The following is a 144,179-nucleotide window of genomic DNA, read 5'->3' as shown; positions in this document are numbered from 1 at the left end:
TATTTGGTCTCTTTCAGCATGCACTTTTTAGCTTCATTAATCTTATCTAGTTATGGTGGCTATATATATATATGGGTCACATGTGTGGCAGGCTCTGAATAGATGGTCTTTGAGTCACTGCTCTAAATTTTGCTTCCATAGCCCCTCCTACAGATATTTTTCCTTTTAAGAAGGAGTGAGAGCATCCCCATTTTGGCTATCCTTCTTCTTGAGCTTCCTGTAGTCTGTGGATTGCATCTTCGGTAATTCGAGCTTTTGGCTAATATCCACATATCAATGAGTGCATACCAAGTGTGTTTTTCTGTAATTGAATTAACTCACTCAGGATGATATTTTCTAGTTCATTCTATTTGCCTATGAATTTCATGAAGTCATTGTTTTTGATAACTGAGTGGTATTCCATTGTATAGGTATACCACATTTTTTGAAACCATTCCTCCGTTAAAGGGCATCTGGGTTCTTTCAAGTTTCTGGCTATTATAAATAAGGCTGCTATGAACATATTACAGCATGTGTCTTAGTTGTATGTTGGAGAATCTTTTGGATACATCTCCAGGAGAGGTATAGCTGAGTCCTCAGGTAGTGTAATGTCAAATTTTCTGAGGAACCTCCAGACTGATTTTCAGAGTGATTGTATCAGTTTGCAATCCCACCAACAATCAAAGAGTGTTCCTTTTCTTCCACATCCTCGCCAGCATCTGCTGTCACCTGAGGGTTTTTGTTTTTTGTTTTTTGTTTTTTTTTTTAATCTTAGCAATTCTGACTGGTGTGAGGTGGAATCTCAGGGTTGTTTTGATTTGCATTTCCCTGATGACTAAGGATGTTGAACATTTCTTTAGGTGCTTTTTTGCCATTCTGTAATCCTCAGCTGAGAATGTTTTGTTTAACTCTCTATCCCATTTTTTTAATTGGGTTATTTGGCTCTCTGGAGTCTAACTTCTTGGGTTCTTTATATACTTTGGATATTAGCCCTCTATCAGATGTAGGATTGGTAAAGATCTTTTCCTAATCTGTTGGTTGCTGTTTTGTCCTAATGACACTGTATTTTGCCTTACAGAAGCTTTGCAGTTTTATGAGGTCCCATTTGTGGATTCTTGACCTTAGAGCATAAGCCATTGGTGTTTTGTTCAGGAAATTTTCCCCAGTGCCCATGTCTTCCCTACTCTTCCCTACTTTTTCTTCTATTACTTTGAGTGTATCTGGTTTGTTATGGAGGTCTTTGATCCTCTTGGACTTAAGCTTTGTACAGTGTGATAAGAATGGACTGATTTGCAGTCTTCTACATGCTGACCTCCATTTGTTCAAAATGCTTTCTTTCTTCCATTGGATGGTTTTAGCTCCTTTGTCAAAGATCAAGTGACCATAGGTGTGTAGGTTCATTTCTGGGTCTTCAATTCTGTTCCACTGATCTATCTGCCTGTCTCTGTACCAATACCTCTTTCAACTTACATCTGAGACTGTTAATAAGTGCAGGAACAGAAGCAATTACAAAAATAGTGAGTTTCTAAGGAGATAAGTAGAAAGGAAGCAATAAAAAACTTATGTAGGACACTCATCTATTGATAAAAGGGACATGATTAATAAAGACACAAATACATGTCTAAGCATGAAAATATGACTTTACTGGAAGAACACCTAGGTATTAAAGTGAACTGTGATGGTTTGGTCTTTTGCCATGTATTGTGGTGCTAAATATTAACCCACAGGATCTGGTCCCCTGAGGGAAGAGGAAATCCTCCTGCACACCAAGTGATGCTAAGTAAACTTGCTCCTTAATTAAAAGTTATTGGTAAAATCAAAATGTCTACAGAATATAGCTTAGGAGAAGAGTGGTAGCTGGGACTTTGACTCACAGAGCTTGGGGTCTGAGGAGTGAGAGGAGACAGGAGAGAAGGAGATGCCATGGGGTAAGATATCTTGAGAACTGGCCTTGAGGATCGGCCAGCTGGAATAAGTGTGGCCTAAGTAAAACATGACAAGTTATACCTCGGGGTTATTTACAGGGAAATAGACAAAATAGTCCTAAACCCTTGATATTTGCCCACCTCTAGTGCTAAACAATGCTTACTATAAAAGTAAAAGTTTTGTGTCTTTTATCTGGGAACTAAATGATAAAAAGTGGGAGAGAAACCCCAATTGATTATTACTACAACTGTGACCCAAATTATTAGGAAGGGGAACCTGACCTAGTTGTTTTGCACTCAAAGAATGATGATAAATGTAGAACTAAGGTTCCTTTGTACAAGGAGATAATAGACATGCCTTATGCCTCACACAGTCTCATTGATGTGCAAACAAAATGATGAGGAGGAATGTTTTAAAAAATGAAACACATCATCACAACCATCATCATTAGAGGCCAAGAATATATTGCATCAGGGCTTGAGAGATATATATTACAGCTGTCAAAGGATCAAGTTCATTACCCAAGACCAACACATTTCTAGCTCCAGGGAACCCTAAGTTGACTTCTATCCTCCACAGGTATCTACACCTACATATATAAATGCTCATGTGTGCCTGCATTGGCATCTATGAACACACACATACCCACCCATGTGCAAGTACTTAATGAATTATAAATTATACATCCTATATAAATAATATATCTCATTCATATTTAATATATATTTTATGTGTTGTATTATATAACTCTTGGCCTACCACACTTGAAACATGCTTGTTCACAAAATATGTTTTAGAAACCACTTTAATATTGGAAACCTAAGTCTGATAGATGCAAACATAGTAAGTCTTCAATCTTCTATAGCTTCTTTAGGGAGTTGGGTAATAAAAGCCAAAAAAATCCCTGGTAGTTTATGGAGCAGTAAGCCTGCCAAAGAAAAATCAACACAGATATTGTCTTATGAAAAGTGTAAGAAGAGGGCTGATTTTTGAGTTTGTCCATTGACATGTACATGTGTGCCACATCTACCCACAAACATGCAGAAAGGTACACAAATGCATACATACACACGTGCATTATACAGATATTTGCACAGAGATAAAGAAAACCAAAGATTAGAAACATATTTCTTGTTTAATGAAGCTAATGAATGGGAGAAGTGCATTTGATACATGTCTATATATGCAAATTTACAAGATGTATACTGTCCTTTATTCACCATTTTAATTTATTTTTTATTCGATATTTTTATTTATATTTCAACTGGTATCCCCTTTTCTGGTTTCCCATCTATAAACACCCTATCTTATACCCTGAACGCCTTCTTCTATGAGGGTTTTTCCCACCCAACCACCTACGACTTCCTGCCTCCCTGACTGAACATTCCTCTACACTGGGGGTGGGGGGGTGTCTAGCCTTGCCACGACCAAGGGCTGCTCCTCCCATTGGTACCCAACCAGGCCATCCTCTGCTACATATGATGCTGGAGCCATGGGTCTGTCCATGTGTACTCTTTGGATCATAGTTTAGTCCCTGCGAGCTCTTGTTGGTTTTTATGGTTGTTTTTATGGAGTTGCAAATGCCTTCAGCTCCTTCAGTCCTTTCCATAACTCCTCCAATGGGGATCCCATTCTCAATTCAATGGTTGGCTGCAAGCCTTTGCCTCTGTTTTTGTCCTGCCCTAGCAGAGCTTCTTAGGAGACAGCTATATCAGGGTCCTCTCAGCATACAATTTGTGTATTGTCAGTGTTTGGTGGCTGTATGTATATATGTACTGTATCCCCAGGTGGGGCAGTCTCTGCACCAAACTTTATCTCCATATTATATCCTATCAATATTTTTGTTCCATCTTTTAAGAAGGACTGCAGCATTTGCAGTTTGGTCATTCTTTTTGAGCTTCATGTCATCTATGGATTGTATCTTGGGTATTTCAAGCTTTTGAGCTAATATCCACTTATGAGGATGAGTGCATGTCATGTGTGATTTTTTAAATTTTTTATTTATTTTTTTGTGATTGGGATACCTCACTCATGATGATATATTCTAGTTCCATCTACTTCCCTATGAATTTCATGAAGTCATTGTTTTTGATACCTCAGTAGTACTCCATTGTGTAGATATACGACATTTTCTGTATTCATTCCTCTGTTGAAGGGTATCTGGGTTCTTTCCAGCTTCTGGCTATTAAAAATAAGGCTACTATTGACATAGAGCATGTGTCCTTGGAGCATCATTTGGGTACATGCCCAGGAGTGGTATAGCTGGGTCCTCAGAAACTACTATATCCAATTTTCTGAGTTCATTCCTGACCAATTTCCAGAGTAGTTGTCCCAGCTTACAATCCCAGCAATAGTGGAGGAGTGTACCACTTTCTCCACATTCTCTCCAGGATCTGTTGTCACCTGAGTTTTTAATTTTAGCCATTCTGACTGGTGTGAGGTGGAATCTCATGGCTGTTTTGATTTGCAATTCCCTGATGACTAAGGATGTTGAACATTTATTTAGGTACTTCTCAGAATTTCAATTCCTCAGCTGAGAATACCACATTTTTTAATAGGGTTATTTGACTCTCTGGAGTCTAACTTCTTGAGTTCCTTGTATATATTGGATATTGGTCCTCTATTAGATATCGGTTTTTGAAAAGCTCTTTTCCCAATCTGTTGGTTGCTGTTTTGTCCTAATGGCAGTGCCCTTTGTCTTACAGAAGCTTTGCAGTTTTATGAGGTCCTATTTGTTGATTCTTGATCTTAGAGCAGAAGCCATTGATGTTTTGTAGAGGAGATTTTCCCCAGGGAACATGTGTTTGAGAATCATCCCCACTTTTTTTTCTATTACTTTGAGTGTATCTGTTTTGATGTGGAGGTCCTTGAACCATTAGGACATAAGCTTTGTACAGGGTGATAAGGATGGGTTGATTTGCATTTTTCTGCATGCTGACCTCCAGTTGAACAAGCACCATTTGTTGAAAATGCTATCTTTTTTGCACTAGATGGTTTTAGCTCCTTTGCCAAAGATCAAGTGACCGTAGGTATTTGGGTTCATTTCTGGGTCTTCAATTGTATTCCACTGATGTACCTACCTGTCCCTGTGCCAATACCATACAGTTTTATCACTATTGCTCTGAAATACACCTTGTGGTCAAGGATGGCGATTCCCCTAGAAGTTCTTTTACTGTTGAAGATAGTTTTCCCTGTCTGGGTTTTTTTGTTATTCCAAATGAATATGCAAATTGATCTTTCTAACTTTATGAAGAATAGAGTTGGAATTTTGATGGGGATTACATTGAATCTGTAGATTGCTTTTGGCAAAATGGCCATTTTTACTATATTAATCCTCCCAATCCATGAGCATGGGAGATTTTTTCATCTTCTGAGATCTTCTTCAATTTCTTTCTTCAGAGACTTACAGTTCTTGCCATACAGATATTTCACTTGCTTTCTTAGAGTCACATCAAGTTTGGGTTTTTTTTTTAAGGATTTGAGACTATTGTAAAGGGTGTCAGTTCCCTAATTTCTTTCTCAGCATGTTTATCCTTTGAGTAGAGGAAGGCTACTGATTTAGTTCAACTTACATTTATACCAAGCCACTTTACTGAATTTGGTTATCAGGCTTAATAGTTCTCTACTGAATTTTTTGGGGTCACTTAAGTATACTATCATATCATCTGAAAATAGTGATATTTTGACTTCTTCCTTTCCAATTTGTATCCATTTCACCTCCTTTTGTTGTCTGATTGTTCTGGCTAGGACTTTGAGTACTATATTGAATAAGTAGCAAGAGAGTGGGCAGCCTTGTCTAGTCCCTGATTTTAGTGGGGTTTCTTGAAGTTTCCCTCTATTTAGTTTAATGTTAGCTACTGGTTTGCTGTATATTGCTTTTTACTATGTTTAGATATAGGCCTTCAATTCCTGATCTTTCCAGGACTTTTATCATGAAGGGGTGTTGAATTTTGTCAAAAGCTTTCTCAGTATCTAATGAAATGATCATGTTTTTTTTCCTTTGAGTTTGTTTATCTAATGGATTAAGTTGATAGATTTCCATATACTGAACCATCCCAGCATCCCTTGGATGAAGCATGATTGATGATCATTTTGGTTTGCAAGAATTTTATTGAGTATATTTCTGTCAATATTCATAAGGGAAATTGGCCTAAAGTTCTCTTCCATTTTTGGGTCTTTGTGTGGTTTAGATATAAGCATAATTGCGGCTTCATAGAAGGAATTGGGTAGTGCTCTGTCTGTTTCTATTTTGTGGGATAGTTTGGACAGTATTGGTATGAGGTCTTCTATGAAGGTCTGATAGAATTCTGCACTAAATCCATGTGGTGCTGGGCTCTTTTTGGTTGGGAGACTTTTATTAAGTGCTTCAATTTCTTTAAGAGTTATGGGCTTTTTTTTAGATGGTTTATCTTTCTCTGATTTAACTTCATTACCTGGTAATTGTCTAAAAAATTGTCCATTTCCTCCAGATTTTCCAGTTTTATTCAGTATAGGCTTTTGTAATAGCATCTGTTGATTTTTTTAAATTTCCTCAGATTCTCTTGTTATGTCACCCTTTTCACTTGTGATTTTGTTCATTTGGATACCATCTCTGTGCCTTCTGGTTAGTCTGGTTAATGATTGATCTATCTTGTTGATTTTCTCAAAGAATGAGCTCCTGATTTTGTTGATTCTTTCTACTTGGTTGATTTCAGCCATGAGTTTCATTATTTCCTGACTTCTAACTCTCTTGGGTGTATTTACTTCTATTTGTTCTATAGTTTTAGGTGTGCTGTTAAGCTACTAATGTATGTTCTCTCCTTTTACTTTTGGAGGCACTCAGAGCTATGATATTTTTCCTATTAGCACTGTTCTCATTGTGGTCCATCAGTTTTGGTATGCTGTGCCTTCATTTGCATTAAAATCTACAAAGGGTATAATTTCTTTATTTCCTCCTTACCAAGTTATCATTGAATAGAGCATTGTTCAACTTCCATGTATATGTGGGCTTTCTGTCATTTTTGTTGTTATTGAAGACCAGCCTTATTCTGTGCTTATCTCATAGGATGCATGGGACCATATCTGATAGGATATGGTCAGTTTTGGAGAAGGTCCCATGAGATGCTTAGAAGAAAGTATATTCTCTTGTTTTAGAATGAAATATTCTATAAATATCTGTATTCTGTTGGTGATGCATGCATCTGTGTCTCCTGACCTCTTCCCCATGTTTTTTTTTATCTCCAGTGTTGTCTCCCTTTGTGCTTTCTTTATTGTTTCTATTTCCATTTTTAAATCCTGTATGGTTTTGTTCATTTCCTTCTCCTGTTTGGTTGTATTTGCCCATAATTCTTTCAGGGATTCCTTAAGGAATTTTGTGTTTCCTCTTTAAGGCTGCTACTTTTTTAATTGCGTTGTCCTGTAATTAGTGAAAAGAGTTATTTATGTCTTTCTTAAAGTCCTCCATCATCATCATAAAATGTGGTTTTCAGTCAAAATCTTGCTTTTCCAGTGTGTTTGGATATCCAGTATTTGCTTTGGTGGGAGGAATGGGGTATGATCATGCCAAGTTGACTTGGTTTCTGAAGCTTAGTTTTCTGTGCTTCCCTCTTGCCATCAGGTTTTCTCTGATTTTAGCTTGTCTTGCTGTCTCTTAAAGAGGCTTGGCACTCCTCTAGGACTGTATGTCAGCACTCCTGTAGACCTGTTTTCTTTCAGCTGCTTCTGGGAACAGAGAGTTTTGCTCTCATGTGTGTAGGTGCTCCTGGTGACTGGCTTTCAATTCTTGGTGTAGGCAGAAACCCAAAGGGTCCTGCCCTTGACTGGTCCTAGGTACTTGTACTAGGTACAGATAGCACTAAGCAATTTCCTCTTGGGTCAGGAATGTGGGCAGAAAGTAGTAGTCTCCTTTGAATTCTCTAGAGTGTCCACACTTTTGAGGCTCCAGCTCTCTTCCCCAGGGGATTTGGGTGCAGGGAGCTGTTATTGGTTTAGTTCAGTTCAGGGCAAAGGCAGAAACCAGCAGGTTCTTGCCTCTGACTGTTCCTATATTTCCATATCCAGAGGCCCTATGCAGTTTCCTCTTGGGCCATGAATGTGGGCAGAAGTGGGCAGAAATGGCAGTCTGTCCTGTGGCCTCAGGAAAGTCCAAACTCCTGGGAGTTCACTTCTCTCCCCCACGAAATTTGGGTACAGGGAGCTGTGAGAGGTAATAAATCTAAAAAAAGGAACTATCAAATATAGCTCATGTTTGACCTGAGGATGTCTCAGTCAGGACTGTACTTATCTAGGAATCTGGAAGCTCTGTATCCAACATCCCACTTTCCATAAATCCAGTGCCATATTTATTGCTACGGTCTTAGCATTCAATGGATAGAGACAAAAGGATGAGAAGTTTAAGATCATCCCTGTCTATGTAAGGAAATTAAGGACAGATGGAGATTCCAAACCAAATCTCAATATATGCTAAACTTTTAAGAGAAAGATAGCAAAACTCTCACAAGAAAGCTGACTTGTACAACCACTTGAAGACTTTGAGATCACAGCTTAGTATGCCTATTTTCTTTTTTGTCATATTTTAATTTTAATATACAATACAAAATATACATATTAATAAATGTTAAGATGGGGACCAGCAAATGGCTCAGCATAATAAAGTTACTGTCAAATGATTCTGCTCATCGGACTGTGATACCCAGTACCCAGTATATATGTGTTTGTATATATCACATATATAAATATATGTTTTTATTTAGTTTTTTTGTTCTTTTTTTTACAAAGTCACTTTACATAATATTTGCCCTTACCCCCCTTTCCTCTGAATTAATGGTATCCTCCCTGGGTATCTCCATACCATGGCACTTCAGTTCTTTTCAAGGCTAGGCATGGCCTTTTCCACTGAGGCCAGACAAGGCAGCCCAGCTAAAAGAATGTATCCATCAATAACCACTCAAACTTGAGACCCATCAACAAGAAACAACACCTGACACTACTATGGATATTGTTATGCTTGCAGACATGAGTTTATCATGGCAGTCCTCTGGGAGGCTCCACCCACCAATTTACTCATACATATGTAAAAAGCCACAGTCAAACAGTACATGGAGCTTGGGGACTTTCATGAAAGAATAAAAGAAAGAATTGGAGCCCTAAGGGGATGGGAACTCATCAGGAAGACCAACAGAATCAACTAACCTGAAGCTTTGACAACATCTTACTCATTAGATTTCTAGATAAAAATATTCATTCACACAGTCCACAGAGCTACAAATTCAACCACAGATAAATATGTTCACCTTTTCCCTTTGCTATTATATTTTAACATAGGACACTTGTATGATGTCATTTGTTTATGTAGAGTGATTTATTTGTTGACTTATGTATGTAATGCTAGGGCTCAAGCAAATGCCTTACATATACTCAGTAAGTAACCTGTATTTATGACTTATTTGACAACTTATACATGTCCAGAATTCAGAGTGGTTTCTCAGTTATACATAGTAAAAATTTTGATTAATGATATATTTTATTCAATAACACAGCATATATCTCTCTCTCTCTTTCTTTCTCCCACCCCCCACATATCCATATCAACAACAATTATTTTTTTAGAGAGACAATTACACTAAGAAATAATCATGCTAAGAATGGAATAGGAGAGCACCCAGAGCTAAGGCTGTCCTACAACCCTTCTGACCCAAAGCCTACCCACAGAGAGGTGGACTACCAGAAGCACACTCACTCCTAAGTCAACATGTGGAACTCCACATTCACTCAACTGATTGTCCAAGGAGAAGCCCAACTGAAGCACACAGGATGTGGGAGCCACTGGGAAACCTGCAACATGACCATCAGGTCTCCTTAGCCCAGAGCTAAGGCTGTGCTGTAGTACTTTAGACCCAAACCCTGCCAGGAGAGAACAGGTTTCCCTGGACTGCTGTCAATCCTAAGATTACAGGCTCACAGGCCCACCAGCAGACAAGCTCCAGTCAGAGACACCAAGATCAATTAAGAACAGAGATAGCCAGATGTCAAGAGGCAAGAACAAGAACCTAAGCAACAGAAACCAAGATACCTTGGCATCATCAGACCCAGTTCTCCACCACGGCAAATATTAGATATCTGCACACAACACAAAACCAAGATTTGGATTTAAAATCACACTTCATCATGATGATAGAGGACTTTAAGGAGGATGTAAATAACTCACTTAAAGAAATACAGACAACACAGGTAAATAAGTAAAAGTCTTTAAATAGGAAACATAAAAATTCCTTAAAAAGCTACAGGAAAACACTAACAAACATGTAAAATAATTGAACAAAACAATCCAGAATCTAAAAATGAAAAAAGAAACAATAAGGAAATCACAAAGGGAGACAACCCTGGATGTAGAAAACCTAGGAAAGAGATCAGGAGTCATATATGCAAGAATCGTCAACAGAATAAAAGAAATAGAAGAGAAAAACTCAAGTGCAGAAAATACCATAGAAAACATTGACACAATAGTCAAAGAAAATGCAAAAAGCTCTTAACCCAAAGCATGCAGAAAATCCAGGACACAGAGAGAAGACAAAAATTTAAGGATGATAAGTATAGAAAAGAGCAAAGAGTCTCTACTTAAAAGAACAGATATCTTCAACAAAATTATAAAGGAAAGTTCCCTAACCTAAAGAATGAGATGCCCAAAACGTAACATACAAGAAGATTAAGAACTCCAAACAGAATGGAAAAAAAACAAAACAAAAGAAAAAACAAACAAACAAACAAACAAAAACATTTCCTCCAGTCGAATAGTATTCAGAACACTAAATACACAAAACAAGGAAAGAATATTAAAAAGAGTAAGAAAAAAAAGTCAGGCAGACATACCAGAATTAAACCAGAATTCTCAGCAGAGACTATGGAAGCTGTAAGATCCTGGAGAGATTTCATACAGACCCTAAGAGAACACAAATGCCAACAAAAGCTACTACATCTAGCAGAGCTCTCAATTACCATAAATGGAGAAATCAAGATATTCCATGACAAAATCAAATTTACACAGTATCTTTCCACAAATCAAGCACTACAAAGGATCATAAATGCAAAATTCTGATACAAGTTAGGAAACTGCACCCTAGAGAAACAAAGAAAGTAATCTTCTTTCAACAAACCCAAAAGAACATAGCCACACAAACATAATTCCACATCTAACAGCAAAAGTAACAGGAAACAACAACTGCTATTCCTTACTATCTCTTACCATCAATGGGCTCTATTCCCCAATAAAAAGACACAGACTAGGAGAATGGATATATAAAGAGGACCCAACACTATTCTGTACACACTTCTGTCGCGCGCCCAATGTCCCGCCAGCAAGAACGACTCGTGGCAACAGGATTCTTCTGCGAGCAAGCCTTTACTGTGTTACAGCTCTTCTTAGTGTTACAGCTCTTCTTAGTGTTACAGCTCTTCTCAGTGTTACAGCTCTTCTTAGTGTTATAGCTCTCTTGAACAGGGACCCCAAGCAGCAAAATCGCTCGGCTTATATAGACAACAGTATGCTAATTATCTCTCAGGGATTGGTGGGGCATGGATCACCCCACTACTTGTCCTCCAGGGATTGGCGGAGAATGAATCACCTCATTAGCATATTAACGGTCAACTGACACCTGGTGCATAAACTGCACATGTGCAGTACTGCTGTTCACCACTAGAGGGAGCCCTAGCAAGGGGACAAGCCTGCACATGCGCAGTAAGTTGTCGAATCCAGACAAGGCTGGATGTCGGCGCCATCTTTGTTTCACCGTGCCGCTCTCTACACACTTCAGTAACAAAGACAGAGACCACCTCAGAGTAAAAGCTGGAAATTTTTTTCCAAGCAAATAATCTCAAGAAACATGCTAGAGTAGCCATTCTAATATTGAATAAAATAGAATTTCAATCAAAAGTTATAAAAATCAATAAAGCAGGACACTTCATAGTCACTAAAGGAAAATTCTACCAAGATGAATTGTCAATTCAGAACATCTATGCTCCAAATGCAAGCACAACCACATTCATAAAAGAAACTTTACTAAAGCTCAAAATGTATATTGCAACAGACACAATAACAAGACTACAACACTCTATTCTCATCAAATGGACAGATTGTGGAAACAAAACCTAAACTGATACAGAGAGAAATTAACAGAAGTTATGAACCAAATGAATTTAACATTTATCTATTGAACATTTCATTCTAAAACAAAAGAACATACCTTCTTCTCATTACCTCATGGTACTTTCTTCAACATTGACCATATAATTGGTCACAAAAAAAGCCTCAACAGACATAAGAAGATTGAAAAAAATCCCATGCATTTTATCAGATCATCACAGACTAAGACTTGTCTTCAATAACAACAAAAAATAACAGAAAAGCCACATACATACACATTTAAGGTGAACAATGCTGTACTCAGTGATAACTTGGTCAAGGAAGAAATAAAGAAACAAAAGACTTTTTAGAATTTAATTAAAATGAAGGCACACCATTTGAAACTTATGGGAATCAGTGAAAGCAGTGATAAGAGGAAAACTCATACCTCTGAGCACTACAAAAAGAAGCTGGAAAGAGCATGCACTAGCAGCTTGACAGTACACCCGAACACTCTCGAATAAAAAGAAGCAAATACACACAAGAGGTGCAGACTGCAGGAGATAATCAAACTAAGAACTGAAAGCAAGCAAGTAGAAACAAAAAGAAGTTTAGAAAGAATCAACAAAACCAGAAGCTGGTTCTTTTAAAACATCAATATGATAGAGAAACCCTTATCCAGAATAACCACAGGGCACATAGACAGTATCCAAATTAACAAATTTAGAAATGACAAGTGAGACATAGCAAAAGATACTGAGGAAATTCTAAAAATTATCATATCCTATTACAAAAGTCTACAATCAAAAAACTGTAATATCTGGATGAAATGAATAATTTTCTAGAGAGATATCTGATACTACAGTTAAATTGGGATCAGCTAAACCATGTAAACAGTTCCATAACAACAAAAGAAATAGATGCAGTCATTAAAAGTCTCTCAACCAAAATAAATAAATAAATAAATAAATAAATAAATAAATAAATAAATAAATGAAAAAAACAGTTCAGGACCAGATAGATTTAGTGCAGACTTCTACCAGACCCTCAATGAACTGCTAATACCAATAGTCTACAAAATTCCATTCTCAAAATAGGAACAGAAAGAACACTAACAAATTCTTCTTTGAAGCTACAATTATGCTTATACCCAAACCACATAAGGACCTTACCAAAAAAGAGAATTTCACACCAATTTCCCTTATGGATATTAATGCAAAAATAATCAATAAAATTATAGCAAACTGAATCCAAGAACACATCACAACAATAACTCACCATGGAAAAGTAGGCTTCATCCCAGGGATACAAGGATAGTTCAGTATACGGAAATCCATCAGCCTAATCTGCTATATAAAGAAACTCAAACAAACAAACAAACAAACAAACAAACAAACAAACAAACAAAACATGATCATTTCATTACATGCAGAGAAAGCATCTGACAAAATTCAACACACCTTCATGACAGAACTTGTGCAAAAATCAGGAATTCATACCTAAACATAGCAAAAGCTATATACAGCAAATTAGTAACCAACATCAAATGAAATAGATAGAAACTTAAAGCAATCCCACTAAAATCAAGAACTGGACAAGGCTGCCCACTCCCTACCTATTCCGTATAGCACTTGAAGTCTTAGCCAGAGCAATTGTACAGCGAAAGGAGGTCAAAAGGATACAAAATGGAAATGAACAAGTCAAAGTATCCCTATTTGCAAATAATATGATATTATAATTAAGTGACCCCAAAAATTCCATCAGAAATGTCCTAAACCAGATAAACAACTTCAGCAAATTGACTGGATATAAAATTAACTCAAACAAATCAGTAAACTTCCTCTACTCGAAGGATAAAGAGGCTAGGAAAGAAATTAGGTAAATAACACCCTTCAAAATAATCGCAAATCATGTAAAATACCACGGTGTGACTCTAACCTAGCAAGTATATTATCTCTATGTTAAGAACTTCAAGTCTCTGAAGAAAGAAATCAAAAAGATCTCAGAAGAAGGAAGGATCTCCATGATTATGAATTGACAGGTTTAATATAATAAAAATTCCCATCTTGCTGAAAGCAATCTACACATTCAAAGCAATCTTAGTAAAAATTCCAACTGAATTTTTTATAGAGTTAGAAAGAGCAATTTGCAAATTCAATTGGAATAACAAACAAAACAAAACAAAACAAAACAACAAAAACAAAATACCCAGGATTGTGAAAACTATTCTCAACAATAATAGAACTTTGGGTGAAACACAATCCCTATCCTCAAGCTATATTACAAAGTAATCATGAGAAAAATGCATGGTATTGGTACAGAGACAGGCAGGTAGATAAGTGGAATAGAATTGAAGAACCAGAAATGAACCAACACACCTATGGGCACTTGATCTTTGTCAAAGGATGTAAAACTCTACACAGGGAAAAAAAAAGACAGCATTTTCAACAAATGGTGCTGGTTCTCCTGAACGTAAACATGGAGAATGCCCATTCTTATCTCTTTGTACAAAGCTCATGCCCAAGTAGGTCACGACCTCCACATAATACCATATACATTAAAACATTAGAAGAGAAAAGCCGGAAGAACCTAGAATGCATAGTCACAGGGCACATTTTCCTGAACAGAACAATGGCTTATACTCTAAGATCAAGAATGAACAAATGGTACCTCAAAAAATTATAAAGCTTCTCTAAGGCAAAAAGACAAAATGGCAACCAACTATTGGCAAAAGATCTGTACAAATCATGTTTCTGATTGAGGTCTAATAGCTAATATATACATAGAACTCAAGAAGTTAGATTTCAGAGAACTGAATAATCTCATTAAAATGGGGTACAAAGCTAAACGAACTTTTCTCAAGTGAGGAATACTGAATGGATAAGAAGCACCTACAGAAATGTTCATTATCAATAGTCATCAGGGAATGCAAATCAAAACAACCCTGAGATACCACCTCACACTAATCAGAATGGCTAAGATGAAAAACTCAGGTTATAGTAGATGCCAGAGAGGATGTGGGGAAATAGGAACACTACTTTATTTTTGGTAGGATTGCAAGGTAGTACAACCATTCTGGAAAGCAGCCTGGTGACTCCTCAGAAAATTGGACCCAGCTATACTGCTCCTGAGCATACAACCAAAGATACTCCAACAATGTAACATGGATAGGTGCCCCATTGTGTTCATAGCAGCCTTATTTGTAATAGCTAGAAGATGGAAAGAATCCAGATGCCCTTCAACAGAGTAATGGATACAGAAAATGTGATACAATTGCACAATGGAGTATTATTACTCAGCTATTAAAAAATGACATCATGAAATTTTTGTGAGGTAACCCAATCACAAAAAACATACATGGCATACCCTTGCTAATAAGTGGATATTAGTCCAAAAGCTAGGAATGCCAAAGAAAAAATTCACAGATTATATAAAACTCAAGAAAAAGAAACACAAAAATATGAATGCTTTAGTTCTTCTTAGAAGGGAGAACAAAATACTCATGGGAGGAAATGCAGGGACAAAGAATGGAGCAGGGAGTGAAGAAAACGTCATGAAGAAACTCCCCTAATGGGGATCCATCCAATATGCAACAACCAACCCAGTCACTATTGCTGATTTTAAGTGTTTGCTGACAGAAGCCAGATATGGATGTCTCCTGAGAGGCTTTGCTAGAGCCTTAGAGATAGAGACGAGTAAGGATGCTTGGTGCTAACCATTGAACTGAGCATGGGGATCTCAAAGGAGTTAGAGAAAGGACTGGAAGAACTGAAGTGGTTGCAACCTCCTAGGAAGAACAACATCAACCAACCAGATCCTACCAGAGCTCCCAGTGACTAAATCACCAACCAATGTGTACACATGGAGGTACCCTTGGCTTAAACTGCATATATAGCAGAGGATGACTCTGTTCAGCATCAACATAAAGAAAAGCCCTTGGTCCTGTAAAGACTTGTTTTCCTAATGTAGGGGAATTCCAGTACATTGAGGTTGAGGTGGCAGTGGGTTTGTGGGAGTGGGAGCATCCTTATAGAAACAGGGGGAGGGGGAGGAAGTATGATAGAGGGAAGAAAGGGGATAACATTTTAAATGTAAATGCATAAAATATCCAAAAATAAAAAAGTAAAAAGAATGGCATTGGAAGAATAGGTTTGAAGACATATTTTAGCAGAAAATAATATAAAAAATTGAGTTTTGCTTAAAACCTGAAATGATGTTTTAATATATATCTATATGTACATATAGATATATGTGGGTTTTAAGGTGGCTTTTAATGAGAGATATATTGAAATCTAAACTTTGTTCCCACCTCTCTCTGATGGAAGTGAAGACATTTTATTTTTGGTGTAGCCACTGTTAAGGGGCCCTTAACAGTGAACAAATGCTTCATTATGTCCCTGTAATCAAGCCTAACACTCAAAGCATTGGAAGTAAAGACGTGAAAGTAAATGTGGGGCTCTCTGGGAAGAGAAAAGAAAAAGCAGTTGTGGGAAGGGCAGAGGGTGTGATACAATGAATATGATCAATATGTACTACATACATATATGAAAACATCATTATGGAATCCAGTTGTAATGTGCTAATAAAAACATTGAAGCATCACATAAATTTGTGAATTTCAATGGTTCTTTAACTGCATAAGTGTAATAGTGTGAGGGCAAGTACTTCCTTTGTTTATTCCCAGGTAGATCTTAAATGAATCTTAAAGGTGTTGGAAAAAATTTTTGGCATTCCTAATATACTCTATACTACAATTATCCATTGAACTGTCTTTCTCTCAAATGTGATTATGAGAAGTAGAGTCCAGACAGGAACGAAATTATTCTCTATAGCATCAGTAATACCTAATGATATCTGTGCTTTAGGAGCAGATTGCTCTACCAAGCGTGGGTGAAGTTGGTAAAGAAATATTTCTCCCATTATTTTAGTGTGTGAATTGTTTAATGGGACTTGCTTAAGTGAAAACTTTCTACTCTTAAATCCCTTTAAGTGTACACACACTCCCAGGAGGTAGCTTGGAAACTGCTCCCAAGCAGCACTCACACATTTCAGAGTACAATATTCAGTAAGTTTTGTGGTATCTGCTTAATAATGAACACTTGTGTAGGGGCAGAAGCTAATACAGGTGATATATTGATAATAACCCCGCTTAAATATGAACTTTCTTGTGTAACCAACTCTCCCCAATTACAAAATGTGCAATCTGCCTTCACCAATTAGCAGGTGCATGAATTGAACTGATTTTATTATGTTACAGAGTTAATATTCATAAAACAATGGGACATTCTTCATCATTTCTCCTTTTTGCTTTGCTCTTATGCAAGAAATAAGCGGCCATGGTCCAGTCCCCATTCCTATGATAAATTGGTGATGAATATTCAGAGTATGGATAGCCGTTTGAATCATGCTAGAAAAAAATAAAGAAGTAAGATCAATGGGACAGAAAAGAGAAAGATCAGACAGCTATGTTGGCATATATATATATATATATATATATATATATATATGTATATATATAGTTTGTGGAGGCAGAACACAACCTCAAGTACTGTAGTACTGTTCTCCAGGAAGCATCTACCTTATGTTTTTGAATCAGTCTTTTACTGAGGCATGTTTCCCCAAGCAGGCAAGGATATTTTGGCCAGCATGCCCCAGAGATGCACTTACTTCCCTATTAAATAGTGAAATTGCATTCTTATCCACCATACCTTGATCTTTTATGTGGGTTATGGTTGAACTCAGGAACTTGTGCTTACATAGCAAATGCTTTCGAAATGACCCATCTCTTGATGGAAGAATTTTTAATTTTAAAAGATTTTCATTCTAAATCTAGTCATTTATATGCTCTCTCCCATAATGATCAGCTTGTATGTACAAGAAGAACCAACTTGACACTAATAATTGATGTATTCATGCCCATCGTCTTGTTGGTGGTACCATTTCCTGAATTTGATCCTGAAGTCAATGAAAGTGCATAGATTATGTTAAGTAGCTAAGCACACCGGCGTTTGCTTTGTGTTCCTGGTGGTGGATATGATGTGACTAACTGTTTTATGTTCCTACTTCCTGGACATCTCTCCTCTAAAGGAGTATAACATTCACTTGTAAGATAAAATTGACATTTTCTTTCCTAAGTTGCTATTTGTCAGATTATTTTATAGCATTAACTGAATAGAACTGGAACAAATAATGAAAACTTTCTTTTTGTAAATATGCTTATAAAGAAATAGCATTACCTGAACCAACATTTTTAAAGATTCTATTTAAAATCTTTTTGAAGAATGCTTATAAACTCAATATTACACAGTGGTTTGGGGGAAAGTCTAACATCTATTGGAGAAGGAAAAACCAGGCAAATTATCTGGATTTGTTTTTGTTAATGATGACACTTTTTATTTTGATTACATGAGTCTTGTTCAATTTCTCTCTTCAGAGACTTGGAGTTCTTGACAAACAGATCTTTCACTTGCTTGGTAAGAGTAACACCTTATTTCTTGAGCAAAATATTACTAATCAAACTGGATGCAGAAATATGTACTCAGTCTTAAGCTTCCTTTGACAGAGACTTCTCATTCAAGTTTCAGATTTTCCTTGGAATTTTGCTTTGTTTTAGTCAACTGATTGTAAAATAAATAAGCAAACATTTCTTCTCTGAATATGTGTAAATTCATTACTGTTAGTAGTTCTGAGTTTGTTCTAAGTGGGTTAGTTTGGAAGCTTACTAATTCCCCAATGTTTCTCCACCTCCAACAATCATACATGTAAAAATCTCTGAATTTTAAAAATGCCTGAAGTTGAAATATTAAATAATATTTGTCAATTATGCATTAGTGCAGGAACATTTTAAGATTGTCACATTAATTGTAAAATTATATTAAATGTGTTTCTATGAATATATGCTAGAAGTTATTTATCATATTCTAAACAAACTATTATTATTAACTATTCTTTACCAACATATTATTTAACTATGCATAAAACAAAGAAAGAATATTAAAAGTAGTAAGGGGGAAAGGTCCAGTAACATATGAAGTCAGACATATCAGAATCATACCAGACTTCTCAACAGAGACTATGAAAGCCAGAAGATACTGGACAAATGTCATACAGAAAGAAAGAAAACATTAATGCCAGCCCAGGTTACTATACCCAGCAAAACTCTCAATTAACATAGATGGAGAAATAAAAAAAAAACATAGATGGAGAAATCAACATATTTCACAACAAACACAAATTTACATAATACCTTTCCACAAATCCAGTCCTATAAAGGATGATAAATGGAAAACTCTAACACAAGGAGAGAAACTACATCCTCGAAAAAGCAAGAAATAATCTTCCTGCAATAAACCCAAAAGAAGAGAGACACACAAACATAATTCCACCTCTAACAACAAAAATAACAGGAAACTCGAGCGGCAGGTCCCCTGTGGTCCAGACACCACCCAGGCCTGAAGGGACCCGATCAACAGTTCTTTGCACCAAAATCCTGTGGGAGGGAGAGGTAAACCTTCAGAGGGGCAGACACACCTGGGAAGCCAGAAGAAACTACACTCTGTCCACATTTCTGACTCCAGAGGAAACAACCTAATGTCATCGGGACCCTGGTGGATGAGGGGAGGTGTCCCGGGAAAAGGCAGTGCAGGGCCTCATGGTTGCCGCCCTCACAGAGAGCTCAAAAGCAGCCCCCCAACAAGCAACTTGAGCCGCAGGACCACAAGTAAGACCAACTTTTCTGCTCCAAGTGACCTGCCTGGAGGACTCAGGACACACAGAGGCAAAATTCCTCTGGGACTGGACACTTCCGGTTTTTAGCTGGAGCCCCAACCTCCCTGATCCCGGCTGACAGCTCCCTGCTCCCAAAGCCTTGGGAGAGAGAGCTCACCACCTGGACAGGTGGGCACTCCTGAGACTGCACAGCGGGAGAGACCACCAATATTGCCCACCCCTGCTCACATCCCTGGCCCAAGAGGAAACTGAATAGGGCCTCTGGGAACCAGAAGATAGGGGCACTCTAGCAGCAGGTCCCCTGCAGTCCAGACACCACCCAGACATGAAGGGACCCAACCAACAGTTCTCTGCACCCAAATCCAGTGGGAGGGAGAGCTAAACCTTCAGAGAGGCAGACAAGCCTGGGAACCCAGAAGAGACTACACTCTGCCCACATTTCTGACTCCAGAGGAAAATACCTAACTTCATCTGGGACCCCGGTGAATGTGAGTTGCAGGGAAAAGGCAGCACAGGCCCTCCTGATTGCAGCCCTCCTGGAGAGATCAAAAGCAGCCCCCCATGAGAAACTTGAGCTGAGGGATCACAGGTAAGATCAACTTTTCTACTACAAGCAACCTGCCTGGTGGACTCAGGACACATGCCCACAGGAACAGCTGAAGACCAGTAGACAGGAAAGACTACATGCCCAAAAGCAGAACACACTGTTCCCATAACTGGCTGAAAGAAAACAGGAAAACAGGACTACACCACTCCTGACACACAGGCCTATAAAACGTTCTAGCCACTGTCAGAAATAGCAGAGCAAGGTAATACCACAGACAACCTGATGGCAAGAGGCAAGCTCAGGAACCCAAGCAACAGAAACCAAGACTACATGGCATCATTGGAGCCCAAATCTCCCACCAAAGCAAACACTGAATATCCAAACACACCAGAAAAGCAAAATCTTGATTTAAAATCATACTTGACCATGATGCTGGAGGACTTCAAGAAAGACATAAAGAACTCTCTTAGAGAAATGCAGGAAAACATAAATAAACAAATAGAAACCTATAGAGAGGAATCATAAAAATGCCTGAAAAAATTCCAGGAAAACACAACCAAACATGTGAAGGAATTAAAAATGGAAATAGAAGCAATAAAGAAAGAACACAGGGAAACAACTCTGGATATAGAAAACCAAAGGAAGAGACAAGGAGCCATAGATACAAGAATCACCAACAGAATACAAGAGATAGAAGAGAGAATCTCAGGAGCAGAAGATTCCATAGAAATCAATGACACAACTGTCATTGATAATGTAAATAGGAAAAAACTACTGGTCCAAGACATACAAGAAATCCAGGACTCAATGAGAAGATCAAAGCTAAAGATAATAGGTATAGAAGAGAGTGAAGACTCCCAGCTCAAAGGACCAGTAAATATGTTCAAGAAAATCATAGGAGAAAACTTCCCTAACCTAAAGAAAGAGATGCTGAAAGTGAAAGAGATAAAGAAAGTGAAAGGCTGGAAAACATCTTTCCAAGCAAATGGTCTGAAAAAGCTAGCTGGAGTAGCCATTCTAATATTGAATAAAATTGATTTTCAACTAAAAGTCATCAAAAAAGATAAGGAAGGACACTCCATATTCATCAAAGGAACAATTCACCAAGATGAACTCTCAATCCTAAATATCTATGGTCCAAATACAAAAGCACCTACATACATAACAGAAACCTTACTAAAGCTCAAAGCACACATGGCACCTCACACAATATTGGTAGGAGATTTCAACTTCCCACTCTCATCAATGGACAGATCATGGAAACAGAAATTAAACAGAGTCATAGACAGACTAAGAGAAGTCATGAAGCAGATAGACTTAATAATTGTTTATAGAACATTCTATCCTAAAACAAAAGGATACCCTTCTTCTCACCACCTCATGGTACTTTCTCCAAAATGGACCATACAATTGGTCATAAAACAGTCCTCAACAGATATAGAAAGACAGAAATAATCCCATGCGTCCTATCAGACCACCACAGGCTAAACCTGGTCTTCAATAACAATAAGGGAAGAACGCCCACATATACATAGAAGTTGAACAATGCTCTACTCAATGATAACCTGGTCAAGGAAGAAATAAAGGAAGAAATTAAAGACTTCTTAGAATTTAATGAAAAAGAAGATACAACATACCCAAACTTGTGAGACACAATGAAAGCTGTGCTATGAGGAAAACTCATAGAGCTGAGAGCCTGCAGAAAGAAACAGGAGAGAGCACATATCAGTGGCTTGACAGTACACCTAAAAGCTCTAAAGCAAAAAGAAGCAAATACATCCAGGAGGAGTAGAAGGCAGGGAATAATCAAACTCAGAACTGAAAACAACGAAGTAGAAACAAAAAGGACCATAGAAAGAATCAACAGAACCAAAAGTTGGTTCTTTGAGAAAATCAACAAGATAGATAAACCCTTAGCCACACTAATGAGAGGACACAAAGAGTGTGTCCAAATTAACAAAATCAGAAATTGAAAGAAAGACATAACTACAGAATCAGAGGAAATTACAAAAATTATCAAATCCTACTACAAAAGCCTATATTCAGCAAAACTTGAAAATATGCAGGAAATGGACAATTTCCTAGACAGATAGCAGATACCAAAGTTAAATCAGGAACAGATAAACCATTTAAACAACCCCATAACTCCTGAGGAAATAGAAGCAGTCATTAAAGGTCTCCCAACCAAAAAGAGCCCAGATCCTGATGGGCTCAGTGCAGAATTTTAGCAGACTTTCATAGAAGACCTCATACCAATACTATCCAAACTATTCCACAAAATTGAAACAGATGGAGCCCTACTGAATTCCTTCTATAAAGCTACAATTACTCTTATACCTAAACTACACGAAGACCCAACAAAGAAATAGAAATTAAGACCAATTTCCCTTATAAATATTGATGCAAAAATACTCAATAAAATTCTGGCAAACCGAATTCAAGAGCACATCAAAACCATCATCCATCATGATCAAGTAGACTTCATCCCAAGCATGCAGGGATGGTTTAATATACAGAAAACCATCTATGTAATCCACTATATAAACAAACTGAAAGATAAAAACCACATGTTCACTTCATTAGATGCTGAGGAAGCATTTGACAAAATTCAACACACCTTCACGATAAAAGTCCTAGAAAGAATAGGAATTCAAGGCCCATACCTAAGCATAGTAAAAGCTATATACAGCAAACCAGTAGCTAACATCAAACTGAATGGAGATAAACTTGAAGCATCCCACAAAAATCAGGGACTAGACAAGGCTGCCCACTCTCTCCCTACTTATTAAATTAGTCCTAGCCAGAGCAATCAGAAAACAAAAGAAGATCAAAGGGATACAGTTTGGAAAAGAAGAAGTCAAAATATCACTATTTGCAGATGATATGATAGTATATTTAAGTGATCCCAAAAGTTCCACCAGAGAACTACTAAACCTGATAAACACCTTCAGCAAAGTGGCTGGGTATAAAAGTAACTCAAATACATCAGTAGCTTTCTTCTACACAAATGAGAAACAAGCCAGGAAAGAAATTAGGGAAACGGTACCCTTCATAATAGTCCCAAATAGTATAAAGTACCTCGGTGTGACATTAACCAAGCAAGTAAAAGATCTCTATGATAAGAACTTCAGGCCTCTGAAGAAACAAGTAAAAGAAGGCCCCAGAAGATGGAAAGATGTTTCATGCTCATGAATTGGCAGGATTAATGTAGTAAAAATGGCCAATTTACCAAAAACAATCTACAGATTCAGTGCAATCGCCATCAAAATACCAATTCAATTCTTCAGATCGTTAGACAGAAGAATTTGCAAATTCATCTGGAATAACAAAAACCCAAGGATAGCTAAACCTATCCTCAACAATAAAATATTTCCGGGGGAATCACTATCCCTGAACTCAAGCAGTATTACAGAGCAATAGTGATAAAAAACTGCATGGTATTGGTACAGAGACAGGCAGATAAACCAGGGGAATAGAATTGAAGACCTAGAAATGAACCCACACACCTATGGTCACTTGATTTTTGAGAAAGGAGCCAAAACCATCCAATGGAAAAAAGATAGCATTTTCAGCAAATGGTGCTGGTTCCACTGGAGGACAGCATGTAGAAGAATGCAGATCGATCCATGCTTATCACCCTGTACAAAGCTTAAGTCCAAGTGGATCAAGGACCTCCACATCAAACTACATACACTCAAACTAAGAAGAAAACATGGGGAAGCATCTCGAACACATGGGCACTGGTGAAAATTTCTTGAACAAAACACGAACGGCTTATGCTCTAAGATCAAGAATGGACAAATGGGATCTCATAAAACTGCAAAGCTTCTGTCAGGCAAAGACACTGTTGTTAGGATGAAATGGCAAGCAATAGATTTGGAAAAGATCTTTACCAATCCTACAACTGATAGAGGGCTTATATCCAAAATAAATAAAGAAGTCAAGAAGTTAGATCTCAGGGAGACAAATAACCCTATTAAAAAATTGGCTTCAGAACTAAACAAAGAATTCATAGCTGAGGAGTGCTGAATGGCTGAGAAACACCTAAAGAAATGTTCAACATCTTTAGTCATAAGGGACATGCAAATCAGAACAACCCTGAAATTTCATCTCACACCAGTGAGAATGGCTAAGATCAAAAACTCAGGTGACAGTAAATGCTGCCAAGGGTGTGGAGAAAGAAGAAAACTCTTCCAATGTTTGTGGGCTTGCAGACTGGTACAGCCCTTCTTGAAATCAGTCTGGAGGTTCCTCAGAAAATTCGACATTGAACTACCTGAGGACCCAGCTATACCTCTCTTGGCCATAAACCCAAAAGATGCCCCAACATATAAAAAAGACACGTGCTCCACTATGTTCATCGCAGACTTATTTATAATAGCCAGAAGCTGGAAAGAACCCAGATGCCCTTCAACAGAGGAATGGATACAGAAAATGTGGTTACATCTACACAATGGAATATTACTCAGCTATCAAAAACAATGACTTTATGAAATTCGTAGGCAAATGGTTGGAACTGGAAAATATCATCCTGAGTGAGCTAACCCAATCACAGAAAGACATACATGGTATGCACTCATTGATAAGTGGCTGTTAGCCCAAATGCTTGAATTACCCTAGATGCACAGAACACATGAAACTCAAGACGGATGACCAAAATGTGAATGCTTCACTCCTTCTTTAAAAGGGGAACAAGAATACCCTTGGGAGGGAATAGGGAGGCCAAGTTTAGAACAGAGGCAGAAGGAACACCCATTCAGAACCTGCCCCACATGTGGCCCATACATATAAAGCCACCCAATTAGATAAGATGGATGCAGCAAAGAAGTACAGCCCGAGAGGAACCGGATGTAGATCTCTCCTGAGAGACAGCCAGAATACAGCAAATACATAGGGAAATGCCAGCAGCAAACCACTGAACTGAGTATGGGACCCCTGTTGAAGGAATCAGAGAAAGGACTTGAAAAGCTTGAAGGGGCTTGAGACACCATATGAACAACAATGACAACCAACCATAGCTTCCAGGGACTAAGCCACTACCCAAAGACTATACATGGACTGCCCCTGGGCTCCAACCTCATAGGCAGCAATGAATAGTATAGTAAGAGCACCAGTGGAAGAGGAAGCCTTTGGTCCTGCCAAGACTGAACCCCCAGTGATCATGATTGTTGGGAGGAGGGCGACAATGGTGGGAGGATGGCGAGGGGAACACCCATAGAGGAGGGGAGAGGGAGGGGTTAGGGAGATGTTTGCCCAGAGACCTGGAAGGGAAATAACAGTTGAAATGTAAATAGGAAATACTCAATTTAATAAAGATGGAAAAATAATAACAGGAGAAACAGTCACTATTTCTTAATTTCTCTCAACATCAATAGACTCAATTTCCCAATAAAAAGACATAGTCTAACAGACTGGATGCATAAAGAGAACCCAACATTTTGCTGCATAGACAAAATGCACCTCAGTACAAAGACAGACACTACCTCAGAGTAAAGAGCTGGAAAAAAAAGATTACCAAGCAAATGGTCCAAAGAAACAAGCAGGAACAGGCATATTAGTATCTAATAAAAAGACTTTCAACCAAAAGTTATCCAAAAAAATGATAAGGAAGGATACTGTATACTCAGGAAAAAAATCTACCAAGATGAACTCTCAATTCTGATCATCTATGCTCAAAATGCAAGTACATCCATACTGATAAAATATACTTTACTAAAACTCAAAACATACATTGCACCACACACAATAACAGGAGGAGACTTCATCATTCTACTCCCATCAACAGACAGATCATGGAAAGAGAAACTAAACATACATAGTGAAACTAAGAGTAGTTATGAACCAAATGGTTTTAAGAGATATCTATACAAAATTTCATTACAAAGGAATTTCATCCTCAGCCCATCATGGTACCTTCTCCAAAATTGACCATATAATCAGTCACAAAACAAGCCTCAACGGATACAAGAAGATGGGGAAAAAAATCCCATGCATTCCTTCAGATCACCATGGACTAAGTGACTACAAAATCAACAGAATGTTCACATACATGGAAGCTGAAAAATGCTGTACTCCATGATGACTTAATCAAGAACCCAATAAAGAAATAAGAGACTATTTAGAAATTAATGAAAATGAGGTGCAACATACCCACTTTATGCAACACAATTTAAACAGTGCTAAGAGGAAAACTCATATCTCTGAGTGTTTCCAAACAGAAACTAAAGAGAGCATTCACTAGCAGATTGACAGCACACCTGAAAGGTCTAGAATTAAAAAGAAGCAAATACACACATGAGGAGTAGATCCTTCGATGAGTAGATGGCAGGAAATAATCAATGTCAGGACTGATATTAGCTGAGTAGGAAAAAAAATCTATTCAAAGAATCAACAAACCAGAAGCTGGTTCTTAGAGAAAATCAAGAAGATAGATAAACCCTTTGCCAGACTAACCAAATATCACATGGACAGGATCCAGATTAACAAAATTAGAAATGAAAAGGGAGATATAATTAACAGTAGCCCACATCAAACTAAATGGATAGAAACTTTAAGCAATTCCACTAAAATCTGGGACTAGACAAGGATGCTCACTATCTCCATATTTATTCAATACAGTACTTGAATTCCTAGCCAGAGCAATTAGACAGCAAAGGATGTCAAAGGTTTACAAACTGGAAAGGAAGAAATCAAAATATAACTATTTGCAGATGATATGGTAGTATACTTAAATGACCCCAAGAATTCTACCAAAGAACTCCTAAACCTGATAAACAACTTCAGGAATGTGGGTAGATACAAAATTATCTCAAACCAATCACTAGCCTTCCTCTACTCAAAGATATACAGGCTGAGAAAGAATTTAGGGAAATGATACCCTTCACAATAGTCACAAATAATATAAAATATTTTTGTTTGACTCTAACCAAGCAGGTTTAAGATTTCTATGTCAAGAACTTCAAATTTCTGAAGAAATAAATCAAAGAATAGCCTAGAAGTTGGAAAGATCACCCATGATCATGGATTGACAAGATTAATATAGTAAAAATGATCATCTTGCTGAAAGCATTCTAGAGATTCATTGTAATTCCTTCAAAATTGCTACTCAATTCTTCATAGTTGGAAAAGGCAATTTGTGCTTCTGGTTTCTGACTGCACCTGCAGCTGGTCTTGTGCGACAGTTCTCTTTACCCAGAACCTGTTGGGAGATAACTGGATTTTCAGAAGTTCTGACATACCTGAGAACACAGGTAAGACCAACATTTCTGCTCACATTCCTGGACAAAGAAGACACAGGAACCTAGGAGCAGTCAGGGACAGGAGCATTCCAGTTTCTGCCTGTGCCCTGAGCTAATCCTGGTCCACAGCTCTCTGTATCCAGACCCTTCTGGATGAGAGGGGGTCTTCCAGTAGTGTTGATACACATGATTACAGGAAGGTCAAGCCACTGTCAGAGACAGCAAGATCAGCTAACACCAAAATTAAGCAGATGGCCAAAGAAAAAAGGCAAGAATCTAAGAAACAGATAACAAGGTCACTTGGCATCATCAGAACACAGTTCCCACACCAGAGCAAGCCCTGGATACCCCAACACACCAGAAAGGCAAGATTTTGATTTAAAATCACAACTCATGATGATGTTAGAAGACATTAAGTAGGACATAAATAACTCCCTTAAAAATTACAGGACAACACAGTTAAACAGGTAGAAGCCAGTAAAAAGGAAACACAAAAATCCCTTAAAGAATTACAGGAAACCACCACCAAACAGGTGAAGGAATTGAACAAAACCATACAGAATATAAAAATAGATATAGAAACAATAAATAAAACACAAAGGGAGACAACTCTGGACATAGACAACCTAGGAAAGAGATAGGGAATCATAGGTGTAATCAACAGAATACAAGAGATAAAAGAGAGAATCTCAGGGGCAGAAGATATAATAGAAAGCATTGGCATACCCATCAAAGAAAAGTTGCTAACCCAAGACCTCCAGGAAATCCAAAGCACAGTGAGATTATCAAACCTAAGGATAATAGGTATAGTAGAGAGTGAGGATTCCTGAATTCAAGGACAAGTAAATATCTTCAACAAAATTATAGAAGAAAGCTTCCCTAATCTAAAGAGATGCCCATAAACATAGAAGAAGCCTACAAAACTCAAAACAGATTTTACCAGAAGAGAAATTTCTCCTGTCACATAATTGTCAAAATAAAAAATAAACAAAAGAAAGAAAGAATATTGAAGGCAATAAGGGAAAAATTTCAAGTAACATATAAAGGCAGACCTATGAGAAATACACCAGAATTCTCAACAGAGACTATGAAAGCGAGAAGATCCTGGAAAAATGTCATACAGACCCTAAACGAAAACAAACATCAACACAATCTCCTATATCCAGCAAAGCTCTCAATTACCATAGATGGAGAAATCAAAATATTCCATTAGAAAACCAAATTTACACAATATCTTTCCTGGAATCCAGCCCTACAAAGGATAATAGATTGAAAATTGCAACACAACGAGGAAAATATACCCTTATAAAAAGCAAAAAGACATCTTCTTTCAACTAACCCAAAAGGAGATAGCCACACAAACATAATTTCACCTTTATCTACAAAAATAAAAGGAAGCAACAATCACTGGTCCCTAATATCATTCAACATGAATGGACTCAATTCCCCAGTAAAAAGACATAAAGACTGGATATGTAAAGAGGACTAGCATTTTGCTGCATAAAGGATACACACCTCAGTCACAAAGACAGACACTACCTCTGAGTAATAGGCTGGAAAACTGATTTTCAAGAAAATGGACCACAGAAACAAGCTGGAGTAGCCATTCTTATATTGAATAAAATGAACTTTCAACCAAAAGTTATCAAAAAAGTTAAGGAAGGACTCTTCATAGTCATCAAAGGAAAAATCCAGAAAGAGGAATTCTTAATCCTGATATCTATGTTCCATGTTCAATGGCACCTACATTCCTTAGATACCTTACTAAAGCTCAAAACACACATTACACCTCAAACAATAATAGTGGGAAACTTCAACTCCCAATTCTCATGGAAACAGATCAATGACTTATGTTCTAAGATCAAGAATTGACAAACAGCATCTCCTAAATTGCTAAGCTTTTTTTTAAGGCACAGTGCACTGTCAATAGGGCAAAAAGACAACCAATAGTTTGGAAAAAGACCTTTACCAATACTACCTGTGATATATGTCTTTTATCTAATAATATATACAAAGAACTTAAGAACTCAGACTCCAGAGAATAAAATAATCCTATTAAAACATGTAGTACAGAGCTAAATAAAGACTTCTCAACAGACAAATATTCAATGTTTGAGAAGCACCTAAACAATTGTTCAACATCCTTAGTCATCAGGGAAATGCAAACAAAACAACCCTGAGATTCCACTTCACGCCAGTCAGAAGAGCTAATTCCAAAACTCAGATGACAGCAGATGTTGGTGAGGATGTGGAGAAAGTAGAACACTTCTCGATTGTTGGGTGGATTGCAAGTTGGCACAACCACTCTGGAAATCAGTCTGGAAGTTCCTCAGAAAATTGGACATAGAACTATCTGGGGACCCCATATACCACTCCTCCATGTGTCCCGCGCTTCGTCTCGCCAGCAGGAACGACGCGGCACACACAGGATCCTACTACAGAAAAGCTTTAATGCGTCTTGAGAGGGAGAGCATAAGTTTACAATGCGGAGACAGAGAGTGAGGAATAACCGTCCCTTATATAGGAAACTATCCTCGCCTAGGACGTGTCACTCTCTGACTGGTCGCTGCCAATTATGCCAGATGACGTACCAAAACGTACGTGTCCCTTTGAGTAGGGAAGTTACCAGGCGCCTGCGTATTGCCCTTTTTACTAGGTGCGTTCTGCCGGATGCCGGTGCCATCTTGTAATGGAGTTTGTGAGGACAGCTCCTCGGACAGCTCCTCACATCTGTGAGGACAGCTCCTCGGACAGCTCCTCACATCCATGTACATCAAAAACATGCTCCCACATATAACAGGGATACATGCTCCATGATGTTAATAGCATCCTTATTTATTATAGCCAGAAGATGGAAAAAACCCAGAGTCCCCTCAACAGAGGAATGGATACAGAAAATGTGGTACATTACGTAATGGATTAAAAACAATGTATTAAATGTATTAAAAACAATGACATCATAAAATTCTTTGGCAAATGGCTAGAACTAGAAAATACCATCCTGAGTGTGGTAACCCAGTCACAAAAGAACACATATGGCATGCATTCATTGATAAGTGGAAATTATCCCAAATGCTTGGAATACCCAACATACAATCTACAGACCACACAAAGCTCAAGAAGAAAGAATACCTAAGTTTAGATGCTTCAATACTTCTTAGATGGGAGAACAAAATACTCAAAGGAGGGAATATAGGGATAAAGAATGGAGCAGAGACTGAAGGAAAGGATACACAGAGACTGCCCCACATGTAGATCTGTCCCATATGCAGCTATTAAACCCATACAATATGGCTGATGCCAAGAATTGCTTGCTGACAGGCTCCTCATATAGACGTACCCTGAGAGGCTCTGCCAAATCCTTGCTTTTATAGATGAGGGTGATTGTAGCTAACAGTCAGACTGAGCATGGAGACCTCAATGGAGAAGTTTGAAGAAGGACTGAATGAGCTGAAGGGGTTTGCAACCTCATAGGAAGATCAGCAATATGAGCCATCTAGATACCCCAGAGCTCCCATAAACTAAACCACCAACCAAAAATTACACATGGAGGGATCCATGGCTTCAGTCACATATGTAGCAGAGAATGACATTGTCTGTCATGGGCAGAAGGAGAATCTCTTGGTCTAATGAAGGCTCATTTCCCCAGTGTTTAGGAATGTTGATTTGTATGTGCAGGTGAGGGAAGGCACAAGATAAGGCAAAGCCTGTTGGGAAATGAAAAGTCATGCAGGTACAGAGTTCTTGTAAGGAGAGACAGAAGACAAAAGAAAGGAGAAGAACCAAGATGGAGGCAGAGATGGAAGACCCAGATCCATTTGGCCTTAAATGGCCACAAGTACTTATGAGTATTTTTTAAGGGATGGACTTTTACAGAACTACTTGTCTTATCTAGGTAGGAAGTTTATATCATTATCAATTCGTGGTGAATTTATTATGTGAACCTTTTGTGGATTGAGAATTTAAGATATACATCTGATTGCTAAATTGCAAGGCTATGTTGTTTTGATTTTAATGGGAAACTGGGAGTTACAACTATAAGCACAGATGCTGGATGCTGGATGCTGGATGCTGGAAATATGAGCAACATCTGCAGCAAAGATAGTTGCAAGCGGGTGCTGCTCCTAGGCACAGACAGAATCTGGAGATAGCATGGGATGGAGATGGGAGCTTAGTGGGTGAGATGCTTTGTTGACTGAGATCAAAATACCCCACAGATGTCATGTGCCATGAAACTAATAGAACGGGATGGTAGACATTCTTTTTAAAATATCTACTGCAACAGGGGAATGCCAAGGTGGTGAGATGGGAGTGAGTGGTTGGGAGAGAAAGCATTCTCATAGAAGTAGGGAGAGGGTTTATGTAAGAAGGGGGAACCAGGAAAGAGGATAACATTTGAAACGTAAATACATAAGACTTCCAACAAAAAAAGCAACACTAAATTGTAAAGGGTTTCCTTTGATTCCCTGTTCCAGATTCGATTTAGGAATGTCAAGGTTGTAAAGATTTATCCTATCACTTTGATAGTCAAGAGTAATGCAATGAATTAATGTGTCCATGCAAGGGCTCTGGTCACTTTCTCTATACAGTCCTTGTCCTGCTAGTAATTAAGATGAGTTTTCCCATATACATAAACAAGATCAAAGTAACTACTAAGAGCTACCCCTCAACACACATCATTCTTGGGTTATTCTAGATTGTGTCAGGTTGACAATTGTTATCACCAATGATTTCATGACATGTTGTGAGGTGAAGAGAGAGAGAGAGAGAGAGAGAGAGAGAGAGAGAGAGAGAGCACAACAGAGACACAGAGACACAGAGACACAGAGACAGGCAGAGACTGAGAAAGAGAAGAACAAGAAGAAAAGAAAAGGAACAAGAATGACAAGAAAAATAATAACAAGAAGAAAAGGAACAAAATAACCTGAAGAAGAACAAGAAGCAGAACCAGGAACAGGAAGAGGAAGAGAAGTTCAGAAAGTGGCTCAGAGTTAGACGATTCTCAAGTTTCATTGTCAAAGGGTTGGGCATAGGTTAATGCAGAAATCTACAGTAAAAATTTGAGGGTTAAAAAATAACTGTGGAGTGCTAATCTATAGAAAGAGCAAACTTTAGCACATTCCTTCCATCACAAAGCTCTTGGAATAATGCAAATAAGGGGGCAGAATGATCACAAGAGCCAGAGTTTAAAGAGGACTTCTAACAAACTTGGTATCACAAGGCCATTTTATAGATGAATTCAGACACTATGGTTGATTTCACAAGGCCTGCTCTCTGGTTCTATCTAGCTAAAACTCCACAATGGTTGGAGAAGTTTCTAAAATCCCTTCCCTAGCATTAGATCTATCAATACTTTATGAAACTAAGGGGAAGGAGAGTCACCTTTCTTTAGAAATGTGGCCCTACTGTAGGTTGCAGCACATCACCCTACACTCATGCAAAAACTGGTAGTACTTCCTGAATTTAGTGGTTTAAATAAAGAAGACATGAAAGTGAAAAGAATGTGTGCAACATCCCTGGGAAAATGCAGAAAGAGATTAGATATATATATGTTCAAAATATGTGGTATACATGAATGATACTCTCAAACCACATATACAAGATATGTATTTTATAAAACTGGGCATAAAATTCATCATATAAACTTGCAATAATATTTTTGTCCACAAAGACAAATTAGAGGTGGTCATGGAAATAGAAACTCCTCTTGATAACCCTTAAAAGCTCATAAATCCATTTCTATCAATTTCTTCAGAAAATGTCTCCTATTATAGCTCTCTACTCTTCTGGTTCCCTCTTAACACACAGTCTGAATATTATCTAGTCTCCCATGGCTGTATATTTAGAATGAGGAGAGGTCTTTATCAAAATCATATTCTGCTAATTTTATATCCTCATACTTTGCTGTTGTTTATCAAGTGTAAGAATTCTCTAGTATAATTTTTGTTTGTTATATGTACTATCATATCATCTGCAAATAGTGATACCTTGACATCTTCCTTTCCAATTTTTATATTGTTGATGAATTATTGTTGCCTAATAGCTCTGGCTAGAACTGTGGATACTACATTGAGTACATATGAAAAAAATGGGCAGCTCTGTCAAATCCCTGATTTTTGTGATATTGCATCAACTTTCTCTCCATGAATTTGATGTTGGCTGTTGATTTTCTGTATATTGATTTTTTTAATGTTTACATATGTGCTGTGGAATCCTGTTCTCTCCAAGACTTTCAACATTAAGACCTTTTGGGAAATATTTTTTTCAGATCATGTGATTTCTGTCCTTGAGCTTGTGTATGTAGTGGATTGCATTGCTGGATTTCCATACATTGAATCATCCATGCATCCCTGGGATGAAGCCTACTTGATCTTGGTGGATGATAGTTTTGATGTGTTCTTGGATTCAGTTTACCAGAATTTTGTTGAGTATTTTTTCATTGATATTCAAAAGCAAAATTGCTATATTCTCTTTCTTTTTGAGTCTTTGTTTGATGTAGGTATTGATTAACTACAGTTTTATAGAATGAATTATGTAGTTTCTTACTGTTTCTTTATTGGGATATAGCTTGATGAGTGAAGAGTATTAATTTTAGCTTTTATTTGAAGGTTTGGTAATGTTCTCCACTAAAATCAAAATCATCTAGCCCTGGGATTTTTGGGGGGTATGGGAGGTTTTCAATGACTGCTTCTATTTCCTTAGGGGAGATGGCACTGTTTAGATAGTTTATCTGATCTTGATTTAACATTGGTATGTACAGTCTCTTGATAGGCTCTACCAGAGTCTTACTGATACAGATGAGGATGCTTGCCTATAACCATCTGACTGAACTTGGGGATACCAATGGAGGAGTGAAAGAAAGGACAGAAGGACCCTAAGTGCTTTGCAAGCCATTAAGAAGAACAACAATATCAACCGGAAAGCACCCCCAAAGCACCCAAGGATTGAACCACCACAAATGAGAACACATGGAGAGACCCATGACCCCAGCTGCATATGTAGCAGAGGATGGCACGGTCTGGCATCAATAGAAGAAGAAGCCCTTGGTCCTATGAAGGGTCATTTCTCCAGTATAAAGGAATGCCAGGTTATTGTGGCGGGAGTGAGTAGGTGGAAATGGGAGCATCTTCATAAAAGCATGAGGAGGGGTGAAGGTGTATGAAAGAGGGAGGAAAGGGGATAACATTTGAAATGTAAATACATAAAATATGCAATAAAAATTAAAAAAAATAAAATTTTGCAATATTCTGTCAAAACAACAACAACAACAACAACAACAACAACAACACCAAATCAAAAAAAATAAATAAAGGAATTCATTTAATCTATATTTTCCAGTGTTGTTGAGTATATGTTTTCTAATAAAATTTGATGATTCTTTGAATTTCCCCAATTTATTTTTATGTCTTTTTTTTCATTTCTTATTTTGTTAATTTGAATACTAGGTCTGTTACTTTTACTTAGTTTGGCTAAGAGTGTATCTATCCTATTGATTTCTCCAAGTACCAGCTCTTAGTTTTATTGATTCTTTGTATCATTTTTTTTCAGATTGGTTAATTGCATGTCTGAGTTAGATTATGTCCTCCTGTCTACTACAGTTGGGTGCGTTTGTTTCTTTTCTTTCTGCGGTTTTCAGGTAGGCTGTTAAATTGGGAGTATAGGATCTCCAAGGTACTTAGTGCTATAAATTTTCCCCTTAACACAGCTTTCATGGTGTCCCATTATTTTGGGAATGGTTTGCCTTTATTTTGATTTCTGGACAATCTTTGATTTCTTTTTTTTTCTCCATCTTTATTAAATTGGGTATTTCTTATTTACATTTCAAATGTTATTCCCTTTTCCGGTTTCCAGGCCAACATCCCCCTAACCCCTCCACCTCCCCCTCTATGTGGGTATTCCCCTCCCCATCCTGCCCCCCATTACCGCCCTTCCTCCAAACAATCTTGGTCACTGGGGGTCCAGCCTTGGCAGGGCCAAGGGTTTCCCCTTCTACTGGTGCCCTTACTAAGCTAGTTATTGCTACCTATGAATTTGGAGCCCAGGGTCAGTCCATGGGTAGTGGCTTAGTCCCTGGAAGCTCTGGTTGGTTGGCATTGTTGTTTCTATGGGGTCTCAAGCCCCTTTAGTTCTTTCAGTCATTTCTCTGATTACTTCAATGGGGGTCCCGTTCTTAGTTCAGTGGTTTGTTGCTGGCATTCGACTATGTATTTGCCATATTCTGGCTGTGTCTCTCAGGAGAGATGAACATCTGGTTCCTGTCAGTCTACTCCTCTTTGCTTCATCCATCTTGCCTAGTTTGGTGGCTGTATATGTATGGGCCATATGTGGGGCAGGCTCTGAATGGGTGTTCCTTCAGTCGCTGTTCTAAACAATGCCTCTCTAACCCTTCCTAAGGGTATTCTTGTTACCCTTTTAAAGAAGGAGTAAAGCATCTGCATTTTAATCATCCTTCTTGAGTTTCATATGATCTGTGCATCAAGGGTAATTCAAGCATTTGGGCTAATAGCCACTTATCAATGAGTGCATATCATGTGTGTTTTTCACTGATTGGGTTACCTCACTCTGGATGATATTTTCCAATTCCATCCATTTGCCTATGAATTTCATAAAGTCATTGTTTTTGATAGCTGAGTAATATTCCATTGTGTAGATGTACCACATTTTCTGTATCCATTCCTCTGTTGAAGGGCATCTGGCTTCTTTCCAGCTTCTGGCTATTATAAATAAGGCTGCTATGAACATAGTGGAGCATGTGTCTTTTTTATAAGTTGGGGCATCTTTTGGGTATATGCCCAAGAGAGGTATAGCTGGGTCCTCAGGTAGTTCAATGTCAAATTTTCTGAGGAACATCCAGACTGATTTCCAGAATGGTTGTACCAATCTGCAATCCCACCAACAATGGAGGAGTGTTCCTCTTTCTCCATATCCTTGCCAGAATCTGCTCTCTCCAGAGTTTTTGATCTTAGCCATTCTCACTGGTGTGAGGTGAAATCTCAAGGTTGTTTTGATTTGCATTTCCCTTATGACTAAAAATGTTGAACAGGAAGAGGCAGCGCATATCTTCCTGGTTGTTGCCGGTGCAGAGAGCCCGTGGGCAGCACCCCACGAGCGAACTTGAGCCTCGGGCCACAGGTAAGACCAACTTTTCTGCTGCAAGAAAGCTGCCTGGTGAGCTCGGGACACACGGAGGCAGAATTCCTCAAGGACCGGGCACGTCCTGTGTTTACGGGAAGTCCCACACCCGCGGATCCCGGCCTGCAGCAGCTCTCTGCTCCCAGACCCCGTGAGAGAGAGACCCAACCGCCTGGTCAGGTGGGCACTCCTGAGACTGCAGAGCGGAAGAGACCACCAACACTGCCCACCCCTGCCCACATCCCTGGCCCAAGAGGAATCTGTATAAGGTCTCTGGGCTCCCGTGGGGGAGGGCCCAGGAGCGGCAGGACCCCTGCCTGAGACACCGCTGGAACCTGAAGGAAACAGAACGGATAAACAGTTCTCTGCACCCAAATCCGTGGGAGGGAGAGCTAAAACTTCAGAGAGGAAGAGAAGCCTGGGAAACCAGAAGGGACTGCTCTCTGCACACACATCTCGGACGCCAGAGGAAAACACCAAAGGCCATCTGGAACCCTGGTGCACTGAAGCTCCCAGAAGGGGCGGCGCATATCTTCCTGGTTGCTGCCGCTGCAGAGAGCCCGTGGGCTGCAACCAACGAGCAAACTTGAGCCTCGGGACCACAGGTAAGACCAACTTTTCTGCTGCAAGAAAGCTGCCTGGTGAACTCAAGACACAGGCCCACAGGAACAGCTGAAGACCTGTAGATAGGAAAAACTACACGCCCGAAAGCAGAACACTCTGTCCCCATAACTGGCTGAAAGAAAACAGGAAAACAAGTCTACAGCACTCCTGAAATGCAGGCTTATAGGACAGTCTAGCCACTGTCAGAAATAGCAGAACAAAGTAACACTAGAGATAATCTGAAGGCGAGAGGCAAGCGCAGGAACCCAAGCAACAGAAACCAAGACTACATGGCATCATCGGAGCCCAATTCTCCCACCAAAACAAACATGGAATATCCAAACACACCAGAAAAGCAAGATCTACTTTCAAAATCATGTTTGATCATGATGCTGGAGGACTTCAAGAAAGACGTGAAGAACTCCCTTAGGGAAACACAGGAAAACATTAATAAACAAGTAGAAGCCTACAGAGAGGAATCGCAAAAATCCCTGAAAGAATCGCAAAAATCCCTGAAAGAATTCCAGGAAAACACAATCAAACAGTTGAAGGAATTAAAAATGGAAATAGAAGCAATCAAGAAAGAACACATGGAAACAACCCTGGATATAGAAAACCAAAAGAAGAGACAAGGAGCTGTAGATACAAGCTTCACCAACAGAATACAAGAGATGGAAGAGAGAATCTCAGGAGCAGAAGATTCCATAGAAATCATTGATTCAACTGTCAAAGATAATGTAAAGCGGAAAAAGCTACTGGTCCAAAACAAACAGGAAATCCAGGACTCAATGAGAAGATCAAACATAAGGATAATAGGTATAGAAGAGAGTGAAGACTCCCAGCTCAAAGGACCAGTAAATATCTTCAACAAAATCATAGAAGAAAACTTCCCTAACCTAAAAAAAGAGATACCCATAGACATACAAGAAGCCTACAGAACTCCAAATAGATTGGACCAGAAAAGAAACACCTCCCGTCACATAATTGTCAAAAAACCAAACGCACAAAATAAAGAAAGAATATTAAAAGCAGTAAGGGAAAAAGGTCAAGTAACATATAAAGGCAGACCTATCAGAATCACACCAGACTTTTCGCCAGAAACTATGAAGGCCAGAAGATCCTGGACTGATGTCATACAGACCCTAAGAGAACACAAATGCCAGCCCAGGTTACTGTATCCTGCAAAACTCTCAATTAACATAGATGGAGAAACCAAGATATTCCATGACAAAACCAAATTTACACAATATCTTTCTAAAAATCCAGCACTACAAAGGATAATAAATGGTAAAGCCCAACATAAGGAGGCAAGCTATACCCTAGAAGAAGCAAGAAACTAATCGTCTTGGCAACAAAACAAAGAGAATGAAAGCACACAAACATAACCTCACATCCAAATATGAATATAACGGGAAGCAATAATCACTATTCCTTAATATCTCTCAACATCAATGGCCTCAACTCCACAATAAAAATGAATTGATTAACAAACTGGATACGCAACGAGGACCCTGCATTCTGCTGCTTACAGGAAACACACCTCAGAGACAAAGACAGACACTACCTCAGAGTGAAAGGCTGGAAAACAACTTTCCAAGCAAATGGTCAGAAGAAGCAAGCTGGAGTAGCCATTCTAATTTCAAATAAAATCAATTTTCAATTAAAAGTCATCAAAAAAGATAAGGAAGGACACTTCATATTCATCAAAGGAAAAATCCACCAAGATGAACTCTCAATCCTAAATATCTATGGTCCAAATACAAGAGCACCTACATACATAACAGAAACCTTACTAAAGCTCAAAGCACACATGGCACCTCACACAATATTGGTAGGAGATTTCAACTTCCCACTCTCATCAATGGACAGATCATGGAAACTGAAATTAAACAGAGTCATAGACAGACTAAGAGAAGTCATCAGCCAAATGGACTTAACGGATATTTATAGAACATTCTATCCTAAAGCAAAAGGTTATACCTTCTTCTCAGCTCCTCATGGTACTTTCTCCAAAATTGACCATAAAATTGGTCAAAAAACGGGCCTCAACAGGTACAGAAAGATAGAAATAATCCCATGCGTGCTATCGGACCACCACGGCCTAAAACTGGTCTTCAATAACAATAAGGGAAGAATGCCCACATATACGTGGAAATTGAACAATGCTCTACTCAATGATAACCTGGTCAAGGAAGAAATAAAGGAAGAAATAAAAAACTTTTTAGAATTTAATGAAAATGAAGATACAACATACCCAAACTTATGGGACACAATGAAAGCTGTGCTAAGAGGAAATCTCATAGCGCTGAGTGCCTGCAGAAAGAAACAGGAAAGAGCATATGTCAGCAGCTTGACAGCACACCTAAAAGCTCTAGAACAAAAAGAAGCAAATACACCCAGGAGGAGTAGAGGGCAGGAAATAATCAAACTCAGAGCTGAAATCAACCAAGTAGAACCAAAAAGGACCATAGAAAGAATCAACAGAACCAAAAGTTGGTTCTTTGAAAAAATCAACAAGATAGATAAACCCTTAGCCAGACTAACGAGAGGACACAGAGAGTGCGTCCAAATTAACAAAATCAGAAAAGAAAAGGGAGACATAACTACAGATTCAGAGGAAATTCAAAAAATCATCAGATCTTACTATAAAAACCTATATTCAACAAAACTTGAAAATCTTCAGGAAATTGACAATTTCCTAGACAGATACCAGGTATCGAAGTTAAATCAGGAACAGATAAACCAGTTAAACAACCCCATAACTCCTAAGGAAATAGAAGCAGTCATTAAAGGTTTCCCAACCAAAAAGAGCCCAGGTCCAGACGGGTTTAGTGCAGAATTCTATCAAACCTTCATAGAAGACCTCATACCAATATTATCCAAACTATTCCACAAAATTGAAACAGATGGAGCACTACCGAATACCTTCTACGAAGCCACAATTATTCTTATACCTAAACCACACAAAGACACAACAAAGAATGAGAACTTCAGACCAATTTTCCTTATGAATATCGACGCAAAAATACTCAATAAAATTCTGGCAAACTGAATTCAAGAGCACATCAAAACAATCATCCACCATGATCAAGTAGGCTTCATCCCAGGCATGCAGGGATGGTTTAATATACGGAAAACCAACAACGTGATCCATTATATAAACAAACTGAAAGAACAGAACCACATGATCATTTCATTAGATGCTGAGAAAGCATTTGACAAAATTCAACACCCCTTCATGATAAAAGTCCTGGAAAGAATAGGAATTCAAGGCCCATACCTAAACATAGTAAAAGCCATATACAGCAATCCAGTGGCTAACATTAAACTAAATGGAGAGAAACTTGAAGCAATCCCACTAAAATCAGGGACTAGACAAGGCTGCCCACTCTCTCCCTACTTATTCAATATAGTTCTTGAAGTTCTAACCAGAGCAATCAGACAACAAAAGGAGATCAAGGGGATACAGATCGGAAAAGAAGAGGTCAAAATATCACTGTTTGCAGATGATATGATAGTATATTTAAGTGATCCCAAAAGTTCCACCAGAGAACTACTAAAGCTGATAAACAACTTCAGCAAAGTGGCTGGGTATAATATTAACTCAAATAAATCAGTTGCATTCCTCTACACAAAAGAGAAACAAGCCGAGAAAGAAATTAGGGAAACGACACCCTTCATAATAGACCCAAATAATATAAAGTACCTCGGTGTGACTTTAATCAAGCAAGTAAAGGATCTGTACAATAAGAACTTCAAGACCCTGAGGAAAGAAATTGAAGAAGACCTTAGAAGATGGAAAGATCTCCCATGCTTATGGATTGGAAGGATTAATATAGTAAAAATGGCCATTTTACCAAAAGCAATCTACAGATTCAATGCAATCCCCATCAAAATACCAATCCAATTCTTCAAAGAGTTAGACAGAACAATTTGCAAATTCATCTGGAATAACAAAAAACCCAGGATAGCTAAAGCTATCCTCAACAATAAAAGAACTTCAGGGGGAATAACTATCCCTGAACTCAAGCAGTATTACAGAGCAATAGTGATAAAAACTGCATGGTATTGGTACAGAGACAGACAGATAGACCAATGGAATAGAATTGAAGACCCAGAAATGAACCCACACATCTATGGGCAGTTGATTTTTGACAAAGGAGCCAAAACCATCCAATGGATAAAAGATAGCATTTTCAGCAAATGGTGCTGGTTCAAATGGAGGGCAACATGTAGAAGAATGCAGATCGATCCATGCTTATCACCCTTTACAAAGCTTAAGTCCAAGTGGATCAAGGACCTCCACATCAAACCAGATACACTCAAACTAATAGAAGAAAAACTAGGGAAGCATCTGGAAGACCTGGGCACTGGAAAAAATTTCCTGAACAAAACACCAATGGCTTATGCTCTAAGATCAAGAATCGACAAATGGGATCTCATAAAACTGCAAAGCTTCTGTAAGGCAAAGGACACTGTGGTTAGGACAAAACGGCAACCAACAGATTGGGAAAAGATCTTTACCAATCCTACAATAGATAGAGGCCTATATCCAAAATATACAAAGAACTCAAGAAGTTAGACCGCAGGGAGACAAATAACCCTATTAAAAAATGGGGTTCAGAGCTAAACAAAGAATTCACAGCTGAGGAATGCCGAATGGCTGAGAAACACCTAAAGAAATATTCAACATCTTTAGTGATAAGGGAAATGCAAATCAAAACAACCCTGAGATTTCACCTCACACCAGTGAGAATGGCTAAGATCAAAAATTCAGGTGACAGCAGATGCTGGCGAGGATGTGGAGAAAGAGGAACACTCCTCCATTGTTGGTGGGATTGCAGATTGGTACAACCATTCTGGAAATCAGTCTGGAGGTTCCTCAGAAAATTGGACATTGAACTGCCTGAGGATCCAGCTATACCTCTCTTGGGCATATACCCAAAAGATGCCTCAACATATAAAAGAGACACGTGCTCCACTATGTTCATCGCAGCCTTATTTATAATAGCCCGAAGCTAGAAAGAACCCAGATGCCCTTCAACAGAGGAATGGATACAGAAAATGTGGTACATCTACACAATGGAATATTACTCAGCTATCAAAAACAACGAGTTTATGAAATTCGTAGGCAAATGGTTGGAACTGGAAAATATCATCCTGAGTGAGCTAACCCAATCACAGAAAGACATACATGGTATGCACTCATTGATAAGTGGCTATTAGCCCAAATGCTTGAATTACCCTAGATCCCTAGAACAAACGAAACTCAAGACAGATGATCAAAATGTGAATGCTTCACTCCTTCTTTAAAAGGGGAAAAAGAATACCCTTGGCAGGGAAGGGAGAGGCAAAGATTAAAACAGTGACTGAAGGAACACCCATTCAGAGCCTACCCCACATGTGGCTCATACATATACAGCCACCCAATTAGACAAGATGGATGAAGCAAAGAAGTGCAGACTGACAGGGGCCGGATGTAGATCGCTCCTGAGAGACACAGCCAGAATACAGCAAATACAGAGGCGAATGCCAGCAGCATACCACTGAACTGAGAATAGTTCCCCCGTTGAAGGAATCAGAGAAAGAACTGGAAGAGCTTGAAGGGGCTTGAGACCCCATATGTACAACAATGTCAAGCAACCAGAGCTTCCAGGGACTAAGCCACTACCTAAAGACTATACATGGACTGACCCTGGACTCTGACCTCATAGGTAGCAATGAATATCCTAGTAAGAGCACCAGTGGAAGGGGAAGCCCTGGGTCCTACTAAGACTGAACCCCCATGAACTAGACTATGGGGGGGAGGGCGGCAATGGGGGGAGGGTTGGGAGGGGAACACCCATAGGGAAGGGGAGGGGGGCGGGGGATGTTTGCCCGGAAACCGGGAAAGGGAATAACACTCGAAATATATATAAGAAATACTCAAGTTAATAAAAAGAAAAGAAAAGAAAAAAAAATGTTGAACATTTCTTTAGGTGTTTCTCAGCCATTTGGCATTCCTCAGCTGTGAATTCTTTGTTTAGCTCTGAACCCCATTTATAATAGGGTTCTTTGTCTCCCTGAAGTCTAACTTTTTGAGTTCTTTGTATATTTTGGATATAAGCCCTCTATCAGTTGGAGGATTGGTAAAAATCTTTTCCCAATCTGTTGATTGTCATTTTGTCCTAACAACAGTATCCTTTGCCTTACAGAAACTTTGTAGTTTTATGATGTCCATTTTTTGATTCTTGATCTTAGAACATAAGCCATTGGTGTTTTGTTCAGGAAATTTTCTCCAGTGCCCATGTGTTCGAAATTCTTCCCCACTTTTTCTTCTATTAGTTTGAGTATATCTGGTTTGATGTGGAGGTCCTTGATCCACTTGGATTTAAGCTTTGTACAGGGTGATCAGAGTGTATCAAGCTGCCATCTTCTACAAGTTGACTTCCAGTTGAACCAGCACCATTTGCTGAAAATGCTATCTTTTTTCCATTGGACAGTTTTGGCTCCTTTGTCAAAAATTAAGTGACCATAGGTGTGTGGGCTCATTTCTGGGTCTTCAATTCTATTCCACTGGTCTATCTGCCTGTCTCTGAATCAATACCATGCAGTTTTTATCACTATTGCTCAGTAATACTGCTTGAGTTCAGGGATAGTGATTCCCCCAGAAGTCCTTTTATTGTTGAGGATAGTTTTTGCTATCCTGGTTTTTTTGTTATTCCAGGTGAATTTGCAAATTTTTCTGTCTCACTCTATGAAGAATCAGTTTGGAATTTTGATGGGGATTGCATTGAATCTATAGATTGCTTTTGGTAAAATGGCCATTTTTAATATATTAATCCTGCCTATCCATGAGCATGGGAGATCTTTCCATCTCCTGAGATCTTCTTCAATTTCTTTTTTCAGAGGATCTTTGATTTCTTTATTTAGTTCTTCCCTTAACAAGTCATTGGATAGAGAGTTGCTGATTTTCCATGGCTATGTAGGCTTTCTGGTACTTTTGTTGTTATTGCAGTTCAGCATTAGTCAGCATTAGTCTAATGTCATAGAATGCATATGATTATTTCAATATTCTTGTATCCATTGAGGCCCATTCCTTTATAAAAATGATATGTGGGGTGAGAAAAAATGAGGTAAGGAACACACATCAATAGCCAAAATTAGTACAAAATATCTTGGTGTAACTCTAAGCAAATAATTGAAAGATCCATATGACAAAAACTTCAAATCACTGAAGAAAGAAATCAAAGAATAGCTCTGAAACTGGAAAAATGTCCCTTGCTTATCGAGAAGTAGGATTAGCATATTGAAAATGGTCGTATTTCCATATGCAGTCTACAGATTCAATGCAATACTCATCAAAATGCCTACATAGATAAGGAAAGAGCAATTTTCAACTTCATATGGGAAACCAAAAATCCCAGGATCAGAAAACAAATCTCAACAATAAAAGATCCTTGGGGAAATCCCTGAACTTAAGCAATAGTACAGAACAATTGTCATATAAACCCATGGTATTGGTACAGAGAGAGACATGTCTTTGAATGGAATAAAATTGATAGTGGAGAAATTGGCCCCTACACACATGGAAACTTGATGTTTAACAAAGAAGCCAAAACCATATAGTTGGAAAAAAGAAAACACCTTCAAGAAATGGTGTAGGTGTAACTGGTGGATTGCTCCTAGAAGAATGTAAATTCCTAGAAGAATATATATATATCACCTTGTACAAGGTTTAAGTCTAAGTGGTTCAATGAGTTCAGCATAACATCAGATACACTGAATATAATAGAAGAAAAAGTGGGCAATAACCTGGAAAGAACTGGAATGAAAATATTTCCTTAACAGAATATCAGTGGCTCAGGATCTAAGATCAACAGTGGGTAAATGAAACCTCTTAAAACTAAAAAGCTTTTGTGAGGCAAAGAACAATGTCAATAGTACAAAATAGCAACCTACAGATTGGAAAAGGACTTACAGTAACCCTATATCTGATAGAGATGTAATAGTCAAAATCTATAAAGAACTTAAGTAGTTAGACTCCAAAAATCTAAATATGTGATTTAAAAGTGGGGTACTGAGATAAACTGATAATTCTCAGCTAAGGAATCTCAAATGGCTGAGAAGCACTTAAAGCAATGTTGAACATCCTTAGTCATCATTGAAATGCAAATCAAAATAACCCTGACATTTTTAATTTACAACAAGCAGAATGTCAAAGATAAAAACTCAAGTAACAGAACATGCTGTCAATGATGTGGAGAAATAGCAACGCTCCTTCATTGCTGGTGGGATTGCAAACTGGTACATCTACTCTGGAATTCTGTCTGTTCCTCAAAAATTAAGAAAAAGCTCTACCTGAAGACACAGCTATACTGCTCCTGGGCCTATACCCAAAAGATACTCCAGGATACCAAAAGGATACATGCTCTAAAGCATGCTAGGATGAGCCCCCCCAATCATTGACTGAAAAAACCACTGTACAAGACTTAGACCTGGAAAAATGACACACAGGAAAGGGGCCTATGGAGTGGAAAGATAATGCTAAATATCTGTGAAGTTAGTCAGAATACTCTGTGGACATGTGGAAGGTTTGAGATATGGAAGAATCTCTGTTGAAAATAAAGCATCCATGAAGAAGACAGGCAAAATGTGAGAAGTCCACTTCTAGGCTTGGAGAGGCAAATGACAAGAAGTAAAGAGTATGAAAAGCACAAACCATGAGAACCATAATCAATAAACTATACTTTTTAATTCCAGGAGAGGCAGTTTAATTGGGCTGAGAAAATGTGCCAGCTGATGCTTACTCTCCGACATACTGAATGTTGCTAGACACATAAATCTAACGTGCTTGCAGGAACAAACAGAAATAGGTGTGAGAACTTCAAAAATTCTCATGTTACCAGAAAATAAGGACCAAAATTTAACTAGGACAAAAGCACTGTTCTGCCCAGTTGAAAATCCAATAACCACAAACACAAAGAGCTCAGTAATGTACAGTTGATGACATGAGAAGATATGCAAATATTGAAATGCAAACTTTGAATATAAATAAATGCAATTATATAAAAACTAAAAACTAATGGAAAAAAACACATTAAAAATGAAGTAACTATCAAAGTTAAAACTGAACTACACAACCCAAACAGATGATGGTACAAACTGAAGCATAAAAGAAACACTTGAAAGTTAGACTGTAGGGAGACAAATAAACCTATTATAAATGGGGTTCAGAACTAAACAAAGAATTCACAGCTGAGGAATGCCAAATGGCTGAGAAACACCTAAAGAAATGTTCAACATCTTTAGTCATAAGGGAAATGCAAATCAAAACAACCTTGAGATTTCACCTCACACCAGTGAGAATGGCTAAGATCAAAAACTCTGGAGAGAGCAGATTCTGGCAAGGATATGGAGAAAGAGGAACACTCCTCCATTGTTGGTGGGATTGCAGATTGGTACAACCATTCTGGAAATCAGTCTGGAGGTTCCTCAGAATATTGGACATTGAACTACCTGAGGACCCAGCTATACTTCTCTTGGGCATATACCCAAAAGATGGCCCAACATATAAAAAAGACACATGCTCCACTATGTTCATCGCAGACTTATTTATAATAGCCAGAAGCTGGAAAGAACCCAGATGCCCTTCAACAGAGGAATGGATACAGAAAATGTGGTACATCTACACAATGGAATATTACTCAGCTATCAAAAACAACGAGTTTATGAAATTCATAGGCAAATGGATGGAATTGGAAAATATCATCCTGAGTGAGGTAACCCAATCAGTGAAAAACACACATGATATGCACTCATTGATAAGTGGCTATTAGCCCAAATGCTTGTATTACCCTAGATGCACAGAACATATGAAACTCAAGAAGGATGATTAAAATGCAGATGCTTTACTCTTTCTTTAAAAGAGGAACAAGAATACCCTTGGCAGGGATTAGAGAGGCAAATATTAAAACAGAGACAGAAGGAACACCCATTCAGAGCCTGCCCCACATATGGCCCATACATATACAGCCACCCAATTAGACAAGATGGATGAAGCGAAGAAGTGCAGGCCGACAGGAGCTGGATGTAGATCTTTCCTGAGAGACACAGCAAGAATACAGCAAATACAGAGGCGAATGCCAGCAGCAAACCACTGAACTGAGGACAGGACCTCCGTTGAAGGAATCCAAAAAAGAACTTGAAGAGCTTGAAAGGGCTTGAGACCCCATACGAACAACAATGCCAACCAACCAGAGCTTCCAGGGACTAAGCCACTACCTAAAGACTATACATGGACTGACTCTGGACTCTGACCTCATAGGTAGCAATGAATATCCTAACAAGATCACCAGTGGAAGGGGATACACCTGGTACTGCTAAGACTGAACCCCCAGTGAACATGATTGTTGAGGGGAGGGCGGCAATGGAGGGAAGATGGGGAGGGGAACACCCATAAAGAAGGGGAGGGGTTAGTGGGATGTTTGCCCGGAAACCGGGAAAGGGAATAACACTGGAAATGTAAATAAGAAATACTTAAGTTGAGACACCGCCGGAACCTGAAGGAACAGACTGGATAAACAGTTCTCTGCACCCAAATCCCGTGGGAGGGAGAGCTAAACCTTCAGAGAGGCAGACACGCCTGGGAAACCAGAAGAGACTGCACACTGCACACATTACTGATTCCAGAGGAAAACACCAAATGCCATCTGGAACCCTGGTGCACTGAAGCTCCCGGAAACGGCGATGCAGATCTTCCTGGTTGCTGCCGCCACAGAGAGCTTGTGGGCAGCACCCCGCGAGCGAACGTGAGCCTCGGGAACACAGGTAAGACCAACTTTTCTGCTGCAAGTGACCTGCCTGGTGAACTCAAGACACAGGCCCACAGGAACAGCTGAAGACCTGTAGAGAGGAAAAACTACACGCCCAAAAGCAGAACACTCTGTCCCCATAACTGGCTGAAGGAAAACAGGAAAACTGGTCTACAGCACTCCTGACACACAGGCTTATAGGACAGTCTAGCCACTGTCAGAAATAGCAGAACAAAGTAACACTAGAGATAATCGGATGGCGAGAGGCAAGCGCAGGAACCCAAGCAACAGAAACCAAGACTATATGGCACCTCGGAGCCCAATTCTCCCATCAAAACAAAGATGGAATAGCCAAACACACCAGAAAAGCAAGATCTAGATTCAAAATCATATTTGATCATGATGCTAGAGGACTTCAAGAAAGACGTGAAGAACTCCCTTAGAGAAACACAGGAAAACATTAATAAACAAGTAGAAGCCTACAGACAGGAATCGCAAAAATCCCTGAAAGAATTCCAGGAAAACATAAATAAACAAGTAGAAGTCCATAGAGAGGAGTCACAAAAATCCCTGAAAGAATTCCAGGAAAACACAATCAAACAGTTGAAGGAATTAAAAATGGAAATAGAAGCAATCAAGAAAGAATACATGGAAACAACCCTGGATATAGAAAACCAAAAGAAGAGGCAAGGAGCTGGAGATACAAGCGTCACCAACAGAATACAAGAGATGGAAGAGAGAATCTCAGGAGCAGAAGATTCCATAGAAATCATTGACTCAACTGTCAAAGATAATGTAAAGCGGAAAAAGCTACTGGTCCAAAACATACAGGAAATCCAGGACTCAATGAGAAGATCAAACGTAAGGATAATAGGTATAGGAGAGAGTGAAGACTCCCAGCTCAAAGGACCAGTAAATATCTTCAACAAAATCATAGAAGAAAACTTCCCTAACCTAAAAAAAGAGATACCCATAGGCATACAAGAAGCCTACAGAACTCCAAATAGATTGGACCAGAAAAGAAACACCTCCAGTCACATAATAGTCAAAACACCAAACGCACAAAATAAAGAAAGAATATTAAAAGCAGTAAGGGAAAAAGGTCAAGTAACATATAAAGGCAGACCTATCAGAATCACACCAGACTTTTTGCCAGAGACTATGAAAGCCAGAAGATCCTGGACAGATGTTATACAGACCCTAAGAGAACACAAATGCCAGCCCAGGTTACTGTATCCTGCAAAACTCTTAATTAACATAGATGAAAAAATCAAGATATTCCATGACAAAACCAAATTTACACAATATCTTTCAACAAATCCAGCACTACAAAGGATAATAAATGGTAAAGCCCAACATAAGGAGGCAAGCTATACCCTAGAAAAAGCAAGAAACTAATCGCCTTGGCAACAAAACAAAGAGAAGAAAAGCACACAAACTTAACCTCACATCCAAATATGAATATAACAGGAAGCAATAATCACTATTCCTTAATATCTCTCAACATCAATGGCCTCAACTCCCCAATAAAAAGACATAGATTAACAAACTGGATACGCAACGAGGACCCTGCATTCTGCTGCCTACAGGAAACACACCTCAGAGACAAAGACAGAAACTACCTCAGAGTGAAAGGCTGGAAAACAACTTTCCAAGCATATGGTCGGAAGAAGCAAGCTGGAGTAGCCATTCTCATATCAAATAAAATCAATTTTCAACTAAAAGTCATCAAAAAAGATAAGGAAGGACACTTCATATTCATCAAAGGAAAAATCCACCAAGATTAACTCTCAATCCTAAATATCTATGCCCCAAATACAAGGGCACCTACATACGTAAAAGAAACCTTACTAAAGCTCAAATAACACATTTTACTTCACACAATAATAGTAGGAGATTTCAATACCCCACTCTCATCAATGGAGTGATCTTGGCAACAGAAATTAAACAGAGACGTAAACAGACTAAGAGAAGTCATGAGCCAAATGGACTTAACAGATATTTATAGAACATTCTATCCTAAAGCAAAAGGATATACCTTCTTCTCAGCTCCTCATGGTACTTTCTCCAAATTGACCATATAATTGGTCAAAACACGGGCTTCAGCAGGTACAGAAAAATAGAAATAATCGCATGCGTGCTATCGGACCACCACTGCCTAAAACTGGTCTTCAATAACAATAAGGGAAGAATGCCCACATATATGTGGAAATTGAACAATGCTCTACTCAATGATAACCTGGTCAAGGAAGAAATAAAGAAAGAAATTAAAAACTTTTTAGAATTACATGAAAATGAAGGTACAACATACCCAAACTTATGGGACACAATGAAAGCTGTACTAAGAGGAAAACTCATAGCGCTGAGTGCCTGCAGAAAGAAACAGGAAAGAGCATATGTCAGCAGCTTCACAGCACACCTAAAAGCTCTAGAATAAAAAGAAGCAAATATACCCAGGAGGAGCAGAAGGCAGGAAATAATCAAAATCAGAGCTGAAATCAACCAAGTAGAACCAAAAAGGACCATAGAAAGAATCAACAGAACCAAAAGTTGGTTCTTTGAGAAAATCAACAAGATAGATAAACCCTTAGCCAGACTAATGAGAGGACACAGAGAGTGCGTCCAAATTAACAAAATCAGAAAAGAAAAGGGAGACATAACTGCAGATTCAGAGGAAATTCAAAAAAATCATCAGATCTTACTATAAAAGTCTATATTCAACAAAACTAGAAAATCTGCAGGAAATGGATAATTTCCTAGACAGATACCTGGTACCTAAGTTAAATCAGGAACAGATAAACCAGTTAAACAACCCCATAACTCCTAAGGAAATAGAGGCAGTCATTATAGGTCTCCCAACCAAAAGGAGCCCAGGTCCAGACGGGTTTAGTGCAGAATTCTATCAAACCTTCATAGAAGACCTCATACCAATATTATCCAAACTATTCCACAAAATTGAAACAGATGGAGCACTACCGAATTCCTTCTATGAATCCACAATTATTCTTATACCTAAACCACACAAAGACACAACAAAGAAAGAGAACTTCAGACCAATTTCCCTTATGAATATCGACGCAAAAATACTTAATAAAATTCTGGCAAACCGAATCCAAGAGCACATCAAAACAATCATCCACCATGATCAAGTAGGCTTCATCCCAGGCATGCAGGGATGGTTTAATATACGGAAAACCACCAACGTGATCCATTATATAGACAAAATGAAAGAACAGAACCACATGATCATTTCATTAGATGCTGAGAAAGCATTTGACAAAATTCAACACCCCTTCATGATAAAAGTTCTAGAAAGAATAGGAATTCAAGGCCCATACCTAAACATACTAAAAGCCATATACAGCAATCCAGTGGCTAACATTAAACTAAATGGAGAGAAACTTGAAGCAATCCCACTAAAATCAGGGACTAGACAAGGCTGCCCACTCTCTCCCTACTTATTCAATATAGTTCTTGAAGTTCTAGCCAGAGCAATCAGACAACAAAAGGAGGTCAAGGGGATACAGATCAGAAAAGAAGAAGTCAAAATATCACTATTTGCAGATGATATGATAGTATATTTAAGTGATCCCAAAAGTTGCACCAGAGAACTACTAAAGCTGATAAACAACTTCAGCAAATTGGCTGGGTATAAAATTAACTCAAATAAATCAGTAGCCTTCCTCTACACAAAAGAGAAACAAGCTGAGAAAGAAATTAGGGAAACGACACCCTTCATAATAGACCCAAATAGTATAAAGTACCTCATGTGACTTTAACCAAGCAAGTAAAAGATCTCTACAATAAGAACTTCAAGACACTGAAGAATGAAATTGAAGAAGACCTCAGAAGATGGAAAGATCTCCCATGCTCATGGATTGGCAGGATTAATATAGTAAAAATGGCCATTTTACCAAAAGCGATCTACAGATTCAATGCAATCCCCATCAAAATACCAATCCAATTCTTCAAAGAGTTAGACAGAACAATTTGCAAATTCATCTGGAATAACAAAAAACCCAGGATAGCTAAAACTATCCTCAACAATAAAAGGACTTTCAGGGGAATCACTATCCCTGAACTGAAGCAGTATTACAGAGCAATAATGATAAAAACTTAATGGTATTGGTACAGAGACAGACAGATAGACCAATGGAATTGAATTGAAGACCCAGAAATGAACCCACACACCTATGGGCACTTGATTTTTGACAAAGGAGCCAAAACCATCCAATGGAAAAAAGATAGCATTTTCAGCAAATGGTGCTGGTTCAACTGGAGGTCAACATGTAGAAGAATGCAGATCGATCAATGCTTATCACCCTGTACAAAGCTTAAGTCCAAGTGGATGAAGGACCTTCACATCAAACCAGACACACTCAAACTAATAGAAGAAAAACTAGGGAAGCATCTGGAAGACCTGGGCACTGGAAAAAATTTCCTGAACAAAACACCAATGGCTTATGCTCTAAGATCAAGAATCAACAAATGGGATCTCATAAAACTGCAAAGCTTCTGTAAGGCAAAGGACACTGTGATTAGGACAAAACAGCCACCAACAGATTGGGAAAAGACCTTTACCAATCATACAACAGATAGCGGCATTACATCCAAAATATACAAAGAATTCAAGAAGTTAGACCGCAGGGAGACAAATAACCCTATTAAAAAATGGGGTTCAGAGCTAAACAAAGAATTCACAGCTGAGGAATGCCGAATGGGTGAGAAACACCTAAAGAAATGTTCAACATCTTAAGTCATAAGGGAAATGCAAATCAAAACAAACCTGAGATTTCACCTCACACCAGTGAGAATGGCTAAGATCAAAAACTCAGGTGACAGCAAATGCTGGTGAGGATGCAGAGAAAGAGGAACACTCCTCCATTGTTGGTGGGGTTGCAGATTGGTACAACCATTCTGGAAATCAGTCTGGAGGTTCCTCAGAAAATTGGACATTGAACTGCCTGAGGATCCAGCTATACCACTCTTGGGCATATACCCAAAAGATGCCCCAACATATAAAAAAGACACGTGCTCCACTATGTTCATCGCAGCCTTATTTATAATAGCCAGAAGCTAGAAAGAACCCAGATGCCCTTCAACAGAGGAATGGATACAGAAAATGTGGTACATCTACACAATGGAATATTACTCAGCTATCAAAAACAATGACTTTATGAAATTCGTAGGCAAATGGTTGGAACTGGAAAATATCATCCTGAGTGAGCTAACCCAATCACAGAAAGACATACATGGTATGCACTCATTGATAAGTGGCTATTAGCCCAAATGCTTGAATTACCCTAGATGCCTAGAACAAATGAAACTCAAGATGGATTATCAAAATGTGAATGCTTCACTCCTTCTTTAAAAGGGGAACAAGAATACCCTTGGCAGGGAAGAGAGAGGCCAAGATTAAAACAGAGACTGAAGGAACACCCATTCAGAGCCTGCCCCACATGTGGCTCATACATATACAGCCACCCAATTAGACAAGATGGATGAAGCAAAGAAGTGCAGACCAACAGGAGCCAGATGTAGATCGCTCCTGAGTGACACAGCCAGAATACAGCAAATACAGAGGCGAATGCCAGCAGCAAACCACTGAACTGAGAATGGGACCCTCGTTGAAGGAATCAGAGAAAGAACTGGATGAGCTTGAGGGGGCTTGAGACCCCATATGTACAACAATGCCAAGCAACCAGAGCTTCCAGGGACTAAGCCACTACCTAAAGACTATACAAGGACTGACCCTGGACTCTGACCTCATAGGTAGCAATGAATATCCTAGTAAGAGCACCAGTGGAAGGGGAAGCCCTGGGTCCTGCTAAGACTGAACCCCCAGTGAAGTAGACTGTTGGGTGGAGGGCGGCAATGGGGGGAGGGTGGGGAGGGGAACACCCATAAGGAAGCGGAGGGGGGAGGAGGATGTTTGCCCGGAAACCGGGAAAGGGAATAACACTCGAAATGTATATAAGCAATACTCAAGTTAATAAAAAAAAAGTAAAAAAAAAAAACACTTCACTAAAATTCAGTCTCTATCTTCTGAAGATTCCTTCCCTTATACTGCAGGAATTCAAGTAATTAATAAACTGTAATTCCCTTACGTTAAAAAAAAAGAAATACTTAAGTTAATAAAAAAAGTAATAAAAAAAAGAAGCACTTGAAAGTTTTAAACTAGAAATGAGTAAAATTATGATAAAAAATTATAGGAAATATGAAACAGTGAAATGATGCATAATAAATATGTCACCATTTGTAAATAAAATGTCCATGATTAACACACACACACAAACACAGATATACACATACACAAACATATACACACATATTTCCATTGAAATTGAGGTGACTGCTGCATTTATAACTTGAGGAGGACTCTCATTATCCACATAGTAAAAAGAGAAAACTACAAACTATTTTCTGATATCCACATGTATACTATGGCAATCATGTATACACTTATTTACACACACACACACACACACACACACACACACACACACACACTGACACACAAATTATTTAAAATATAATATAATTTAACTTTACATATTGTTACTATATTATATATAAATAATAGCTAAAGTTCTTTTAAATTATACTATTAATAATAGCATGCTTCTCCACAGCTCCCTCTTCCCAAATCCCATGGAAGAGAGAGCTGAACACTCAGAAGGGTAGACAACCCTGAGACTTCAGGACAGACTCCCACTTCTGCCCACCACTACTAATATCCCTGGCCCAAGAGAAACTGCATAGTGCCTCTGGACACAGAAATATAGGAGCAGTCAGCTACTAATATCTCTGGTTCTGGTCTGCACCCAGAACTGGACTGAACTGAGCTGGTTAAACAGCTCCCTGTAGCCAAATCTCATGGGTTGGGGGCAGTTAGATAATCAGAAGTGTGGACACTCATGAGAAAACAGAGGAGACTACTCTCTGCCCACATTCCCAACTCAAGAGGAAAATGCCTTGTGCCATCTGTGCCCCCTGCACACAGGGACCTAGGAGCAGTAGGCACAGGACCGTTGCAGTTGCTGCCCTCCCTGAGAGGTGAAAGCCAACCACCAGGATAGACTACATGCCTGAGGAGAGAACACTCTGTTCACATAACTGGCTGAAAGAAAACAGGAAAATCGGTCTACAAGAGTGCTGAAACACAGGCCTATAGAAGGGTCAACCATTGCCAGAAATAGCAAGACAAGCTAACACTAGAGACAACAGGATGGCAAGAGGCAAGCGTGCGAACCCAAGCAACAGAAACCAAGACTACTTGGCATCATCAGAGCCCAGTTCTCCCACCAAAGCAAAACTGAATATCCAAATACACCAGAAAAGCAAGATTTAGATTTAAAATGACATTCTATCACGATGATGGAGGATTGTAAGAAGGTCTAAATAACTCCCTTAAGGAAATACAGGATACAGGTAAACAAGTAGAAGCCCTTAAATAGGAAACACAAAAATTCCTTAAAGAATTACATGAAAACACAACCAAACAGAAGGAATTGAAAAAAAATCCACGAGTTAAAAATGCAAACAGAGACAATAGAGAAAGCATAAAGGGACCCTGGAGATAGAAAACCTAGGGATGAGATCAGGAGTCATAGATGTGAGCGTCACCAACAGAATACGAGATATAGAAGAGAGAATCTCTGGAGCAGAAGATGCCATAGAAAACATCGATACAACCATCAAAGATGATGTAGAAAGGAAAAAGCTTGTGGCCCAAAACATACAGGAAGTCCAGGACACAATGAGAAGATCAAACCTAAGGATAATAGGTGTAAAAGTGAGTGAAGACTACCAACTTAAAGGGCCAGTAAATATCTTCAACAAAATTATAGAAGATAACTTCCCCTAACCTAAAGAAAGAGACACCCATAAACATACAAAAAGCCTACAGAACTCCAAATAGATTAGACAAGAAAAGAAATTAGCCATGTCACATAATAGTCAAAACACCAAATACACAAAACAAAGAATATTAAAAGCAGAAAGGGAAAATGGTCAAGTATATAAAGGCAGACATATCAGAATTACACCAGACTTCTCACCAGAGACTACAAAAACCAGAAGATCCTGGACAGATGTCCTACAGACCCTAGTAGAATACAAGTGCCAGCCCAGGCTACTATATCCAGCAAAACTCTCAATTAACATTGAGGGAGAAATCAAGATATCCCATGAAAAAAAAACAAATTTACACAAAATCTTTGAACAAATCTAACCCTACAAAAGATAATAGATAGAGAAGCCCAACACAAGGAGGGAAACTAAACCATAGAAAAAGCAAGAAAGTAATCTCGTTACAACAAAACCAAAAGAAGAGAGACACGCAAAAATAATTCCACCTCTAACAACAAAAATAACAGTAAGTTACAATCACTACTCTTTAATATCACTCAGCATCAGTGGATTCAATTCCCCAATAAAAAGACATAGATTAACAGACTGGATACGTAAAGAGGACCTAGCATTTTGCTGCATAGAGCAAACACATCTCAGAGACAGTATCTCAGAGTAAAAGCTTGGAAAAACATTTTCCAATCAAATGGTCTGAAGAAGCAAGCTGGAGTAGCCATTCTAATATAGCATAAAATCAAATTTAAACCAAAAGTTATCAAAAAAAAAAAGGAAGGACACCTGCTATTCATCAAAGGAAAAATCCAGCAAGATGAACTCTCAATCCTAAATAGACACATGTTCCACTATGTTCATAGCAGCCTTATATATAATAGCAACAGGCTGGAAAGAACCCAGATGCCTTCAACAGAGGAATGGATACAGAAAATGTGGTACATATACACAATGGAGTACTACTCAAGCTATCAAAAACAATGACTTCATGAAATTCATAAGCAAATAGATTGAACTAGAAAATATTATTGTGAGTAAGGTAACCCAATCACCGAAAATCATACATGGTATGCACTCACTGATTAGTGGATATTAGCCCAAAAGCTTGGATTACCCAAGATACAATACACAGACCACTTGAAACTCAATAAGGATGACCAAAATGCAGATGCTTCAGTCCTTCTTAAAAAGGGGGCCATGGGTTGGGGATTTAGCTCAGTGGTAGAGCACTTGCCTAGCAAGCGCGAGGCCCTGGGTTCGGTCCCCAGCTCCGAAAAAAAAAAAGAAAAAAAAAGAAAAAAAAAGGGGGCCAAAAATATCCATAAGAGGGGATAGGGAGGCAAAGTTTGGAGCAGAGACTGAAGGAAAGGCCATTCAGAGCCTGCCCCAAGTGGTATGTGTGTGTGTGTGTGTGTGTGTGTGTGTGTGTGTGTGTGTGTGTGTTTTCTTTTTCACCAAAACTAGATAAAATGGATGAAGGTAAGAAGTACATGCTGACCAGAAGTGGATATAGATCTCTCCTGTGAGATACAGCCAGAATATGTCAAATACAGAGGCGAATGCTTGCAGCAAACCACTGAACTGAGAATGGGACCCCTGTTGGAGTAATTAGAGAAAGGACAGAAAAAGCTGAAGGGGTTTGCAACCCCATGAGAAAAACAATGCCAACCAACCAGAGCTTTCAGGGACTAAACCACTACCCAAAGACTATACCTATGATCTTACCACTGATCCCAAATGCATATGTAGCAGAGAATAGCCTTGCTGGGCGGGCATCAATGGAAGAAGTCGTTAGTCTTGCCAAGGTTGGACTCCCAGGGTAGGGGATTGTTGGGGGGGAGGGGCGGTAAGGGAGGGTGGATGGGGAAGGGAACCCCCTTATAGAAGGGGAGAGGGATGGTTTAGGAGGCTGATGGAGAGGAAACCAGGAAAGGGAATAACGTTTGAAATGTAAACCAGAAATACTCAGTTTAAAAAAATGGAAAAAATAAATAAAAATAAATAAATAAAAAGAATTAAAAAAGACAACAGTAACATGCTTCCTATGACCAGTCACCTACAATTTATTTTAATTCTTCATAGAAATACAAAGAATAATTTTACCTTTATTATTGAGTAATAATAATATAGGTATTCAATAAACTCAATAAATATATATATCGAACAATATGAGTATTTGGACCTAGACACTAAGTGGCTGAATACTATATGCAAATAAATTATTGTCGTGAGTTTTGTAAGATTCATATAGAATGAAAATAATGAGATAAAATATTTTCTACTCAATTAAAGAAGTATTTCTTACATAGAACATGTAGATCCAGAAATAAAATAAATGAAACCAGCTATTAGTCCTCACTAAACATTGCTAGTATGTTGATTCCCATGTATAGATATTAATTTTCTGGTCTTTCATTTTGTGTAAGCTTTTAAACCTGCTGACAGAATTTTTGTATGTAGTACATTGTATACTAAACTTCAAAACTTGGAATGTCTTTTAGTACTGTTATATTCTTATGATTAAATATTTTCTTTACTTTTAAAATTGTCCCTTCAATTAATATTATTTGAGTATGTTAATGTAGTGAATTTATAACATGCTGCTACATGTTCCAGAACAAGATATTGATCAATTATCATTGAGGAACACAGCAGTCATCCCATGAATAAAACATATAGAAAGAATACTGTTGCATAGTGTCTGGGTGACCCAGTTCCTAACACTTTGGTAACAATGGACGAAAAGACAGAGAGGCAACATGAAACTCAAGAGTTAAAGTTAGGATCTATAACAACAGGTGATGTCTCAAGATGATAGATTTGTAAAAATTGTTAATTTATTACATTGCCTACATTAGCATCATATTGAACAACTATCAAATCATAGGAAAGCAAAGATACTAGAAGTTCAGCCCAAGTAATTTGAATTTGATCTTGACAAAATGGAAATAGATTCATAGCAACTAGTACCTGGAAAGATGTTGCTTTTTATTTTTCTCATTCTTGAATCTGCTGAGTCATGAGTCAAGGTCTAAGAAATACAGCTCTTTGTCATCAACATCAGTCCTGAGCATCAACTTAGTTCTCTATGCTCACTGAGGAAACAAAATGCCATCTCTATGATAAAGGTAAACAAAAATGTCTTTTTCATAATAGAAGTTCAATTGTATATGAAGCAGGGAATTATTGGTCTATGTGAACATTTTGGCCCAAAGATCACAAAATATTAAAACATTATTGTGTATCATCATCATCTTCTAAATATTTGCATTATTTGATTTTTAAAATTTTGGCTGCCTTTTATGTTGATGGTGCCAATAACAATGGAAGAGATAAATTAATGTATTTGCACCTGAACCTACTTGGTATATCAGAGTGACAATGGAAAGAAAATTGCACTGACAGTCCCTTCATAATCACAATTATGCAAAAATACCTTCCAGAATCAATTAATGTTGGATATCATACTCTTTTTATCAAATCCAGGACTTAGGAAAAAAAACATGTGGAGATGTCTTCCTGACTATTCACTTTGAAAGTGAAAGTATAGGCTGTGAATACAGGAACATTACTCATGTACCATCCAATACAATGGAACATGATAATATCTGAATGTATGTGTTTGTATGTGATTGATAATATTTCCCTTCAGGCCCTTTTTCCTCTAGATTTACAAGATTTTATATAGTGTGTTCCTTCATCCATGCTCCATTTGATCTCATACTGAAGAAAATATGACTACAAAAAAATGGTGACATAAAACAAAAGCCTGTAATGAAGTAATGAATAATGAGCATAAATATTTTAGCTTATGTATGTGCTTCTTTAACATTTGGAGACTCTACCTAAACTAGGAAAATTTGGAGACTCTGGAGAGAAGTCTGTAGTTAATTGTGCAAATATTATGAATTAAGAGACATGTAGGAACATAGCTATATGCATCTGTGCTATGGACGAGAAGAACAGGAGAGTCTTTGGGGTTTAATGTTTTCTAGCCTAATTTCAAATTTGTGGGAATCATTGCCTCAGTGACATAAAGTGAAGAGTGACAGCAGGACACCTGCATCCCCTCCTGACTGCCTTATGAATATGAGTGAGCACATACATATACACATGTGCCTGAACATACAATATATTCTCATTTAGGAAATAGTATTTTTAAATAAAATAAAACATTATTTCATTTTTTAAATTTGTGTGTGTTTGTGTTTTGGGGGCACACACACATGAGTGTGTAATACAATGTTATATCATAATGCAGTTGTAGAAGTTAAAGGAAACTTTCAAGAGTCTATTCTAGGATAGAACTCATATCTCCAGACTCAGTGACAGGTGTCTTTAGCTGATAAGCTGTTTCATTGGCACACAATTGTATTATTTTTAGTATTATGTAAGTGAAGGAGTTTGGGAAATAGGATTGTGTTAACTTTCCTGATTTGTGCATGGACAACATGAAATATACATATATAAGATGTATATGTACATGTACATATTAGTGTCTAGGCATATGTTATGTATTGTCCTACAAATATTCTTGTTGATGCATAATACATACAGAAGTGTCTGTAACAGGCACTAGTATGGAAACACAGACTGCAGTATGGTGAACACATACTGGAGCATGGCAAGCACAAGCTAGAATGTGGCAAACATTGCATACAGGTTTTGGCCTTTTACCTTTTTCCTCTCCCTTGATTAAAAACAACAACAAAAATACAAAGAAATAAATACAAAACTAAAAAACAGAAAGCAACAAACAATAATTTAAAAAAAGAACACTTAAAAAGTTGCATTCCTAAAACTAGCCCCCAAGATCTATTTTGTTATTTGGCTACTTTTTTCTCCTGAGGCTGAATACCCATGTCTAACCACCAAAATATCCAAGTCCAGTAATAGAAAGCCCATTTGTTCTAACTAATATGGTGAATCAAAATTAGTAATCATATCCCTATAGGGGTTTTTCTTTTTACATTCATAAACTGCCATGTACATATAGGTCATGTCTGTTTCATCTCTATCCAGAGGCAGTCCTTTGTTCCTTTGGGACAAATTCCTCTTTCCCTCTCCTTTGCTTGGCCCCCTGTCTTTTTTGTCTGTCCCCTTCCCACTCCCCTCCCACCCCCTCCCACCTCCACCCCCAATCTCTTGTCTTTGTCCCTTTGTCCCTCTGGAGCTAGTAAGTATGTGCTGGGAACTTGGTCATCCAGTGTCTTGAGTTGACTTTGAGGTCCTTATACATACATACTTAGTGCTGCATGTTACATTGCAACTATATATATATATATATATATATATATATACATATATCACTTATGGTATATATATACCATGGTATACCACTTATATACCATTTATGTCTACATACAGGCACACATATAATAAACATGCCACAAAAACTCAAAGAGAGAGCATTAAAACTCACAAAGGCCAAAGGTAAATGTATAAATGTAACTCAGTCATCTTAAAATGTAGAGTCTATTCTAATAAATCCAATTTCTCATTGCAAATTCAGACAATATCTAAATTTTTGCTATTTATTTTCTTATCTAATGATTAATTCTTTGCTATTCACTGTGATTTTAGAGTGCTTTCTCTCTGTCCATGCTCTGAGCAGTAAAGTCTGTCATCTCTACCCTGATTCCATCTTGCATATCCTATATTTCACCTGTAAAAAGCTGTGAATTTCCAGTCTTAGTAATTAGGTGGTGAGTGCTTTTTCTCTCACTCTCTTATGCAACTTGAATTGAAATTTGAGAAAAATGTTAGTTTTTTTTTTAATTTTTGCCGTTGGAAGCATACTGCTGAGTATCTGGTTGGGTATTTGCAGAATGATGATATGTAATACTCATATGTGATGATCAGCTTTGATAACTTGACACAACCTAGAATCACCTCAGAAGAGAGTCTCAGTGTAATTGTTTAGATCAGGTTAACACCTGGTTATGCCTGGGGTTACCTTAAATGATATAGTTGAGATGGGAAAACTCACCAATCCACCAGATATCTAGGCAGCAGCATTTTATGGTCTGGACCCTGAGCTGTGTAAGAGTAGAGAAAACCATGACAAACTAATGATTCTTTTCTAGTCCAAAGTCCTGAAACAATTAACTTTATTGTGGTTACTCACAGGTGTATTTATGGGAAGTTACTTGCAAAAATATAGTAACAGCCCAGTAAAAGTTTAGCATACATGAAAGCTGAACTTGAACACTCTGCGTAAAGTAAATGCACTCAGACAAGTCAGAGAATCTCCTCCTTCAATTGGGCTGTGAATCTCCTCCCCAGCAAGGGTTTACTGCTTCTATAACTTTGGGAATGTGCCACATGAATCTGACGTCTCAGCTTCTAGACTCTTCAAATCTCAGGTGCACCCTCATTGCCTCATGTGGAAAATGTCATACTTTGGATAAAACTACAAAATAACATTTTACTTATTCTTTCCCTTGACCCTTCTGTCACTTTTGTGAACATGTATTTTAGGACTATCCAAAGAAGACTGAAGTTTTCCAATCACTGTATCTTTTCTTCATCAGTTTTCATGTCTTTCAGCTGTAGAAACTAGAGGTAATAAAAGGCTTCATGAGAAAATATTTTTGAAAATATTTGTGGGCTAAAGTAATTTGACAGGTTTTTAATCTCTTTCAACTGGAAAGCACAGCATTTACCCAAAGGAGATAAGAGATAATTTTGATTTAGTTTTCAGAAACTGAGTCAGTTTATCTTAGAAAGCTATTATACTGCTGTAGTGAAGAGGCAATAGAACCCAGAGATGAAAACTGTTAAATATTTGGGCAAAAACTGATGCTCTAAAGAGAAGAAATGAGTCCTGAGTCCAGCTCTCCAGTAATCATGAAAGCAGGGCATGGACATGGCTAGGTGTCTATCAAATAGATGCCAGGGAGGTAGAATCAGGGGAGGTGCTAAGAATTTTCGGACTAGTCTGACTACCTGAGATAATGTGCTTCTGGTTCAGTGAGAGACCTCATCTCAACGGAACAAGGCAGAATGATAGAGAAAGATATACAATACCCTACTCTGTGTTTCCACATGTGTTAACATCAAGGCAATCATTGGTACCTTCAATTAAATGTAACACACACACACACACACACACACACACACACACACCACATAATACACACCCTACATCCTTCATGACACATGATATATACACATATGACAACATGGAAAAGCACAACTTTTAATTACAGGCAATATGTATGTCAAATGCACTGAATATGAATTAATTTCCAAAGTAATGAACCTGTGCACATGACTGCATTTTCATGGGAGGATTGCTCATGTACATGGGGGAGCCAGAGGTCAAACATTTGTGTTTTATTCCATCGGACACACACACACACACACACACACACACACACACACACACACCTATATGATTGGTTATTTTATTTACATTTCAAATGTTATACTTTTTCCCAGTTTTCCCTCCACAAGCCCCCCGTCCCTCCTTCATCCCCTCGCCTCTATGAGGGTATTCCCCCACCCAAACACCTAGTCCTGCCTCAGCAGCCTAGCATTCCCCTTACCTGGATCAGGCATAATTTTAGTCTTATCTGATGATATCAAAGTAAGCAAGGCTAGTGAGCCCAGTGATCCCTAGGTCTGTTCTTTCTTGTAATGTTATTGGAAGCTGACACTACCCCATTATGTTCTTTTTAAATGTGGCTTATGCAGATCAATATCTGATCTGCATTTTACTGAGAATCTTCTCTGGATAGTGTTAGGTAAAATTTTAAATATGTATGCAGGTAAATCATTCATATAGACTTTCTGTGCTATTTTACACTTTATATAAAAAAAATAGCTAACTAATGTTGATCCCTGAAATTAACAGGAAGCAGAGAACCAAAATCTCACCAAATTATGAATATTCCCTGAAAAGTGATATACAAGAATATTATTTTTTATCCCATTTTCATTTTGTTTCATTCTTGTACATTTTTACTAGGAATCAAATGTATTTAAGTTATTATTTTTGCATAATATCAGTGAGTGTCAAAACACTCTGTAATGTATGTGCATATATGCACATGTGCTTGATGTATATGCACACAACCATGATTAGATTACTTCCTCAATTGTTGCTCACCATGTTTTTGAGTCAGGTTCTCTCACTGAAACTTGAACTTAATAAACTTTCTGAACAGGAAGCTCTGGATATCTTTCTGTTGCTCCTTTTCTGATACTGGGTTTAAGGGCATGCACTCTTACTCTCAGATTTTTATATAGATGCTAAGAAATCAACCTTAATTTCTCACTTTGCATAACACACAAAATACAAATGAGGCTATCTCCATAACCTTCAAGATAAGGTTCTATTGGAGGTGGGGTGTAGCATAGACATATTATAGCCATAAACAATACTGCATGTTTGTACATATCTAAATATGAAATATAGATAAATATTAAGGAAAATAACCATTTTTCTATCAGTACCTCTTCCCCTTCCACCTGTTTATAACCATAGTATCTACACAGGGGATAAGGTACTCCAAAGCACACAACAGGCATTCAACAAACTGAGAGAAAATTATTTCTCAACTCAATTTGACTATAAAATACATATTTTTCATATTTTGTATAAAGTTCTGACCTTGTGTTTTCCCAAAATTTTAGGAGATAGGGAAGTCGAAAAAATTGTAACAATTTGTTTCTTCCACAGCCTTATTATAATTACTAGTAATTCAAAAAATGTTTGCTTTGACACTGTCTTTTAATTTACATATATTAAGTGCATGTTTTCATCTGTTTCTTTCTTTAAGTGAAATTTTAGGTTTATATAGTTATGCTGTATCAGACTCCTCATCTATGTGCCACCAGAAACATTTTGTTGCTTTTTACATATAAAAAGAGAATGGAAAGTCTACCAGCCTTTAAAAATGCACAGCAGGAGGGTTGGGGATTTAGCTCAGTGGTAGAGCGCTTGCCTAGCAAGCACAAGGCCCTGGGTCCGGTCCCCAGCTCTGAAAAAAAAAAAAGAAAAATGCACAGCAGGGCAGAGACACCCAGATGGTTTCCAGGTGAGGGCGCTGTGTCATCTATACTGTCCTTGCAAGTCCTTTGTCTCCAATCAAATTGTTTCACAAATAAATTTATTAAGAAGCCAATCACTGGTTAGTGCACATTAAAAAAATTACTTACCAGAAAAAAATAGTCTTTAAGTCACAATATATATGACCCTTCCATGACCATGGGTTTCCAGAAATTACCAACTGGATGAATTCTGTGTATATGTCATTGTTATTGTGTGTATGCATATTAGGTGTTATGTATGCAAATGCATTGAGTGTATGCATATATGTGTGCTAATGGGTATTTGTCTGCTTATGTAGGGGTGTGTGTGTGTGTGTGTGTGTGTGTGTGTGTTCTTTTTCTTTTGTTTGTATAAAATCCTTTCTGTCTAAATTGCAAGTGCTGCCTAGAAGCTAAGAATCTAGAGCAGTGGTTCTCAATATGTGGATTGTAACCCTCACAGTGGCTACATATCAGATATCCTGCAGATCAGATAGCTACATTATGATTCATGACAGTACCAAAATTACAGTTATGAAGTCACAATTAAATAATTTTACAGTTTGAAGTTAGCACAACACGAGGAATGGTAGTAAAGAGTCACAGAGTTAGTAATGTTGAGAACCACTGATAAAGACATACACATATTAAATCCAGGCTACAAAAATATGTCCTCACATGAAACTCAAGAACGATGACCAAAATGTGAATGCTTCACTCCTTCTTTAAAAGGAGAACAAGAATACCCTTGGCAGGGAATAGGGAGGCAAAGTTTAGAACAGAGGCAGAAGGAACACCCATTCAGAGCCTGCCCCACATGTGGCCCATACATATACAGCCACCAAACTAGATAAGATGGATGAAGCAAAGAAGTGCAGGCCGGCAGGAACCAGATGTAGATCTCTCCTGAGAGACACAGCCAGAATACAGCAAATACATAGGCGGATGCCATATTAAACCATTGAACTGAGAATGGGACCCCCGTTGAAGGAATCTGAGAAAGAACTGGAAGAGCTTGAAGGGGCTCGAGACCCCATATGAACAACAATGCCAACAAACAGAGCTTCCAGGGGCTAAGCCACTACCTAAAGACTATATACATGGACTGAACCTGGGCTCCAACCTCAGGTAGCAATGAATAGCCTAGTAAGAGCACCAGTGGAAGGGAAGCCCTTGGTCCTGCCAAGACTGAACCCCTAGTGAATGTGATTGTTTCTGGGGAAAATGCCTCTGAGAAATTCCATGAGTGGTTATCTTAATTATATTAATTGATGTATGTAGACTTATCTATATGAGTAGCACATTTTCTGGAACTGACTTCCCCTGGTCTGAATAAAAAGAAAAAGGCAACTAAGCGCTAACGTGCATGCGTTTTTTTCTTTCTCTGCTTTTTACTGAAGATTTGACTGAAGACTGCCTCAAATCCTGCTGTCTTTACATCCCCACAGTGATGGAATATAACCGGGAATAGTGTGCCAAATATACCCTTCTCCCTTGGGTTGAAGTTTTAGGACTGTGTTATCAGAGTAATTGACGACTGTGTCATCAGGATACTGAGAACCGGGCGTAGGCCTGCAGGATTTAAAAAGAAATACCCAGATGAGTGTCACTCATGTTTCAAGAAAATGAATGGCAAAGCTTTTACTGGGTACACAGAATATATACCCCAACCACTGAGTGGAAGCACAATGGAGAAACCAATTTACATTCTCAGCAGGGAAACAGAAACTGAAACTAGGGCTGAGATCAAAAGATCTAGCGGTCAGGTGTTAGCACCCCCTACAGCGGACAGGAAGGCCAGGATGTTCCTTCAGGGGAACAAAGGATTTCACATGCATCACCAAGGCTCAGCAGCGGCAAACACTGACAGTCTAGTAGGCTCCAACAACACTGGCGAACCCAAGAAGGTCCCACAAGTAAAAATATAACTGAAAAATTATGTAATTATTATTCCAAATCTTTTCCACAGTGTGAAAGAAGATTGTAATGATTACTGCTGGAGGGTTTCAGAGGTCCGTGTTGCGTGGGAGCGGTTCAGCCAAAGGGGATACAAAACAGGAAGACAGGCAACCAAAGTTATTAGCAACAACTGGATGAGCTTCCGTAGAAGGATACCCAATTGGTCTCTTTTCTTAAATAGTCATTTTCTTCATAGCTTATGTAGCTCTCATATGATATAGAAATGTTATTTAATATCAGAATGCTTAAGTTTTATCAGCTATTTCAAAGCAATAATAACCTGCTTCTTTCAAACCTGCTATAAATTTGAGAATGTCTTATTAGTACACAACATCCTATTTCTACTTTTTGATAGAAGGAGATTACCCAAATGTTTAATATTACAACAGGGCCATCAGTTCTAATGATTTTGTTTGTATTCATCACCATGAACGTCTTCCAAAGAAGGAAAACATCCCAATTCCGTCTGGCATTCTATTTCTGTCCTATTGAGGAGAAAAACAAACACATTTATCCTCATTCTTATTCTTTTACCTAAAATCATAAAAGTATCTTTGAAAATAAATAAATAAAATGATTCTTCATATTATGAGCTCAAAACATTTGATTAATTGCTTAAGTAGAGAACTAAGAGCTCCAGAAGCTAGTTTACAGAGATACTGTGAGGAAAAACCTGTGATCGAATGCTAAGGTTAATGATTACACTTGCATGAGATCATCTTGTGTAATCATTTTACACCAACTAGTTTACTTAGAGTAGAAAACAGAATTTGAGACTAGGTAATTAGTGAATAAGGAGACTGAAGATAGCTCAATCAACAAAATGCTTTCTGTGCACAATAGATCCTATTTACCAACCACATAAATAGCCAGACACAATGTTCTGTGTCTATAATCTCAGTGCTAGAGAAGCAGAGAAGGAGGATTCCTAGCATGGTCTTTGACTGTGCACTGGTACTGCACTGCTGTGCCCCAGGACACTATGAGTGATCCTGATTAAAATTAATAACAGAATAAATAAATAAGGTAGAAGAGCAATTGAGTGAGACCTTTACAGACAGCCAAATCTCACACAACTATACTTTCAGTGGATAGCTCTAAGTGCTTCAGAGCACAACCCTGTCAAGGCCTGAAAGATACCCGGACCAGGGAGACCCTCACTCAAGTCTCGGGATGACATGACCCCCACCCAAGAACTCACACAAGACCATCCTTGCTGTAATCACATGAGGTTTATCTATGGGAACCAGTGCACTCGGGTCAAGACTCATATCCCACGCAGGGGCAGTGGAGTTCGACCCCGAGAGGTTGGGAGAAAGGGTATTTAAAGGAGGGGGCAGAGCAGTTACACACAATATGTGATAAGGGAAGTAGTTCTCTTGCATTTTTTTTCTTTTTTTCTTTATTAACTTGAGTATTTCTTATTTACATTTCTATTGTTATTCCCTTTCCCGGTTTCTGGGCCAACATCCCCCTAACCCCTACCCCTCCCCTTCTATATTGGTGTTCCCCTCCCCATCCTACCCCCATTACCGCCCTCCCAAAAACAATCACATTCACTAGGGGTTCAGTCTTGGCAGGACCAAGGGCTTCCCCTTCCACTGGTGCTCTTACTACGATATTCATTGCTACCTATGAGGTTGGAGCCCAGGGTCAGTCCATGTATAGTCTTTGGGCAGTGGCTTAGTCCCTGGAAGCTCTGGTTTGTTGGCATTGTTGTTCATATGGAGTCTCGAGCCCCTTCAAGCTCTTCCAGTTCTTTCTCAGATTCCTTCAACGGGGGTCCCGTTCTCAGTTCAGTGGTTTACTGCTGGCATTCGCCTCTGTATTTGCTGTATTCTGGCTGTGTCTCTCAGGAGCGATCTACATCTGGTTCCTGTCAGCCTGCACTTCTTTGCTTCATCCATCTTGTCTAATTGGGTGGCTGTATATGTATGGGCCACATGTGTGACAGGCTCTGAATGGGTGTTCCTTCTGCCTCTGTTTTAATCTTTGCCTCTCTATTCCCTGCCAAGGGTATTCTTGTTCCCCTTTTAAAGAAGGAGTGAAGCATTCACATTTTGATCATCCGTCTTGAGTTCATGTGTTCTGTGCATCTAGGGTAATTCAAGCATTTGGGCTAATATCCACTTATCAATGAGTGCACACCATGTGTGTTTTTCTGTGATTGGGTTACCTCACACTGGATGATATTTTCCAGTTCCCTCCATTTGCCTACGAATTTCATAAAGTCATTGTTTTTGATATCTGAGTAATATTCCATTGTGTAGATGTACCACTGTCTTCCTGAGTCAGGTCCTGTTGCTGAGTTTTGGGCTAATTTAAAACTCTATCTCTCAGGCTATGTTAAAAAGAAGATCCTGCTCTCATTCAGATGACAAAAATTACTGGACTAAAATATTAACATCTAACCAAAACAGCTATGATATTTACCTAATTAATTAATTATCAAAAACAATGAAGAGAAAAGACATATTCCAGGTTAAGATAGGTAGTCATGATCATTTAATTATTGCCATATAGGAAAAAGTCAGTAATAACATTTTCAGATATGAACAAATGAGATTTTGGGGGAGTTTTAATTTTGGGGTCTTTATTTTCTGTTTTGTTAATTGTTTCCTTTTTTTTTCTTCCTAGATGGAGTCTGTCTATGTAGCTCTGGCTTTCCTGGAAATCACTTTGTGATCTAGGGTGTACTAGAACTCAGAGATAGCTCTGCCCCCAGAGTTTTGGAATTAAAGGTGTTTTCCACTACTAGCTGGAGTAAACAAATGATGAACAAAAAGGAAAAGACAGCTGGATGTAAAATATAAGCTATTGTTCATTTTATCTAAATGGTAATCCCCCATTCCCACACAGACAATCACATGCATGCTCTTTCCCTCCACAAATGTGTACCACAAATATCTATCTAATAATGTGGTACAAGGTCAAGAGCCCATAGAGAATTTTGGGCCAAATCCTCAACTGCTTATATATTCATGTACACTGAACAAGTCATTTTATAAAAGGTCCCATGAGTCTCAGTGTTATATTTTCCTCAGAATATTAGAAGAGGTGTACCTCTGTCAGAAGAGGTGTACCTCTGGCATGAAAAGCCCAAAGTCTTGGGTATTTGGGAAATATATGGGAAAAGGATGCAGTTATTCCCCATTAAGAGCAAGCTGCTAGTTTCCACAGCAGTAGCCTTTGTGCTTGTCTCTGTGATTAACAGTAGGAAAGTGTTCTGCATTTTGTTATTGAGGAACCATAAGAAACATGATACTTAATTATTCAGCAGCCCTAGGGGCCTCTGACAATGCTCAGATAAAAATAAACTATTAGCCTCAAGACACCAGCAGAATGGAAGAACAAATCACACCTTTATTTCATTTGTGTGTTACAAAATGTGCCTGGAAAATGATTTCAAAAAGACTGTTATAACCAGAAACTTGCTGTAGGCTGAATCTCTGGGAAGTTACAAATTAGCCCTTAATGTATTACAAGTCATTGTGCTGAGGTTTGAAAGGAGCATGCCACCAAGGGCTAGTTTCTCTATGTGGTCTTCCATAAGGGGATTTTTAGCAGAGGATCCAAAGATGAGTTACTCTAAGCTATATTTGTACAGATTCTATTTCTCATATTTCATGACGAGAGAATTTCCAGTTATTGATTGCTGCTGTTATTCCTCAAAAGAGAGCCAACTTGTGGAATTATTCAAGATAGAAAAACGGTAACACTTGTGCACAAGGCCTGCAGCCACAGAACTCAGAGGTCAGTGGGAGAGGACTATCCCACTCAATTCATGGAGTAAGAGAAAAGTTTGCAAATATATGCTCCTATCTAGAGTAAAAAAAATTAGAACTCAACAAAAGGAGCAAAGATGTGGGCAAATTACTGTGACAGAAATTTACCTAACTGAGCTAATAAATATGAAAAAGGAATGGTTAAATCACTAGGCATTTAAAAAAAATAAAATCTGTTGTCACATTTAAACAGCACCCTATTCTACTAGAATGACAGCAATAACAAGAAGCATGCAACACACCCATAGACACCTCACATTATAAGTGTTGTTGAAGATGTAGATAATAACATTATCTTATAGTACAATGCTGATTGCACTATAAAATAGTCAAATTAATATGTAAAATTATATGATAGGTTTAGAAAATTCAAAACAATTTCTATATGATTCAGTGTATGGAAATATATTCAGGTATATTTCCAAAGTAATTGAAAACAAAAATTTCAATTCTGTATTTGTTTATACACATCCATAGGAACGTAATTTACAATAATTAAAGTTAGGAAAAACACTAGAGTCCAGCAAGTGTTGACTATATAACCACTATGTAGTATATTCATATCTTGGGATATTAGGTAACAGCAACAAAGACATTCTGTTGTCTGCTATTAGAGATATTAATCTTGAGAAAAATATATTAAGTTAACTAATGTAATCTCTAATTCACATATACTAAATAGGAGCTTTTGCTGTTACTAAGAATATCTTGTCTATTAAGGTAGTGTTTTCACCATGAAAGAAATGTTGTTTATTATGCCAAATATTATTTTCTTCATCAACAGAGATGATTGTAATAATTTTTGTTTCACATTTATTGATTCGCAGAAGTTAAACTACTTTGCATGCATGAATAATTCCCACTTGGAAGCATCATCCACTAGTTTTATACATTGCTGTATCTAATATTCTAGTGTTATGCTGAGGAATGTTTCGTTCTCATCTATAAATGACACGGGCTCACCTATTTCTCATGAAGTCTTTTGTAATGAAGTCCAGTTTTAATATTAGGGCAATAAATTTGTAATGAAGCTAGAGAATGATCTTCCTTCGTTTATTTAAATTTTATGGCCCAGGGTGGTGGCACACAGCTGGGATCCCAGTATGAAAATCTGTGTGAAATAAATCAAAACAGAAGAGTGCCAAATTCTCACAGTTTATGAGTGGGTGGAGCTGATAAGTGCTCAGCAGGCTTCCTCAATGAAGCCTCCTGTGTGGTATTTGCTTATGAATACTGTGGGCATTATTAGCTGTATCTCCTTTGTTTTTATGGCCATGCTGTTTCTCAGTGCTATATTAGTAGCATTTGCCTTCCAAGGATATTTTGTTTTTCATTTACATCATTTTAATACACAGGGATTTATAATATTTCATCATATACTTAATGTTTCTGTAAAGTCTATAGCGAAATACTAATTTTCACGACTTAAATGTGAATCATTTCTTTTGAAAGTCAATCCACGTAAATGCTGCTTAACTTGTTTTGAAAGAACTGCCTATGTTCTCTTTTATGCTCTCTATATTTACTATTGTTTATTTCAATATTTCCCTTGACAATATTTTTCTTAATTTTTCATGTTATTGTATTAGTGTATTGTGTTAGTTAGTGTATTGTGTATGCATGTAGGCCAACAAGGGAAGTCACTTTTCCTACTCTATCACTGTACAATTATTCTCTTGAGATAGTCTCTTTCTGAACTTAGAGATAGGCTAGGATGCTTGTCTTTACCCCGGTAGTGTAACAGGTGCAATTGCGTTCATGGCAGGCTTTTTGCATGGTGTTCAGGATTCTAACTTAGTTCCTTATGCAAAAAACTGACTCAGCTTTTATATGCTTACATCACTTTTGGTTTGTTTTTGTTTGTCGCCTTCAAAATGGGATAGATGAAGCTACTGACTTAAGAATCATTTCCTTTTTAAAAAATTGTTATGTTTCTTAGATGTTTTATGTATTTACACTTCAAATGTTAGCCACTTTCCCTCCTCTCCCACACCCAATCCCTCCTTCCCTTGCTTCTAAGAGGATGTTCTCATTTCCATCCACCCAGTACAACCTCAACAAACTGGCATTACCCTACATTGGGGAATCGAGCCTTCACAAGGCCAAGGGATTTTTTTTCCTATTGATGCTAGACAATGCCATCCTCTGCCACATATATAGCTGAAGTCAAGGTTTCCTCCATGTGTACTCATCGGTTGGTGGTTTAGTCCCTGGGAGCTCTGGTAAGATCTTATGGTTGATATTGTTGTTCTTCCTATGGGGTTGCAAAACACTTCCACTCCTTCAGTCTTTTCTCTAACCCCTCCATTGGAGTCCCCTTGTTCAGTCCAATTGTTACCTGCTACCATCTTCATCTGTATCAGTAGGGATATGGGAGAGCCTCTCAGGAGACACCCATATGTGGCTTTTGTCAGCAAGAACTTCTTGGCATCAGAAATAGCGACTGGGCTTATTGGCAGCATATGGGATGGATCCCCAGGTGGGACAGTCTCTGAATGACCTTTTCTTCAGTCTCTGCTTAACTCTTTCTCCCTGTATGTCCTCCTGTGAATATAATATTCTCCCTTCTAGAAAGGAATGAAGAATCCACATTTTGGTCTTGTTCTTCTTGGGCTTCATATGATCTGTGAATTTTTTCTTAGGTATTCCAAGCTTTTGGGCTAATATCCACTTATCAGTGAGTCCATACCATTTGTGTGCTGTTGTGACTGGGTTACCTCACTCAGGAAGATATTTTATAGTTCATTCCATTTCCCTATGAATTTCATGAAGTCATTGTTTTTGAGGTTTTTTTTTCTTTATTAACTTGAGTATTTCTTATTTACATTTCAACTGTTATTCCTCTTCCTGGCCAACATCCCCCAAACGACTCCCCCTACCCTTCTATATAGGCTTCCCCTTCCCATTCTCCCATCCCCCATTACCACCCTCCCCCAAACAATCACCTTCACTGGGGTTCAGTCTTGACAGGACCAAGGGCGTCCCCTTCCACTGGTGCTACCTATGAGGTTGGAGCCCAGGGTCAGTCCATTTATACTCTTTGGGTAGTGGCTTAGTCCCTGGGAACTCTGCTTGGTTGGCATTGTTGTTCATTTGGGGTCTCGAGCCCCTTCAAGATCTTCCAGTCCTTTCTCTGATTCCTTCAACCGGGATCCCGTTTCCAGTTCAGTGGATTGCTGCTGACATTCGCCTATGTATTTGCTGTATTCTGGGTGTGTCCCTCAGGAGAGATCTACTTCCAGTTCCGGACGGCCTACACTTCTTTGCTTCATCTATCTTATCAAATTTGGTGGCTGTATATGTATGGGCCACATGTGGGGCAGGCTCTGAATGGGTGTTCCTTCTGCCTCTGTTCTAAACTTTGCCTTACTCTTCCCTGCCAAGGGTATTCTTGTTCCCCTTTTAAAGAAGGAGTGAAGCATTCGCATTTTGCTCATTCTTCTTGAGTTTCATATGTTCTGTGCATTTCAAGCATTTGGGCTAATAGCCACTTATCAAGGAATGCATACCATGTGTGTTTTTCTGTGATTGGGTTACCTCACTCAGGATGATATTTTCCAGTTCCATCCATTTGCCTATGAATTTCGTAAAGTCATTGTTTTAGATAGCTGAGTAATATTTAATTGTGTAGATGTACCACATTTTCAGTATCCATTCCTCTGTTGAAGGGCATCTGGGTTCTTTCCAGTTTCTGGAAATAAGGCTGCTATGAACATAGTGGAGCATGTGTCTTTGTTATATGTTGGGGCATCTTTTGAGTATATGCCCAAGAGAGGTATAGCTGGCTCCTCAGGTAGTTCAATGTCCAATTTTCTGAGGAACTTCCAGATTGATTTCCAGAATGGTTGTAACAGTCTGCAATCCCCAGTCTGCATGGAGGAGTGTTCCTCTTTCTCCACATCCTCGCCAGCATTTGCTATCACCTGAGTTTTTGATCTTAGCCATTCTCCCTGGTGTGAGGTGAAATCTCAGGGTTGTTTTGATTTGCATTTCCCTTATGACTAAAGATGTTGAACATTTCTTTAGGTGTTTCTCAGCCATTTGGCATTCCTCGGCTCTGAATTCTTTGTTTAGTTCTGAACCCCATTTTTAATAGGGTTATTTGTCTTCCTGCAGTCTCACTTCTTGAGTTCTTTGTATATTTTGGATATAAGGCCTCTATCTGTTGTGGGATTAGTAAAGATCTTTTCGCAATCTGTGGTTGCCGTTTTGTCCTAACCACAGTGTCCTTTGCCTTACAGAAGCTTTGCAGTTTTCTTTGATCCAATTTGTCGATTCTTCATCTTAGAGCATAAGCAATTGGTGTTTTCTTCAGGAAATTTTCTCCAGTGCCCATGTGTTCAAGATGCTTCCCCACTTTTTCTTCTATTAGTTTGTATATCTGGTTTGATGTGCAGGTCCTTGATCCACTTGGACTTGAGCTTTGTACAGGGTGATAACCATGGATAGATCTCTATTCTTCTACATGCTGACCTCCAGTTGAACCAACACCATTTGCTGAAAATGTTATCTTTTTTCCATTAGATGGTTTTGGCTCCTTTGCCAAAGGTCAAGTGACCAGAGGTGTGAGGGTTCATTTCTGGGTCTTCAATTCTATTCCACTGGTCTATCTGTCTGTCTCTGTACCAATAGCATGCAGTTTTTATCACTATTGCTCTGTAATACTGCTTGAGTTCAGGAATAGTGATTCCCCCGGAAATCCTTTTATTGTTGAGGATAGTTTTAGCTATCCTGGGTTTTTTGTTATTCCAGATGAAATTGCAAATTTTTCTGTCTAACTCTCTGAAGAATTGGATTGGTATTTTGATGGGGATTGCATTGAATCTGTAGATCACTTTTGGTCAAATGACCATTTTTACTGTATTAATCCTGCCAATCCAGGAGCATGGGAGATCTTTCCATCTTCTGAGGTCTTATTCAATTTCTTTCTTCAGAGGCTTGAAGTTCTTATACAGATCTTTTACTTGCTTGGTTAAAGTCACACTGAGGTATTTTATATTATTTGAGACTATTATGAAGGGTGTTGTTTCCCTAATTTCTTTCTTGGCTTATTTCTCTTTTTTGTAGAGGAAGGCTACTAATTTATTTGAGTTAATTTTATACCCAGCCACTTTGCTGAAGTTGTTTATCAGGTTTAGTAGTTCTCTGGTGCAACTTTTGGGATCACTTAAATATACTATCATATCATCTGCAAATAGTGATATTTTGACTTCTTTTCCAATCTGTATCCACTTGATCTCCTTTTGTTTTCTGATTGCTCTGGCTAGAACTTCAAGAACTATATTGAATAAGTAGTGAGAGAGTGGGCAGCCTTGTCTAGTCCCTGACTTTAGTGGGGTTGGTTCACGTTTCTCTCAGTTTAGTTTAATGGTATGTACTGGTTTGCTGTATATGGCTTTTACTATGTTTAGGTATGGGCATTGAATTCCTATTCTTTCCAGGACTTTTATCATGAAGGAGTTTTGAATTTTTTCAATTGCTTACTCAGCATCTAATGAAATGATCCTTTGGTTTTTATCTTTCAGTTTTTTTATATAGTGGACTATGTTGACGGTTTTCAGTAAATTAAACCATCCCTGCATACATGTGATGAAGCCTTGAGTAGAAATGTTGATGGTGACTGCATTGAATTTGTAGATTTGTTTTTAGCAAAATTTCCATCTTTACTATATTAATCCTGCCAATCCATGAGCATGGAAGATCCTTCCATGATCTGAGATCTTCCTCAATTTCTTTCTTCAGAGACTTAAAGTTCTTGTTATAAGGCCTTTTACTTTCTTGGTTATAATCACACCAAAATATTTTATATTATTTGGGACTATTGTGAAGGTTGTAGTTACCATAATTTCATTCTCAGCATGTTTATCCTTGGAGTAGAGGAAAGCTACTGATTTGTTTGGGTTAATATTATACCCCAACACTTTAATGAAGTTATTTATCAGGTTAAGTAGTTCTCTGGTGGAACTTTTGGGGTCACTTAAGAACACTGTCATACCATCTGCAAATAGTAATATTTTGATTACTTTCTTTCCAGTTTGTATCCCTTTGACTTCCTTTCGCTGTCTGTTGTTCTGGCTAGGCCTTCAAGTACTATATTGAATACGTAGGGAGAGAGTGGGGAGCCTTGTTTAGTCCCTGATTTTAGTGGGATTGCTTCAAATTTCTCTCCATTTAGTTTGATGTATATTGCTTTCACTAGGGTTAGATATGGACCTTGAATTCCTGATCATTCCAGTACTTTTATCATGAAGGTGTATTGAATATTTTTGTATATTAAACCACCCCTGCAAATCTGGGATGAAGCCTATTTGATCATGATGGATGATCATTTTGATGTCTTCTTAGATTCGGTTTGCAATAATTTTATTGAGTACCATGAATATTGCGTCAATATTCATAAGGGAAATTGGTCTGAAATTCTCTTTCTTTGTTGGGTCTTTGTGTGGTTTAGGTATAAGAGTAATTGTGGCTTCATAGAAGGAATTCGGTAATGCTCCATCTGTTTCAATTTTGTGGAAGAGTTTGGATTGTATTGTTATGAGGTCTTCTATGAAGGTCTGATATAATTCTGCACTGAACCCATCTGGACCTGGGCTCTTTTTGGTTGGGAGACTTAAAAACCGCTTCCATTTCTTAGGAGTGATGGGGTTGTTTAGATGATTTATTTGTTCTTGCTTTAACTTTGGTACCTGGTATCTGTCTAGAAAATTTTCACTTTCCTCCAGATTTTCCAGTTTTGTTCAATATAGGCTTTTGTAGTAAGATCTGATTATTAATGTTTTAAATTTCTTCAGATTCTGTTTTCATGTCTCCCTTGTACATTTTGATTTTGTTAATTTTGGTACTCTCTCTGTGACCTCTGGTTGGTCTGGCTAAGGGTTTATCTCCTTGTTGATTTTCTCAAAGAACCAGCTCCTGGATTTGTTGGTTCTTTGCATAGTCCTTTTCATTTCTACGTTTTTGATTTCAGCTCTGTGTTTGATTATTTCCTGCCTTCTACTCCTCTTGGGTTTATTTATTTCTTTTTGTTCTAGAGCTTTTAGGTGTGCTGTCAAGCTGCTGACATATGTTCTCTCCTGTTTCTTTTTGCAGGCACTCATAGCTATGGGTTTTCCTCTTAGTACAACTTTCATTGTGTTCCATAAGTTTGGGAATGTTTTATCTTCATTTTCATTAAATTCTAAGAAGTCTTTAATTTCTTTCTTATTTCTTCCTTTACCAAGTTGTCATTGAATAGAAAGCATTTTTCAACTTCCATGTATATGTGGGCTTTCTGTCATTATTATCGTTATTGAGGACCAGTCTTAGTGTGTGGTGATCTGATAGGATGCTTGGGATTATTTCTATCTTCCTGTATCTGTTGAAGCCTGTTTTGTGACTGATTATATGGTCAGTTTTGGAGAAGGTTCCATGAGGTGCTGAGAAGAATGTATATCCTTTTTTGTAAGATGAAATGTTCTATAAATATCTGTTAAAACCATTTGGTTCATAACATCTGTTAGTGCCTCTGTTTAATTTTTGTTTCCATGATCTGTCCATTGATGAGACTAGTGTGTTGAAATCTCCTACAATTATCGTGTGAGGTGCAATGTGTGTTTTGAAATTTAGTAAGGTTTCCCTTCTGAATGTAGGTGCCCTTGCATTTGGAGCATAAATATTTATTACTGAGTTCATCTTGGTGGATTTTTCCTTTGATTAATATGAAATGTCCTTCCTTATCTTTTTAAATGACTCTTGGTTGAAAGTCATATTAGAATGGCAAGTCCAGCTTGTTTCTTTAGGCCATTTGCTTGGAAAGTTGTTTTCCAGCCATTTAGTCTGATGTATTGTCTGTCTTTCTTTCTGAGGTGTGTTTCCTGCATGCAGCAAAATGCTGGGTCCTCTTTACATATCCAGTATGTTAGTCTATGTCTTTTTATTGGGGAATTGAGTCCGTTGATGTTGAGAGATATTAAGGAATAATGAATATCGTTTCCTGTTATTTTCATTTTTAGAGGTGGAAGTATGTTTGTTTGTCTCTTTTTGGGTTTCATGGCCAGGAAATTATATTCTTGTTGCTGTATGGTGTAGTTTCTCTCCTTGTGTTGGAGTTTTCCATCTATTATGCTTTGTATGCCTGGATTTGTAGAAAGATATTGTGTAAATTTGGTTTTGTCATGGAATATCTTGGATTCTTCATCTATGTTAATTGAAAGTTTTGCTGGATCCATGTTCTCTTAGGGTCTGCATGACATCTGTCCAGGATCTTCTGGCTTTCATGGTCTCTGGTGAGAAGTCTGGTGTAATTCTTAGAGGTCTGCATTTCTTTATCACTTGACCTTTTTCCCTTATGCATTTGGTGTTTTAACTATTATGTGACAGGAGAGGAGTTTCTCTTGTCCAATCTATTTGGAGTTCTGTAGACTTCTTTTATGTTTTTGGGCATCTCTTTATTTAGTTAAGGAAGGTTTCTTCTGTAATATTGTTGAATATATTTGCTGGCCCTTTATGTTGGGAGTCTTCATTTTCTTCTATACCTATTACCCATAGGTTTGATCTCTTCATTGTGTCCTAGATTTCCTGGATGTTTGGGGCTAGGAGCTTTTTACTTTTTACATTATCTTTGACAGTTGTGTCGATGTTTTCTATGTTATCTTCTGCCTTGAGATTCTCTATTCTATCTCTTACATTATGTTGGTGATGCTTACATCTATGGCTCCTTGTCTCTTCCTTTGGTGTTCTATATCCAGGGTTATCTCCCTTGTACTTTCTTTTTCATTTCTATTTCCATTTTCAATTCGTTCACCTGTTTCTTTGTGTTTTGCTCTAATTCTTTCAGGGATATTTGTGTTTCTTCTCTAAGGGCTTCTACTTGTTTACTTGTGTTTTCCTTTATTTCTTTATGGGAGTTCTTTATGTCTTTCTTAAAGTCCTCCATCATTATCAAAAAACGTGGTTTCAAATCTAAATCTTTATTTACTGGTGTGTTTGAATATCCAGTATTTTCTTTGGTGGGAGAACTGGGTTCTGATGATGCCAAGTAGTCTTGGTTTCTGTTGCTTAGGTTCCTGCACTTGCCTCTAGCCATTGGGCTGTCTCTGGTGTTTTCTTGTCTTGTTGTTTCTGAGAGGGTTTTGACCCTGCTGTAGTGCTTGACCTCTGTGTCAGCACTCCTGTAGAACTGTTTTCCTGTTTTCTTTCAGCCTTTCCTGAGAACAGGTGTTCTGATATCAGGTGTGTTGGTGCTCCTGGAGACTGTATTCCAGCTCTAGGTGTGGGCAGGAATCAAAGGGTCCTGCCCTTGATTGCTCATGTAGGTTCTTGCACCCAGCTGGCACAGTTGGCACTATGCAATTCCCTCTTGGGTTGGATTGTGCGCAGAGGGTATTCTCCTCTGACTTCTCAGGAGTGTCCACCCTTCTGAGGGTACAGCTTTCTCCTTCATGGTATTTGGGTGCAAGGAGTTGTTTGACCAGTTCAGTTCTGTTCTGGGCACAGACCAGAACTATAGGTACCAGGGGCTGTCTGTTACTATATTCCTGTTTCCAGGGGCACTGTGCAGTTTCCACTTGGACCAGGGAAGTGGGCCAAGGTGTGCAGAGGTGGCAGTCTGTCCTGAGGTTCCAAGATTTCTGCACTCCTGGGTGGTGCGCTCTCCTCCCCACAGGATTTGGATGCAGGGAACTGTGGGATGTTATCAGTTCGCTCCTGGGCAGAGCCAGAAATGGGAAGTGTTCTGACCCAGAGGACTTCTTCCTCTGTGCATCTTGATTCCACCAGGCAGGTCACTTGTTAGCAGAAAAGTGAGTCTTCCCTCTGCTCTCAGCTGTGGCAGCGTTTCTGGAGACTGTCTTCCAGTTGTAGGCCTGGGCAGGAATCAAAAGGTTCTGCCCCTGATTACTCTTGTAGGTCCTTGCACCCCGCGGGCACAGTTGGCAGTATACGATTCTCTCTTGGGTCTGGACTGTGGGCAAAGGGCATTCTCACCTGACTTCTCAGGAGTATCCACATTTTTGAGGGTCCAGATCTCTCCCCACATGGGATTTGGGTGCAGAGAGCTGTTTGGCTGATTCAGTTTGGCTCTTGGTATAGACCAGAACTGCGGGTACTGGCAGGTGTCTGTTCCTAAATCCCTGTGTCTAGAGGCACTGTGCAGCTTCCCCTTGGAGCAGGGTTGTGGGCCAAGGTGTGCAGAGGTGGCAGTCTGTCCTGTGGTCTCTGGATGTCTGCTCTCCTGGGCAGTCAGCTCTCTTCCCCATTGGGTTCAGGGGACTGATAGTTTTAACAAGACTAAACAATTTAATATCTACACATTTAATTTTTCTCTATAAAGATAAGAATATCTAAGCAAGATGTCTGACATTGTCTTCTTTCCCCATTCATGTGGAAATATACATATGCATATGTGTTCACATATAAGTACACATTTTAAAAAACTTATTCTTGGCCATGGAAGTTTTCCTTCTTTTTTTTCTTATTAACTTGAGTATTTCTTATATACATTTCGAGTGTTATTCCCTTTCCCGGTTTCCGGGCAAACATCGCCCTCCCCCCTCCCCTTCCCTATGGGTGTTCCCCTCCCAACCCTCCCCCCATTGCTGCCCTCCCCCCATAGACTAGTTCACTGGGGGTTCAGTCTTAGCAGGACCCAGGGCTTCCCCTTCCACTGGTGCTCTTACTAGGATATTCATTGCTACCTATGAGGTCAGAATCCAGGGTCAGTCCATGTATAGTCTTTAGGTAGTGGCTTAGTCCCTGGAAGCTCCGGTTGCTTGGCATTGTTGTACTTTTGGGGTCTCGAGCCCCTTCAAGCTCTTCCAGTTCTTTCTCTGATTCCTTTATTGGGGAACTATTCTCAGTTCAGTGGTTTGCTGCTGGCATTCGCCTCTGTATTTGCTGTATTCTGGCTGTGTCTCTCAGGAGAGATCTACATCCGGCTCCTGTCGGCCTGCACTTCTTTGCTTCATCCATCTTGTCTAATTGGGTGGCTGTATATGTATGGGCCACATGTGGGGCAGGCTCTGAATGGGTGTTCCTTCAGTCTCTGTTTTAATCTTTGCCTCTCCCTTCCCTGCCAAGGGTATTCTTTTTCCTCATTTAAAGAAGGAGTGAAGCATTCACATTTTGATCATCCGTCTTGAGTATCGTTTGTTCTAGGGATCTAGGGTAATTCAAGCATTTGGGCTAATAGCCACTTATCAATGAGTGCATACCATGTACGTCTTTCTGTGATTGGGTTAGCTCACTCAGGATGATATTTTCCAGTTCCAACCATTTGCCTACGAATTTCATAAACTCGTTGTTTTTGATAACTGAGTAATATTCCATTGTGTAGATGTACCACATTTTCTGTATCCATTCCTCTGTTGAAGGGCATCTGGGTTCTTTCCATTTTCTGGCTATTATAAATAAGGCTGCGATGAACATAGTGGAGCACGTGTCTCTTTTATATGTTGAGGCATCTTTTGGGTATATGCCCAAGAGAGGTATAGCTGGATCCTCAGGCAGTTCAATGTCCAATTTTCTGAGGAACCTCCAGACTGATTTCCAGAATGGTTTTACCAGTCTGCAATCCCACCAACAATGGAGGAGTGTTCCTCTTTCTCCACATCCTCGCCAGCATCTGCTGTCACCTGAATTTTTGATCTTAGCCATTCTCACTGGTGTGAGGTGAAATCTCAGGGTTGTTTTGATTTGCATTTCCCTTATGACTAAAGATGTTGAACATTTCTTTAGGTGTTTCTCAGCCATTCGGCATTCCTCAGCTGTGAATTCTTTGTTTAGCTCTGAACCCCATTTTTTAATAGGGTTATTTGTTTCCCTGCGGTCTTACTTCTTGAGTTCTTTGTATATTTTGGATATAAGGCCTCTATCTGTTGTAGGATTGGTAAAGATCTTTTCCCAATCTGTTGGTTGCCGTTTTGTCCTAACCACAGTGTCCTTTGCCTTACAGAAGCTTTGCAGTTTTATGAGATCCCATTTGTCGATTCTTGATCTTAGAGCATAAGCCATTGGTGTTTTGTTCAGGAAATTTTTTCCAGTGCCCATGTGTTCCAGATGCTTCCCTAGTTTTTCTTCTATTAGTTTGAGTGTGTCTGGTTTGATGTGGAGGTCCTTGATCTTTGTACAGGGTGATAAGCATGGATCGATCTGCATTCTTCTACATGTTGCCCTCCAGTTGAACCAGCACCATTTGCTGAAAATGCTATCTTTTTTCCATTGGATGGTTTCGGCTCCTTTGTCAAAAATCAAGTGACCATAGGTGTGTGGGTTCATTTCTGCATCTTCAATTCTATTCCATTGGTCTATCTGTCTGTCTCTGTACCAATACCATGCAGTTTTCATCACTATTGTTCTGTAATACTGCTTGAGTTCAGGGATAGTGATTCCCCCTGAAGTCCTTTCATTGTTGAGGATAGCTTTAGCTATCCTGGGTTTTTTGTTATTCCAGATGAATTTGCAAATTGTTCTGTCTAACTCTTTGAAGAATTGGATTGGTATTTTGATGGGGATTGCATTGAATCTGTAGATTGCTTTTGGTAAAATGGCCATTTTTACTATATTAATCCTGCCAATCCATGAGCATGGGAGATCTTTCCATCTTCTGAGGTCTTCTTCAATTTCTTTCCTCAGTGTCTTGAAGTTCTTATTGTACAGATCTTTTACTTGCTTGGTTAAAGTCACACCGAGGTACTTTATATTATTTGGGTCTATTATGAAGGGTGTCGTTTCCCTAATTTCTTTCTCGGCTTGTTTCTCTTTTGTATAGAGGAAGGCAACTGATTTATTTGAGTTAATTTTATACCCAGCCACTTTGCTGAAGTTGTTTATCAGCTTTAGTAGTTCTCTGGTGGAACTTTTGGGATCACTTAATTATACTATCATGTCATCTGCAAATAGTGATATTTTGACCTCTTCTTTTCCGATCTGTATCCCCTTGATCTCCTTTTGTTGTCTGATTGCTCTGGCTAGAACTTCAAGAACTATATTGAATAAGTAGGGAGAGAGTGGGCAGCCTTGTCTAGTCCCTGATTTTAGTGGGATTGCTTCAAGTTTCTCTCCATTTAGTTTAATGTTAGCAACTGGTTTGCTGTATATGGCTTTTACTATGTTTAGGTATGGGCCTTGAATTCCTATTCTTTCCAGGACTTTTATCATGAAGGGGTGTTGAATTTTGTCAAATGCTTTCTCAGCATCTAATGAAATGATCATGTGGTTCTGTTCTTTCAGTTTGTTTATATAATGGATCACGTTGATGGTTTTCAGTATATTAAACCATCCCTGCATGCCTGGGATGAAGCCTACTTGATCATGGTGGATGATTGTTTTGATGTGCTCTTGAATTCGGTTTGCCAGAATTTTATTGAGTATTTTTGCGTTGATATTCATAAGGGAAATTGGTCTGAAGTTCTCTTTCTTTGTTGTGTCTTTGTGTGGTTTAGGTATAAGAGTAATTGTGGCTTCGTAGAAGGAATTCGGTAGGGCTCCATCTGTTTCAATTTTGTGGAATAGTTTGGATAATATTGGTATGAGGTCTTCTATGAAGGTTTGATAGAATTCTGCACTAAACCCGTCTGGACCTGGGCTCTTTTTGGTTGGGAGACCTTTAATGACTGCTTCTATTTCCTTAGGAGTTATGGGGTTGTTTAACTGGTTTATCTGTTCCTGATTTAACTTCGATACCTGGTATCTGTCTAGGAAATTGTCCATTTCCTGAAGATTTTCAAATTTTGTTGAATATAGGTTTTTATAGTAAGATCTGATGATTTTTTTAATTTCCTCTGAGTCTGTAGTTCTGTCTCCCTTTTCATTTCTGATTTTGTTAATTTCGACGCACTCTCTGTGTCCTCTCGTTAGTCTGGCTAAGGGTTTATCTATCTTGTTGATTTTCTCAAAGAACCAACTTTTGGTTCTGTTGATTCTTTCTATGGTCCTTTTTGTTTCTACTTGGTTGATTTCAGCTCTGAGTTTGATTATTTCCTGCCTTCTACTCCTCCTGGATGTATTTGCTTCTTTTTGTTCTAGAGCTTTTAGGTGTGCTGTGAAGCTGCTGACATATGCTCTTTCCTGTTTCTTTCTGCAGGCACTCAGCGCTATGAGTTTTCCTCTTAGCACAGCTTTCATTGTGTCCCATAAGTTTGAGTATGTTGTATCTTAATTTTCATTAAATTCTAAAAAGTTTTTAATTTCTTTCTTTCTTTCTTCCTTGACCAGGTTATCATTGAGTAGAGCATTGTTCAATTTCCACGTATATGTGGGCATTCTTCCCTTATAGTTATTGAAGACCAGTTTTAGGCCGTGGTGGTCCGATAGCACGCATGGGATTATTTCTATCTTTCTGTACCTGTTGAGGCCCATTTTTTGACCAATTATATGGTCAATTTTGGAGAAAGTACCATGAGGAGCTGAGAAGAAGGTATATCCTTTTCTTTAGGATAGAATGTTCTATAAATATCCGTGAAGTCCATTTGGCTCATGACTTCTCTTAGTCTGTCGACATCACTGTTTAATTTCTGTTTCCATGATCTGTCCATTGATGAGAGTGGGGTGTTGAAATCTCCCACTATTATTGTGTGAGGTGCAATGTGTGTTTTGAGCTTTAGTAAGGTTTCTTTTACGTATGTGGGTGCCCTTGTATTTGGGGCATAGATATTTAGGATTGAGAGTTCATCTTGGTGGATTTTTCCTTTGATGAATATTCCTTATCTTTTTTGATGACTTTTAGTTGGAAATTGATTTTATTTGATATTAGAATGGCTACTCCAGCTTGCTTCTTCTGACCATTTGCTTGGAAAGTTGTTTTCCAACCTTTCACTCTGAGATAGTGTCTGTCTTTGTCTCTGAGGTGTGTTTCCTGTAGGCAGCAGAATGCAGGGTCCTCGTTGCGTATCCAGTTTGTTAATCTATGTCTTTTTATTGGGGAGTTGAGGCCATTGATATTGAGAGATATTAAGGAATAGTGATTATTGTTTCCCTTTATATTCATATTTGGATGTGAGGTTATGTTTGTGTGCTTTCATTCTCTTTGTTTTGTTGCCAAGACGATTAGTTTCTTGCTTCTTCTAGGGTATAGCTTGCCTCCTTATGTTGGGCTTTACCATTTATTATCCTTTGTAGTGCTGGATTTGTAGAAAGATATTGTGTAAATTTGGTTTTGTCATGGAATATCTTGGTTTCTCCATCAATGTTAATTGAGAGTTTTGCTGGATACAGTAACCTGGGCTGGCATTTGTGTTCTCTTAGGGTCTGTATGACATCAGTCCAGGATCTTCTGGCCTTCATAGTTTCTGGCGAGAAGTCTGGTGTGATTCTGATAGGTCTGCCTTTATATGTTACTTGACCTTTTTCCCTTACTGCTTTTAATATTCTTTCTTTATTTTGTGCGTTTGGTGTTTTGACAATTATGTGACGGGAGGTGTTTCTTTTCTGGTCCAATCTATTTGGAGTTCTGTAGGCTTCTTGTATGTCTATGGGTATCTCTTTTTTTAGGTTAGGGAAGTTTTCTTCTATGATTTTGTTGAAGATATTTACTGTTCCTTTGACCTGGGAGTCTTCACTCTCTTCTATACCTATTATCCTTAGGTTTGATCTTCTCATTGAATCCTGGATTTCCTGTATGTTTTGGACCAGTAGCTTTTTCCGCTTTACATTATCTTTGACAGTTGAGTCAATGATTTCTATGGAATCTTCTGCTCCTGAGATTCTCTCTTCCATCTCTTGTATTCTGTTGGTGAAGCTTGTATCTACAGCTCCTTGTCTCTTCTTTTGGTTTTCTATATCCAGGGTTGTTTCCATGTGTTCTTTCTTGATTGCTTCTATTTCCATTTTTAATTCCTTCAACTGTTTGATTGTGTTTTCCTGGAATTCTTTCAGGGATTTTGTGTCTCCTCTCTATGGGCTTCTACTTGTTTATTTATGTTTTCCTGGAATTCTTTCAGGGATTTTTGCGATTCTTTCAGGCATTTTTGCGATTCCTCTCTGTAGGCTTCTACTTGTTCTCTAAGGGAGTTCTTCATGTCTTTCTTGAAGTCCTCCAGCATCATGATCAAATATGATTTTGAAACTAGATCTTGCTTTTCTGGTGTGTTTGGATATTCCGTGTTTGCTTTGGTGGGAGAATTGGGCTCCGATGATGCCATGTAGTCTTGGCTTCTGTTGCTTGTGTTCCTGCGCTTGCCTCTCGCCATCAGATTATCTCTAGTGTTACTTTATTCTGCTATTTCTGACAGTGGCTAGACTGTCCTATAAGCCTGTGTGTCAAGAGTGCTGTAGACCTGTTTTCCTCTCTTTCAGTCAGTTATGGGGACAGAGTGTTCTGCTTTCGGGCGTGTAGTTTTTCCTCTCTACAGGTCTTCAGCTGTTCCTGTGGGCCTGTGTCTTGAGTTCACCAGGCAGCTTTCTTGCAGCAGAAAATTTGGTCTTACCTGTGGTCCTGAGGCTCAAGTTCGCTCATGGGGTGCTGCCCAGGGACTCTCTGCAGCGGCAGCAACCAGGAAGACCTGTGCCGCCCCTTCCGGGAGCTTCAGTGCACCAGGGTTCCAGATGGTCTTTGGCTTTTTCCTCTGGCGTCCGAGATGTGTGTGCAGGGAGCAGTCTCTTCTGGTTTCCCAGGCTTGTCTGCCTCTCTGAAGGTTTAGCTCTCCCTCCCATGGGATTTGGGTGCAGAGAACTGTTTATCAGGTCTGTTTCTTTCAGGTTCCGGTGGTGTCTCAGGCAGGGGTCCTGCCGCTCCTGGGCCCTCCCCCACGGGAGCCCAGAGGCCTTATACAGTTTCCTCTTGGGCCAGGGATGTGGGCAGGGGTGAGCAGTGTTGGTGGTCTCTTCCGCTCTGCAGCCTCAGGAGTGCCCACCTGACCAGGCGGTTGGGTCTCTCTCTCACCGGGTCTGGGAGCAGAGAGCTGCTGCGGGCCGGGATCCGCGGGTGTGTCGGAAGTTTTCTTTAAAAATAATCTTAGCTATTATAATTTGCCAAAGTTATTGAAACAGTAAGTTCTTCTACATGTTAACAAGTGACAAAGGACAAAATTACCACCAATCTAAGGAAAGTAATCAGTGGAGTTAAGTAAATATAGTAAAGCTATTTCACCTTAATAAATTGATTCCATTTGAAGAAACATGTCAGACCAGATTGTTGTAGAGGGTATAATAGTCATATGAAGATCAATGTTGAGTTCTTTATGAAAATCATTGGAGAAAAGTAGATAAAATAATCTATGTTAACTTTATTTAAAAGAACTGTAAACATCAGTTAGAAGTGTAAGTGATGGGGTAATTTGATAATTCTTGAAATATTTTGAGCTATAGAAAACAAATAAATAGCTATATAAAACGTCAGAATAGCAAGACAAAAACTAGGAAGAATTGTTCAGTACTAGATCTAGGAAGTGAAACTGATTTAAAACATTAAAGTTTTTTTGGTTTCAGAATGGGGCAAAGACTCATCAAAGTTGGTAAGGTTGAAAAACTTAATTTGATATCCAGGAACCATGTAAATGGCTAGTTATGATTGTGCATGCTTGAAATTCTGGTGCTGGGAGAAAAGGACTGATAGCGTCTTACGAATATCTGACTAGCCAATCCAGATAAACAGATAGGCCTGGGTTGTACCTTAAAGGAAATTTACAGCTCTTAGTCAATTTTGAAATGTAAATTTTTTTGCTAAAATGGTACATGAGTTGTGTTGAAAGCAAGTACAAATACATAAGAGGGATTACATTAGATAAAGAGAGAAGAAAAACATCAATTTAGATCATTGGAGTGTCTAGGAATCAAACTCTCATTATTAAAGCTCATGAATCATAAGGTTGTAATGCCCAGCTGATGAGAATATATTCAATATCCTACTTTTGTTTCTTAGGAGAAGAGTCTATTCTTTTCTTTAAAAGTTTAAATTATAGTCCATAATAGTTGAAAAATCACAACAGAAAGTCTTGAGATAGCTAGTCACATCATATGTATTATTAAGACTAGAAACAAGCACATCCATGCTGTACTGCTTGCTTTCTTCCACTCACTCTTCACTCTTACACAGTTTAGAGCACAGCCTAGGAAATGGCATGTCCCAAAGTGGGCTCTGTCCCTCCCACATCAAATAAAGGTCAAGACAGTCACATCCATAGGCCAACATAATGTTGACAATTCTAAATTTCTTCTTAAGAATATAATCCAGACTAATTTGTGATCCAGGCTAAACAGCACATTTAATGTAAAGAAAAATAAATTGAAAGTTAAAGAAGAAAACAATGTCATTAGAAACTGAGATAAGTTTTGAGATATGACTGTATATGCATATCTGATGGAGCATTTATTTTTTTTTCATCTTTATTAACTGGAGTATTTCTTATTTACATTTTGATTGTTATTCCCCTTCCTGGTTTCCAGGCCAACATTCCCCTAATCCCTCTGCCTCCCCTTCTCTAAGGGTGTTCCCCTCCCCATCATCCCCCCATTACTGCCCTCTCCCCAAACAATCACGATCACTGGGGGTTCAGTCTTGGCAGGACCCTTCCACTAATGCTCTTACCAGGCTATTAATTGCTACGTATCCAGGGTCAGTCCATGTATAGTCTTTGGGTACTGGCTTAGTCCTTGGAAGCTCTAGTTGTTTGGCATTGTTGTTCATATGGGGTCTCGAGCCCCTTCAAGCTTTTTCAGTCCTTCCTAAGATTTCTTCAACAGGGGTCCCGTTCTCAGTTCAGTGGTTTAATGATGGCATTCGCCTATGTATTTGCTGTATTCTGGCTGTGTCTCTCAGGATAGATCTACATTTCCCTCTTTGCTTCCTTTGTTTCTTCCTTTCTTTGTTCCTTCCTTTCTTTGTTCCTTTGTTCATTTCTTCCTTTCTTCCTTTCTTCCTTTCTTCCTTCCTTCCTTCCTTCCTTCCTTCCTTCCTTCCTTTCTTCTTTTCATCCCATGAAGTTGTTTTGTGTTTGTATAAATGGAAGCCACCATATGACTTCATAACCATATCACTTGATGAAAACAACTATGGAACATAACCCAAAATGGCAGTAGAATGTTGACCCCAGAAAGTTTGTTATTTTTTTGTTAGTTTATTGTCAATTTAATTTAATTTCAAAATGTATTTGTGTATGTGTGTGTGTATGTATGTGTGTATGTATGTGTTTGTGTGGGGGGGCGTGTTTATGTGTGTGAACACATGCCTAAATGTTTGTCCGTCTGTCTGTGTGCATTGGTATGAAAACAGGCACCTGTGTGTATGTATGTATTTATGATAGTGTAGGCATGTGATGGAATTAGGATGTGTAGGTAGTGTCCAAACTCTGCATATTTTTGTGTGCCACAAACACAGCTCCATGCCATTCAGTTCTCATTTTTTGTTGTATGTATGTATGTATGTATGTATGTATGTATGTATGTATGTATGTGTTAAGTTTAGTTACTCACTTACTTTTTATTTATTTGAAACAAGTTCCCTTGGGAAAGGGTTCCATCTGCCAGGCAAACTGAATTCAGAGATTTACCTGCCTCTGCCTCCACAAATAGAGTTAAGGGAGTGTACCACCATACCCAATTTGGCTTCCTTTCCTTTCTTAACTACTCTCATTTTTTTCACTGACTGAGTAAGGGAGTGGGTAGAGCAAGCCTGAGAGGCTCTCACTTCAGGTGCCACGTGCCTATCTATACAGGTGAACCTGTGGATCAGCAAGACCCACTCTGGGTACAGTGCCAGGTGGGGAGATTGACTGGGACAGTAAACCTATTAACCTTTAATGTAGGTGTCCTTAGGTGAGCTCAGGGAGGACAGAAATCTTCTGTGGAAGAGAAGAACAATAGTTCACTTGATCTTGATTTTCAGTAGGAACACAAACCATGAAAGCAGGGCCTCAGGATCCTTCTGACTATTTGGGTTTAAAGCAGGAGGTATCAGAAAAATTACTACGGCAATAACTGCCTTGTATTGGCCAAGTGTTCATAGCAGCATCTCGTTTTGATATTTAATGTCTGCTTTTCCTATTCAAACATTTCTATTGTGAAGCAGAATTCATCCACTAATAGGGAATATGAGCTGGGTTTATACTGTTAGGAGATAGGTTTTACCCTACTGATGCCGTGTTATTGACATGATAATTCTGCTCAGTATGAGAGAATTCGCAGTTTCAGACATTTGGTATACGTCCTTGGGTGAGGTGTCAATGGTGCCGAAGGCAACCCTCAACACAATGGTTTTTTTCTGAGGGCTTATCAATACTCATCGTTGACAATGGGTAGTGTGAGGTCCTTTCCAATCCCAACGTGGGGGTGAAGCATCATCCTCCCATCTCACCAGGTTTACTACTGGGGACTGGGTCTCGCTCCTCGGTCTCTGATCTGCTGACTGCGGCTTCTCTTGCTTCTCCTTCATGAGAAGGCCTTGGTCTGAGTCCATAGCCTCCCATTTAACTACCACTGTTCCATCCTCCAGTCTTGGCCAAGCAGGTTTGAGGTTGGTGATGGGACTTTGTCCGTTCTGCCATGCATCCATCTCACAGTGGCCCAGGCACATCCTCTCTGAGGGTGGTTGTGGCGGGAAGGAGAGAGGGAAAATGTTTGTCTATCCTCTGAATGGGCACCCTGCCTGCACTCCCCACTTGAACTTTCTCTCTTACTCTGACAGAGGGGTATCTCTTCACTTCTAGTCTAGGAAAAACAAGGTATCTTGGGGTGACACAGAGGGCACAGAGGACCCTACTCCTCATGGTTCGGGTGCCCTCACCCATTTATGTTTCGCCCCAGGGGAATGGAGAGGTATGAGAAACTGTGCCACCTGGATTTGGTGTATGGTGTCTGTCCAGGAGGGATGCATGGATTTAGGGTGTGGGTACTCTTTCCACTGTGCTCTCTATCCTCATCACTTTGTGGCACTGGGGTGCATTTTGGGTGAGGCAAAGGCAGAGCAGAGCATGTCCAGCCCTTCCCCCCCCTTTCTGAGAAGAACCGCATAAACCAGTACTTCCTGGGTATGTACATTGTTTTTCTTCTCTCTGGGATTCTGCTTGGTCACCCAGATGTCTGCTATTCTGAACCATTGTTTCCCCATCCCAGGTCAACCAGATGCCTGACCTGGACTCTGTTCCTTCCTTCCTTCCTTCCTTCTTTCCTTCCTTCCTTTCTTCTTTCTTTCTCTCTTTCTTTCTTTCTTTCTTTCTTTCTTTCTTTCTTTCTTTCTTTCTTTCTCTCTTTCTTTGTTTAATTTAAATGAGCTCAAACAGTTGGCCGCTTTTCCTTTCCTTTCCTTCTTCTAAAAGACAGGTTAACCAGTTGGCAGGTTGCTGTCTATGTCCCTATCCATCTCTAGCATTCAGGCCGAAGGACCAGTTGGTATTCTGGTCTCATTGTACCTCAATTTCTAATCAAACAGTTGTTCATTTTATTAAAACCAAAACTTGTTTTGAGATAATGGTACTCAATGATGTTAAATAAAAGTTAGTAGTAAAGGTGGACTGATTTTTTAAAATAATTAATCATTACTTATTAACAAATAGTAGTAGAGCAGCAGACTTTCTTTTCTTTCTTCTTCTCTTTTAAAATATTTAAAAATATAATGAGGTTAAACTTTTGACTACTTTTCTTTTACTTTTTGACTAAGGAGAGAAGTTTAACCAGTTGACTGGGTTTTTTGGTTTTTTTCTGGTTTTTTTTTTTTTTTTTGTCTTTTTTTTCCCCCTTAGTTTCTTTTTGTTCTTGATTGGATGTTGAGCAGTTATCCTTCTCATTCTCAATGCAATCAATTTGATCATTGAATTTTATAGTAAGGTGGGACAGTTTTTAATTTCTATAATCACTACTTTCTTATTAAAATAAAATGAGGTTGAATAATACATATTTTCGTCTTTATCTGTCTTTATCTGTTTTTTGATGTTGGTTGATTTTCTTTTTTTTTTTCTTTATCTAAATTTATGGAGAGAAAAATAAAATATTTGGCTAGGTTTGTTTTGCTTAAGTTCACTTTTGATTTTGATTTTGCCTGTCTTAAAGATGAGCAAGTAGACCTGTCCCTCGGGCCTTACTTGTTTTCAGGGGGCCTTTCTCCTCTGTCTGTCTGCCTTTCTGTCTGTCTGTCTGTCTGTCTTTTACTATCTTTATTATGTATCCCTGGCTTCTTGTTTTATTTTACTTAATCCTCCAGTGACGATTTTGCTGTGGAACACACATAAACACACAGAATCTTTAATTTTTGTTATTATAATAAAAGGAGATTGAACTATTCTTTTCTGTCTTTCTTTTTTGTTGTTGTTATGAAGATAAAAAATAAAATGTTTGGCTAGGTCAACCAGTCACTCCAGCTTTCCTGTCTTGTTTGTTTTCATTTACCCCTTCAGTGATGAATGGTCTGTGAATCTCTCTCTCTCTCTCTCTCTCTCTCTCTCTCTCTTTCTCTCTCTCTCTCTCTCTCTCTCTCTCTCTCTCTCTCTCTCTCACACACACACACACACACACACACACTCACCATACCACACCTGGAGATCACAGAGGAATCAGGCATTGGTTGAGAGATGTGAAGTTGGTGCTGGTGAACCAGATGCTTTGATAGTCAAGCCATTATGTTTCCTAAAACTTACCACCATTCTAACAAAGCAACATTTAATTTATTAATTTCTTCTACTTTTTTTTCTCTCTGTTGACCACGCTGGCCTCTAACCCTGAGGTCTGAATACTGGATAAAAGACTTGAGCCACTTAACCAGTTCAACTATCTGGAACAAAGGGAGGTGCTAGAGGCTATGGTCTAGTGATGGATAGGAACCTGGGTGAATGTGAACTCTCAGATGGCTGACTATGTATGTGTGCTACACTCAGTTCTTTCATTCCAGGGATAGGTCTCAGACTATCAGCTTTTATGAAATGTGAGCTTGCTTGTTAGGCTCAACTCAAAGAACATTTTGGATTGTTTATTCTATGCTTGATCACTTGCTTGACATGGTTACCTTTTCTGTCCATGCAGGGTTCCCAGACTACCCTGAGAATTCAAAAGGGAATCAAAGTCTCTGGGATAAGGTACTGGGACTACATACCAGTCCATCTGGACAGACTGACCTCCTTCCCCAGGCACAGATTATCCTAGCCCTTCATCTTGAACCACAGGTAGTAACCTAATTACAGTCAAGACTCTTTTCCCTCTTCCACTCAATAAAATAATGTAAATAAATAAATGAAATAGTTGCTAAATTGTTTGAGCTAGCTAAATTCTGGTCCTGCCCCATCTCCATTCCCTTTGTGTTTGTGGAGCTGCCGAGGTGGGTTGCATGGCTGCATCTGTCTGTAAACTATTTGAGAATGCCTGGTGCCCAAAGAGGCCAAGGGAATTGTGTCAGTTTTTCCTGGGTTTCAGGAGCCATCACAGGACAAGCTATGATCACCAACTAGCAGGTGATATTCCTGAGATGGTCTGCTTCGGATTATAATCCAAGATAGATTTGCTTTAAATCAAGGCCCAAGAGAATTTGTTTTAGGAAATATTAAGCTATTAATATGTTTTCCCTGTCATTATTGAACATATAACAACACTAAGTATTGTCCCACTCCTTTGGAACAGAACTCTGAAGATCTACGAAGATGTACTATCTTCTAGTAATGCTATATAGACAAATGGATGAGTTCTTAAATCTTAATGATGATCCTATATGATGGACTATAAGAATTCTTAAAACTGTATCAGTAATTATTAAGCTCCTATATAGGAGGACTACTGTCAGATCCTTTACTGATAGTCAAAACTGCAATGAGAACTCTGTCAGTCTCCCATGTGTCACCAGTTAATTGCTTCTAGATAGTAACAGACTTTCTACTACTCAGATCACATTCCAAGAGGTATAAAACAATTAACCAAAGGTCATAAAAATAACTAATGATTTATTATAGGTGCTAGGATAAAAGATAAAATATTGACAGGGTTTATCTATACCAAATTTCACTAATAACTTAAATATAGTTTTCAACTTTCAATGAACCTATGGAGCTACAATAGGTGATGGATGTTTAGCTAGATAATTACTTCTAATGGATATGCATGTAAACATTTTTTGTTGTAAACTACTCTTTCAAGTTATGATTTGATTTTATGTGTGAACTTGTGATGAACTTTTTAACATGTGATCATGTATTCTGAAAGGTGTACAACTACTGAGGAGAAAGAGATGAGAAGAAAATTTTCCCTTGCCCTACTTAAGATATTTCTGCTTTCCACATTTTTGTTAGATAGTTTTTATAGAAAACTCTTTACAACTTGGAAATAAATGCTAAAATCACTTTTCAAAGTGTCCCTTTTTATTCCTGAGACTTCAGACCAGCAGGCTGAAAGTTAGGGCTATACACTTCTTGCTGAGATGGAGCAAAGACAACATAACTTAATCCCTTCCCTCCTCCCCTCATCCCCTGCTCCTTGTGTTAGGCTACAGATGTTAATCACCTTAGTCTGCAACCATTTATCCTCAGAAAGAGCAAGAAAGTTTTTAGGACTTATAAGAAATTTTCATCAACATTTCAGTTTGAGAGTTAGAACATCTAGAGACCCTTAGAGTTTAAAGCCACATTAGAGTCCTCCTCTATGTCCCATCTCTATTATCCACAGGCCAGGAGGCTCCCAATACTTGAGACTGAAAAAGCAGCCAGCTTTCTTAACTGTTGAGCCATGTATCACCAATGAAATTAGTCATGATTTCAGTGTGATTGCATTATACCTCACTGACCTTTGAGATCTATTTACTGTGACACATTTACCCTCTGAATTGCTCCAACTCAAGATAAATGTCACTAGTTGAAACTAACTGAACAAAATCCACTCGTGCCTTGGTCTTTGGAAATGGCAATGGAATTAATAGGATGCCCTTATAAAAAGAGGACAACACTCACGCTCACTTAGCCTTCTGCCAGCTCAGCAATTTCAAGGCTGAATCTGGACAATATTTACAAGCTTTGATATTTTTAATTAATATAATATGTTAAGTTAAATAAATCATTTAAAATAAGCATTTTAAAATCCTAGGTATACGTATGCACTCCTTTTAAGACACAAGATCCTGAACTGTCTCAAAGAGCCCAGAAAAAAAAATAGGCAAGGAGCTTAGAGCATATGAGACAGTGCACAAGTGGTATGGGAGGGCTCTGGTTTCCACTACTTACCACCCAGAATCAAATAAGGTTCTTATGCTCTTAAGGATGACGCATTGGGAATCTGATGAGAGAGAGAGAGAGAGAGAAAGAGAGAGAGAGAGAGAGAGAGAGAGAGAGAGAGAGAGAGAGAGAGAATACAAAACATTTACAAAGCCTTCCAGTCTCCATCTGTGCCCAGAGCTAAGGCTCTGAACACAAATCCTGCCCTGAGAGAGATGACCTCTCAGGAACGCTCTGACTCCTAAGATCACACTCTCACAGGCACACAAGAGAAAGAAGCTCCCAACAAAAATAGCAAGAACAACTAACACCAGAAATAACCAGATAGTGATAGGCAAGTACAAGAACCTAAGCATCAGAAACCAAGACTACTTGGCATAATCAAAACCCAGTTCTCCCACTACAGCAAGTACTGGATACCACAATAGGTCAGAAAAGCAAGAGATGGATTTAAAATCACGTTGCATGATGATGAAAGAAGACTTTACTAAGAACATAAATAACTCCCTTAAAGAAATACAGGACAACACAGGTAAACAAGTAGAAGCCTTTAAGAGGAAACACAAAAGTTCCTTACAAAATGACAGGAAGAGAGGAAAACAACTAGTGCGATCTGGGCCCCCTGCACACAGGGACACAGAAGTAGGGGCAGGCCCTTCTGGTGACTGCTCTCACTAAGAGCTGAAAGATAGCCCCCAGGAGCGACTTCAGGCCTGAAACCAGAGGTAAGACCAACATTTCTGCCCCAAGTAACCTGCCTGGTAGACTCAGGACACAGAAAGGCAAAATTCCTCTGGGACCAGGTAGTTCCTGTTTCTAGCTGGTGCCTGAACCTTGCTGATTCCGGCCCACAACTCCCTGCTCCCAAACCCTGTGGGAGAGAGAGCTGATCGCCCAGAAGTGTGGGCAGTCCTGAGAATGCAGGGAAGGAGAGACCACCACTTCTGCCCACCTTTACCCACATCCTTGGCCCAAGAGGAAATTGTATAGTATCTCTGAGCATGAAGTTAGGAGCAGTCAAGCTGCAGGAGCCCTGTGGTCCAGATTACACCCGGATCTGAATGGACCTGGTCAAAAAGCTCCCTACACCCAAATCCCATGGGAGGGAGAGCTAGACCTTCAGAGGGGCAGACAAGCCTGGGAAACCAGAGGAGACTACTCTCTGCCCACATTTCTGACTTTAAAGGAAAACACCAAGTGCCATCTGGCCCCCTGGGCACAGGGACCTAAGAGAAGTAGGGACAGGCCCTTCTGGTTCCCACCCACAGGGACAGAGGAAAGGCAGTGGACAGGAATGACTACACGCCTGAGAGCAGAACACTCTATTCCCATAACTGGCTGAAAAAACAGAAAAAGAGGTCTACAGCACTCCTGATACACAGGCCTTTAGGAAGGTCAAGCCACTGTCAGAAATAGCAAAATAAGGTAACACCAGAGACAATGTGATAGCGAGAGGCAAGCACAGGAACCCAAGCAACAGAGACCAAGACTACATGGCATCATCAGAGCCCAATTCTCCCACTAAAGCAAACGCTGAATATCCAAACACACCAGAAAAGCAATATCTAGATTTAAAATCACATTTGACCATGATGATGGAGTACTTTAAGAAAGACATAAAGAACTCCCTTAGAGAAACACAGGAAATCACAGTAAACATTAAGAAACCCTTAGAGAGGAAACACAAAAATCCCTGAAAGAATTACAGGAAAACACAATCAAACAGGTAATGTAATTGAAAATGGAAATAGAAACAATAAAGAAAGCACAAAGGGAGACAACCCTGGATATAGAAAATGAAAAGAAGACACAAAAAGACGTAGATACAAGCATCACCAACAGAATATGAAAGATATAAGAGAGAATCTCAGGAGCAGAAGATTCCATAGAAATCATGGACACAACAGTCAAAGATAATGTAAAATGGAAAAAGCTACTGCCCCAAAATGTATAGGAAATCCAGGACACAATGAAAAGATCAAACCTAAGGATTATAGGTATAGAAGTGACTGAAGAGTCCCAAATCAAAGGACAAGTAAATATCTTCAACAAAATCATAGAAGAAAACTTCCCTAACCTAAAGAAAGAGATGCCCATAAACATACAAGAAGCCTACAGAACTCCAAATAGATTGGAACAGAAAAGAAACTCCTCCCATCACATAATAGTCAAAATACAAAATGCAGAAAACAAATAAAGAATATTAAAAGTACTAAGGGGAAAAGGTCAAGTGTCATGTAAAGGCAGACCTATCAGAATTACACCAGGCTCCTCACCAGAGACTATCATAGTCAGAAGATCCTGGACAGATGTCATACAGACCCTAAAAGAACACAAATGCCAGCCCAGATTACTGTATCCAGCAAAACTTTCAATTAACATAGATGGAGAAACCAAGATATTCCATGACAAAATCAAACATACACAATATCTTTCTACAAATCCAGCCCTACAAAGGATAACAAATGGTAAAATCCAACACAAGGAGACAAGCTACAACCTAGAAAAAGCAAGAAACTAATTGTTTTGCAACAAAATAAAAAGAACACAAGCACACAAACATAATCTCAAATCCAAATAGGAATATAACAGGAAGCAACAATCACTATTCCTTAATATCTCTCAACATCAATGGACACAATTCCCCAATCAAAAGATACAGATTAACCAACTGAATACATAATGAGAACCCAGCATTTTGCTGCCTACAGGAAACATACCTCAGAGACAAAGACCCTACCTCAGAGTAAAAGGCTGGAAAACAACTTTCCAAGCAAATGGTCTGAAGAAGCAAGCTGAAGTGGCCATTCTAATATTGAATAAAATCGATTTTAAACCAAAAGTCATCAAAAATGATAAGGAAGGACACTTCATATTCATCAAAAGGAGAAATCCACCAAGATGAACTCTCAATCCTAAATATCAGCCTGAGTGAGGTAACCCAATCACAGAAAAACACACATGGTATGCACTCATTGATAAGTGGCTATTAGCACAAATGTTTGAATTACCTTAGATGCACAGAACATGTGAAACTCAAGAAGGAGGACCAAAATGCAGATGCTTCACTCCTTCTTTAAAAGGGGAACAAGAATACCCTTAGGAGGGATAGGGAGGCAAAGTTTAGAACAGAGGCTGTCCCACATGTGGCCCATACATATACAGTCACCAAACTAGATAAGATGGATGAAGCAAAGAAGTGCAGGCTAACAGGAACCGGATGTAGATCTCTCCTGAGAGACACAGCCACAATATAGCAAATACATAGGCGAATGCCAGCAGCAAACCATTGCACTGATAATGGGACCCCCATTGAAGGAATCAGAGAAAGGACTGAAAGAGCTGAAGGGGCTTGAGACTCCGTATGAACAACAATGCCAACCAACCAGAGCTTCTAGGGAGTAAGCTACTACCCAAAGACTATACATGGACTAACCTTGGACTCCAACTACATAGGTAGCAATGAATAGCCTAGTAAAGGCACCAGTAGAAGGTGAAGGCCTTGGTCCTGCCAAGGATGGACCCCCAGTGAATGGGATTCTTGGGGGGATGGCAGTAATGGGGGGAGGATGAGGAGTGGTTCACCCATATAAAAGGGGAGGGGAAAGGTTACAGGGATGTTGGTCTGGAAACTGGGAAAGGGAATAACATTTGAAAGGTAAATAAGAAATACCCAATTTAATAAAGATGGAAAAAAAGAGTATTTACTTGATAAATTATTTAATTTATTACATCATTCACCCACATAGTTCCATAGTTGTTGTGCAGAATATCATCTAGTAACAAGTGTTACAATGTCAATGTCCCTGTAGATTTGGACCACATTTTCCCAATTATTTATCTCCTTTTTTGATACTGTGATAATTTTGAAATAAAATGACATTTCTTCCTTTCCTGGGTGTAAATGTACATGCATTCCTTTATTTCCAATACAATCACAATGAAGTAGACCTTAGTATAAAAGTCCTATCACGTTCAGAAGAAAGTGCAGAGTGAAGACAGAAACTGAAGTCATAGTACTATGTATGTGAGATAGTCCAATGGCCTACTTCGAAATACTTCTGGCAGTACTGTTTGAAAACAACAACAAAAAAGCCCTGTAAAAGAATCTGGATTTCAGTAAATAAGAGCAATTATAAAACATGGAATGCCTATTATTATTGACCTTATATTTCTGTGGGGAGGTAAAGGGTTTAAAATGAAATATAAATAAGGTATTGGTGTGCCTGAAAGTTTAGAATCTTCTTGTACTGAGGAACCATTGCATCTCTGAGTAAATGGCTTACCCTCTCTGACTATTTTTCTCATTTTCACTCTAATGATACATAAATATATCTACCTAAGCATGATATGATGTTTATGTCTTTGTCATCCTTTAAAGGAAGCTGTGCCAAGTTCAGTTTTCTTGTCCTTTACAAAGGATGTGAAGATAAAATGGAATGGAAAAGGGGGTTTGTGGCGGGGGTAGGGTACAAATAGGATGTCCAGAAAGCATGGGAAATTTAGGAAAGTAATGAAGTATGAAGTCAAATCTGGACAAATGAAAAGGGAGAGAGGGAGAGAGGGAGGGAGAGAGAAAGGAGAGAGAGAAAGGGGGAGAGGGGGAGAGGGAGAGTGAGGTGGAGGAAAGAGGAAGAGGAGAGAGAGCTTCAAGGCAACATTTAACTTGTGTAGGACGACTGCCAATTTCTGTTGCCTTGAGGCTGAGGCACTCTCTCCTCTACTAATCTGTCTGTGGGCTAAATATTCAGAATGGGCAGATGAAAACGAGGTGTCCATTTTTAGCATTTCTCTTTCATTTCTGATACTTTTTTGAGTCTTTCTTTGGGTAATAGTCAAAGACTCTGGCATTCTAGACATCACCCAAGCTTTTGTACAAAGATAGAATTTGTCTGTTGACCAGGAGATGGAAACTGCAAATCTTTGAGGAGATCCGTGCTCTCTGAAATGCTCATAGGACTTGTAATGATATCTTTCAGGAGTCAAAAGTAGAAATGTACCATCTGAGAGAGAAAAATATCAAGTCTAGCGAGGGCAAAATCTGGAAGACCTTCTCATGGATGTGTTTTGCAAACATTGATAGCGTGCCTGTAGTATAAAATTGAATTCTAACTCTGAGAGATTGACTTTTGTTGACACCCGAATGCTGTCTCCTAGAAGGTGTGGATGTGCCTATTAGGAGACTCTCTTTACTTTGCAGGTGCAAGGAAGCATTAACTTACTCAGTAAGTGTAATTACTCTCCTGGAACCAACATATCAAACACTCACAATTACATGTTATTTATCCTTCTATTGAAAAACAAACAAACAAACAAAACACACACACACACACACACACACACACACACACACACACACACACAAAACCAAGGCTTTATGTTGTCTACCTTCCTATGTCCAAATGCTGGTGAAGTTTCTCTCTCTCTCTCTCTCTCTCTCTCTCTCTCTCTCTCTCTCTCTCTCTCTCTCCACCTCACTCTGTGTCTCTCATTTCCTCCCTCCTTCCCTCCTTCCCTCCATCCCTCCCTCCCTCCCTCTCTCTGTCCTTCTGAATGTAAATAAGTAAAATATTTTAGGAGATTTCTGTGTGCAACCATATCTCTCTATATCTATATGTATTTCTCAAGTCTTTCCCTTTTGGCAAATTTTCTTCTGCCCCCCCCCATTCTAGATTGTTTTTGTTATTTTATTATTTTTATTGTTACTATTATCAGTTTTAGATTTCTGTTTCTTTTCTAATGAATGTGAGGGGGAAAGATATGTATTTTTGGTGACTTAGAATTCAGGAGGATCTGGGATTTTCCATAGAAGAAACCATAAGTAAAATATATTGTATAAAATACATTTATCTCTTTTCAATAAAAATGACAGAAAGATACAGTATGAGTATTATAGAAATGATGCTTATAATCTAATTTAAGATTTTATACAGGAGTTAATTCAGAGTAGTGGGATCAACACTTTAGAATCTTACAGTCCACCACCCAAGGTCAGGTAACCCTGGGATATGAAGCCACTATATTGACAACGTCCCAGTCCTTAGTTATTTATAGTTATACGTGTGATTAGAATGAGTCTCAGAATTTTGAATAGTTAAAACTATGAATCTGACAGAGCATTCTTTTTTTTTCTTCTGTGTCCTCTGAACAGAATGTTTGAGGATGTTACCAATGCCTAGATATTGTGAACAACTTGTAACATCCTCAAGGACCTTTATAGAACAATGATTAAGTAATGGATCCAGGGGGTAGGGTGGTGTACTTTTATATTCTATAAGGATAAGTCTGAACTCCACAATGTAGAAAATAATCTGTATGTATATGATATTACAAGTTTAGTTAAAGTTTTTTTACTGGTTAATATTGTCTAGGCACAATGGCCTTGGCATAGTATACAATATATATTGAGAAATATGACTTAGATTCAGTGTTTCATGAAGTGCCTCTGACCAGGTGATGCTGAGAGAATTATGAAATAATGCAGTAGATGATAAGGAAAGAAGGACCAACACCATGAAACTCAACTCAAAGATTACCACATGACCAGGAAAGCATAACTTGCTCCCTATATAGTCTGGAAATGAGATGGAAGCCATATCTTTTAGGATGTGAACTCTCTGACTTCTCAGAGCCCCAGTTCTCTGAACAAAAATCATCTTGAACTGTCAATTCCTATCGCTGCTTACCTGTGACGTGAGTCAGCATGAATTATTGTATTATACTTACAAGAGTAAAGAAGAACTAGTCATTTTTCATCTTAAAATTATGTATTTATTTTAGTAATTTAATAAAATGTTTAAAACCAAAGTCACTAAACTTCTCTATCAGTATTGACATCATGGCTCAGTAGATGTCTTATGGTTTCCATACTGTGAAGAGACATCATAACTATGGCAACTCTTCTAAAGCAAAATGTTTAATTGGGACTTGCTAACAATTGTGAAGGTTAGTTCCATCATCATCATGGCAGGAAGCATGGCATGGTGCAGTCATGAAACGGGAACTGTAGGTGGCAAGAACTCTACATCTTGATTCACAGGCAGCAGAATGAGACTCTATGCCACACTTGGAGTAGCTTGAGCACAGGAGACATCCAAGCCTGCTCCCACAGTGGCACACTTTTTCAACAAACCCATACCTACTCCAACAAGATCACATCTCTTAATAGTGCAACTTGCTATGGGCCAAGCATTAATCAGCAGGTGTATATGGGACAACACATATTCAAACCACTACCGTGGGTAAATAAAAGCACCTGCCAAAAATCCTGACAAAGTGAGTTTGAATCTTGGAATATGCACAGTGACAGAGAAGACTAAGATTTTCAAGTTGCCATTAGACCTTCATATTTTGCCACACACCAACCCACACCCAAACAAACACACATAGAAAATATTTAAATTTTATAATATTTTAAAGTTCTTTAATAATTTAGTTCAAACAAATACTCTATTTGGCTTAAGATTGAAATCTATATGACAGATACAGAACATGGGCCCAATTGTAAAGATTATGTACAATAGTGTGTGCCTGTCTTGCATGTTACAGAGCATTGATAAGGATTTTCATTGCTCAAGTTTTTCATTCTGTTGTATTATAAGAAAGAAATTCAGTATAAGGCCAAGTTAGATCATTGTCCTCGTTTGTACAGCAATCCATTTGTGATGGCTCTGTGAAGTTTCTAAGTGATTTTATGGACTTACTACGGTCCATGTGTTTGTGTCTCTTTAAGTTCAGGTACTTCCACCTAACACCAAGTCAATGTGTTAACAAATGGGTACCTCAAGAGAAAATAGAAACTTGAAATCTGTGTTGCGACTGGGATTTTTATTCTTACAGATGTGCTCTAAGGCAACCTGTTCTCTGTTACCATGTAGGGTATACCAGTAGAAGATTCTGATTGGTCAGACTTTCATCTGCATGACAAAAACCTAACATAAACAACTGAAGAGTGGAAGCAATCATTTGGTTTTTAGATTCAGAAGCTGCATTTCACTGCAGCCACCACCTGCCATTGTTTTCAGATCACATGATATAGAGATTGATGGTATGAATTCTCTGAGTGAGTAGAGCTTGTTGCCTACACATGGTAGACATGAAACAGACAGATATAGTATTGAACCAGGACTCCAAAGACAAAGTGCAAGATTACTGGAATCAGTACTAAAAATTTCAGTGGTACTACCTAGGGACCCAGCTATACCACTCCTGGGCATACACCCAAAAGATGCGTCAACGTATAACAAGGACACATGCCCTTCTCTGTTCATAGCAGCCTTATTTATAATAGCCAGAAGCTAGAAAGAACCCATATATCCTTCAACAGAGGAATCGACACAGAAAATGTGGTACATTTACACAATGGAAGTATTGCTCAGCTATTAAAAACAATGACTACATGAAATTCCTAGGAAAATGGATGGAACTAGAAAATATCATCCTGAGTAAGGTAAGCCAGTCACAAAAGAAAACACATATTATGCACTCACTGATAAGTGGATATTAGCCCAAAACCTTGGAATACCTAGGAAAAAAATCACAGATCATATGAAGCTCAAGAAGGAATACCAAAATGTGCATGCTTCATTTTTTTCTTAGAAGGGAGAACAAAATACTCATGGGAGGCAATACATGGGCAAAGAGTGAAGCAGGGACTTAAGAAAACATCATCCAGTGATCTGGTGATCCATCCCATATGCAGGTACCAAAACCATTCACTATTGCTAATGCCAAGAAATATTTGCTGACAGGAGCCAGACATGGCTTTCTCCTAAGAGGCTCTGCCACAGCCCTACTGATTCAGATGAGGATGGATGCAGGGCTGAACATGGGGACCGTAATGGAGGAGTTAGAGAAAAGACTGAAGGAGGTAAAGGCATTTGCAACCCCATAAGAAGAACAACACTATCAAACAATCAGGCCCTACCAGAGCTCCCAGGGAATAAACCACCAATCAATGAGTACACTTGGAGGGACCAATGATTCCAGTTATATATGTAGCACAGGATATCATTGTTCAGTATCAATAGGAGGAAAAGCCCTTGGTCCTGTGAGGGCTTGTTTTCCCCAATGTACGGTAATGTCAAGGGGTTGTGTTTGGAGTGGATGGGTGGGAGTGGGAGCATCCTCATAGAAGCTGGGGGGAGGGAGGTGGTACAGAAGAGGGGGGGAAAGGTGATACATTTGAAATGTAAATACATAAAATATCCAAAAAAAAAAAACCTTTAAAACATTTCCATGTGAACAGAGGTCTCAAAACTCATGACTTTTTGTGCTTGCTGGGGAAAAAGAATTGATGGAGTCATGTTGCAGCTATTTTTGTTGGCACAGTTCTTTTTTTGTAGTAGTTGTTCTTTTTTTTTTTTTATTAACTTGAGTATTTCTTATTTAAATTTCGAGTGTTATTCCCTTTCCCGGTTTCCTGGCAAACATGCCCCTAATCCCCCCCCTCTCCCTCTTTATGGGTGTTCCTATCCACATCCTCCCCCCATTGCGCCCTCCCCCCAACAATCACGTTCACTGGGGGTTCAGTCTTAGCAGGACCAAGGGCTTCCCCTTCCACTGGTGACCTTATTAGAATATTCATTGCTACCTATGAGGTCAGAGTCCAGGGTCAGTCCATGTATAGTCTCTAGGTAGTGGCTTAGTCCCTGGAAGCTCTGGTTGCTTGGCATTGTTGTTCATAAGGGGTCTCGAGCTCCTTCAAGCTCTTCGGGTTCTTTCTCTGATTTCCTTTCTCAGTTCAGTGGTTTGCTGCTGGCATTCGCCTCTGTATTTGCTGTATTCTGGCTGTGTCTCTCAGGAGCGATCTACATCCGGCTCCTGTCGGCCTGCACTTCTTTGCTTCATCCATCTTGTCTAATTGGATGGCTGTATATGCATGGGCCACATGTGGGGCAGGCTCTGAATGGGTGTTCCTTCTGTGTCTGTTTTAATCTTTGCCTCTCTGCTCCCTGCCAAGGGTATTCTTGTTCCCCTTTTAAAGAAGGCGTGAAACATTCACTTTTTGATCATCCGTCTTGAGTTTCATTTGTTCTAGGCATCTAGGGTAATTCAAGCATTTGGGCTAATAGCCACTTATCAATGAGTACATACCATGTGTGTTTTTCTGTGATTGGGTTACCTCACTCAGGATGATATTTTCCAGTTCAATCCATTTGCCTATGAATTTCATAAAATCATTGTTTTTGATAGCTGAGTAATATTCCATTGTGTAGATGTACCACATTTTCTGAATCCATTCCTCTGTTGAAGGGCATCTGGGTTCTTTCTAGCTTCTGGCTATTATAAATAAGGCTGCTATGAACATAGTAGAGCACGTGTCTTTTTTATATGTTGGGGCATCTTTTTTTTTTTATAAAGGCAAACATTTAATTGGGGCTGGCTTACAGGTTCAGAGGTTCAGTTCATTATCATCATGGCAGGAAGCATGGCAGCACGCAGGCAGATATGTTATTGGTAAGGAGCTGGGAGTTACACATCTTGATCCACAGGCAGCAAGGAAATGGTCTTCTACACATGGCATAGCTTGAGCATAGGAGACCTCAAAGTGGGGCCCCCACAGTGACACACTTTCTCCAACAAGGCCACACCTACTCCAACAAGGCCATACCTCCTAATAATGCCATACCTCATGGACCAAGCATCCAAACATATGGATCTATAGGGGCCATACCTATTCAAACTACTATATTCACCCACACATGTGTGTACACACATACATACACATACACAAATGCATATATTTATAAAGAGAGAGTTAGTCCATATTGTTATGTAGAACAGTATGGATATTTAGTTCTCTATAACCCCTTGTTAATCTCCAAGCCACACTTGAAAGGCCTTTGGCTGGGTGAGTAATCTCTACATTTATAGGCTAACTTCCTTTATATTTCACACTGTTGGACAAACTCCACTAATTGTAGTATTCAAGGTGTATCCCAGCAGTGTATCCACTTCCCATATAATTTCCCACAGAGAAGAAATATATATATATAGTATACTCTGGGGCTTCAGAATACTCGCTTACCCCTAAACTTCACCTGCACCTCTTCAGATTTACTTATTACTACTCACCAGCCCTGCTACTCTCTGGAACAACAGGAAATGAAGGCACCAGAAGGCACCCAGGCCCGGAATCCACCAAAGCTCAAAAATTTTTGACATTAGCAGGAAACTAATCCACGATTCAACTTGGGACTTTTAGTTGCCCTGTGTAGTCCTCACCTACAGGCAACCTTGGTAATCTTATTAGAAAATCACCTGGGATCTTCCCACCACATCAGATCTCCTTGCTTCCCAGTAGACAGTAGACATCACTAGAGCCTCTCTGCTGTCCACCCTCTTAGTGAAATATTATTGTCTTCCACAGGCTTGACGTTACAGCACTTGTCTTTCTGTCAGTTTCCCACCCCCACCCTGTGCTGTGCTCAACACAGATCTTGCCACATTTGTTCTCAAGTGCCCTAGACAAGCATTTTTATCTACTTGGCCTAACCCTCCCTTATCCAGCTGCAAGAAATGGCAAGCTAATTCCTTCTCAACACCCCATCCCCCTCTTACCCACGATTCCTGGCAAACCAGAAGCAAATTTAGAGGCTGCTTCTCACATGTCCTGTTGAAATCATCCCTTAGGAGAGCAAAATCCCTCCGGGCAGATCTCTGAGCCTCAGTAGAATGTCTCTCTATCCAGAGCAGAGGTCATGTAAATGTGGCTGTAACTTCCTTGCAATTCTGTTCCGTGCTGGCTACTTTCAGAGATTATGACACGAGTTCCAGTCTTGCAGCCATTTGTGGGTGACCCATATTCCATGTGGTAGACACCAAGAAGGAGACAGGCCACCCCATAACACAGAGTCAGGTGGCTCTATGGGGAACCTTCTTCAAACTTCACATTCTGACAGTCTTTTGGGGCAGTCAATCTCTGTTGTGTGCCTTACTATCTGTCAAACAGCAAGAAGGCATGCTATCCCTTATTACAGGGGTATGTAAGTCATGCTGGGGCACTCCCCAGACTGAGACATTGCACTAATAAGTGACTCAGTCCTGGTTAGCCCATATCACTCAGTAAAGGCCATCTATTGCCCCACCAGGGTCACTGTTGCTTCTGTAATACCTCTGTTTCAAAGCCAATTTGTTATATTTTTCTTGAATAGATAGACAGAAACATGTATATTCATCCAAAAGAGCCCCACCAGGAGGAAAGAAATGAATCTATCCAAGTCCGGCATGGTGAATTTATTGGGGTTACATGCAGGATCATGAGTGACTCTCAGACTTCGCCACTGAAAAGCCCCAACCCACCATGAGTACTGACGAATAAGAGCTGCAAGGTTAGATTCGCTGTCTCCTGTCAAATCTTCCATCTCCTCTGTACTCTAACATCACGCAAGATCACATGCAGCTGGTGTGGGCCTCAGTGCTGGAGGCTTTCCATAGAGATCTCTGATCTGGCTAAGTGCTGGGGTTCAGGTGAAGGGGAGAGAACTCCGGCAGGGATTGGGAACGGCTTTTGTTGCCTTCGCTGACTGTTGGTGCTGCTCTGCCTGCCACTGCCACTGCTGCAGGATGTCTTCTTCATCATCCTCATCCTGGGGCTGGGCTGAGCCAGCAGGGTACTGACTAGATGGTAAGGGGTGCAGGGGAGCTTCTGAAGGCGATTTCAGGAGAGCAGAGCTCTTCCCCAAGCAGCGGTGTTATAGCTCTTATGACGGAAGCTCTCAGACGATGGAAAACTTCGTGCACACTTTTATCCTTCTGAATAGGATTCTTAAATAGTTTCAGGGTGGGTCAGGGTCTGGCAGCAGGCACTTCCTTTTGGTTTGACCGAAAACACCTCATCTACATATTTGGGGGCGTGGCTCTGCTTCTTTTTTTTTTATTTTTTATTAACTTGAGTATTTCTTATATACATTTCGAGTGTTATTCCCTTTCCCGGTTTCCGGGCAAACATCCCCCTCCCCCCTCCCCTTCCTTATGGGTGTTCCCCTCCCAACCCTCCCCCCACTGCCGCCCTCCCCCCATAGACTAGTTCACTGGGGGTTCAGTCTTAGCAGGACCCAGGGCTTCCCCTTCCACTGGTGCTCTTACTAGGATATTCATTGCTAACTATGGGGTCAGAGTCCAGGGTCAGTCCATGTATAGTCTCTAGGTAGTGGCTTAGTCCCTGGAAGCTCTGGTTGCTTGGCATTGTTGTACTTTTGGGGTCTCGAGCCCCTTCAAGCTCTTCCAGTTCTTTCTCTGATTCCTTCAACAGGGGACCTATTCTCAGTTCAGTGGTTTGCTGCTGGCATTCGCCTCTGTATTTGCTGTATTCTGGCTGTGTCTCTCAGGAGCGATCTACATCCGGCTCCTGTCGGTCTGCACTACTTTGCTTCATCCATCTTGTCTAATTGGGTGGCTGTATATGTATGGGCCACATGTGGGGCAGGCTCTGAATGGGTGTTCCTTCTGCCTCTATTTTAATCTTTGCCTCTCCCTTCCCTGCCAAGGGTATTCTTTTTCCTCATTTAAAGAAGGAGTGAAGCATTCACATTTTGATCATCCGTCTTGAGTTTCGTTTGTTCTAGGGATCTAGGGTAATTCAAGCATTTGGGCTAATAGCCACTTATCAATGAGTGCATACCATGTATGTCTTTCTGTGATTGGGTTAGCTCACTCAGGATGATATTTTCCAGTTCCAACCATTTGCCTACGAATTTCATAAACTCGTTGTTTTTGAAGGTGAGTAATATTCCATTGTGTAGATGTACCACATTTTCTGTATCCATTCCTCTGTTGAAGGGCATCTGGGTTCTTTCCAGCTTCTGGCTATTATAAATAAGGCTGCGATGAACATAGTGGAGCACGTGTCTCTTTTATATGTTGAGGCATCTTTTGGGTATATGCCCAAGAGAGGTATAGCTGGATCCTCAGGCAGTTCAATGTCCAATTTTCTGAGGAACCTCCAGACTGATTTCCAGAATGGTTGTACCAGTCTGGAATCCCACCAACAATGGAGGAGTGTTCCTCTTTCTCCGCATCCTCGCCACCATCTGCTGTCACCTGAGTTTTTGATCTTAGCCATTCTCACTGGTGTGAGGTGAAATCTCAGGGTTGTTTTGATTTGCATTTCCCTTATGACTAAAGATGTTGAACATTTCTTTAGGTGTTTCTCAGCCATTCAGCATTCCACAGCTGTGAATTGTTTGTTTAGCTCTGAACCCCATTTTTTAATAGGGTTATTTGTCTCCCTGCGGTCTAACTTCTTGAGTTCTTTGTATATTTTGGATATAAGGCCTCTGTCTGTTGTAGGATTGGTAAAGATCTTTTCCCAATCTGTTGGTTGCCGTTTTATCCTAACCACAGTGTTTTTTGCCTTACAGAAGCTTTGCAGTTTTATGAGATCCCATTTGTCGATTCTTGATCTTAGAGCATAAGCCATTGGTGTTTTGTTCAGGAAATTTTTTCCAGTGCCCATGTGTTCCAGATGCTTCCCTAGTTTTTCTTCTATTAGTTTGAGTGTATCTGGTTTGATGTGGAGGTCCTTGATCCACTTGGACTTAAGGTTTGTACAGGGTGATAAGCAGGATCGATCTGCATTCTTCTACATGTTGACCTCCAGTTGAACCAGCACCATTTGCTGAAAATGCTATCTTTTTTCCATTTGATGGTTTTGGCTCCTTTGTCAAAAATCAAGTGCCCATAGGTGTGTGGGTTCATTTCTAGGTCTTCAATTCTGTTCCATTGGTCTATCTGTCTGTCTCTGTACCAATACCAGGCAGTTTTTATCACTATTGCTCTGTACTACTGCTTGAGTTTAGGGATCGTGATTCCCCCCTGAAGTCTGTAATTGTTGAGGATAGTTTTAGCTATCCTGGGTTTTTTGTTATTCCAGATGAATTTGCAAATTGTTCTGTCTAACTCTTTGAAGAATTGGATTAGTATTTTTGGGGATTGCATTGAATCTGTAGATCGCTTTTGGTAAAATGGCCATTTTTACTATATTAATCCTGCCAATCCATGAGCATGGGAGATCTTTCCATCTTCTGAGGTCTTCTTCAATTTCTTTCTTCAGAGTCTTGAAGTTCTTATTGTACAGATCTTTTACTTGTTTGGTTAAAGTCACACCAAGGTACTTTATATTTTTGGGTCTATTATAAAGGGTGTCGTTTCATTAATTTCTTTCTCGGCTTGTTTCTCTTTTGTGTAGAGGAAGGCTACTGATTTATTTGAGTTAATTTTATACCCAGCCACTTTGCTGAAGTTGTTTATCAGCTTTAGTAGTTCTCTGGTGGAACTTTTGGGATCACTTAAATATACTATCATATCATCTGCAAATAGTGATATTTTGACTTCTTTTCCGATCTGTATCCCCTTGACTTCCTTTTGTTGTCTGATTGCTCTGGCTAGAACTTCAAGAACTATACTGAATATGTAGGGAGAGAATGGGCAGCCTTGTCTAGTCCCTGATTTTAGTGGGATTGCTTCAAGTTTCTCTCCATTTAGTTTAATGTTAGCAACTGGTTTGCTGTATATGGCTTTTACTATGTTTAGGTATGGGCCTTGAATTCCTATTCTTTCCAGGACTTTTATCATGAAGGGGTGTTGAATTTTGTCAAATGCTTTCTCAGCATCTAATGAAATGATCATGTGGTTCTGTTCTTTCAGTTTGTTTATATAATGGATCACGTTGATGGTTTTCCGTATATTAAACCATCCCTGCATGCCTGAGATGAAGCATACTTGATCATGGTGGATGATTGTTTTGATGTGCTCTTGGATTCAGTTTGCCAGAATTTTATTGAGTATTTTTGCGTCGATATTCAAAAGAGAAATTGGTCTGAAGTTCCCTTTCTTTGTTGGGTCTTTGTGTGGTTTATGTATAAGAGTAATTATGGCTTCATAAAAGGAATTCGGTAGTGCTCCATCTGTTTCAATCTTGTGGAATAATTTGGATAATATTGGTATGAGGTCTTCTATGAAGGTTTGATAGAATTCTGCACTAAACCCGTCTGGACCTGGGCTCCTTTTGGTTGGGAGACCTTTAATGACTGCTTCTATTTCCTTAGGAGTTATGGGGTTGTTTAACTCGTTTATCCGTTCCTGATTTAACTTCGGTACCTGGTATTGTCCATTTCCTGCATATTTTCAAGATTTGTTGAATATAGGCTTTTATAGTAAGATCTGATGATTTCTTTGAATTTCCTCTGAATCTGTAGTTATGTCTCCCTTTTCATTTCTGATTTTGTTAATTTGGATACACTTTCTGTGTCCTCTCGTTAGTCTGGCTAAGGGTTTATCTATCTTGTTGATTTTCTCAAAGAACCAACTTTTGGTTCTGTTGATTCTTTCTATGGTCCTTTTTGTTACTACTTGGTGATTTCAGCTATGAGTTTCATTATTACGTGCCTTCTACTCCTCCTGGGTGTATTTGCTTCTTTTTGTTCTAGAGATTTTAGGTGTGCTGTCAAGCAGGTGACATATGCTCTTTCCTGTTTCTTTCTGCAGGCACCCAGCGCTATGAATTTTCCTCTTGGCACAGCTTTCATTGTGTCCCATAAGTTTGGGTATGTTGTACCTTCATTTTCATTAAATTCTAAAAAGTCTTTAATTTCTTTCTTTATTTCTTCCTTGACCAGGTTATCGTTGAGTAGAGCATTGTTCAATTTCCACGTATATGTGGGCATTCTTCCCTTATTGTTATTGAAGACCAGTTTTAGGCGGTAGTGGTCCGATAGCACGCATGGGATTATTTCTATCTTTCTGTACCTGTTGAGGCCCGTTTTTTGACCAATTATATGGTCAATTTTGGAGAAAATACCATGAGGAGCTGAGAAGAAGGTATATCCTTTTGCTTTAGGATACAATGTTCTATAAATATCTGTTAAGTCCATTTGGCTCATGACTTCTCTTAGTCTGTCTACATCTCTGTTTAATTTCTGTTTCCATGATCTGTCCATTGATGAGAGTGGGGTGTTGAAATCTCCTACTATTATTGTGTGAGGTGCAATATGTATTTTGAGCTTTAGTAAGGTTTCTTTTACATATGTAGGTGCCCGTGTATTTGGGCATAGATATTTATAATTGAGAGTTCATCTTGGTGGATTTTTCCTTTGATGAATATGAAGTGTCCTTCCTTATCTTTTTTGATGACTTTTAGTTGAAAATTGATTTTATTTGATATTAGAATGGCTACTCCAGCTTTCTTCTTCCGACCATTTGCTTGGAAAATTGTTTTCCAGCCTTTCACTCTGAGGTAGTGTCTGTCTTTGTCTCTGAGATGTGTTTCCTGTAGGCAGCAGAATGCAGGGTCCTCGTTGCGTATCCAGTTTGTTAATCTATGTCTTTTTATTGGGCAGTTGAGGTCATTGATGTTGAGAGATATTAAGGAATAGTGATTATTGTTTGTGTTATATTCATATTTGGATATGAGGTTATGTTTCTGTGCTTTTCTTCTCCTTCTTTTTTGCCCAGACGATTAGTTTCTTGCTTCTTCTAGGGTATAGCTTGCCTCCTTATGTTGGGCTTTACCATTTATTATCCTTTGTAATGCTGGATTTGTAGAAAGATATTGTGTAAATTTGGTTTTGTCATGGAATATCTTGGTTTCTCCATCTATGTTAATTGAGAGTTTTGCAGGATACAGTAACCTGGGCTGGCATTTGTGTTCTCTTAGGGTCGGTATGACATCTGTCCAGGATCTTCTGGCTTTCATAGTTTCTGGCGAAAAGACTGGTGTGATTCTGATAGGTCTGCCTTTATATGTTACTTGACCTTTTCCCTTACTGCTTTTAATATTCTTTCTTTATTTTGTGCGTTTGGTGTTTTGACTATTATGTGACAGGAAGAGTTTCTTTTCTGGCCCAATCAAATTGGAGTTCTGTAGGATTCTTGTATGCTTATGGGTATCTCTTTCTTTAGGTAAGGGAAGTTTTCTTCTATGATTTTGTTGAAGATATTTACTGGTCCTTTGAGCTGGGAGTCTTCACTCTCTCCTATACCTATTATCCTTAGGTTTGATCTTCTCATTGAATCCTGGATTTCCTGTATGTTTTGGACCAGTAGCTTTTTCCGCTTTACATTATCTTTGACAGTTGAGTTGATGATTTCTATGGAATCTTCTGCTCCTGAGATTCTCTCTTCCATCTCTTGTATTCTGTTGGTGACGCTTGTATCTACAGCTCCTTGTCTCTTCTTTTGGTTTTCTATATCCAGGGTTGTTTCCATGTGTTCTTTCTTGATTGCTTCTATTTCCATTTTTAATTCCTTCAACTGTTTGATTGTGTTTTCCTGGAATTCTTTCAGGGATTTTTGTGACTCCTCTCTATGGGCTTCTACTTGTTTTTTGATGATTTCCTGGAATTCTTTCAGGGATTTTTGTGCCTCCTCTCTATGGGCTTCTACTTGTTTATTTATGATTTTCTGGAATTCTTTCTGGGATTTTTGCGATTCCTCTCTGTAGGCTTCTACTTGTTCTCTAAGGGAGTTCTTCACGTCTTTCTTGAAGTCCTCCAGCATCATGATCAAATATGATTTTGAAACTAGATCTTGCTTTTCTGGTGTGTTTGGATATTCCGTGTTTGCTTTGGTGGGAGAATTGGGCTCCGATGATGCCATATAGTCTTGGTTTCTGTTGCTTGGGTTCCTGCGCTTTCCTCTCGCCATCAGATTATCTCTAGTGTTACTTTGTTCTGCTATTTCTGACAGTGGCTAGACTGTCCTATAAGCCTGCATTTCAGGAGTGCTGTAGACTTGTTTTCCTGTTTTCTTTCAGCCAGTTATGGGGACAGAGTGTTCTGCTTTCGGGCGTGTAGTTTTTCCTATCTACAGGTCTTCAGCTGTTCCTGTGGGCCTGTGTCTGGTGTTCACCAAGCAGGTCACTTGCAGCAGAAAAGTTGGTCTTACCTGTGGTCCCGAGGCTCAAGTTTGCTTTTGGGGTGCTGCCTACGAGCTCTCTGCGGCGGCAGCAACCAGGAAGATCTGTGCCGCTCTTTCCGGGAGCCTCTGTGCACCAGGGTTCCAGATGGCGTTTGGTGTTTTCCTCTGGCGTCAGAGATGTGTGCAGAGTGCAGTCTCTTCTGGTTTCCCAGGCATGTCTCTGTAGTTTTTTTTTTTAATGTTGATATTTAACCATAATTTTCCTAATGATTAAATTCTTTCGTGATATTTGTAAAGTAGACTAAAGTCAATGGTAAAGAACCAGGCTCAGGCGTCCTATCGAAGGCATGTACACATACTATTACAGTAGTATAGCTTTTGACATGACAATAAAATCTGTTGAATATAAGGTTACCCAGCATGTGTCACCCCTCATACGGAAGGATGAAGATCTGAGTAACTAATTTTGCTCTCCAAGAAGGTGTTATTTTACTATTCATTTACTCAGTTATGTATTTATATTGGTAAGAAAAGATAGCTTTCGTGTATTTGCAGTTTAATATTATATAATTTTAGTATTTATTTTTTCATTTATGTGTATGCATGTGTAAAGGTATGTAAGAAAGTGCCTATGCAGTCCAGATGAAGGAGTTAGGCCTCTTGGAATTGTAGTTATACTTGATGTGAGATTCTTAACAGGAATGCTGAGCAGCAAACTAGGGTCCTTTGAGAGAGGAGAAAACACTGTAAAAGCTTCTCTCCATCCTCTCATTTGCATTTAAACTCAAAATTACCTTTTTGCTCATTTTTTAATAAAAAATAAATAATTTGGTTGGTGGTTCTGTATCTGAGAGCCCCACAGGTCCAAATTAGTTGAGACTATTGTTTTTCTTGTGGAGTTCCACAAGCCTTTTTGCCCACAAGCCTTCACCCCACTGTTTAGCTCTGGGTGTCTGCATCTGTCTGAGTCAGCTGCTGGGTGGAACCTGTCAGACAACAGCCTTGCTAGACTCCTTTCTGCAAGCATAAGAGAGTATTATTAATAATGTCAAGCATTGGTGCTTTCCCATAGGATGGGTGTGAATTTGGACCGGTTATTGTTCTGCCATTTCCTTGGGCTCTGCTCCAACCTCCATCCCTACATGTCTTGTAGTTAGAAAAAATTTTGGGTTGAGAATTTTGTGGATGGGTTGGCCCCAGTCACTGCAATGGGGTTTCTGCCTGGCTTCAGGAGGTGTGGCATCTTCAGGTTCCAAATCCCCAATGCTCTGAGGCACAGCTAAGGTAATACACATTTATTCTTGAGTGCTTCCCTTATTCCAGGTCTCTGTCTCATTCTAGCTATGCCATGCACCTTCCTATCCCAGTTAGTTGCAAATGTTCATTGTAATGCCCATCTGCATTACCCATTCCCTCTCCCACCAAGTTCCCTCCATCCATCTGCCTCTTATGACTATTTTATTCTTCCTTCTCATTGAGATTGAATGCATCATAGCTTGTCCCTTCCTTTCTGTTTAGCTTCAAGTCTGGGAAGTATAGCATGGGTATCATGTATTTTATTGCTAATATTCACTTATAAGTGAGTGCAGGTTCTGAAGGAGATACAAACTCCACAAGAAGACCAACAGAGTCAACAAACCTGGCCCCTTAGGGCTCACAGAGACTGAAACGCCAACCAAAGAACATACAAGGGCTGGAAACACGATTGCCTGTATATATTATGTAGCAGATTTGCAACTTGGCCTTCATGTGGGTGCCTTCATTCGGGAACAACTCGAGTGGGGACTATCCCAAAAGCTGTTCCCTGTCAGTGAGATATGTTCTTCTAACTTGACTGCCTTGTCTGGTCTCAGTGTGAGAGGATGTGACAGACTCCCAGATACGATGGGCAAGGGTCAGGGGATACTGAAGGGGACAGCTCAGACAAAATTGGGAAAGAAGATGAGGGGAAAGATTTTGGAAGGGGGTGACCATGAGGAAGGCAGCAAGCAGGATGTAAATTGAATCAATAAAAATTAATTAATTAATTTAAAGCTGTACAAAAGAAATAATTTTTAATAACCCAGATGTACAAAAGATAGTAGTAGTGAGACATGAATATCATTTGTCCCACATACATGTAAAACTTTATGATCTCAAAAAATACATGGAAGATTGTATAAAACATTTTTCCTAATTGTTCTATACAATGAGTGATAATAACAGGTCCACAATTACAAGGAAATGAACTAATTAAGTGCATAGGTGTTTACTCCAGTGGAAAAAAATGAGCAACAAATTTGACTACTGGAGTTAAGGCGATTACTCAGTTAAATACTTCCCTTTCAAGTATCATGTGTGTAATTTGATTCCCAGAACCAATGAGGAAAGCTTGGTGTGAAAACACAAACTCGAGATTCCAACAGTTGCTGGTTGATGGAGATAGGAGAACCTTAGACTTACTGTCTAGTCAGCCTAGCCCATTTGGCAAATTCCAGACCAGAGCGACATCCTGTTTCCACAAAAATGCGAGGTGAACAGGATCTGAATAACAACAGCCAAGGTTTCTCTCTGCGTGCCACATGCGTATACATACATATATGTGCAACTTCACCCACAAAGCATGCACATACATGTCTACATTCATATATTTGCAAAATATTTATAAAAATATTACTTATAAATTGGATTTTAATCTCAAACAAATAATGGGTATTAACAGAAATACTATTAAGTATGTATTGTTATAGTGACTTTCTCCCAAAAAGTTACTTCTAGAAATTTCAGTGAAAGAAATGTGAAGCAAAAGGCCTAGCAAACATTGCCTCAGCCAGGCACCCAAGGTTGTTGTTAATAGCTGTAAATCGAGTTGATAGTATGCACCTCTGACAGAGTATGGTGAAAATGGGATTTTACGTATGCAATCTTCTTCAGGATTCCCTAACCTCAGTGTAATTCTGAGATAAAATTCATGGCCTTTCCTAGAGAGGGCCAAACTACAAAGCACTCCAATCAGGACAACTCAAAGCTATATGAAGGTCATCCAAAATGTCAAAGAAACTGTCTAAAAGCAGAGAATTGTAAGGGAACATGAAGACTGAATGTCAACTGGCACACTAGATGAATTCTGTACAAAGCTAAACATGTGGTTAAAGGTATGAACTTAACTTATTAAGACTCCACTCTCAGTACTTTGGTTACCAGAAATGTTTCATAACAATGAGAAGTTAATAGAAAGAGCACTGGATAAAGGATCTGTTAGAACTTCTATTATCTAATTATTTGCATGTAAATGTAAAACTGTTACCTTATATATTTTAACTCATTAAACATATTAAGTTTAAATTGCCAAATTTTTTATTAATAGTGATAGAGAAAAAGTAAACTGAAATAACTGAGTAAGAGAAACTAGTATCTGTGGAAATTTCTATCATCATGTGTACATGCTACAAAATTTTGAAAATTAATGGGTCAATTATCTCCATGGAAGAAATCAAAGTAGATCAGCCCAGTAAGGTGGCTGGCTCAGCAACCAAAAGAGATTGCTATGCAATTTTTAGGACCTGTTTTTACTCCTATGCCCCACATAAATGTACTTCACCAAACTATCTTCTGACCTACATGTGTGCCATGGCACCGAAGAGTCCACACATCCTACATAAACTCACAGTAAATACTAGTAGTAGTAGTAGTAGTAGTAGTAGTAGTAGTAGTAGTAGTAATAGTGGTAGTAATAGTGGTGGTGGTGATAAATTAAATTAAATTAATAGTAAAGTAGTAATAGTAGTGGTGGTGGTGGTGGTTTTGGTGGTGGAGGTGGTGGTGGTAGTAGTAGTAGTAGTAGTAGTAGTAATAGTATAGTAGTAAAATAAACCAAATAAATTAAGTTATAAATGGACCGAGGAAAATTTGAAGGATATTAATGAAAGAAAATACTTGACTCTAAGAGAAATCAGGTAAGAAATTAATTGACTTACTAGATAAAGTGGCTTGCTGACAAGTTTGGTTACCTGAGTTCCATCCCTGGGATCTGGGATCCATATGATAAAAGAAGAGAACTGATTCCTTAAAGTTTTACTTGGCATCCATTCATGATCCAAGTTGTTTAAACACACACACACACACACACACACACACACACACACACACACACACAAACACATACACACACACAAACACATACACACACAGAGTGCATGCACGTTCAAGTACACAAACAGACATATACAAATGGTGAAATGAATCAGAAAGCCAAATCCTCTAATATATTAATAATCATGATATTAAATGATAGTTTTGAAAACAATCAGAAGTTAAAAGCACTTCCTTATCCTCCAGAGTACTGAGAATCATTTGCACTATCCACAGTGAACACTTGTAACAAGAGATCCATAGGCTTTCTTGTAAGTTATATACCTACCAGCACAGAGTTAACATACAATCACATAGACACACATATACACAAAATTAAAATAATAACATTAATAGTTTAGATAGCTTGTAAATTAAATCAATAGTAAATTAGTTCATCAAAGGAAATTGTCTGAACATATAATACAGTTTTTTTTTTACAGTTTTTAAAAACAATTTATTTATATATTGGCTTCTACATGCTCTTACATTTATGTAAAATATTTATACATGTTCTTTACAATTTGTACATATATTAAACGGCTGTATCATAAACACGGTTCTGTGGAATTTTATAAAAGAAAAATCAAGTAGGGAGAAATGACTTAGAAAACATTAACAAACCCCTGATATTAGGGAACAGGAAGTTCTCGTGCTCACGCTCACTGGATCTCCTCAGCTACTTATTTTTGGTTTCATTCACGTTTGTTGGCCCGGACGTCCCATCTCTGTAATATCATCATCAGGATAATACAGTTTTAAAATTTCTATTCGAGTGAAAGTATAAATTGCCATAACTTGGATGAATTACTTAAAATCCTCTTACTGGTTATAATATGTAAGTGAAGTGAAAATTCTGAAATAATTAAATAAATTGAATTATAATTACAATAATTCACTTATTCTCTCTATGAACAAATTGATATACAATAAGTTATGGACTCATCTCTGCATTATTGCACAATTAGAATAAATTATAATTTACCTTGCTCAAGCACTGTTATTGAAATCTTATAATCTATTGGATGACTTAGGGGTACATGGTGTTTTACAACTAGGGTGAACTACTTTAAAGATGTAGGCAGTGTTGAGCTGGAATACAATAAAATCAACTCAAATGTAGTCATATGTGAGAAGAATCTAAGACAATCCTTTATATACAAAAGCAAAATAGTATATTCAGTTAAATGCACAAATATACCTACACTATATTCTTTAATTCAGTGGTTTTATTCCACAGCATCAAAAGAATCAGAATATTGCTCTATTTTATTGTACATGTGAGAAGACACTTCAAATTTTTAAATAATCACTTTAACCAAGTCATTTGGAATTTGAGTAGTCAACAGGGAAAAATCCCATTTAAAGGAATATTTATAATTTAAAATGGTGAATATCATTTTCATAAGATGATTAAATGTCCCAAATACATAGCATTTGTAAAGTGGGGTGGCTGTGTCTTCAGTGACTTGCTCTGTGAAAGGCATACTGAACAGAAGGATTGGAGAAGATGCCTTTCAACATAACACAATTGTCTTAAAGGGAAAAAGGTCAAGTTTGTTTTACTTTTCTGATAAAAATAAGTCTGGAGAGTATTATAAGTGTACATGCTTAATCTAGCTGGTAAAGGGAAGCAGTATGGATTTTTATGTCCTTGGAAACTATTACACATCAGGATGGAATAAAAACTGAAACAATTAATTCAAAGTAAGGAAAATGGAAGCTCATTTGGAATAGTTTCCTATCTTAAAAATGTGCGTACTCAATTGATAGTTTCTCTCTCTCTCTCTCTCTCTCTCTCTCTCTCTCTCTCTCTCTCTCTCTCTTCTCCTTCTCCTTCTCCTTCCTTCTCCTTCTCCTTCTCCTTCCTTCTCCTTCTCCTTCTCCTTCTCCTCCTCCTCCTCCTCCTCCTCCTCTTCCTCTTCCTTCTTCTTCTTCTTCTTCTTCTTCTTCTTCTTCTTCTTCTTCTTCTTCTTCTTCTTCTTCTTCTTCTTCTTCTTCTTCTTCTTCTTCTTCTTTCCCTCACTGACTCGCTCCTTCCATGTTCCCTTAATACCCTATGATGGCTATTCTTGGTTGTCACATTGACTACATCTGGAATAAACTACAATCCAGAAGTGAAGGATATACGTGCGAGAGATAATTTTTTTTCTTGTTTTAATTGTGTGAATTTAATTCTAAAACAGACCTTTTAGGTAGAAAGATATGTATCTCTGATCCAGATCATGTGTCATGAGTAAATAATTTTAATCTGGGTCAAACCTTCTTCTGGAAACCTATCTGAAGACATAAAAGAAGGAAGATTTAGATCTTTGACTGCTTGACTTTGCCTTGCTAATACATCCCTTTCAGCACTGTCATTAAAGACTACTTCTTTGGAATTTCAACATATACTAAAACTAGCTGAGACATCCAGCCTTGTGAATTGAACAACTATTGGATCTTTGGACTTTCTATTCACAACCAGCCGAACTGTACTAGCCAAACTGTAGCATATAAGTTATTCTATAAATCATATATATATATATTCACATCATATATATGTGTGTGTGTTTATATCATATATTTTATATATCTGAGAGATTCCTTGTATAAATTCTGTTATTTTAGAGAACCCTAACTAATACACCCTTTTATAGATGTACACATACACAAACACATTCACAAAAAAAATATGGTCCCATAGAAAAGGTCTGCCTAGGAATTCATCTAAATGAGTCACCTTTCCCAAAACACAAATACAGGTGCAAAGCAAGTAAACATGCTTTGGTGGATAGTGTCTATAGACCCTGAACTGTGTCCTTTAACCCTATATTCTTCCTTTGCTCCCATTCTATAATCATTGATATATGTACTGAGGCTCGTTAAAATAAATTTAAAAAGGTGGAAAATTGTTTGAAAAATAACTATAGATCAAGAAGAGGAATAAAAAGTAAAAGAGAAATAGGAAAGTGGTATGGGGGAAGGAGGACAGAAGAAGAATCATACCTTTCTCAGGCTTTAAATACCATGTGTGTCAAGAATATTATCCCCCTCTTAGCAAAGCACAAAAAAAGTGACTAAGTCACAAAGAAAAGAAAACAAACAAGCAAAAATCAAAGCACAAATAATTATTAAGCAGAATTCTTGGGCATGTATATGTGTAAAAGATATGCACAAAATATTTGTGATCAATCTGTATGACATTTCATTGTATTTAAATGATTAAAATTTCAATTTAAGAAAATATTTGTATGAATAAAAGATGAAAAATATGTTCTTTTTATTTATAACATTTTGGTTTTCTTATGTTTTCTTCCTTTGAATTTGTGAAATATGCAAGTACAGTTGTGATATCTAGTCTTTTTGTCAACAAGTCAGGATTTGGAATTGTTTTTATACCCTTAAGTCCATCTAATAGAACATTCCAAAGGTGCTTGGCTAAGCAAGGGAAAGGGCAATTTGTCCTGAAGGATGGTGGATGTATTCTATAGCCTGAGACACAGACTACATCCAAAGTTGAAGGCTGAGGTCCTTTCTTCTACCCATATGGAAATGAGTATACAGAGGATGCACCTCAAGTACTGGTTTGCAACTGTCTGGGTCATGTAGCCACTCCTAGATACTTTGTGGTTTCCTCTTTCTTCCACTCTTTTCCACCTCTTTTCTTCCACCCTTTCAAGCCCCTAACACAAAATAAGAGAGAAAAAGCAGTATAGAGGAAAGGAAAGACATCCCTGAATAAAGTGAGGGGTAAGAAAACGGTTCACATTACTCTTATACTACTTCCTGTCAAGATTCTTGAGGCAAGTTTCATGTTAGGTATCAGGATATCTGATGTCTTCTTGTTGTTTGTACACAACTACTTAACAAATAACCCCCAACAACACACAACAACCAACTACAACACACTAATTGGGGCTCTAGCATCTGTTATACCCTCTAAATGTTTTCCAAAATTCCAAATGTCACACAGTCCCAGAAAGAATCTGAAGCTGGCAAGACCATGACTCTGCTGGACCACTAGGCAAATCATAGTAAGCTGCAGCAAAGCATCCCCATATCCCTACATCTGGGATTAAAATAAAAACACATAATATTTCTATAAATTTTAAAGAAACCAATATTCCAGAATTCTCATTACAGTGTCTCCCATAATGTTTGTCAGTAGGAGATAGAAGGTGCAATAAACTATTAGGAGCAGCAAATAATACTCTCTAGTGTTGCAGTTCTTTTGGAGGACACAGTTAGGCCTTACTGCTCTTATGCAGGCTTAGGAAGTTGGGAAGCCTCAGTCAGCATGTAAGGTGATTACATAGTGTCTAAGTAGGCCTAAGTATTTCTATAACTCTAACAGCAGATGTCATACAGTCATAGGAAATCAGGATAGTTCAGTCCCTAACAACTGATGATGTGTACAGTCACTGTTGAGGCTAGGAATTACAATTCCATAAACATAAACAGTGGTTGTGTTATAGCTTTCGGGCAGGGTCTGAATCTCTATGCCAAGAGACTTCACAACTCTCTTGCATTTTTTAAATGATTAGGGACTGCAGTTTGTCTTCCTTATTTCTTTAATCTTTTATCCTCCTGAAGTCTTTGTTCTCTGCATTCTTCTCCGGGTCCTATTTTTGCCACCCTCTTCTAATTGTGATAGGTATTGTTAAACTACTCTGCAGCTGAGTCTTCACATGTCCAGCAGCTAGCTGTCTTACTACTTTTGTGGGTCATCTTTCACTGAGGGTGTGCATTAGTGAACTAGGCATTTAGCTGTGATGGTTTGGTGGGAGGCGGGGGGGTCCCCGAAGTATTCAATATGACCTTTATATAGAACTAGTCTATGCACCTATTTGACATCCCTTTGCTGAGTTTGCCAAAACAGCAAGGTTGATGCAAACAGTTGCTAATTAGATGTCAAAGTGGTCCATTCCCTCAACATATTTGCTTACTTGCAAGAAAATGGACTTCAGAAAGAGTTTTTACAATTCAAATTTACAGAACTTTATCCTTAAAACTAGAGATTATATTAGTGGTGCTTACTAAATATGTTCACATTACCTCCTAGTGTATCTCTATTATCTATGTTAGAATGAAAAAGTGAGGAGTCAGGAAGCTGTGCTGGAAATCTCTACTCTCAGCATCCCAGTCACCCATGAACTGAGTGCCTCTTCTATGCCATACCCCCTGCTGTTGTAATGTTTTCACAAAGCACATGCAGTCAAGTGGCTATGGACTGAAACCATGACAAGATAAACTTTTGTTTCTTCTTTAGGCTAACTTGATACACAAATATAACAAATTAATGTTGCACTGATAGACCTAACCATGTGGTTATTCTTTAAAAGGTTTTCTTCTAACCCTTACAATGTTTATGTAATTTAAAAGTGTAAATTTTGTTCATTAAAATTCAGTCATTTTTTTTCAGGAAATATTTTGGGTCATGATTTATTCTTATTGACACTTTATCTTTTATTTTTATTTAGGAGCATTTTGTTTGTTAATTTTTACTCTTGTTTACCTTTAATTGACTTGCAATTGAACTTCACACATTTCCATTAAACTAAGAGTTCATTATAATTTATAAGTGCATATGTCTCCTCTTGTGTATGTATGCAAGAATATATATGTGCATGTACATGTTTGTCTCTATGTATAGTTGTGTGTTCCCAAATATGCGTTGTCATTTTTGGTAAAAATACTTAATTCTTGCTCTACATAATTATGGAAATAAAGTAAACTTCTATTAACTGTGGGGAAATAGGTATAATGGTATATAGTATTATTCTAATGCTCATGAGGGAGTGACAGGTGGATCCCTGTGGCTTATTGGCCAGTCAGCCTGATCTAGTAGGAGTGTGCCATACCGATGAAAAACCTTGTTTCTAAAGGTAGGCAGATCACTCCTGAGGATAACAGCTAAAGCCTGAGCACCCCCATCTACACCTATATTAACACATGTGAACATGCATGTTCACAGAAGCACACATAGGTCTGTGGATGACAGCCCAAGATGTTTCAGAGGTTGAAGAAGCCTTGATAGTTTAGTCACATAAAATGAGACACAACGTGTAAAAAGCAGACCTTAAAGTTATCCTAGATTAGTCCCTTTCCTGGGGCGTTGTGTTCTCTGATAAGTTGAAAATGCAATAATCCTTAATGATTACCTTAGTACAATAACTATATTTCATTGATTATGGAAGAGTTAATCATGTGAGTGCTGAAAGGCACACATTATTTAATCTATTTTTTCTTTTCTATTAAAAAAACTCATACAATGTTGGAATAGAAAGTGGGAAAAGCACAGTATTTGTCTTTCTTTATTTGTTTAATATATTATATGTGATTCTGTGAGTCACATCCATTTCTGCAAGGAATAATATTTTACCTCTTGCACTTGAGCATGAATCTGACAACTCCACAGTATTTTGAAGTTTATACAGAGTTAATGGTGAGGTGGCCATTACCTGTGCTCCTGTGCCTGTACATGGAGCATATTTAGTGTTTCCAAGACTATAGGTTTGGTCCTTTGTACTATTAAAACAAAAATAAGAGGTTATTAGTAAAAATAGATTTAGTAGACCAGTGCCCTTTTCTCTCTTCTTCTGAGCCTGAACATAGCAGCCATTACTCTCATGTGATGGCACCTTTCTCACAGGATAAGACAAAATGGCATCTGAATTTAACTACTTATTACATGGTTAATGTGTTACCATTCATATAAGCTAGATATAGTTCTAAATAATAAGGTACTACAGAGTCACAGTTTCTTGTATCTTATTTCAATCATGAAGATTTTTGAGTAATGGATACATTGGGAAGAATGAAGTACATCATCCATGAGTTTAGAATCACGAAGAAACAAAGCCTTCTTTTCCTGAGTTGTTGAAGACAGATCAGAAACCAGCTATCTTCCTTAAAATAAAAGCAAGTAAGTAAATAGAACAATTTTTTCATTCATGGGACTCTTGGAATAAAATCAACTGAGAAAACTGATGTATAACCTGAGGAAACTCTCTGAGTTGTTGATTCACTGGACAGTTACTAGACCTTCTAAGAAAAGCAAGTTAAAATCAGAATTATTAAAAACTGACTAATCTCCAATGGTAGACTTTTAAAATTATGGTTCTAGAGATATTTAATGTTTCTTTCGTTTTCCACTTTTTTTTCATTTACTTATTTCTTTCTTTCTTTCTTTTTTTTATTAACTTGAGTATTTCTTATATACATTTCGAGTGTTATTCCCTTTCCCGGTTTCCGGGCAAACATCCCCCTCCCCCCTCCCCTTCCTTATGGGTGTTCCCATCCCAACCCTCCCCCCATTGCCGCCCTCCCCCCAACAGTCTAGTTCACTGGGGGTTCAGTCTTAGCAGGACGCAGGGCTTCCCCTTCCACTGGTGCTCTTACTAGGATATTCATTGCTACCTATGAGGTCAGAGTCCAGGGTCAGTCCATGTATAGTCTTTAGGTAGTGGCTTAGTCCCTGGAAGCTCTGGTTTCTTGGCATTGTTGTACATATGGGGTCTCGAGCCCCTTCAAGCTCTTCCAGTTCTTTCTTTGATTCCTTCAACGGGGGTTCTATTCTCAGTTCAGTGGTTTGCTGCTGGCATTCGCTTCTGTATTTGCTGTATTCTGGCTGTGTCTCTCAGGAGTGATCTACATCCGGCTCCTGTTGGTCTGCACTTCTTTGCTTCATCCATCTTGTCTAATTGGGTGACTGTATATGTATGGGCCACATGTGGGGCAGGCTCTGAATGGGTGTTCCTTCAGTCTCTGTTTTAATCTTTGCCTCTCTCTTCCCTGCCAAGGGTATTCTTGTTCCCCTTTTAAAGAAGGCGTGAAACATTCACATTTTGATCATCCGTCTTGAGTTTCATTTGTTCTAGGCATCTAGGGTAATTCAAGCATTTGGGCCAATAGCCACTTATCAATGAGTGCATACCATGTATGTCTTTCTGTGATTGGGTTAGCTCACTCAGGATGATATTTTCCAGTTCCAAACATTTGCCTGCAAATTTCATAAAGTCATTGTTTTTGATAGCTGAGTAATATTCCATTGTGTAGATGTACCACATTTTCTGTATCCATTCCTCTGTTGAAGGGCATCTGGGTTCTTTCTAGCTTCTGGCTATTATAAATAAGGCTGCGATGAACATAGTGGAGCACGTATCTTTTTTATATGTTGGGACATCTTTTGGGTATATGGCCAAGAGAGGTATAGCTGGATCCTCAGGCAGTTCAATGTCCAATTTTCTGAGGAACCTCCAGACTGATTTCCAGAATGGTTGTACCAGTCTGCAATCCCACCAACAATGGAGGAGTGTTCCTCTTTCTCCGCATCCTCACCACCATCTGCTGTCACCTGAGTTTTTGATCTTAGCCATTCTCACTGGTGTGAGGTGAAATCTCAGGGTTGTTTTGATTTGCATTTCCCTTATGACTAAAGATGTTGAACATTTCTTTAGGTGTTTCTCAGCCATTCAGCATTCCACAGCTGTGAATTGTTTGTTTAGCTCTGAACCCCATTTTTTAATAGGGTTATTTGACTCCCTGCGGTCTAACTTCTTGAGTTCTTTGTATATTTTGGATATAAGGCCTCTGTCTGTTGTAGGATTGGTAAAGATCTTTTCCCAGTCTGTTGGTTGCCGTTTTGTCCTAACCACAGTGTCCTTTGCCTTACAGAAGCTTTGCAGTTTTATGAGATCCCATTTGTCAATTCTTCGTCTTAGAGCATAAGCCATTTGGTGTTTTGTTCAGGAAATTTTTTCCAGTGCCCATGTGTTCCAGATGCTTCCCTAGTTTTTCTTCTATTAGTTTGAGTGTGTCTGGTTTGATGTGGAGGTCCTTGATCCACTTGGACTTAAGGTTTGTACAGGGTGATAAGCATGGATCGATCTGCATTCTTCTACATATTGACATCCAGTTGAACCAGAACCATTTGCTGAAAATGTTATCTTTTTTCCATTGGATGGTTTTGGCTCCTTTGTCAAAAATCAAGTGACCATAGGTGTGTGGGTTCATTTCTGGGTCTTCAATTCTATTCCATTGGTCTATATGTCTGTCTCTGTACCAATACCAAGCAGTTTTTATCACTATTGCTCTGTAATACTGCTTGAGTTCAGGGATAGTGATTCCCCCCTGAAGTCCGTTTATTGTTGAGGATAGTTTTAGCTATCCTGGGTTTTTTATTATTCCAGATGAATTTGCAAATTGTTCTGTCTAACTCTTTGAAGAATTGGATTGGTATTTTGATGGGGATTGCATTGAATCTGTAGATCGCTTTTGGTAAAATGGCCATTTTTACTATATTAATCCTGCCAATCCATGAGCATGGGAGATCTTTCCATTTTCTGAGGTCTTCTTCAATTTCTTTCTTCAGTGTCTTGAAGTTCTTATTGTACAGATCTTTTACTTGTTTGGTTAAAGTCACAACGAGGTACTTTATACTATTTGAGTCTATTATGAAGGGTGTCGTTTCCCTAATTTCTTTCTCGGCTTGTTTCTCTTTTGTGTAGAGGAAGGCTACTGATTTATTTGAGTTAATTTTATACCCAGCCACTTTGCTGAAGTTGTTTATCAGCTTTAGTAGTTCTCTGGTGCAACTTTTGGGATCACTTAAATATACTATCATATCATCTGCAAATAGTGATATTTTGACTTCTTCTTTTCCGATCTGTATCCCTTTGACCTCCTTTTGTTGTCTGATTGCTCTGGCTAGAACTTCTAGAACTATATTAAATAAATAGGGAGAGAGTGGGCAGCCTTGTCAAGTCCCCAATTTTAGTGGGATTGCTTCAAGTTTCTCTCCATTTAGTTTAATGTTAGCAACTGGTTTGCTGTATATGGCTTTTACTATGTTTAGGTATGGGCCTTGAATTCCTATTCTTTCCAGGACTTTTATCATGAAGGGGTGTTGAATTTTGTCAAATGCTTTCTCAGCATCTAATGAAATGATCACGTGGTTTTGTTCTTTCAGTTTGTTTATATAATGGATCACGTTGTTGGTTTTCCGTATATTAAACCATCCCTGCATGCCTGGGATGAAGCCTACTTGATCATGGTGGATGATTGTTTTGATGTGCTCTTGGATTCAGTTTGCCAGAATTTTATTGAGTATTTTTGCGTCGATATTCATAAGGGAAATTGGTCTGAAGTTCTCTTTCTTTGTTGGGTCTTTGTGTGGTTTAAGTGTAAGAGTAATTGTGGCTTCATAGAAGGAATTCGGTAGTGCACCATCTGTTTCAATTTTGTGGAATAGTTTGGATAATATAGGTATGAGGTCTTCTATGAAGGTCTGATAGAATTCTGCACTAAACCCGTCTGGACCTGGGCTCTTTTTTGTTGGGAGACCTTTAATGACTGCTTCTATTTCCTTAGGAGTTATGGGTTGTTTAACTGGTTTATCTGTTCCCGATTTAAGTTCGGTACCTGGTATCTGTCTAGGAAATTGTCCATTTCCTGAAGATTTTCAAGTTTTGTTGAATATAGGCTTTTATAGTAAGATCTGATGATTTTTTTAATTTCCTCTGAATCTGTAGTTATGTCTCCCTTTTCATTTCTGATTTTGTTAATTTGGACACACTCTCTGTGTCCTCTCATTAGTCTGGCTAAGGGTTTATCTATCTTGTTGATTTTCTCAAAGAACCAACTTTTGGTTCTGTTGGTTCTTTCTATGGTCCTTTTTGTTTCTACTTGGTTGATTTCAGCTCTGAGTTTGATTATTTCCTGCCTTCTACTCCTTCTGGGTGTATTTGCTTCTTTTTGTTCCAGAGCTTTTAGGTGTGCTGTCAAGCTGCTGACATGTGCTCTTTCCTGTTTCTTTCTGCAAGCACCCAGCACTATGAATTTTCCTCTTGGCACAGCTTTCATTGTGTCCCATAAGTTTGAGTATGTTGTACCTTCATTTTCATTAAATTCTAAAAAGTCTTTAATTTCTTTCTTTATTTCTTCCTTGAACAGGTCATCATTGAGTAGAGCATTGTTTAATTTCCACGTATATGTGGGCATTCCTCCCTTATTGTTATTGAAGACCAGTTTTAGGCCGTGGTGGTCTGATAGCATGCATGGGATTATTTCTATCTTTCTGTACCTGTTGAGGCCCGTTTTTTGACCAATTATATGGTCAATTTTGGAGAAAGTACCATGGGAGCTGAGAAGAAGGTATATCCTTTTGCTTTAGGATAGAATGTTCTATAAATATCCGTTAAGTCCATTTGGCTCATGACTTCTCTTAGTCTGTCTATGTCTCTGTTTAATTTCTGTTTCCATGATCTGTCCATTGATGAGACTGGGTGTTGAAATCTCCTACTATTATTGTGTGAGGTGCAATGTGTGTTTTGAGCTTTAGTAAGGTTTCTTTTACGTATGTAGGTGCCCTTGTATTTGGGGCATAGATATTTAGGATTGAGAGTTCATCTTGGTGGATTTTTTCTTTGATGAATATGAAGTGTCCTTCCTTATCTTTTTTGATGACTTTTAGTTGGAAATTGATTTTATCTGATATTAGAATGGCTACTCCAGCTTGCTTCTTCTGACCGTTTTCTTGGAAAGTTGTTTTGCAGCCTTTCAGTCTGAGGTAGTGTCTGTCTTTGTCTCTGAGGTGTGTTTCCTGTAGGCAGCAGAATGCAGGGTCCTCGTTGCGTATCCAGTTTGTTAATCTATGTCTTTTTATTGGGGAGTTGAGGCCATTGATGTTGAGAGATATTAAGGAATAGTGATTATTGCTTCCTGTTATATTCATATTTGGATGTGAGGTTGTTTGTGTGCTTTTCTTCTCTTTGTTTTGTTGTCAAGACGATTAGTTTCTTGCTTCTTCTAGGGTATAGCTTGCCTCCTTATGTTGGGCTTTACCATTTATTATCCTTTGTAGTGCTGGATTTGTAGAAAAATGTTGTGTAAATTTGGTTTTGTCATGGAATATCTTGGTTTCTCCATCTATGTTCATTGAGAGTTTTACAGGATACAGTAATCTGGGCTGGCATTTGTATTCTCTTAGGGTCTGTATGACATCAGTCCAGGATCTTCTGGCCTTCATAGTTTCTGGCGAAAAGTCTGGTGTGATTCTGATAGGTCTGCCTTTATATATTATTTGACCTTTTTCCCTTACTGCTTTTAATATTCTTTCTTTATTTTGTGCGTTTGGTGTTTTGACTATTATGTGACGGGAGGTGTTTCTTTTCTGGTCCAATCTATTTGGAGTTCTGTAGGCTTCTTGTATGCCTATGGGTATCTCTTTTTTTAGGTTAGGGAAGTTTTCTTCTATGATTTTGTTGAAGATATTTACTGGTCCTTTGAGCTGGGAGTCTTCACTCTCTTCTATACCTATTATCCTTAGGTTTGATCTTCTCATTGAGTCCTGGATTTCCTGTATGTTTTGGACCAGTAGCTTTTTCTGCTTTACATTATCTTTGACAGTCAATGATTTCTATGGAATCTTCTGCTCCTGAGATTCTCTCTTCCATCTCTTGTATTCTGTTGGCGAAGCTTGTATCTACAGCTCCTTGTCTCTTCTTTTGGTTTTCTATATCCAGGATTGTTTCCATGTGTTCTTTCTTGATTGCTTCCATTTCCATTTTTAATTCCTTCAACTGTTTGATTGTGTTTTCCTGGAATTCTTTCAGGGATTTTTGTGTCTCCTCTCTATGGGTTTCTACTTGTTTATTTATGTTTTCCTGGAATTCTTTCAGGCATTTTTGCGATTTTTCTCTGTAGGCTTCTACTTGTTTATTAATGTTTTCCTGTGTTTCTCTAAGGGAGTTCTTCACGTCTTTCTTGAAGTCCTCCAGCATCATGATCAAATATGATTTTGAAACTAGATCTTGCTTTTCTGGTGTGTTTGGATATTCCATGTTTGTTTTGATGGGAGAATTGGGCTCCGATGGTGCCATGTAGTCTTGGTTTCTGTTGTTGGGTTCCTGCACTTGCCTCTCGCCATCAGATTATCTCTAGTGTTGCTTTGTTTTGCTATTTCTGACAGTGGCTAGACTGCCCTATAAGCCTGTGTGTCAGCAGTGCTGTAGACCTGTTTTCCTGTTTTCTTTCAGCCTGTTATGGGGACAGAGTGTTCTGCTTTTGGGCGTGTAGTTTTTCCTCTCTACAGGTCTTCAGCTGTTCCTGTGGGCCTGTGTCTTGAGTTCACCAGGCAGGTCTCTTGAAGCAGAAAAGTTGGTCTTACCTGTGGTCCCGAGGCTCATGTTCGCTCGGGGTGTGCTGCCCACTAGCTCTCTGCAGAGGCAGCAACCAGGAAGATATGCGCAGTCGTTTCCGGGAGCTTCAGTGCACCAGGGTTCCAGATGGCATTTGGTGTTTTCCTCTGGCGTCCGAGATGTGTGTGCAGAGTGCAGTCTCTTCTGGTTTCCCAGGCGTGTCTGCCTCTCTGAAGGTTTACCTCTCCCTCCCACGGGATTTGGGTGCAGAGAACTGTTTATCTGGTCTGTTTCCTTCAGGTTCAGGCGGTGTCTCAGGCGCAGTGGTCCTGCCGCTCCTGGGCCCTCCCCCACGGGAACCCAGAGGCCTTATACAGTTTCCTCTTGGGCCAGGGATGTGGGCAGGGGTGGGCAGTGTTGGTGGTCTCTTCTGCTCTGCAGCCTCAGGAGTGCCCACCTGACCAGGCGGTGAGGTCTCTCTCCCACGTGGTCTGGGAGCAGATAGCTGCTGTGGGCTGGGATCCGAGGGTGTGGGACTCCCGGTAAACACAGGAGGTGCCTGGTCCTAGAGGAATTCTGCCTCTGTGTGTCCGGAGATCACCAGGCAGGTCTCTTGAAGCAGAAAAGTTGGTCTTACCTGTGGTCCCGAGGCTCAAGTTTGCTCGCGGGGTGCTGCCCACGAGCTCTCTGCAGAGGCAGCAACCAGGAAGATCTGCGCAGTCGTTTCCGGGAGCTTCACTGCACCAGGGTTCCAGATGGCGTTTGGTGTTTTCCTCTGGCGTCTGAGATGTGTGTGCAGAGTGCAGTCTCTTCTGGTTTCCCAGGCGTGTCTGCCTCTCTGAAGGTTTATCTCTCCCTCCCACGGGATTTGGGTGCAGAGAACTGTTTATCCGGTCTGTTTCTCGTTTTCCACTTTTACTTCCTATTTTCCCCGTCAAGTTCTTGATTTGTTTTACTAGCACCACAGGATCAATTCTATAGCCTTGTACATACTAAGTATGTTCCATAAACAGACAGCTATCTCAACAAGGCAGGTATGGACACAGGGAAATGACCAGCATTTCCAAATCTTTTCCATATGCAACCTCAACCCCTGAACTGTCTCTTAATTAATTTGAGACATATAAGTAAGGCAAGTCTCTGGTATAGAGACCACATTGTTCATTTCATATTCAAGAATAGAGTGGTCATAAACAGAAACACTGTTTTAAATAAGACACTTCCAGTAATGGAAATTGCTGCTTAGAAAAGCAAACCCATTAACTTCATGTCATCAGAATTTCTTCTATGAGTTCAATAACTTTGACACATTCTATAGACGTATAAATGCAGAAAAAAATATATCAAAGCTTAACTCATAAATGTGTAGGGAATTTTGACCATAAAAATACAATTGTATGTAGGGATGGAGAGATGGCTAAGCAGTTAAGAACAGTGGCTGCTATTCTAGAGGACATGAGTTCAACTCCTAGCACCCTCATAGAAGCTCACAACTATGTGTAACTCATGTTTAAAGGGATCTGGCACCCTCATACAGACATACATGAAGGAAAAAATTAATGTACATAAAATAAAAATAATGTAAAACATACATATAGTAGATGTTTCAAAAGATTGTGTGTGTGTGTGTGTGTGTGTGTGTGTGTAAGACAGTGTGCATATCTAGTACATGTGTACATGCTGACAATGGAATGTCTTATTTTATGGTTCCTCACCATATTTTTGAGACAGGGTTTCTCAGTGTACCTAGGGTTTTATAATTGAGCGAATGGGGCTGTGTGAAGCAATCTTATGCCCCATGTTGCTCTGAGGTTTGCCATAGCAACTACCTTTTATGTGCCTTCTCGGAATTTGAGCTCAATATTCCATGCTTGTAACACAAGCACTTTACCCACTTAGCCATTTACTTAGGCCCAAAATATATTTCATTACTATTGACTTACAGGTGGATTGTTAAGGCTCAAAAATTATATAACCGTATTGAAATTCTGAATCTCCTGCAATGAAGAAAACTTAAATGAATGAGTTTGGGCAATATGATCCACCTGTATGAGCTTTGATTGCAAAGAAAAACATTCAGTCAGAATCCTTGCTCGGTAAGAGGTACCAGCTATTGACATTGCAATGCCTCATAAAATTCTGGTTCAGAGGCATGTGCCTATAACTCATGCACTGGGGAGAGGAAGCAGGAGAATCTGAGGAGATCTGGGGGCCAGCCAATATAGATGGATCTAAGCTACAGCCTCAGTGACATATTCTGCCACAAGGGGACAAAAAGGTGGAAAAGCAATTGAGGAAGACAACTGATGTTGACTTCTGGCTTTAACATACATGAGCATACACATGTGCAGTCAGATATAGGAAGACTTATGTAGTGGACATGAAATATATACCAACATGAGAATAGTGGTATAACTCTAATTCTACTGAGTATGTAGGCTTGATTATAGATGCTTTGACTAAACATAAGTATAAAAATGTATTTTGGATCAAGCCTTCTCAGTTAACAGGGTATTAAGCAAGGGAGTGAGTATTGATAAAGAAAAACAATTAGACAAAAATATAACATGAGTCCAGGCCATAGTGAAGCTGAAGCAGCTTTATTCCTTCCTAGTCTGCTTTTATATCATTCTAAGTATATTAAAAAAAAAAAACATGGTCAGTTCTTAGATCAATGACAAAGTAATCAAGCAAAGTAGTAAAAAAAAAGAGATTTCACAAGATAGTAATTAAGTAGAATAATAAGCAAAAAGATCACATAAAGAAATAATTCAGCAAAATAGTAACCAAAGCCACTGTTATAATAGTAAACAAAGGTCACTGTTATTCTTGTCTAAGCTTACTTTCTTATCCAAGCCCAGTGACAAATGACAAATTCCTAAAAGCAGCACCAAAAGCTCTCAACAATTTTAATGCTCTTAGTTTTATCTTTTCATAATAAAGTTATATTTTTAAATAAATCTAGTAAAGTCCACAATCTAATTATTCACTTGACTTTCATTATTATTCCTGGTATTACTTTTAATGCATGGGGACCACATATATACTCTTCAAAGAACTTGTTATATGCCATGAACATCACCTGGAGAAGGGCAGATGAATGCTAAGTGCTGATACCTGGTTGTCACATTGCAATCAATAAGATAATGGTAAAACATGGTGGCAATTGGTCAGGATGCATGCTATGCGGAACCCTTCGTGGTTCATTTAAGAAGAGCACAGTCAAACTACATCGAAAATGGGTTTGCTCTTCTGGAGCAGTTTTTTATTGCTGTTCCTCTCAGCAGGTTAAGTCAGACCATGGGAACTTTGAAGTGAAGGTTTTTCTTTCCCCATACATTTCATTCAGTTCAGAAAGAAGTTTGAAATAGTCCATTAACTTGTGACATGTATTCTGTGAGAAGTATTTTGCTGCTGTGAGAAAAAAAACATGGGTTTATCAAAGCAAGATTTAAAATAACAAGTACTTAGAAAGTGTTTCTGTTCAGATTGGTGCTTCTCTCAATTCAGGAAAGCTTCTCATTGTGAGATGCCCAAGCCACTGATGACCGATGCTGGAACTAAACTGTTCACAGAGCTCTTATTGATTTGCTAATTTCTCTGCCCTGTCCTGTCCTGCCCTGCCCTGCCCTGCCCTGCCTTTTTTAGGTACCTGTGCAGTTGTATGCATGTTTGTTCCTACAGGTTTATGCGTGTGAAAGTCAGAGGTGCTGTTTCTCAAAATCAACCATCTTATTTTTTGAAACAAGTGTCTCACTGGGACCTGGAATTCAGTCATTCTAGCTTGGCTGTCCTACAAGCTATAGGATTGATTCTCCTATCTTGTTACTCCACAGTGCTGAACTTATAAGCTCATGTCACCATAGAGAATTATACTGTCTTTTAAAATCAATCCTGTGGATTAATGCCAGGTCTGCTGCATGACTGACAAACACTTTCAGACTGAACATGTCCCATACTTTCTTTCCTCTTTATAAAGAAAGCAGGTGGAAGGATCATGTTTAATTTTTCTGCCAGCTTCAAGAGTCTGTGATTTAAATGAGTATGGGCTAAATAACATATTATGTATCATTATTTCTTAACACAACTTGGTGTTCATTCTTATTGAATGCTGCCTCTAGTTATCAGATACAGGATTATTTAGAAAGAAGGAAGACTGTTTGGGGCTTATAGTTTTCAGAAATTTAAATGTCTGTGATTAGTGTCCTAGATCGTATGTTCAACTGGTAAGGAAAGCATAATAGTAAAGAAAAAGCAAGCAGCTGTTTGAGATATTCAGATTCCAGTAGCGACGAGAGAAGCCAGGTGCCTGTCTTAACAACATGCTCTGCTGGGGACTAATCTAATACTGAGGTTTACTCATGAACTATGCTATTAATATCACCAGGAATTTGCTTGGCTGTCACAAGTTCTCTAGAGGGTGTACCTGCCATACAGACTTAGTGAAGAGTTAAGACTCAGCCTGAGATTTGGAGGTAGAAATCATATTAAACTATATCAATTGTTAGACAGTAAACCATAGCTTTGTATCCTGTGCTCCAGATTGCTCCTTAATCTTTCCTCCTTCCATCTTCTTCTCTACAATTAGAGAAATGATTTAAAAAGTAGCCATTAGCTTCAGCATTTGCTTACCAACACCCTGACTTTCCTTTCCTTGTTTTTTCTCTTTGTAGGTCAGGTGTCATTTGCTTGACCTTGGTTTCAGATGCTCTGTGTAGTTGAACTTGACCTTGAACTTCTCATTCTTCATCTCCACCTACCAAGTACTTATATTTGAGCTATGCATCACTTTACACAATTATATGTGGTTTTGGAGATCACCTAAGGGCTCTGTATTTGCTAGGTAGGTTCTTTGTGAGCTGAGCTATTTCCCAGATGATTTTCAATAAGCATCCCTAGTGAATGGAAATATTTTCATAAAAATTTGATACTCAGGAACAAGTACCACACATTCCTCTGGGATTTTCTAATAAAGTTGTTTCCTGTCTTTTCAATCAATTTGCAATTGATTTTGGCTTTAAAAAATTAGCTCCCAGTCTCACTCTCTTATTCATGTCCTCTTTCAGAGGCTAATTGGATTTTGGATAGTGTATCTATTTGATTTGCCAGGCTCCAGGATAAACAAGTTATGGGTTTTGCTTACAAGAAATGTACATTAAACCTAGATCTTATAATCTTTTTTCTAATGTCTGAGATTCTTAGTCTTCAAGCCTCAGTTGACTTCCTTTGACCGTTCCTAATTGTTAGCTTCAAAGGATTCTTCTTTTCTGATTAACGTTCCAAATTTCCCCAGTGTAGTGATAGCAGTCCATTTCTCAAGTAATGAAAAAGAAAAATGTAGACAAGATTCTTGGTATATTTCAATATCACTTTTATAACTTATTTCTAGATGTATAATTCCTTTCACAATATTGCTCTTTAATAGGAAAAGGATTTTTTCTTCAGTGCAAAGAATATTGTCATAAAAAGTATGAGTAGAAGTTATGGATAATGGAGGATCATTTAGAAGTATTAGTTTAAATTTTTGTACAATAACATCTTTAGACATCAATGCATTAGAATGTTTTAGATTCCAGGATATTTTTCTACCACATCCACAAAGTCTCCTACAGTATCTGTTATGCATTTGGCTTAAAATGCATATTTATTAGCTAAATACTAGAGAGATGGCTTAGTGGTTAAGAACTTTGACTGCTCTTCTAGAGGTCCTGAGTTCAATTCCCAGCCACAACAACCATCTGTAATAGGATCAGATGCCCTCTTCTGGTGTCCCTGAAGACAGCTACAATACTCATATGCATAATATAAAAATTTTAAAACCAGTTTTTCTGCTTTTAAACTGTTTCTTTAGGCAGAAAGCTTCAAGATGCATTTCCACAAATAATACAAAGATAATTAAGTACTTCTAAACTAAAGAGTTGATGCAGCACTCACGAAAAAAATTCCTCTGTGCAATAATTCCAAGGAAACTCATTGTTTGAGAAAAATTGGAAGTACCTGCCTTGAGGACAACTGCTCTTGAGTAATTAGTTTTTATGATCTTTCCGTGAGTGGAGGATCTACTTTCACCCAAAGTGTCAAGATTACATAGCTTTGCCACACTCATATGACTTTGCATTTCCTAAGATGAAACTCAGAGAACGTGATGGCCTGGTGAGTAAAGCCCTTCACACATAAGTATGAGGACCAGAGTTTGAATCTTAGCACTCACTGAACATCACAAAAGTGTGGTAGCCCATCAACTCATACTGAGGGAGAGAGAGACATGGCATCCCCAAGAATAAGCTGCCTAACTAGACCAGCCAAAAAGGCTAACTTAGAATTCAAATTTGAGAGTTTGCTTCCATATATACAGTGTTTAGTGATTGATGCAGACACCATAAGTCTATCTTTGCATAAATATTTAAGAGAAAGAAGAAGCACAAAGAAAAGCTAGAGGTTAGTCTTGTTTGAATGAAAAATTTAAAGTGTAATTTTGCTTAACCAAGTATGTTCCACTTTGATGACAATTATTATCTTTTTATTGCATATTCCAGAGGTTACCAAATTATCTGCTTTAATTACACCTCCTTTTTTTCTCTTCTAGTACATTGGAAATGTACATTTCCTTTACACAGTATTTAGACACATTTAATTTTATTCTGTTTGTTACTAGTCTGAAATACAGATTACCGTACGTTTAAACAGAAATAGAATGTGGTTCTGCACAATATATGAAATTATAGTTTTATACACTGTAAGTATTTTGTGTGCTTATTTTAGATATTAATTTGTTGCCTGCTCCCAAAGTCCGTGGGAGAGAAAGCTCACAGGCCAGAAAGGAGGGCACTCCTGAGACTGCAGAATGGGAGAGATTGCCAATACTGCCCACCCTTGCCCACATCCTGGGCCCAAGAGGAAACTGTATAGCGCCTCTGGGAACAGGAAGATAGGGGTATGCAAGCAGCAGGTCCCCTGCAGTCCAGACACCGCCCGGATCTAAAGGGACCCAGTCAACAGCTCCCTGTACCTAAATCCCGTGGGAGGTAGAACAAAACCTTCAGAGGAGCAGACATGCCTGGGAAGCCAGAAGAGACTACACTCTGCCCACATTTCTGACTCCAGAGGAAAACAACTAACGCCATCTGAGACCCCTGTGCACAGGAGCCAGGGAAAAGGCAGGACAGGCCTTCTGGTTGCCACCCTCACAGAGAGCTGAAATGCATGCCCCCGGGAACAATTTCCGGCCATGGACCAGAGGTAAGAAAAAGTTTTCTGCTCCAAATGACCTTCCTGGTTGACTCAGGACACACGCCCACAGGAACACCTGAAGACAGGAAAGACTACACGCCTGAAAGAGAACACTCTGTTCCCATAACTGGTTGAAAGAAAACAGGAAAACAGGTCTATGGTACTCCTGATACACAGGCCTATAGGACGATCTAGCCACTGTCAGAAATAGCAGAACAAGGTAACACCAAAGACAACCTGATGGCAAGAGGTAAGGACAGGAACCCAAGCAACAGAAACCAAGATTACATGGCAACATCACAGCCCAATTCTCCCACCAAAGAAAATACTGAATATCCAAACACACCAGGAAAACAAGATCTAGATTTAAAATGACATTTGATCATGATCCTTAGAAAAAAACACAGAAAAACATAAATAAACAAGTAGAAGCCTATAGAAAGGAATCACAAAAATTTAAAAAAAAATTACAGAAAAACACAATCAAGCAGGTGAACGAATTAAAAATGGAAATAGAAGCAATAAAGAAAGCACAAAGGGAGACAACCCTGGATATAGAAAACCAAAAGAAGAGACAAGGAGCCGTAGATACAAGCATCAGCAACAGAATACAAGAGATAGAGGAGAGAATATCTGGAGCAGAAGATTCCATAGAAATCATCGACTCAACTGTCAAAGATAATGTAAAGCAGAAAAAGCTACTGGTCCAAAACATACAGGAAATCCAGGACTCAATGAGAAGATCAAACCTAAGGAAAATAGTTATAGAAGAGAGTGAAGACTCCTAACTCAAAGGACCAGTAAATATCTTCAACAAAATCATAGAAGAAAATTTCCCTAACCTAAAGGAGATGCCCATAAACATACAAGAAGCCTGCAGAACTTCAAATAGACTGGTCCAGAAAAGAAACTCCTCCCATCACCTAGTAATCAAAACACCAAATACACAAAACAAAGAAAGAATATTAAAAGCAATAAGGGAAATAGGTCAAGGGACATATAAAGGCAGACCTATCAGAATCATACTAGACTTCTCACCAGAAACTATGAAATCCAGAAGTTCCTGGACAAATGTAATACATACCCTAAGAGAACACAGATGTCAGCCCAGGTTACTGTATACAGGAAAACTCTCAATTAACATAGATGAAGAAACTAAGATATTCTATGACAAAACCAAACTTACACAATATCTGTCTACAAGTCCACCCCTACAAAGGATAATAAAGGGTAAAGCCCAACATAAGGAGGCAAGCTACACCCTAGAAAAAGCAAGAAACTATGCACCTTGGCAACAAAACAAAGAAAAGCACACAAACATAATCTCACATTCAAATAGGAATATAACAGGAAGCAACAATCACTACTCCTTAATATCTCTCAACATCAATGGACTCAATTCCACAATAAAGAGATATAGATTGACAAATAGGATATGCAATGAGGACCCTGCATTCTGCTGCCTACAAGAAACACACCTCAGAGACAAAGACAGACATTACCTCAGAGTGAAAGGCTGGAAAACAACTTTCCAAGCAAATGGTCAGAAGAAGCAAGCTGGAGTAGCCATTCTAATATCGAATAAAATCAATTATCAACCAAAAGTCATCAAAAAAGATGAGGAAGGACACTTCACATTCATCAAAGGAAATATCAACCAAGATTAACTTTCAGTCCTAAATATCTATGCTCAAAATACAAGGGCACCTACATACGTAAAAGAAACCTTACTAAAGCTTAAAGCACACATTGCACCTCACACAATAATAGTAGGCGATTTCCCCAACACGCCACTATCATCAATGGACAGATCACGGACACAAAAATTAAATAGAGACATAACAGATTAAGAGAAGTCATGAACCAAATGGACTTAACAGATATTTATAAAACATTCTAACCTATATCAAAAAGATTTACCTTCTTCTCACCACCTCATGATACTTTCTCCAAAATTGACCATGCAATCGGACATAAAACAGGCCTCATCACATACAGAAAGATAGAAATAATTCCATGCGTCCTATCAGACCACCATGGGCTAAAGCTGGGCTTCAATAACAATAAGGGAAGAATGCCTACATATACACGGAAGTTGAACAAGTCTCTACTCAATGATTATCTGGTCAAGGAAGAAATAAAGAAAGAAATTAAAGAATTCTTAGATTTTAATGAAAATGAAGGTACAACATACCCAAACTTATGGGAAACAATGAAGGCTGTGCTCAGTGGAAAACTCATAGCTCTGAGTGCCTGCAGAAAGAAGCAGGAGAGAGCATATATCAGCAGCTTGACAGCACACCTAAAAGCTCTAGAACAAAAAGAAGCAAATACACCCAAGAGGAGTAGAAGGCAGAAAATAATCAAACTCACAGCTGAAATCAACCAATTAGAAACAAAAATGACTATACAAAGAATCAACAGAAAGAAAAGCTGGTTCTTTGAGAAAATCAACTAGATAGATAAACCCTTAGTGAGACTAACCAGAGGACACAGAGAGTGTGTACAAATTAACAAAATCAGAAATGAAAAGGAAGGCATAACTACAGAGTGAGAGGAAATTCAAAAAATCATAAGATCCTACTACAAAGCCTATATTCAACAAAATTTGAAAATCTGCAGGAAATGGACAATTTCCTAGACAGATACCAGGTACCGAAGTTAAATCAGGAACAGATAGACCATTTAAACAACCCCATAACTCCTAAAGAAATAAAAGTAGTCATTAAAGGTCTCCGAAACAAAAAGAGCCCAGGTCCAGGCAGGTTCAGTGCAGAATTCTACCAGACCATCACAGAAGACCTCATCACAATACTATCCAAACTCCTCCACAAAATTAAAACAGATGGAGCACTATCCTTCTATGAAGCCACAATTACTCTTATACCTAAACCACACAAAGATCCAACAAAGAAAGAAAACTTCAGACCAATTTCCCTTATGAATATCAACATAAAAATACTCAATAAAATTCTTGCAAACCGAATCCAAGAGCACATCAGAACAATCATCCTTCATGATCAAGTAGGTTTCATCCCAGGCATTCAGGGATGTTTTACTGTACCAAAAACCATCAATGTAATCCATTATATAAACAAACTGAAAGGTAAAAACCACATGATCATTTCATTTGATGCTGAGAAAGCATTTGACAAAATTCAATACCCCTTCATGATAAAAGTCCTGGAAAGAATAGGAATTCAAGGCCCATACCTAAACATAGTAAAAGCCATATACAGCAAACCAGTTGCTAACATTAAACTAAATGGAGAGAAACTTGAAGCAATCCCACTAAAATCAGGGACTAGACAAGGCTGCCCACTCTCTCCCTACTTATACAATATAGTTCTTGTAGTTCTAGCCAGAGCAATCAGAAAACAAAAGGAGATCAAGGGGATACAGATCGGAAAAGAAGAAGTCAAAATATCACTATTTGCAGATGATATAATAGTATATATAAGTGATCCCAAAAGTTCCACCAGAGAACTACTAAACCTGATAAACACCTTTAGCAATGTGGCAGGTATAAAATTAACTCAACTAAATCAGTGGCCTTCCTCTACACAAAAGAGAAACAAGCTGAGAAAGAACTTAGGGAAACAACACTCTTCACAATAGTCCCAAATAATATGAAATACCTCGGTGTGACTTTAACCAAGCACGTGAAAGATCTGTATGATAAGAACTTCAAGCCTCTGAAGAAAGAAATTGAGAAGATCTCACAAGATGGAAAGATCTCCCATGCTCATGGATTGGCAGGATTAATATAGGAAAAATGGCCAATTTACCAAAAGCAATCTCAAGATTCAATGCAATCCCCATCAAAATACCAATCCAATTCTTTAGAGAGTTAGACAGAACAATTTGCAAATTCATCTAGAATAACAAAAAACCCAGGATAGCTAAAACTATCCTCAACAATAAAAGGACTTTCAGGGGAATCACTATCCCTGAACTCAAGCAATATTACAGAAAAATAGTAATAAAAACTGCATGGTATTGGTACAGAGACAGACAGATAGACCAGTGTAAGAGAATTGAAAACCCAGAAATGAACCCACATACTATGGTCACTTGACTTTTTGCAAAGGAGCCAGAACCATCCAATGGAAAAAGAGCATTTTCCGCAAATGGTGCTGCTTCAACTGGAGGTCAGCTTGTAGAAGAATGCAGATCGATCCATGCTTACCACCCTGTACAAAGCTTAAGTCCAAGTGGATCAATGCCCTCCATATCAAACTAGATACACTCAATCTAATAGAAGAAAAAGTCGGGAAGAATCTCAAACACATGGGCAATGGAGAAAATATCCTGAACAAAACACCAATGGCTTATGCTGTAAGATCAAGAATCGGCAAATGGGATCTCGTAAAACTTCAAAGCTTCTGTAAGGCAAAGGACACTGTTGGTAGGAAAAAGGGCAATCAACAGATTGGGAAAAGATCTTTCTTTACCAATCCTACACCTGATATAGGGCTTATATCCAAAATCTACAAAGAACTCAAGAAGTTAGACTGCAGGGAGACAAATAACCTTATTTAAAAATGGGGTTCAGAGCTAAACAAACAATTCACAGCTGAGGAATGTCGAATGGCTGAGAAACACCTCAAGAAATGTTCAACATCTTTAGTCATAAGGGAAATGCAAATCAAAACAACCCTGGGATTTCACCTCACACCAGTGAGAATGGCTAAAATCAAAAACTCAAGTGGCAGCAAATGCTGGTGAGGATGTGGAGAAAGAGGAACACTCCTCCATTGTTGGTGGGATTGCAGACTGGTACAACCATTCTGGAAATCAGTCTGAATGTTCCTCATAAAATTGGACATTATACTACCTGAGGACCCAAAAGATGCCCCAACATATAACAAAGACACATGCTCCACTATGTTCATAGCAGCCTTATTTATAATAGCCAGAAGCTGGAAAGAACCCAGATGCCCTTCAACAGAGGAATGGATACAGAAAATGTGGTACATCTACACAATGGAATATTACTCAGCTATCAAAAACAATGACTTTATGAAATTCATAGGCAAATGGATGGAACTGGAAAATATCATCTTGAGTGAGGTAACCCAATC

The sequence above is a fragment of the Rattus norvegicus genome, chromosome 4, assembly GCF_036323735.1.
Source record: "Rattus norvegicus strain BN/NHsdMcwi chromosome 4, GRCr8, whole genome shotgun sequence".
NCBI lineage: Eukaryota > Metazoa > Chordata > Mammalia > Rodentia > Muridae > Rattus > Rattus norvegicus.
This window is presented reverse-complemented; position numbering follows the sequence as displayed.